This window comes from Liolophura sinensis, chromosome 4, assembly GCF_032854445.1.
Source record: "Liolophura sinensis isolate JHLJ2023 chromosome 4, CUHK_Ljap_v2, whole genome shotgun sequence".
Classification (NCBI taxonomy): Eukaryota; Metazoa; Mollusca; class Polyplacophora; order Chitonida; family Chitonidae; genus Liolophura; species Liolophura sinensis.
The window spans coordinates 9,714,493-9,858,671 of NC_088298.1; the positions used below are offsets into that span (position 1 = coordinate 9,714,493).

The 144,179-nt window shown below is 38.8% G+C and overlaps 6 protein-coding genes and 1 long non-coding RNA gene across 7 annotated transcripts; 2 read left to right on the forward strand and 5 right to left on the reverse strand.

Annotated features, from left to right (window-relative positions):
* Positions 1 to 14,193: 14,193 nt before the first annotated feature.
* Positions 14,194 to 20,041, reverse strand: LOC135464925 (uncharacterized). The gene is made up of 5 exons (XM_064742498.1): positions 19,922 to 20,041; positions 18,857 to 19,055; positions 17,484 to 17,634; positions 15,576 to 15,629; positions 14,194 to 15,035 (listed from the first exon to the last, which is right to left on the reverse strand). The coding sequence occupies exons 1-5, from the start codon at positions 20,039 to 20,041 to the stop codon at positions 14,915 to 14,917; spliced, it is 645 nt and encodes a 214-aa protein (XP_064598568.1). The 3' UTR covers positions 14,194 to 14,914.
* A 5,727-nt stretch (positions 20,042 to 25,768) lies between these two features.
* On the reverse strand, positions 25,769 to 35,975 carry LOC135464904 (prolyl 4-hydroxylase subunit alpha-3-like). The gene is made up of 11 exons (XM_064742472.1): positions 35,646 to 35,975; positions 34,729 to 34,780; positions 33,510 to 33,667; positions 32,010 to 32,174; positions 31,750 to 31,820; positions 31,014 to 31,128; positions 30,199 to 30,249; positions 29,521 to 29,601; positions 28,619 to 28,687; positions 26,948 to 27,044; positions 25,769 to 26,580 (listed from the first exon to the last, which is right to left on the reverse strand). Exons 1-11 carry the CDS (start codon positions 35,943 to 35,945, stop codon positions 26,510 to 26,512), a joined length of 1,230 nt encoding a protein of 409 aa, XP_064598542.1. The 5' UTR covers positions 35,946 to 35,975; the 3' UTR covers positions 25,769 to 26,509.
* An 8,344-nt stretch (positions 35,976 to 44,319) lies between these two features.
* On the forward strand, positions 44,320 to 58,955 carry LOC135464389 (prolyl 4-hydroxylase subunit alpha-2-like). The gene is made up of 11 exons (XM_064741816.1): positions 44,320 to 44,465; positions 49,597 to 49,763; positions 50,168 to 50,502; positions 51,806 to 51,857; positions 52,377 to 52,531; positions 53,620 to 53,784; positions 54,345 to 54,403; positions 54,568 to 54,682; positions 56,043 to 56,126; positions 57,541 to 57,609; positions 58,857 to 58,955. The coding sequence occupies exons 1-11, from the start codon at positions 44,320 to 44,322 to the stop codon at positions 58,953 to 58,955; spliced, it is 1,446 nt and encodes a 481-aa protein (XP_064597886.1).
* Positions 58,956 to 63,550: 4,595 nt separating this feature from the next.
* LOC135464390 (uncharacterized) lies at positions 63,551 to 85,642 on the reverse strand. The gene is made up of 19 exons (XM_064741818.1): positions 85,464 to 85,642; positions 84,453 to 84,521; positions 82,909 to 83,057; positions 81,660 to 81,802; positions 80,298 to 80,433; positions 79,235 to 79,303; positions 77,591 to 77,700; positions 75,393 to 75,477; positions 74,823 to 74,990; positions 74,374 to 74,460; positions 73,682 to 73,776; positions 73,404 to 73,494; positions 73,162 to 73,301; positions 72,151 to 72,211; positions 71,438 to 71,545; positions 69,889 to 69,953; positions 65,123 to 65,194; positions 64,573 to 64,742; positions 63,551 to 63,743 (listed from the first exon to the last, which is right to left on the reverse strand). The coding sequence occupies exons 2-19, from the start codon at positions 84,514 to 84,516 to the stop codon at positions 63,607 to 63,609; spliced, it is 1,950 nt and encodes a 649-aa protein (XP_064597888.1). The 5' UTR covers positions 84,517 to 84,521; positions 85,464 to 85,642; the 3' UTR covers positions 63,551 to 63,606.
* Positions 65,681 to 68,988, forward strand: LOC135464902 (uncharacterized). Its single transcript, XR_010443687.1, has 3 exons — positions 65,681 to 66,009; positions 67,700 to 67,797; positions 68,294 to 68,988. It is a non-coding gene; the product is annotated as an uncharacterized LOC135464902 (long non-coding RNA).
* Positions 85,643 to 97,701: 12,059 nt separating the features above from the next.
* On the reverse strand, positions 97,702 to 107,783 carry LOC135464391 (zinc metalloproteinase nas-13-like). The gene is made up of 12 exons (XM_064741819.1): positions 107,733 to 107,783; positions 106,150 to 106,210; positions 104,625 to 104,721; positions 103,521 to 103,627; positions 102,629 to 102,749; positions 102,390 to 102,459; positions 102,020 to 102,223; positions 100,574 to 100,700; positions 99,836 to 99,946; positions 98,893 to 99,096; positions 98,317 to 98,466; positions 97,702 to 97,832 (listed from the first exon to the last, which is right to left on the reverse strand). Exons 1-12 carry the CDS (start codon positions 107,781 to 107,783, stop codon positions 97,702 to 97,704), a joined length of 1,434 nt encoding a protein of 477 aa, XP_064597889.1.
* A 5,311-nt stretch (positions 107,784 to 113,094) lies between these two features.
* On the reverse strand, positions 113,095 to 124,435 carry LOC135464392 (zinc metalloproteinase nas-14-like). The gene is made up of 11 exons (XM_064741820.1): positions 124,367 to 124,435; positions 122,908 to 122,968; positions 122,233 to 122,335; positions 121,462 to 121,556; positions 120,332 to 120,452; positions 119,763 to 119,829; positions 117,417 to 117,620; positions 116,465 to 116,591; positions 115,190 to 115,510; positions 114,241 to 114,423; positions 113,095 to 113,219 (listed from the first exon to the last, which is right to left on the reverse strand). Exons 1-11 carry the CDS (start codon positions 124,433 to 124,435, stop codon positions 113,095 to 113,097), a joined length of 1,476 nt encoding a protein of 491 aa, XP_064597890.1.
* Positions 124,436 to 144,179: the final 19,744 nt, after the last annotated feature.

Consider the following 144,179-nt stretch of genomic DNA (forward strand, 5'->3'; position numbering starts at 1 on the left):
TGACTTTTGAAATAAAGCTAGAAATCCATCATATTGACTAAAATCAGATAAGTCTTCCCATCAGTTCAAAGAGATACGATTTTTGTGTAAAAACAGGCTTTTTGACCTACGTCGTTTTGTCATATGGGTAAACTTTCACTGCTTGTTAAACATATAAAAAAAAATGAAGAATAAAGGTAGATGACTTGGGACTGATGTTTTTCTGGTGCGGCGATTTCGGGAGGTTATTTGGTAAACTGAATCTAGCTGTGAGTTCAGTTTGATATAAGAGAGATTTTCACACTATACTTGATCGAAAACGAGGCACTCGCTGGCTCAGGTGTTTAAAACTGGCTCGATGCGACTAGCACGCAGGCCAATGACGGGCGGCATCAGTTGTTGGAATCCAGATGTCGGTGGTTCGACTTTAGGTCAGAGTGTTCGTCAGGTGCTTTGTGAAGGGCGGTGGTCCATGCGGGGGACTCCGGTTCCCATAAAGCTGATCACCGTCATACAACTATTAGAACCACTCGATGGCTGAGGCGGTTAAAACTGGCTCGCTGAGACAACCAGGCCTTTGACAGATGATGTCGCGTGTTCGAATCCAGCTTTCGCTTCTTCGACCCCAGGGTGACAAGTCAGAAAGTTTGTCAGCTGTTGACGGGTGTTGATTTTCATAAGTCCAGCTCGATTTTGTTCAACGATTTTGTAAACCCGAACGACATTATGTAAGTGAGATATTGTATTGTACAGCGTAGCTGATTAATCTCAATTAAAGAATAAATACTTGGATGAAGCAGTCAGTCAACCTACGTATATTTCCCATTTCCCCATTTCACCATTTCCAAAGCAATCCTATCATTTTCGAGTTCTGGGCGCCGGTGAAAACTTGAAAAGGCACAATCGCCTTGTGACGTGTTCAGAATGACCTCGTGCAACTAGATGGGAAATCCTCAGATCGATTGCCAATCTGCTCACAGTGACAGATCGTCTACGAAATGTCACATGGGCTACCCGGTGTGCGGTTGAAGTTGTTTGTGGCAGGTGTAGCTGATGAAATTGGCCGAGCTGAAATATTCGTTACTAACCATGAGCCTACTCTATGCTGTATGCATAGAATTATATCCTTTTCCTTACGTTGGTATTTGAAACCAAGTTTTGTATTACGAATTATACCGTGAACGTATGACAGTATAGTTAATACATATATTGCGAGGCAAAACTGATGAACATGCAGGTGCCCCCTTTCTCAGTGTAACTGTGCTATATGCTTTTATCATAGCGTTGAGGTTTCACTTATCTAACATATAGCTTGACAATATGTGAAGAAATATAAAAAATAATTTCTTGTGTGGTTCAAATTAATCCCCATCCATTGTCTGACTTTGCTAACCACTAAAAAAAAGAAGGTATACAATTACTGGAACGGAACGCGTTATCCTATTAATTACAACTGTTTTAACTGGACCAATGCGGATAGTGCGTTCCAAGCTATAAAATATTTAGGTGAATGTAGAGTTCCCCTGAACTTCCAAATTATTTTTTGTTCCATCTATGAAAACATGATTGTGTGAACCAACACGATATATCGTTATAGTTTTTTACTCCCTAACTAGACACCAAATATGTGGAAATGGTTTTGATTCACGTAATTATATTTTTATTATGAAGGGAATTCCCGCTGGAAAACGCCTAAAAATAGCAAAATCTGCTTTTATAAACGATATCATTTCAATTTTCCACACACATGTTCTTAGGTAACTGTACTTCATATTCACGTGAGTTTGTAACAGTAAAAAATTACACCTCGCTGCTTCACCGAAGTGGGACGATTTCCTCTCTAGTTACATGGAGTCTTTCCTAAATGTCATTTACTGTTGCTAAGGGTTTTATCAGGTCTGTTTTAAAATCAGCTGCTTGCATTTTTAAAACAAGGATACCATATGTTTCAGCGGCAGATTTTATTCATTTATGTACAAACGTTCGACAAAAAGATACAAAAATAGACCTTCTGATTTCGAGTTCGGGTTGTCATCCGATTTGTATTTCTTACTTTCTTCAGCGTTTGAACATGATGTAGTATTGCATAAAGGCTGTTTTCTGTCTAAACACGGATCCAGTCGTCGTTCATGTGAGCTTTTAAATATCAAATCTTGTCATCTCTACAAATCCCGTACAATCACGTCATGCATCACTACAAGATATTGTTACAAAAATAAACAACAAGGACGTGTTCCTGATTTTTTATATATATTCTATATATAGCTCTGTTTATAACAGCAGTCGTGTACTAACAGCGTTAAACCACCAAATATATTCCGCCTGAAAAAAAAAGAATATAGATGTAGGAAGACAGAAAAATATTATTTAAGACGGAGCTTTTATTCACTTAAAATCATTTGAATGTAAAACAAAACTGTTGTTCGTCTTACTTCTCCCTATGTTGTTTGTTCCGTTGTAAAAACTCAATATAAAATATTTCATGTAAAACACCGACAGCGTAGGGAGTTAAACCAGGGCAGCAACGACAATGTGATAATAGGCTAATGGTTGCGTGAAAAACACCCCCTTGTCCAGGTGGCAAGCGTACGAGCAAGGACCCAGGAGGATCTCGCCAATGTGATAGCTGCCAGTTAAAGTCCAGTTCATACTGGCTTCCTCTCCAGACGTACATGGGAAGATCTACAAACAACCTGCGGATGGCTGTGGGTTTGCCCCAGGCTCTCCGGGTTTCCTCCCACCATAATACTGGATGCTGTCGTATAAGTGAAATATTTTTCAGCACAGCGTAAAGCACCTTCAAATAAATAAATAAATACAAAGAAAGGATTTGAAATAGCCACCTCGGGCTTCCCCCGCCCCACTTTACACCCCACGATTAGCTCACCCATAAACCGAATGCATACTTATTAATGAAACAAGCTTAAAGAATAAAAAGACCCTTTGAAGTGAATATTAAGGCATAAGTCGGACAGTCGTAAATCTCCGTTTTTGTCCTTTTTGTTTCCTGTTGATTGTTCATTTACACTAAATTATAATCTGTGGGGAATTGTCATATATAGTCCACCAGTTTGTGATCAGTGTTTTGACAACAGTGTCATTGTTATTCTGTAACGAGGAAATTGTGCGAGTCTATCAGTCTATTAGGCTCTTGCCTTGTCCACATCGAATAAAACCGGGATATCTTTTCCGGGAGTAGAGTCAAAGAAGTAGCTGACATGCGCAGCGACGAATTCCTCTTTGCTGATGGTTCCGTTTCCGTCCAAGTCTATCTGACGGAAAACTTCTTCGACGAACTTCCGGTTGTTGACCTTGTACGATTGGTAGTAAGCGTCCAGCTCATCCACCGTCATGACGCCGTCACCGTCACTGTCAATGACGTCAAAACAACCAGCTGCGTAGTTGCTGATGGCCTGCCGCCAGGCGGCTCCACGTTTGCTGTACATCTCTCTGCTGGCCGTTAGGAAATCTGCCTCGGATAATTCCGCTTTGTTCCCGCCAAAAAAGTCGTAGTAGTCTTTCCACCCGGCCTCCAGTCGTTCTTTGGTTTGTCGAGCCTTTTCACCGGTCAGTCCGTTTTTCTCCACGAGTCGGGATGAAACCAGCTCAAAATCTTCCTTAGACAGAGAACGGTCCCCGGTCGTGTCTCTAAAGCGGAACACATTACGCCACTTCTTCTCTAAGTAGTCGTTGGCAGCCATTTTTGTTCTGTGGTGCATGCGGAAAGTAGAGAAATATAGACATTAATAATGTTATCTCTGTATGCAGCCCATTTTCCATTTTCCTGGGATACCTTAACTGAAGACACTTTTCTATAAAATTGTTTTTCAAACACCAACTGGGGCCTCTGTGGCTCAGTTGGTTAGCGCGCTAGCGCAGCGTAATGACCCAGGAGTCTCTCACCAATGCGGTCGCTCTGAGTTCAAGTCCAGCTCATGCTGGCTTCCTCTCCGGCCGTACGTGGGAAGGTCTGCCAGCAACCTGCGGATGGTCGTGGGTTTCCCCCGGGCTCTGCCCGGTTTCCACCCACCATAATGTTGGTCGCCGTCGTATAAGTGAAATATTCTTGAGTACAGCGTAAAACACCAATCAAATAAATAAATAAACAAATCAAACACCAACTTATGTTCTAAATCGTCTTATCCCAGATTTTTGTCCTAATGGAAATCCCTATCCGTTACGCTGAACAGTTCAGAAATTCATTCTTCCCTCGCACTGTTCGAGATTGGAATGCCCCCCCCCCCCCTCTCATATGAAACAACTCAGCTATCCAGCCCATTTTAAATCTAAGCTCATTTTATTGTTTCAGTCGACAAAACCACCTCTATGGTACTACTCAGAATCTAGATTGACAAACATTTTGATATACCGACTTCGAAATGGCTGCAGTAATCTCAATGGCGATCTATTTGACAACTTCCTTTCTGATTCTCCAAAATGTGCTTTTGGCCACAAGTATGAAAATGCTGAACATTACCTGTTAAAATGTCATCTGTATGATGCACAGATGGTAAAACTAATAGATGGTGTTACGGCCTTGGGTTATAATGGTGTTATTACGCCTGTTACGTTACTTTCTGGGGACAACACATTTCCGGCAAAATCCAATGATATAATCATGCAGCATGTGGTTTGCTTTATTCATGAGAGAGATTTAATTAAGCAGTGTGTATTTATATCATCAGTCTCAGGCTTTTCTCTAAGAGACAAAAATATCTGTAATCGTATTTGCATATTTAGCTTTATAATTTTAGGAAAATTTTCCAAAATATTGTTCTTAAATATCTGTCGAATTTCCTATTTATTCAAGCACACGGCTGCATTATATCGTCCATTTTGACCTGTTGATATGTAGCCCAATCCGCTAGTCTGATTACTTTGTATATACATAATTATACACACATACAGTTATTCATCTGTCAAATTGCTGTATTCACCAAATGGGTCACAGTATAGTTACGGCTTATTGTGGTCCCAAAGATTACAAAATAAAGACTATAAAAAAAAATAAAGTAAAATTTAAAAAAAAAATGAAGATGCACTAAGTTTTATCCAAAAGCTAAGAAATATTGAAAAATTTATTTGATTGTTGTTCCGTACTCAAGAATTATGGACTTCTACGAAAGGGACCAGCTTACAGAGTAAGTTCAGAGCAGTGGCGACAGTGCGATAGTTAGCATGAAATACGGTCTCTTTGTCAGTCTACCTTAATCTGGGTTTTATTCCCATTGGTTGTGTACATATTTCAAAAGTAGCAACGGATACATCCCATAGCACAAGTTCACAGTTATGTCACAGTGTCTGTGATCAGCATGTTACCCATGTGGAGTACTGTGAACATCTGTGACATTTTACACCCTATAACTGATTCTCTCAAGACTACGGAGGCCTATTAGAGTCACAATGAATAAACAATTCCAGAAAAAAACACTTCTTTCTTAACCCCATTTGCTCACTCTTTATAGTGGTTCATAACAACATCGAACCAAATGCAATCACAGATAATGTCACAAGAGAAGAGAAGACGTGATCGGCACAACTCCAGATAAAACTAATACTCACACAAAATAATGGAAATTTCAGGGAAAACGGACAAATTTCGTGAACATTAATAAAATAAAATTGAGTAATAAAACTGGGCAGAAAATAAAGTCAAACTTTTGAGAAACAAACTCGAAAATTCTCAATTTTTTGTCACCATGATACCAAAAAGCTACCGTATATGATAAACCTTCCCAGCTGTGTGATAACAGAATACACAAACAAACGCAAAGCTCGGCTCTATATAAATCCACTGTCAACTCGATCTGACGTCGACAGCTCAACTTGCCCTGATTAGAATGCACACCCCAGTAGCGGCAAGACTGAATGCATTGAGGGCAAGTTCTACCTACACTCTATAACCTTGTGGGATATTTCGCCAGTCCTGCATGCTCTCGTTTTTCATCCTCCAGATTTTCTCTCGTTTGCAATGCAAAGGAATGCATTTGATTGCACATATAGGCCTAAAGGTATTTTATAGGTTATTTATAGGATATTTTATATCGTGAAGTACAAATAAACATTTTGTTCAATAATATACATTTGTGTGCACATCAAAGTTAATTTTATATTTTGTTATGGTATATAGAACACTTTAGCAAAAAAAAACATGTTAAAAACATTTGGCACAATAAGGGAATGAACAACGAAGATAAAACATTTAAGGTTTGTCATGTAGCATGGAAGAATTTGCGAATGCAGCTTATACTAAGTTCTCGCAGGCACAGACGTTTGTCGCCCCTCTCTCTCCAGCCTTGATCACTGAAACATAGAGTTCGAATCGAGCTCTCGCCAATAGTTATACAGCATTACTTCAGTGATTTTGTCTTCGTTAACATGCTTATAATGTAGGTAAGATTAAATATTAAAACGCACCACTGGGGAAATGAGCATTACAACTGACCATTCTTTGTTCAAAAACTGATTATTTTTTGTTCAACAACTGACCATTTCTTTGTTCAACAACTAACAATCCTTTCTTCAACAACTGACCGTCCTTTATTTAACAGCCCGTCACACATCCATGTTTTTTATACATGGACAGAAACTCACGAAATGACGGGCATGCGAAATAAGGTGTCTATACCTGCATATACCGAGGCAGGGGAAATGCTTTTTGTACACGCCTCCGTCAAGGGGCCATTATATACACGGCCACCAACAATTGTTTCACCAGCAAATGTTCTTGCAGGAATTAAGTTGAGACACAATCAAGTATTTATTAAAATAAGAAAGAATTGCACGAAGTACCTACCTGAAATCCAGTTACCTGGCGGCGTTCCTTTGATGTGTGATTGCAAGCGACTTGCAGCTTACGTGCAGGGGTCTGATGTTAATCAGGTGTGAATTAGAATCTGTAAGAAGACTTTAGCCCAGTATAATCGACGGTAATCAGTTACGACGAGGGTTAAATAACGATGTCCTGGAGAACGTGAGCGACGTCATCACATGTCACTCATGCTGAGCCCCGCCCACAACTCTGTGTTACCCCGGATCCCGGGTCCGTGTTCGGTAATAGCGTCTTAGGGTGGCTTAAAACGCTTCCAGTTCACGTCGATATCTATTAGGAAATAATCGCTGGTAGATGACATTTGTCACACAAATGTGAATCACGTGGCCATACGGTCCTAGAGTGTATAAAATGACTAACGATTCGAGGACTTCAGCTGAACTTAGCACGTGCTCGGCAGGAAGTTACAACGACATGAAGCTGTGCTATCAATTCAGAATAGATAGAATAGAGTCATTTCTAGAAAAAAAAAGCCAGCTTTATTATTTACAAGCGATACTACTCGTGAACTTGAAAACATATCTGAAAATAGATCAATCTGCGCTATATTTAATCCATTTCTAATTGCTTATTTATTTTGTATACGAATGGCCCTGTTAAGGAACAGGAAGTTTACTCAAACTGTTAGAAAAAATTTGTCCACAGGTAAAAATAATTGCCTTTTAAGATCATATTAAGGAATATCGAGTGTACTTTAAGAGACATTTAATTTATTTATCACAAACGGGTGCACTTAGGTCATCGATTAACCATATCAGTTTTTTTGCTCAAATTTCTATACGGACAAGATGAAGAGACCGCACCCGCCACCCTCACTCTATACCTCCCGCTCAGATTCAAACCGGGGATGGGGTGCCCAGTGGGTTTTTATCTTATTACAGTAAACATCCTTGCAAAAAAAACATAGGTGACCAAGTCTAGAGCTCAGAAAATAATTTCGCTTAGACCAAAGTAACCTCTCTGTGTTACGTTCCACAAGTTGCAAAACCCCAAACAGCCAACTTTAATTATATTATCAGTTCCAAAACTGAGCTGGGGTAGTAAATTGGCTGCTTCAGCCCCTAAAATATTAAATGACGCCCCTCCGCCCCTGAGGTGTGCCCTGGTGATCATTTTAGCAGATAAATCTAAACAGGAAATGTCACTGATAGGTCGCTATCTGAAGATAGTGACGTTTAGAGGCTTCGCGGAACATTTCATGCAGGCAGGCAAGGAGGTGAAAATGTCACCTAAATTAAAAAATAAAAAAAAGTCCAACACCATGATTTGTTGATGTTCACAATGCGCATATGATGCGCAGATTTTCTGTTGTCTGGCATACTATAATATCCAGTTGTTATCGGACATGATTCTCAGAATATTTCTCCTTTACAATTTATGCCGTTCTCTTCATTTCAAAGTGGTTAAAAGTAGGATGTAAATTTCACAGAAATTCGAATGTGTGATTATGACCAATGCTTAATTTCTACAAGGTTTGAGCAAATATAAATAATTTTTAAAGCTATAATTATCAAATTCAGACAGCTGCATACTCATAGCTAGGGTTAGGATAGGCGCCTATCTTAATCCCTCCTCATATAATCCGGAATAATCGGACGCTGCGAATAGCTATCTTATTTGTATGCCCTGCTTGGTACAAAATCCTTTCGCGTAGTGCTGAGAATCCACGCCTTCATGCATGCCAAATCATCTGAAAACTTCAAGAAACTAACAATATGGGCTCTTTACTGCTGTGTTATCCCAAACGCATGCTGAGGAGTGAACAATTGCCTGGAGAAATTCGAGACTTATCATTTTGATCCATTTTCTACAACGGAAGAAAATGGCAAAGCTCTGTCAGCAGTTAAAGGTTGGTCTTGTATGACATACTGGCGGAGATTGTCGAGTATTGGCTGAAGACGTACACAAAATCAGGTTTATTAACTGCTGACATTGGGTGTCAATTTTTTAAATTTATGTTCCGTTATTAACCATTTTATTATCTCAAAGTTTTCATTTCATTTCATTGGTGTTTTACGCCGTACTCAAGAATATTTGACTCATATGACGGCGGCCAGCATTATGGTGGGTGGAAATCGGGCACAGCCCGGGGGGCGGGGGGAACCCACGACGATCCGCAGGTTGCTGACAAACCTTCCCACGTACGGCCGGAGAGGAAACCAGCATGAGCTGGTCTTGAACTCACAGCGACCGCATTGGTGAGAGACCCCTGGGTCATAACGCTGCGCTAGCGCGCTAACCAACTAAGCCACGGAGGCCCCCTATCTCAAAGTGACAATATATACAGGGTTATCTAATTATGAATAAATAACAAATCTGGACAATATGACCCTTCAACAGACAAGACGGGAACATGACATGTGTTCAGTTACAGGCCTATATTTCCGCAAATATGTCCAATTATAGGCCTATATTTCCGCAAATATGTTCAGTTATAGGCCTGCTTTTCCGCAAATATGTTCGGTTATAGGCCTATATTTCCGCAAACATGTTCGGTTATAGGCCTACATTTCCGCAAATATGTTCAGTTATAGGCCTGCTTTTCCGCAAATATGTTCGGTTATAGGCCTACATTTCTGCAAATATGTTCGGTTATAGGCCTACATTTCCACAAATATGTTCAGTTATAGGCCTACATTTCCGCACATACAACATTTCATGTATCCTCATCCCTCTTCTGTGTTATTTATAAATTTCATTAAATCAAAGGGGAGCTCTTATACAATCAAATGACGTCAGCAAAAACCTTTCAGCAAGACCATAACGTTATCTGGTACACCTCATAAGTGGTGTATGGTGTATTGTGCGGTGTAAAGTACACCTTTTCTGACATATATTTGTTGTGAACAACTCCACACTATCACCAGGATCGATTTACGTCAGACCATGGGGTCAAAGTAACAGAATCAGGAGGTCAGATATAGTTGGACGTAACGCATACCCTGTCGGCGTGAGGAATGTCACACGAACACGATGTACGAGCGGAAGCTAACGGTACCACCCACAGCTGCGGTTACCAGGCCTTTCAAATGAAGAGCATATCTAGCCTCTAGATTCTGACAGAGTTCGTACTCATGCTTATATAGAGCCATATGTGGCCGACTACCTGTTCCACACAGAAAATTTCACTGACGTTTACAATTAGAGCCTGGCCTTAAATATTTGCTATATACTGATTCCTTAAGTTGTCTGAGGAATAGACTTAATTTCATCAAAGCTAACATCGGTCAACCATCTTTAAACAGTAATCCAACCTATCAAACTTTTGAATCGAACGAGTAGAACCAACGCCCGCCATGTTTTGGATTGTAACGTGCAGGCTGTTCGAAAATTTCTTTCACCTGGACTTTTTGTTGGAAATTTTTGGGGTTTTTTTTTGTTGTTTTTTTTTTTGTTTTTTGTTTTTTTGTTTGTTTATTTGTTTGTTTTCTTTTTTATTTTTCTTGCTTTTTTCAGATATTGGGATACTCTAGTCACAACATTGAGTTTTCAACAATTTATCTTTCCTGAGGTTCGAGCATGTAACATGGCGGACGTCAGTCTGACCTCTCGATGCAAAATTTTCATTGACCGCATTATTGTTCGAAGAGGGTTTGCCGGTGCAAGTTTCTAAATCCCTGAAACTCGGGTATCTCAGAGAAGCAGTCATCAGATCTGAATAATGCTGGGAAGACAGTTGATATCCTGAGCATGACAGGCAATTCAGATTTCAAACTCGTAGGTCACCCAAACCTCCTGACGTAGACTGTACATGGCAACCGCTTATTTCCACTAAAACAATAATTAGACCATGTAATTAAAAATAACTCATCCGTTAATCGAGTAATCAGGTACAAATGAGCCACAGCATAACGATGGAAATATAAACACGTCATTACATTAACCAGCCTGTACAGTACGTGTAAACATATAATCGCTGTTTATCTTCATGCTGCGAGATATGTAGGGCAGCGATTAATTAACTAAAAATGACATCGCGGTAATTTCCACACCATCTCCCGACTGAGGACCATGCTGAGAATGTGGTGTAATTCATTGTGGTGTAGAGGAAGTAAAGAAGTAGCCAGTGGGAGGGATTGGGGTAGGGGGAAGAAGGGGGGGGCATTAGGCAATAGGAAGAGGCGTGCAAGATTAAAGCTGGGCGTATCAAAGTATGTAATCAGTTAAAATTTTTAAAAAAATGAAAACAGCCTTGCAGGACATTTCGCCTGAACTTAACAGACCTTGGCATTTCGCATTTTAACTGAAACCAAAGTGCACAAACGCAAGCTCGCAAGATGAATATTTCATTTGGTAAAAAGCTCTGCATCGTAAAATAATTTGATTCTACGTGTCGAAACAGGCATTCATATACCAACAGCCGTCTATAATGAACGTTCCGGGCGGGAAAGAAAGGCCAATTTCCAAACAACGTTCAACACAAACCGACAAAAGAACTACGAATGTAGATAGAGTGAGAAACTAGGAAGGACACCCGTAAAGAAAATCCGTGAACTGTTTTCAACGATGCCGAAAAGTTGCCAGAATTGTTCTGCAAACGGATAAATTTAATCAGAATCCAAATCGTGCTCTGTATAGTTTGTTGACAATCCAAGTGCGTTGAAGCTTTTATAAGATTTATTTATTGATTGATTGATTGATTGATTGATTGATTGATTGATTGATTGATTGATTGATTTATTTATTTATTTGATTGGTGTTTTACGTCGTACTCAAGAATATTTCATACGACGGCGGCCAGCAATACGTTGGGAGGAAACCGGACACAGCCCGGGGGTAACCCAAGACCATCCGCAGGTTTCTGGCAGACCTTTCCACGTCCAGCCGGAGAGGACACTGGACTTGAGCTACACCTGAACGCGTTGGTGGGAGGCTTTTGGGTCATCGCGCTGCGCTGTCAAGGACGCCCCCGGTTTTATAAGAACAAAGGTTTTAGCAAAGATGACAAAACATAGAGGGCTGCAAGTATCATTTCATCAATGCATTTATTGTTTGGGTTAACATGTTACACTGTCCTCTGCGATAATAATTCAATAAGTGCCGTAAAATTCGCACAATCAAAGTGGTGCATAACAGACAACGTTATACACAAGGGTCTTGAGTTAGTGAAATGCCTCTTCGGCCGTACGTGGGAAGGTCTTCCAGCAACCTGCGAATGGTAGTGGGTTTCCCCCCGTGCTCTGCCCGATTTTCTCCCACCATAATGCTGGCCGCTGTCGTATACGTGAAATACTCTTGAGCACGGGGTAAAACACCAATCAAATAAAAAAAATAATAATAGGTGAAGTGTTTGGTTCTATGTTAAAACTATTTACCACTTTTAACAGATGGGGCAATAGGGTTATTTTCTCTGCCTGTTTGTTGGTTGGTCGGACAAATTTGTGACATTCAATGATTTTATCTTTTAACCTGTGTCTTTTGCGAGGTGCAAGACAGCACAAAGCTCTAAGCAGTCGAGCGTTTGTGGGGTGTCGCACCTACATACCACCAGTTTGTGCTTGGTTTTTCTCGCCTTTCAAGACTACGTTATACTATTTCCAACACTTCCGCGCATGAAGTTACATGTTGAACACGAGACCACAGCCTGTGCGTGTGTCTTGTTCGATTTTGATTTGTGGCGAATTTAACGTCAGCAATGACGTCACTGGGATAATCACGAACAGTTAGTAACTAGTGTGCATACATTTTGTTGTGAAATATGATAGTTTCCAAGAACATAAACCATATATAAACTATGTAAGTTAGGAGGGTTAGTTTTACTAGACCTTTAAACTATGCGACAGTTGGGAGTACCTTGATAATGTCAACTGCACACATGTACAATGTTAAAGTATTGTTGCGTACATTATTTATTTATTTGATTGATGTTTAACGTCGTTCTCAAGAATATTTCATTTACACAACGTCAGCCAGCATTATGGTCGGATGAAACCGGGCTCTTGGGGAAATCCACGACCATTCCTATGTTGCTGGCAGATCTTCCCACCTACGGCTGGGGAGAAATCCAACATGGGTAGCTGTGTGTATAAATGACATTTCCATGCGTACAGACTATAGTATAACACTCATGTCGCTCAAATGGCAAGTACATGCTGGCTTCCTCTTCGGCCGTACGTGGGAAGGTTTACCAGCAACCTGCGGATGGTCGTGGGTTTCCCCCGGGCTGTGCCCGGTTTCCACCCACCATAATGCTGGCCGCCGTCGTATAAGCGAAATATTCTTGAGTACAGCGTAAAACACCAATCAAATAAATAAATAAATAAACCAATGGCAAGTACATAATTGAATATTTGTATTCGACTTCAGTGCCATAAAACATGTGAACGGCAGGAATAAAACCGCGTTTATTAAGCGCAGCGATGCAGAAACATAACGTTATACGATATAAACTGCACGCTGCGTGTACTTTACTCTTCAAATATAAGGCTCGAACACAGTAGACAATGTAAATACATCTCTTACAGCATAGCGAGAAAAAACAGAGCAGCTACGACAGTTTGATAGCTGGCAAATGGTCACACGTAACCTGTGAAATACGGTCTCTTGTCAATTTACATCAGTTAGTGTTTTATTCTAACTGTTCACGTAAATGCATAAACAGTAGCAAATTACACGCCCCATAGCAACATGGCTTAAGCAGATTTAGGTACAAATAATGTAGTGATGTAAATTGCAATTAATAAAGGCATTCAGACACATATCAGCAACGGTTTGACGGCAATTCGACAAATCCCTAAAAAAATTCCTACACTGCATAAAATCTGTATTTAATACGCTGCATTTTACGACAGACAAAAGTAGTGTAAATACTGAACACAGACAACTGTGGTAAATATAAGCACCCCCAAGCACCTCCAAGTCTACCACATCTATGTAGTAATTTTTTTTTTTTTTACAATGACTTACGGCCGAAATGCGTATACTGATATTAGCTGTAGTATCGTATGATTCTGGTGAATATCTGATTGGTGATCTTCTCGTTAACATGCAAACTCAGCACAGTGACTCAGGAAACTCTCCCCAATGTCGTGAGTTCAAATCTAGCTCATGCTGGCTTTTAAATGTTCCTCTCTAGTCGTACGTAGGAAGGTCTGACAGCAGCATGTGGATGGTCATAGGTTTCCCTTGGGCTATGTCTGTTTTTCTCCCACTGTAATTTTGGTCAACGTCGTACAAATGAAATATTCTTGAGTACCGCGTGAAACACCAATGAAATTAATAATATAAATAAATCAGTATAAAAAACAAACTCTAATTGTACACATATGATTGGCAATAGATGTCTATTCACACCTATCAGGTTCTGTCCACCTGTCACGTTTGCAAATCCTGCTACCTACTCTAAGTGTTGATTTATGTAGCTGAAAGACTTTAATTACACAAAATTTCACTCATAAAAGTGCATTTTTACAAGCAAATAGCTGTCACAAAATATTATATATGGTGCTGAAACATACAATTTCCGAGTAGAATATTATCCGAACTTCCAAGCAAACCACAAAACACCTTTCTAAACTAAACAGAACTCTCAAAATTAGGGAATGGCTGAAATTCATGGTCATTTCGGTACATACATGTATTATGCATATATCATGCACCTGTACAACGACGTGAGAATATATCCAACGATTTCATCAAATTTATCAGAAACTGACATGTTTGTACATCAACAGATCACCTGGCAACAGGGCTCTGCCCGGTTTCCTCCCACCATAATGATGGTCGATGTCATATAAATGAAACATTCTTGAATGTGGTGTAAAACATCAATCAAAATAAATAAATAAATAAACACATGGCAACAGTTCTGAGCGTAGTCAGTGTGTATCTTCACACAGGGGTATGGTGCAACACACAGGGTATGGTGCAACACACAGGGTATGGAGCAACAAACAATTATTCAACAGCAAATGTCAGCAGATCACATGACAACAGTCTTCACATCTTCACACAGGGGTATGAAGTTATCCAACGCCAAAATCTCTACTGCTACCATTACCACACAAAGAATGCTAGAGTTGTGGCAGAGATTGTTTTATTCTCTTCCTACAACAAGCAGACTGTGGCGACTTCAATGTCTTAGCATGCAGAATTTTTGCACTGTCAGGAGTCTGTTTCACTCTGTTGCATCTTGTTATGTAGATGTATGGCAATGGTCTCTGTAGGGTTTTCCTTATACGCCGGGTGACTGAGGACTTGATTGAACATTGCGATACCTTCCAGCCTGGTCAAACAGAAAACATATGCAATTCACAGTTTTGTCATGTTAAAGATAATCACATTAAAAATGTACAATTCACAACTTCCATATTGCAAAGAAGATATGTGTATGACGTCCTTATCGCTGTCTCTGTTCACAGGAAATTCATAACCTTTTTTGTGAGATGACAATTGAGATTCATACACCTTAATTCTTCAAGCGTTTTGCAATGTGTTTATTTAAGCATATGCTGAATGCAGTAGTGTGTGTAGACTGATAATATTATACTTTTTGAGAAGCCCTGAAATTGGCCAATCCAACCAATGTAGTGTTGTCTCCAAAATCAAATCAAAAATATGTATAAATTGCACTGAAAGTTGCTCTTTCATAAGCCCAAGAGTTGAGGAATTAGAGTATGTGCCTATCAGCATTTTCTGTTTTATCCTTGCATTAATTTTCATAATAATCAGCTTAGGTTTCATACATGTAACTATTATTATATGACAGTGCTGCTTAGCCTCAGGAGCTGAGGAGAAAACAGTATAGTGCTCTAAATCCACTTACGTTCTTTTCTGTCGTTTAGCTTCTTTTTCAATCCCTCTTGTTTTCACTTTGGGTCTACAATACAGGATCGTCATCATGAAATAACTGTTAAAAGCCTAACTGTCCACAATGAGATAACAGTAAAAACTTCAACACATCAACAAATACACACAGTTCTCTGCATTCACTAGTGACTTTCCCAATTTCATTGTTTGTACAGCACAGACATAATTAAGTAGTTGACCTTATTTGTGTGAACGTTGCTTTCACCATGTTCACAGCAGGCAACTTGTCTTACCATTATCCAGTGCTGTACATTATACACGTGAATGTTAGTCAGTGACTGACGTTATTTGTGTGAACGTGGCTTTCACCATGTTCACAGAAGGCAACTTGTCTTACCATTATCCAGTGCTGTACATTATACACGTGAATGTTAGTCAGTGACTGACGTTATTTGTGTGAACGTGGCTTTCACCATGTTCACAGAAGACAACTTGTCGTACCATTATCCAGTGCTGTACATCATACACGTGAATGTTAGTCAGTGACTGACGTTATTTGTGTGAACGTGGCTTTCACCATGTTCACAGAAGACAACTTGTCGTACCATTATCCAGTGCTGTACATCATACACGTGAATGTTAGTCAGTGACTGACGTTATTTGTGTGAACGTGGCTTTCACCATGTTCACAGAAGGCAACTTGTCTTACCATTATCCAGTGCTGTACATCATACACGTGAATGTTAGTCAGGGACTGACGTTATTTGTGTGAACGTGGCTTTCACCATGTTCACAGAAGACAACTTGTCTTACCATTATCCAGTGCTGTACATTATACATGTGAATGTTAGTCAGTGACTGACGTTATTTGTGTGAACGTGGCTTTCACGATGTTCACAGAAGGCAACTTGTCTTACCATTATCCAGTGCTGTACATCATACACGTGAATGTTAGTCAGTGACTGACGTTATTTGTGTGAACGTGGCTTTCACCATGTTCACAGAAGGCAACTTGTCTTACCATTATCCAGTGCTGTACATTATACACGTGAATGTTAGTCTGTGACTAACGTTATTTGTGTGAACGTGGCTTTCACCATGTTCACAGAAGGCAACTTGTCTTACCATTATCCAGTGCTGTACATTATACACGTGAATGTTAGTCTGTGACTAACGTTATTTGTGTGAAAGTGGCTTTCACCATGTTCACAGAAGGCAACTTGTCGTACCATTATCCAGTGCTGTACATTATACACGTGAATGTTAGTAAGTGACTGACGTTATTTGTGTGAACGTGGTTTTCATCATGTTCACAGAAGACAACTTGTCGCATCATTATCCAGCGCTGTACATTATACACGTGAATGTTAGTCAGGGACTGACGTTATTTGTGTGAACGTGGCTTTCACCATGTTCACAGAAGACAACTTGTCGCATCATTATCCAGCGCTGTACATTATACACATGAATGTTAGTCTTTGACTAACGTTATTTGTGTGAACGTGGCTTTCAGCATGTTCACAGAAGACAACTCGTCGTACCATTATCCAGTGCTGTACAATATACATGTGAATGTTAGTCTGTGACTGACGTTATTTGTGTGAAAGTGGCTTTCACCATGTTCACAGAAGGCAACTTGTCTTACCATTATCCAGTGCTGTACATTATACACGTGAATGTTAGTCTGTGACTTGCAAAAAGTCAGTGGTTTGTGAGTGAGATAGTTTTTAGTATTACACTAAACAAAAATAAGATAAAAGGAAATAAATAAATCCAAGATGATTTTTATTGAACAGTAATCGTGAAGAAATATGAATGTCACAACAGGACATAATAATATTGAGGAAACCCATATAAGATATTGGCAATTATTAGGTACCTGTATAAATAAAAACTCTGTCTAATACACTTTGATGCCACTTACTTGTCTTGGGGTTTTCCCGTTGATTTCTTCATTAACAGTTCTAATGTTGGAAGAGTTTCCTGTAAATCCGTTAAGTCCCCCACAACAGCAGTCTTCGACTTCCGTTTTCTTTCTTTCTTTTTCATTACTTCTGATTGTGCAGCGTTCATTTCTGGCAGGTAAAGCAGAGCGATGATATTAGCGTCAACTGTTATCTTGGCAATACTCTAAAATTTTCTTTAAACTTTGTTCATCGGGAAAACACATTTTCCCTTCTCCAGAGCATTGAAAGAGAAATTACAGTGATGCAGTTGGATCAGTTAAAGTCAAAAGTTTAGGGTTAAATTTGTTTGGATTTGAACATAAACATTAAAACAATGGTAATTTTTGCATATTACTCTAAATTTTTAAACTTCTTATTTTGTCTTGAAGTTAAATTCTAAAAAAAAAATTGGAGATTACATGGATTTGTATGTTTTCGAGAGACTTTTCTTTTATAATAAGAATAAATGTACTTCTATGTTATTTACGCAGTATTTAACGTTGTGTACAACCCTTGTTGAGAGAAACTTTAAGGATGTCAAGAAACTTTAAGGATTTTTAACTATAATTTGCCTATCAGGTGTTTAATGATGTGATTGAAGAGGAGAGATTAAGGGGAGAAAACTCTTGTAGGATAACAAAGCGTTGTCCTCTGATCTATGTTTCCATATATTATAAGGAACAATCCCAGGTAGAAATTAGTTATTCAGAAGCCAGTTTAAGAGTTACAAGTTACATGTACTTAAAATATCAAATGACAGAGATCACTCAATTACATAAAACCAGCGAAACCATTTCATCATCTCTCACTTAAAAATCACAAGTACGGAATGCCTGTAAGATTTATTTGATTGGTGTTTAACGCCGTACGCAAGCATATTCCACTTATATGAAAATAATAATGTTGGCCATCATAATGGTAGGAGAAAATCGAGCAGAACCCTGAGGAAAACCCATGACCATCTGCTGGTTGCTGGCAGACCCTGAATGCCTGTAAGAGTCTTGTAGCCTAAGCATAACGGATAACAGAGTCTTACCAGGAGATAATCCTAGGACCCGCTTTCGAGACGATACCAAAACCAAATTCTCGTAAATTTCCTCATTCATCAACCATGTCAGGTCACCTTAAAGCGCTATTTTTTTGTACATCACTTCAGAAAAATATAACAAGATATTTTACTTTTAAAGTCACAGCTTTCTACTTCCAGCAATCAACATCATGAGCCAAAATTGCCATTCACCGTTTTTACAATACTGAGAATTAAAGTAGCTATCATTACACACACGTTCATGCAGGCAAGTATAATGTAAACTTTTCACACGACAAATCAAACAAATCAAAAGCCTCATACTTTCCATCCAGAGTTGGTGTCGCACTTTTCTCTTCTCTTTCTTCTTTATCCCTAAACCTTTGAAGGACTTGCTTGTAATTGTGCTCCTGGCATCAAAGTCTGGTAAATTTTGTGTCAGCGTGGCCTTGTTGATAGTCACCCCAGAGAACGGGTTAGCTGACTCGTTAGGGGTCAAAAATGGACTCCGAGGAATGTCAGTCTGTAAAAAGGCATATGTGTACCGGACTCCAGGTAAGTCTTTTCATGTGACAAGGTTATATGGTGGTCGTTCAGGTACATTCATTTGTGTGATCATATTTATGTGATAGTTTTTGTGACAGTGTTTATGTAATGATATTTACGTGACAGTTTTTGTGACAGTGTTTATGTGATGATATTTATGCGTCAGTTTTCGTGACGGTCTTTATGTGATGATATTTATGTGACAGTTTTTGTGACAGTCTCTATGTGATGATATTTGTGACAGTTTTTGTGACAGTCTTTGTGATGATATTTATGTGAGAGTTTTTGTGACAGTCTTTATGTGATATTTATGTAACAGTTTTGTGACAGTGTTTATGTGGTGTTTGCGTGACATTGTGTGATAGTGTGACAGTGTTTGTATGATAGTGTTTTTTGTGATATTTATGTGACAGTTTTTGTGAGTGTTTATGTGATGGTATTTGTGTGACAGTGTTTGTGTGATAGTGTTTTTTTGTGATGATGTTTATGTGAAAGTGTTTGCATGATGATGTTTATGTGCTGATGTTTAATGTAATGGTGACTGTGTGATAGTGTAGACACAAAAATGTTTGTTTGCATGATGATGTTTATGTCATGGTGATGGCATGATAGTGTACACAAGAAAGTGTTTGTTTATGTGATGATGTTTATGTGATGATGTTTATGTGATGATGTTTATGTGATGGTGTTTGTGTGATGATGTTTACGTGATGGTGTTTGTGTGATGAGGCTAATGTGATCTTTCCCAGATTTTTCTTCTAGAATTTATCTGATTTTTATTGGAATGTGGGCCATGGCATTAAATCCTGGTGAGAATTTCAGATGTATCAATTTCCAGCTTACCTGCATGTTCTCAACCACATCCACTACCATGACATCTCCTTTAGTGGAATGGCCTTCTTTGGTTTTGGATTTTTTGGCCGCAGTATGAAGCTTTTGTCGCCCTCTTTTCACTTTCCCCATTACATCTAGGTTTGAATAAGGCCCTGGAAAATGTACCAAAATAGAGCAAATAATAAATCTTAATAAATCACAACGCACTCATGCGTAAGTATCAAATCTCAAATTAATATAGGCAACCAAATCTATACCTGAATGTACATAAATCTGAATAAAGTCCTAATAATTGCCCTTATCCACAAAATATTACTCATTACTCAAGAAACACTGATCATTTCTTGTAAAAAAGAAATCATTATTTCTATTCTACTATACCTACTTGTTCGTAGCAAATCAGGTTTGTTTATTCATTTTCCAGAACTTTTAAGTAGTTTTCTCATAAATTTCTCTCTGGTTTGCTGCCATGTTGTCTTGGTTATTGATTCCCACAACTTCACTGTCATCTGTGTTCATGAATTTGACTGACAAATGGGATCAACACATGTGAGAACTCCCTAAAAATGACACTGCTCAAGGTCGAGCATTGTGACAGGTCTAATTCGAAGCATGTGTCTCTGATTTTAGACCAGTTGCAGTCTATCTATATGGACTCAATGTGCTGTTTTAAAACTGTAAAATTTAAAAAAAAAATAATTATTTCTGATATTCTTCCTAACACTGAGTCCATCAATGCCTCTCAAAAAACATGGCCTGGATTTCAAGCTCCTATCTACCTTCCACTTAAAGTAATCTAACTCACATCCTCTGCTCATTATATGTAATTTTATGGTGGAATCTCTTATACTATCCTCTTAATTTACTATCCTCACCTGTGAAACTAATTAACTTGCTGCGTGGTGGTCACACTGACTGCCAGAGCTACAGCTGTAGCAAAGGCCTCGCCGTCGACAGCCACTTTGATGTGTCACATGACCTACTGATGGGTTTGAACTGAGTTTTGGTATTGAAATCCTCAAGAAAACTAATATATTTCGATTGCCATCTGCAAGGACAACTTACTTCAATCGAAAAAAGGCATAAAAAGAGCTGGCATTTTCGGTGTTGGAAAGTTTGAGTGCCGTGAACTGGAATCTCATTAAGACCAGCTCCATCAGTTGGAGTGCAGAGATGTGAGGCGATTTATTTGATAGACATTGATGGACTCAGTGTTACTATGAATGTACGAATTCTAAAACAGCACACTGTATCCATCTAGATGGACTAGACCCGTTAATGTTCAATGTTGCATGCAGTAGAAAAATCTAAAGTATAACAGAATTGATGAAAATAACCACCTGGATTGTAGAAAGCTTTCCTACAATGGCCTGGATGAATTTCATTTGATTTACTTTGATTTGGCGAATCTCGGTTTTTTAGACTGAGCCCTAGTTTTGAGTCAAATGATAAATCAACTGTAAAATAATCAAATGCGTCACGCCCGTAGACTGTCTTACAAGTTTCACATTGTTATAGTCTCAGGTAGTGCCAATGTTAGTTGTGGTTTTAAGGTTGACAGTTTTGAAAACCAGGCTGATGCGTTTGCTAGTCAATGAGCCCCTTGTCATATGTTCATTCTGAGAAGCTGTTCCTCAATGCATTGATATCACTTTAAAAGCAACATGAGATTACAGAGAGTAAAGTAATTAGCCACTGACAGCGGTTGCCAACTTCAACTTGCACTTGCAGCGTTATTTTTGTTGTTGTCAACCCTCGTCAAATTATAAATACAATAAAAATGAAAAAAAAACATGATTAGAGGTAAAATAGTAACGCAGACATATTAACGAAGTACTCAAGTTCCAATATCACGAACTACTTACCTAGACCAAAACAATGGTTGTAAGTTTAAAACAAAAATATAAACCACATGTGTGCTTTCTTGCCTGGCACACATTTGCTCGCCACTACAGCTTGTGGTGCGCGCGGCTAACAATACATTGAAGTGAAAAGCCGGAACAGGCATTTTATTCGGATGTCAATATGTCTAAAGGTTATGCTCAGAGCTAAGACTTGTTTCACGAATAAACTACTCAAAAACTCAACACAGCCTATAGATATATGAGAATAAAACAGCAAGATGATAGGCTTCCAAGCCAGACTTAAAGCCAGTGAAGACTTAATGCTTAAAGCGTGTAAAGACTTAGTACCGGTACTGTTTATTCCGAACATCTGACACCAATGACAGCATATATTTCACAATATGCATTGTCCATGGCGTAAGGTATCCGCGCTAGGTAGTGTTTATATAATGTTTGACAGTTACAACACTATATGCAGTTCAATTTTCCAGTATTTAAAAACCTAAGTTTTTAAATTTCTACATCGTTGTATTCCAACCGCAGTTTCGAACTTTCGTTCTCATCAGGGACACTGAGTGTTAGTAGTGTGAAGTCATGATTGTATACAGTATACGGTCAGTGTATACTTGAGTGATCGCTCAACAACAGGAAACCAGAAGCGGCCAGTACTGACTTGAATTTAACACTTTATGCTTAACACAATTGAGAGATCAAATAGGACAATCTTAGTACAATACAATCCAATGTCAGATAAGTCTGACAAACACGTCAAGATAAGTCTAATATATAGTTTGGTGTGTTAAATATGATTTAGGGACGATGAATCAATGCATAAATCTGATAACGGACCGGAACCATCTGAATCAGATGATTCTTCTGTCAGAAGTAGCTCCTCTTTGACACTCAGAACTATTGATGAAGGCCATTTGGAAACATTTTTAGAAAATTTAAATAACATACCTTATTCTTACATAACATCCGTTCGGAAATGTGCGTTTAAAAGTGTGTATAACGATTAAGATATAATTATAAATCCCACGACCACCCGCAGGTTAATATATAACTAAGTTTGAGTCGAACACTAATAATTTAAAATTAAAACTTCTATCCAAAACCAAATGTCAAAATATATAGTCCATCCTAATCCAGGAGACCTGAAATTTAGAGCCATTATCACCAGTCCCTCTTCACCAACATAAAGGCCTAGTCATCTTATTGACATCTTATTACGGTCTTTCCTGGAACAAATTACTAGCTTCGTTCGATTTAGATTTTTTAAATCAGCTACCTAAAAACGTAGATATTGAAACCAAGTTGGCTACATTCGAAGACCCAATTTTTCGTAATGAACATCTTTGTGAGCTTAAAACTATCTTACCTACAATATTAACAACAATAATCCATTGCCGATTGTCAGGAATATATTACAAATATTAAGTAATAGCGATTGAATGAAAGATATTATTAACAGTCAACGTGAAGCCCCTAACTTAAAGAAAATATTAACTCGGGTTCGCTTCTCTAATGTACAAGTCACTAAACGTAACAAACCTGGATGTGGAGCTTGTGTCCGTGTCGTGGATGGCCCTAGCATTAGATTTAACGCAAACTCTGTTCTTGAAGTTAAATTTTGATGTCATGTAAATCGAAATTTGTAATATACTACCTTATTTGTTCCGGTTGTGGTAAAGAATACATTGGCCAAACTACAGATCTACGATCGTGGGCAACAAATCACTAACGAAAACCTTTGTTTTCTCCCCGTTGGGCATATCAGGAAATGTGCTATTTCTCTTTCACCTCCATTTACTGTTTTCCCTTTTACAAAGTACCACATGAAAACCACATGAAAAGCTTTAATGGATATGAAAGAAATTCTGTTTATTGAAAAATACAAACCTGAGTTAAACGGAAATCACCGGGCCTAATTTATATTTAACTTATGGAGCTGTATATTAGACTTATCTTAACCTGTTCGTCAGACTTATCAACTGTCTTTGTATTGTACTGTATTGTACTAGGATTATGCTGCTTGATATCTCAATTGTGATAAGCATAAAGTGTTAAATCCTTTGACTAAATAAGTCAGTCAGTATAATCATGACTACACAGCTCACACTCGATATCCCTGATGAGAACGAACGATTTCTACAACGATGTAGAAATCTGAGAAGGTTTCCCTTTTTTCTTTCACCTCATACCACATCAGAATAATCATTTCTTTTACATATATCTACATATTTATTCACCTCTTTAAAGCCAATATTAGCCAATATTGGCCTTGAAGCCAATATAAATTATTGTTTAGATAACATCTGGCTGTTACGCGATCTTGCTGTTTTATGCTCCCGTATCTCCTTGTATACGCTATGTTGATTTAACACCTAGGCTGTGTTTTGTGACTTTGTCTCCATACCTGTATGTGTATCTGTAATGCTCACCTAAGTTTGATGGAGCGCCCCAAGCGATTCAGTGGTATCTCACCTACCTCCAGCTTAAAACATAGGGAGGTGGTAGACTATGCTATTATCAGGCTAGCCTTCGAATTGTGCTAACGTTCACCATGAAATTTAGTTCTCCCAATGAAGTGCCGAAATAATGAGTCAAACTGAACTTTTCGTTTTTATGAGTCACATTACTCGTAAGTCACATTATCGAATTGCGTGAATCTCCGTACGTGACGTGACAAACCAGACAGATGATCTGCAGATCACACTGCAGACAATGTTCGTGGGAAATACTCTCCTTTAGAGGTATTGATCAAACGTCTGAAGACTTAAGTCAAAAATTCAATCACAGCTACAATTAAAATGTTTCGCTCTCAAAAGTTTAAAATTTTTACACTGATTCTTGACTGCAAAGCAATGCTCTAGACAAAGTTTGAGTCGTTTTTTGTTCTGAGTTCTTTTTTTCAGGCACTTGAAATTTATGACATAAGCCTTCAGTTGCTTGATCAGTACGAGACCTGGAGTACAACATATTTAGTGCCAGATGCTTTATTTGAAGCCCATGATTTTGAGCCAGAAAACAAATGCGATACAATACGGAGCCGATCTTATCATACATTTTATGATAATGGACTGTTGAACAACCGGGTCCTCATGGCGAGTTGAAGGTGGTGAAAGAAGGTTTATACCTTTATTCAGACAATGATTGAATGATTGAATGATTGATGGATTTATTTATATATTTCATTGTTGTTTAAACATTTGTCTACTTATATTATGGCGCTGAAACTTATGGCTGGAAGAAATCGAAGTGCCTGACGTAAACCACCGACATTTTGGTAAGTTACTGACGAACTTCCCATGTGTGACGTAAATATGCACAGTATATTGATGGATGACGCCAACAAAAGTTATGGACTGCACAAACGGCCACACAAGTGTTGTCTATCGTTGTCAGCAATGTTCCATACAGCTGATGAATGTCCAAGTTTTGTAGGACTGTATATACAAACAGTAATCCGCAAACTGCATGTCGCAAGGTTAAATGCACAAGCAAGAAAAAGTGCGATAAAGGTTACCACTTTGTATAAAGTAAGTTTTATTCAACAAATAAGACAAAATCAGAATAATAAATTAAACAAACATGATTTTGATAATTTTTGACTCGATCAAGTAACTATAGATCAGATATCAGATATATATATATGTCACTGCCATACACTAGTATAGATACGTCCCAGTGGTCCATGCTAATACAAATATGGCATTGACAGGAATTGAATGCCACGCCTGGTAACAAGACTACTGCAGTTCAATCTCATTCCTTGTTAAGATAAACATGGCACTGACAGTCTTTCAGTGTCACGCTTGTAACGACACAAGGACAAAAACCGACGCTTGTTTCTTTTCTTAATACGGAATATCATCTTCGCTGATATATCAAAGTACTGAAATGCTTCTCAATCTTCTTTTGGGGTTTTAATCTACGGTTTTCTTGTTGCGATCAGTCCGGAAATTAAGAAGCCTGCGGTGGTGACGTCAACGAAGATAGCTGTCAAAACAACTTTGGTTCGCTAAGCTGCCCTCGCTTTCCCATTATGCTCACAGATGACGTTATTTCCGAATATTTCTGATCACTGACGGAAAATATGCATTAAACAGAGGACTTATTAAGAAGTATAAATTATTCCTCAAAAATGAAAAGAAATGTCATTTTTTGGCGCATATTTTTCTTACAATCATACTTTGCGTTTTCATGGACTTCCTTTGCATCCCATGACTAATGCTAAAGAGATGGCTTAAATCTAATTCTGTGCTATATAGCATTTTGAGGCGTGATTTCAGGCGTGGAAACCATTCATAAGTATTGACGTTTCAACAATTATTCTTTCAACCTCAGAGGATTAAAATTCTGACCACTGTAGTCTTGGCCCATCCCTCCACCTTCATCCCCCGAATGGCCGTGCAAATCTAAATATTCTCCAGACGGGCAACATCTATAACATTACCCTGCACTTGAGTTAATCATGTTATATCATTGGCAGATTCCACAAAGAGAATTTTGACATCAGTCAAAAATGAAAAACTTCACAGTGACATTCAGTGTATGATGTTCACATCAGGTTTGCCCAAACTTTACTCTCAGTCCCCAAACTTAACTGTCAGATAAAAAAAATTACTAAACCTCTGATAGACATTAGGAATTTTAAATTCAGTCATACATGGCATTTCTAAAATAGCTGCCAGGACTGTCAGGCCGCATGGTATAGATCTAACCACAATAATTCAGTTCAGTGCACAGTGTCCTATTCGCTGGGGTCTAGAGTACACCCGTACCGGAAGGCTTGACCCAGTTCCCTAAACCACTTGTTTGCAGCTGGAAAGATATAAAAATGAAAAGGAATTAATTTCTCAATGAAAAACAAACAGTGCCAAAAATATATAAAAAGTTGGAAAGTCGCAGTTCACTTCCAGTCTACTTCCTGTATCTATTGTCTATTTAGTAATCCATACAAAAAGGTAATAGTTAAACACTGTGTTTTGAGAAAGCTCTTCTAGGCCTTATATCAGCAAAATTGAAGTGCAAGATAAAGAGGAAAAAATGTGAACAACATTTAAGACGATATGTAGTAAAAGCAATCTTAAAATTGCCATCTGGTCACTGTGTCTTTTATAGAATGTTTCTGTGGGACATTAAGATAAAATATTAAATACAAGATATATTTGTTCAAAATAATTCTAACCCCATTTTGTTCCCAGTAACAATGGACATCCGGCATGCAGACTTCGGTCATCCAGAACTCCGCTTCGTTTTATATTATACCAGAAAGCAGCTGCACCCTGTCGGGAAACAATGGAGAAGAAACTAAGTTAGATAACTCCACCACAAGGGCATTTTACGCTGTAATCTAAGATGTTGAAACATTCGTATACAATGCAGCCCGCAATCATAATGGTGGTTCCGGGGCAATTACTCGTAAGACCATTTTCCAAAGCAGCGTTCAACACATAACAAAAATAGGAAATAAGGAATTAGAACCATATCATGAGAAAAGAAGCAGTCATCTGTTGATCCAACACTAATCCAACTATGCAAATGAAAAAAAATGTGTCAATGCAAACATATCCTTACGTTTCAGAGATGAAAGTCTTTAGCTCCTGCTTGGAATATTTTTTAAAAAATTGTCGTGTTTCTAGAAAACCACAAATAGCAGATGTTTGAAATTTGGCAGCAAAATTCTCGCAGCAAATATTATCTTTTTGAAAGTTTTGAAATTTGTTCTTCTAGGTCACTTAGCTTGGCGGCCATACTGGATTTAACTCAGAATCATTACACATTTTCTTCTCGAGGACTACCAGAGGAATCTTTCTCGTGATTGGTCGAATATATGACGTCATAAATAGTTTTAACAGAGCTTTGATATAACTTTAATGTATTCCGATGTATTCTGGGTCATTGATTCGGAATCTGCTTTGGCTTCCGACTGTGTTTGGAACTTTTCGAGATATGTTCAAAAAACGTATCTTAGGGTAATGATATCGCTACGTACTTTCAATCAGCTGTAAATAAAAAATTACGAATTTGTCAGATGTGTAATTTGCACGAAATTGTAGTCGAAGATACCGGTATGTACTCTCCGTATCATCTGAACCATGGTGGCCAGGATTTTTCGAAGCAGACTGTACTGTGCCCGTCTTAATATATCAGCATCGCTGTGTTGTTGAACGACTGTTATAAGCATTGTCATATCGCAAACTTCTCAGTACCGAAGATGAAGCTGAAAACGTTCTTGCAGACTTCCTGGAATCCGTAAAACTGAAGGCAGTCCCATTTTTTATTGTTACCGCATTAATGTTAACTACCCCTCTACACCGTTGAACTGTGTTCGAATGTTGATTTCTCAATAACAGCAGTTGGCGTTTGCTCGGAAAACGTATTCTCTGGGCCCTGAACAATTTCCTTTAGATAAGTACATGTTGTACAAGGATTTTGGGAAGTGTTCTAAATGCCAACACGTTCCTAAAGCAGCTTTTGACACTTGGAGACATGGACACTTTTTTGAGTTCAGAGGATTGACAAACTTTTTAAAAGTGAAACACTAACACGTATTTGGAAGCTGTTTCAACTTACAAGTGGATTAGATGTACGTTTCCCTACGCAATGGCGATTCTGGTTCAAGCTGAAATAGGCATTGTTCTCTTGCAATGCATGTCTATTATACGTAACCAATTTGCCCACAAAACGTCATCGCATGTACAGGCAGGAATGAACAAAAGGCAACAAAGCTTATGGCCGAATGGAAGCTTCCCTATAACACTACACACTAGCAGGAACTCTAGCAGGAAAAACAATGGACGTGGGAAAGCTTCCCTATAGCGTTATATACCGCGTCGTTACACACAAATACTCGTACCTTTATAGCAGGAACTCTGGCCTTTAAAGTCGGAAATACTGTTGCTCCACCGGCTTTGACATCTGTCAGCTGAAAGAAAAAGTTGGACAGAAATCAAGCAAGTTATATGTGGATCACATAATTATTCTAAACTTTTAGAGAAAGAAAGTTTTGTATGTAACCTGGCATAATGTAATAGGGCAGCGCTATTTGGTTCCAGACAGAACCTTTGCAGACTGGTTTATTAAGGATATCTTTGAATGAGTTCTGTATAGAACCCGTTGAAAGGTTGAGACCATATATATATGGTCTTTATTTATGGTCTTGAATGAACCATAAATATGTCCTTAGGAAACACTCTCATGGTTTGTGTAACAAACCAGGATTCTGTTCTCAGTTTTTATGAAATGCCCCTAAATATCTGCCAGTAAGCCAATAACAGAACATTTGCCCGGTATAGATGCCTTTACGGCGCTAAGGGCAAGAGTCGACAGTTCAAATCCTGCTTCTGTTGATTTGTCAATTCATAAGAGAAATGACAAGAACCCAGTGTTTCACTCGACGAAGTTTTGGTTTTACACAGGGTCATAGCAAAGAACCTTCCGCGCGTGCTCGTTATCCTCAGGTGTATTTTAGGCTACATATTTCCACCCGGTTTTGTAAAACCAGATGTCTGTTATCATACTTCAGTTGTGGCTTTGGTTTTACTAGCTCACTCAACCTTCGTGTTTTTCCGTAGGCTTTAACGTTTTAAAAACGTTCTATCACCATTCTGGAAAGCGCTTAATTAGCGTTAAAAGTGCTAAGAGTCTTGTAAGACTGAAGAAGAGAAATGAAAACTGTTATGAAATCCATCAAAGATATTCTCAATGATCAGAATGTTTCCTTTTCATTTATTAAGGCTATACGTTTAGCACACTTACATAAAACATCCACGTGGCGACTCGATCTCCCGAGTTTTTGAACAGTAAATTATCTTCCAGCCCCGAGTCCCGGTATAACTTCTACAAAAATGTGAACATTTTGTAAATCATACAAGTAAAGAAAGATACCCGTACAAGAGAATGTATTCGACAGAGATTTTCGTCATAAAACAGAATAAGCCACTTCAAATCAGAAGAAGAAATTCAAGAAATATATTTACAGAAGAGGCAAGATTCGATAGAATTTTTTTGTGCTTGATTAAGATTTGTAGACTGCCTTATAATATATAAGGTGACACGGCTGAAGTGATATTATAAAAAGATGACAAACGTTGTACTATACACCAAAAAAAATAATTCACTGGTTTTTAGATTTTTTTAGCATGCTTTCTTCTTGTTTGACGTACATGCACATCATAAATCTGATTTTAGATCCTTTCAAATGTGTGAATAAAAGAGGTATAAACTGAGAGGGAGCCGATAATGAACTAAGAATTCATACCGTAAAATCATGATGAGGTTCATACATGAACTAAGAATTCATACCGTAAAATCATGATGAGGTTCATACATGAACTAAGAATTCATACCGTAAAATCATGATGAGGTTCATACATGAACTAAGAATTCATACCGTAAAATCATGATGAGGTTCATACATGAACTAAGAATTCATACCGTAAAGTCATGATGAGGTTCATACATTCCTCCTAAACCGTAATTCAAAACCTGGGGGGCAAAAGGTACATTTATTGTATTATTCACAAGCCATAACTGGGTCATTTTATATTAATAGCAGCTCATTAGTGATGAACTTAGTTTAAACCTTCTTCCTATCCTTCCAGCCCAATTTAAGTCAATAATGACGTAAGTACTTTTCGTTACTTATAATTATTTGGAATAACGCAGGGTTAACGGTAAAACTGGTGAGAATTTATAGTAAAAGTGGAGAGCATTTATGGTAAAAGTGGCGAGAATGTATGGTAAAAGGGGTGAGAATTAATCCCAAAACTGGTGAGAATTAAAGCAACAAAACACACTTTGAACATCATGTCTGTTAACAATGAAATTTTTCAGAGTGCACCCATTCTATGTTAAATGTTGAAATAGGGCTTTTTGTGAACATTTAAACATTAAACTCGTAAACATCACATTTTATCTGAAAATTAAACACGAAAGTACAAAAATCGGTTTTACATCCGCAGGATTCAGCAATGCAATTACGTTCAATAGGTATCGCCACAGAATTTCAGCATTTGTTTTTCAATCATTAAAAATCTAGTTCATATATATAAGAAACTGTGCTTAGAATTATTAATGCCCTTTCCCCTGACAAATACATATTTGATGCATTTTTTCATTCTAATTGATTTTTTGTGTGATTGGTGTTTAATCCAGCATTTAAGAATTTTCTTTTTTTTAGGCACCTTCTCTGCCATAAAATGAAAAAAACAAACAAGATAAAACTTCTCCCAGCCAGATCGGCGTCTAACCTGGAAAGGCTCAGCATAGGTGTCCCAGTGTCTGACGCTGGCGTCAAGCCCCGTTATCAGCGAGATCCTCTTACCCAACTTAATGCTCATCTCGTAGTTATCAGCTAACCACGCACTGCAATTAAAGGTTCAAATTTCCATTATTGTCGACAACGAATAGTACAAAAAGCGAAAACACAAGAGTACATATGCTGCGATAATAACATGTAATACTGTTTTTAAAAAAAAAACAGCCTAACTGGATCAAATCTGCTTTGAATTTTAAACGTACGCTTGATCATCTTTCGACTTATTCTCTTCACTCATGTCTATTATCCTTTTGCATTCCAGCGTACATATATATTGTCTGTCTGATTCAAAGGATCTATACCGCAATCAATGTTTTTTTCTCTGTGTCACGATTTTAATAAAGAATCATGTTTTCACTGAAGTCGTATCTCTAGAAACAATACTGTTACTCATTCAATCTACACAGAGTCACTTTTATAAAACTCTACAGTCGTGAATATTGCATTTTATTAAACCGCTCCACTGGGTCAAAAATTACCCTTGCTATTTGAAGCTGTCACCATTTGTTCAAATCATTAAGCCATACTTCCATATATTCAGTTCACCGTGCAAGTGGCAAGCTCCCGTGATAGAATACTTGTAAACAACAAAAAAAGTTAACTACATGCATAAATACCTTAAATTTACTACTTGAGTAAATTCTGAATATTTTATTATTGATACTCACTTTTCGCTGATTCTAGCTTCTGAGTACATACTTCCTGCATTCTTGACGTCCCCCAGAATTGACCGAGACAGCTGTGGAAAAGATCAGGCCATATTCTTGTCTTTGCGTGGATCTCTTCATTATTTAAACTATATTGTTGTAAGAGTCTATCAAATGTCAAAAAATCTTAGTCGCAACACGTTATAATGGGACAATCTGGATTATTCATGGTTTCAGAAACTTTGGAACAAAACAGAGGATTCAAATATGTAGGTGTTTACCTGTTCTGTAGCTGTTTCTATCATCCAATCAATTTCGCTCTGGCTGATGACGTCATGGAACAGAACGACAGGCGGGTCGATATTTGAATATTCAACTTTGGTCCAATAGATTGGGATTGAAGTAGATTGGTAATTGCAGTATAGTTTCGCCATCTCTCTTGGGGACTGACCGGAAAACAAAAGTTACGTTCCTGTTAAAAGTAGTCTAATGGCTCACCCGCTCTCCTAGTCCTCATGATTGGCTGTAAATCTTATTTAATCTTTTGGAAAAGAATTGAAAAAATCTTAATCGCACATGTGCATATGCTGTTGTGTGTTTTACCCGTGCAGTTGTTCAAGGACTCCTCCGTGTCTTTACATAAAAGTGTAACACCAGATGTATTTCATTATCTGTGTACGTTTTTTTCACTCCTAAATATAGTCTGTTAATTTTAACAGAAAGTATTTTGTCTTCGTGATGCTAGAATGTATTCTGTCATTATAACAGATACTGTGTCATTTGTAACATATGTAACACCATGTTAGTCTAATACAGCCTTTATGTACAGTTAACAGAATATGCGTTATGATTAACAGAATAATCTGCAGCAGTAACAGAATATATACATTCCATCATTACACAGACAACAGCATCATTGTTAAATTTAATAGATTATATTTTAGAGTAGCTATGAGCGCAATCTGTATTTGTTGTTAGAGTAGCTATGGGCGCAATCTGTATCTGTTTTTAGAATAGCTATGGGCGCAATCTGTATCTGTTTATAGAGTAGCTTTAGGCACAATCTGTATCTGTTGTTAGAGTAGCTATGGGCACAATCTGTATCTGTTGTTAGAGTAGCTATGGACACAATCTGTATCTGTCGTTAGAGTACCTATGGACACAATCTGTATCTGTTTTTAGAATAGCTATGAATGCAATCTGTATCTGTTTTTAGAGTAGCTTTAGGCACAATCTGTATCTGTTGTTAGAGTAGCTATAGGCACAATCTGTATCTGTTATTAGAGTAGCTATGGGCACAATCTGTATCTGTTGTTAGAGTAGCTATGGGCACAATCTGTATCTGTTGTTAGAATAGCTATGGGCACAATCTGTATCTGTTTTTAGAGTAGCTATGGGCACAATCTGTATCTATTTTTGGAGTAACTATGGGCACCATCTGTATCTGTTTTTAGAGTAGCTACAGGCACAATCTGTATCTGTTTTTTAGAGTAGCTATGGGCACCATCTCTATCTGTTTTTAGGCTAGCTATAGGCATAATCTGTATCTGTTTTTAGAGTGGCTATGGATACAATCTGTATATTTTTACCTAGCTGGAAATAATTTCCATCTGTTATACTTATAGATAAAATATATATTTATCTTTGCATATGCATACAGCTGTTCTTAACTATAGACATTATGTAATTTTATATCAGCCCTTTCATATTGTCTGTCTATTACCTGTAGATATCGTCACCTATGACAATAAAACATAAATATTAACAGAGCCGCACCCTACCTTGATCTGCCCACGACACAGCCCCTCATATTTTTGGTAGTAAGGGAAGCTAGGGTGAGGGGGACGACGGAACACCTTCTTCCGGTCATTCTCAGACATGCGCTTTACCGAGTTCCGGTAAAACTCGAGATCTCGAATCAAACCACGGTTCTCGGTATCTGTGAGACAGAAAGATTTTAAGTTGTAATACATAAACATGTAATTTTCGTTTAGCTACATGCTCTTGTTGTTGTTGTTTTTGTTTGCTTTGTTTTTTTTGTTTAATTCATTGAAGTTTTAGCCGATTTTTTTATTGTTGTCTTCCAAAATTAACAGTGGGACGTTAATCCTGAAATCAAGAGTAGCTTCGATTGATTGACTGTTGTCATACACAAATGCTACACTTTCTTGATTTTTACGCCCAACTCAAAAATATTTCACTAAGACGATGGTGGTCAGCATTATTGTGAGGAAACCGGGCAAACCTCCCCTCGAAAAGCGAGGGTAAATATTTATCTATTAATTTAATTATGTTTTAGACCCTGCTCAAAACCGTTTTCTGGCTTCCTCTCCGGCCTTACGCGAGGAGGTCTTTCAGAAACCTGCGGATGGTCGTGGGTTTCCACCTGTTAGCCTGGTTGATAGTTTATTCCAGCCCTGACGTCGAGAACTGTGAAGGGGGACAATCATAGAGCTAACCGTTGCTCGGGTTGTGCCAATACGATTGCTCAAACAGATCCGCACAAAACATCCTTTTTTTTAAACATCGGAACCAGCCGCAATATGGCTTTTACAGCCGCACGAAAATTATGATGTGTGGCACAACATACCAAAAGAGTGTAAACCTCGCGGCCATGAATTCATCAGTAATGGACGCTACAAGATGTCAGGAGGTCAATACGACTGGAGCTGCTCATTTCCAGTGACTTAAGACATGACGTCACTAACTCTCCACAATACTCTCTTGAGGAAAGATCAGGTGGTAAGCACACGAATTAGTTATGTTATTCCTGGAGCCATTGCAGCAGAAAAGGACTCAACAGATAACAGTTTCAAATCCAACTGCCACTAGTTCGGTGGAAGTCAGGAAGTTTGTCTGGTACCAAGGTCATGGCGGTGATTTCCCAAGGGTTTTTCCGCTTTCCTTCAATTGACCACTCTTGAACACGACGTAAATGACGAAATAAAAACAACGAAATAAGTGAATGACTGTCTGTGTATTGATTAATTCACAACTTACCGTACTGTAAAGCTTCTTCTGCGACTTCTAAGGCTTTGCTCGGCATACCGTACTACAACAACACAAAGGGAAAAGCTCATAACAACATGGTTGTAAGTTCTTCACCTATCCTAAAAAGACTGCGAGATAAAGAATCGTTGTGAAGTGTCTACAAGATTTTCGATAAAGATATGAAAATTTAAGCTAAATTACACATTTTACCTTGACATGCGCATACTTTTCGTTTCATCGTAAAAATAGATTGGTTCCTATGGTAACAGTAAAGCCAATCAATGCCTGTCGATCTGTTGTATTGATCTTACAGCCAATACACGAGTCACGTACACACAAACTTAACACCTGGCGCAAGTGACCAAAAGTAAACAAGTGCGATCATTTAACGTACAATAACGATGTCCAACCAGTGTTCACCGGGTCAATAATTCTCTTCTTTCTTATATGTATATACGTTATTATCAAAAATAGATCACCATCGTCATGGATTCCGTAGGAAGCCGGAGTAGGCATATAAAAGCAATACTACCACTGATTGGCTATTTCAGTGTGAAACTTGGACTCTTGATTCATTCATGGAATACAACACAGGTAGAAGTATAGTCTTGGTTATGTTTTGATTAAGTTAAGTATTAGATTCCTGTTTATTTTCCCATGTTCTGATGAATGAGACGAGAAAAAAAGGATATGTACCTGAGGGTAACTATAGGTATAATTTGTGACAGAGAAATTGACATTTTGATGACGATAATCTTCACAATTAGGATATCATTTCTTTAGCAGGCGAACAGAGCAGCCTTTTATTCGATTAAAGTTGCGTCTGTTGGGTTCAAATTCCACTCACTTATTACAATAGACTGTACAGGATACAGTTCATTTATGGAATTAACGCAAGAAAGATGTACTTAAAATATCGGACTTACGTTAAACCAGGACGAAGCCAGTTTTTTCATTGCTCGCGCTGTCTTTGTCTTGTCGACGGTTGATTCCATTTTTAACAATGCCGCTGACTGGTTATACCACAGCACCGACTCATACATGAGGTCTCTTTCTCTTGCAGTATCTCCAATCAGGGAGAATTCGTGTGCCGTAAGTGGGACCGTCTCAGTGCCGTAAATGATTCCTTTTGCCAGAAGTTCCATGGGGAGTTTGTACGTGTTTGTCAGACGAATCAGTGCCATTGTGGCGCCAAAAAAGTCGTCTTTTCCAGGCCAAACACCCATCTGTGTCTTTAAGTCTGCCACACTTTGGTTAAATTCTTCACGAAGAGAACAAATGAATGGAAATCATCACAATATAGGATCAGCTGAGTACTTGGTAGTAACAGTGTGTTTTGGTTGACAGTTTACTGCAATGATAAATTTGTTTGAAATCAAGCGGTTTCATTAGCACCTTAACTTGGAAAGAATAAGGTACAGAACTTAATTTATTTATTTATTTATTTATTTGATTGGTGTTTTACGCCGTACTCAAGAATATTTCACTTATACGACGGCGGCCAGCATTATGGTGGGAGGAAACCGGGCAGAGCCCGGGAGAAACCCACGACCATCCGCAGGTTGCTGGCAGACCTTCCCACGTACGGCCGGAGAGGAAGCCAGCATTAGCTTGACTTGAACTCACAGCGACCGCATTGGTGAGAGACTCCTGGGTCATTACGCTGCGCTAGCGCGCTAACCGACTGAGCACACGGAGGCCCTACAATACTTAAGTATAGCGCGCTGTCACCTACGCATACAAAACGTCACATTTGGTGTCAGGCTGTTTTTTATCAGCCTGAATGTTCAGTCATTAAATAAATTTGGTGATAAAATTCACAAAAGAGTTCTTAAATTACCATGTAGACTTAAGCGTGATCCTAACTCAATCAAATCATGCAACACACATACCATTCCCTCCCTTCCCCCGCCAGGCAAACGCACAATTTGCCCTCTATGTTTGAATTCATTGATTTTCAGCAGATGACATACCTGAGTTGAATATGGCGTCTTCGCATTCCAAACACGTGAGTTTGTTGATGACGTCAGACCAGCCCTCGGCAAACCGTCGGAGTAACTTGTAAGAGTTGATGGGATTCTCTACGTATTTATCTTCGGACACTGCTACAGCATTGGCCTGTTTGGCCTCGGTCAGAAATCTGTTAGGGAAGATTGACAGATCTATTGACTGATTGGCCAATGTCATTCATTCATTCATAGATAGATCCACTCATGGATTCATTAACTCCTATAATGACCAATTAAAGAACTGATCGGTGATCTGTTGGATTAAAATGATGTGTTGAACGAGTGATAAACTGACTGATCAAATAACGCGGGGTTAATTAATAAACTGAATTGACATAATTGGTACAATACGATGATTTATTTTTTTTATTTATTTATTTGGTATTTTACGCCACTCTCAAGGATATTTCGGTTATACAATGGCGGAAGTATTATGGTGAGAGGAAACCGGATAGAGAATGGGGGAAACCCACGACTATACAGGTTGCTGTAAGACCTTCCCACCATGGACAGAAAAAGCCTGCATGAGCTGGACTTGAGCTCACAGGGACCGCACTGATAAGAGGCTCCTAGGTCATACCACCGCACAGTAATACGATGACAGGGATATTGTAAACTGAGCATATTGATTAAGTGATTGATGTTATAGTGGTGTCATAAATGATTAGCGAAAATTGTAAAGAATTCCTTCATATGACGGGGGAAAATACGTGACTAGGTAAAACTGAAGGTGTAATTCAAGGGCAGTTTCTATTAAGAAACCATCGAGAACAAATAAAAATGTTTAACATTAAAGACCAATGAATGCGGTATTTAACATATGTTGGAGAAAGAAGGGTTGGTGTCGGAATATTCTGATGCCAATTAGTACAAATTACATAATAGAATTCACAAGAATTTCGTCACTAGATGAACGTAAAGTTAAACAACACTCAAACAATATAAACCATGAAGAGCTGCCTAAATTTTAAACATTTTAATAAATTTAATTCTATTATAATTTTTATAAAATCCATAACGATAATTTTTAATTAAATAGTTTATGCATATTTGTTAACAATATGTACGATGGTTCAATCCGGCAATATCTGATGAATAAATATACTGTATATTAATAAGTAATAACTTAATCGAATAAGCCTAAATTTCGGAGGCTGCTTTATTTTTTTATCACAGAATATGCAGTGTTCCAGATTACAATTTATCAGGATAAAGGACCTAAATAGAAAAAAACCATTTGTCACATTTAATACAGGTTAGTTCACAAACACTTATACCTAGAGAATACAATCAGAACAGCGGTGAAAGTTGGCAAATGGTGACACGTAACTGGTGAAATACGGCCTCTTGTCAATTTACCTCACCTAGGGTTTTATACCATTTGTTCGTGCAGATGCTTAAATAATACACTGTGCACGCCCCTAACACCGTGGAACACATAGAATAATATGAAATAATGATTTTAATGTCCGCCCCTCTCAGTGATGAAATGTGTACTCACTCCTTCAGCTGATTCGAAGTGTCCGATTTCTCCGCACGCTGTAAGTATACTTCCAGGAAACCGATGAGCTCTTTTTCAATTTCCGGTACCTTTGTCATTTTCATCACCGAGGTGAAGACGTTCCCATAACTGATGTTCTTTGAGACAATTGCTAATATTCCAATTGCCAGGAAAAACTTGGCTAACAAGGTATTCATCTTGGGGATAAATACGGAATCAACTCCACATTCCTCGAGCGATGGAATTTATAAAGCAGAATGAGATTAATGCCTTTTCCCCGCGATTCCTTCAGTTTTACATGTAATAACGGTAACTTTTTAGCCAGTCGCGTGGCGTTCTTGTCTTAGCACAAGCCAGAAGCTCAGTGTAATGCAAAGAAGACTCACCTGATGACGTCACACAGGTAACATATGTTGCTGATAATTACACTCGTCCTACTGTGTTAGCCCCTAAGACTATTGATTACACCTGTAAATCATCGCCAGGTATTTTGTTTACAGCCCTTTAGGGCTAGCAGCGGAGACAGTGCTTAAACACCCTACCCCCTCCTACGGATCTCTCCACCCCACCCCCAATTTTCACCGCTTTACGGTTATTCTTACCGCGCCAGAATTGAGCTTACAAGATGTTACCTACACTTCTACACGTGTCTATGTTCTTTGTAGGGGCCCGTCACTCCACCAACAGGGTCAAACAACGTGTTGCATATTGCTACACTGACATCACAAGTTTATGATCCCTAAACAGTAGCAAAAAATTAACATGGACGAGTAATGAGAAATTAATGGATTAAAATAAAAATATAAAAAGTAAAACAATTATAGCGCAATTATAATCGTATTTCCCAATTTTAGTGCAACTGAAATTATATCAGAATTCCATTAGTGTCACCCTGAAGTCTTTTTTATTTGTACATATATTATTGTTATCAGAAAACTAAAACATCAGTTTTCAATGGGAATATGTAAGGAATAATATATAAATGGTAAGTTAGGACGAAGGTGTTAAAGTCTATTCTACTCCCAAAATGAGGTAACATGATAAAACGGCATATTTCATTCTGCCGTTATTTTTCACACCATCCACAGAGATCGGGAATTTTAGACCAATCACCAACAAGCTGAGTAGGTGACCTAGATATCTAAAGTTATGTATGCATGAGGTCGTGTCTTATTGTTGTTTGACTACATGCAGGAATGTGAAAGTTATGTAATAACAAAAGTGATATATATTGATGTGAAATAACACCTTTCTCACCGAAGGAAAGTCCGATATTCCATCTATATATCTATATATAAATCATACTAACAGATATAACATGTAAGCAAGTTCAAATCATTTTATAGCAGAAAAAACAGCAAGACGGTGAATTATTCAGGGAGGTAAACGTACCAGCCGGTATGTTGCGTGACACAGTCGATTTTGTATAAATGATTACCACAGATGAATTCAACCACGAAGCTGGAGCTTTCCCGCATTTCCTCGCGCTGAAAGCTCATGAACATGGCGCATTGGCGCCAGAGTTTTAACACCGAGGTACAGAAGGATATGCAACAAAGACGAATATACTGTGCTAATATTTCATCAATGTTTTGTAAATGAAAGTCTTACTTATTTAAAGGACATGTCAGCACATGGCTTAAACATATTTCAATCGAAAACCGGGTTATCAAGCTTTCTAAAACGTGTCATACTTTATTATTTTAATGAGATTTCATCGAATAACATGTCAATACTGCACAAATGGTTGATGTGAACCGAGGCAGCCATCTTGAGAATTGTATCCAATCAAACATTTTGCTGTCAGCTCACGAGGCCTAAGCTGTGACATAGCCTTTACCCAATCAAGTGACATATGATAACACAAAACTAGTGTATAAGACATCGTTTTGAGATCGGTTACAACAAATTAGTTACATATATATTTTCGTCGTTCATTTTACCGTTTAGTACTTCCTGAATAAAAAATGTCAGTCAGTAAAAAAATTCATCAGGGATGCCGAAGGTTTATGGAATGAGAAGACGGCATCTCACCGGACAACGCTTAAAATTAATTATCTCTTATGATGTAATTGTTTACTCTAAGTTTATAAAAAGTGAAGAATTTAAATCGGCTCCTTTGTCTTTCTTTCATGCAAGGGAAGATTTTTTTTGTTTTCTTTCATAAAATACAGTAAAATTATGGAATGAATGAATGAATGATTATGGCTTAACGCCACATCGGCAATATTTCAGCCATATCGTCGCGAGTAAAATTATTGAAACGTTGTGTTCAAGCCGAGCTGCTTTCTCTGACGTCCGTGATAACTAGGTGAGCACCGCTCTTGTCTAAAGCCCCGTCCAGACTATCTAACATCACTCAACTTTTGTTGACTCAACCACTCGAAGTTGAGTAGTCTGGACGGATTCTTCAACTTTGTTCAACAAGACTCAACACTATCCAACATTCTTTAATCGGAAATGTTCATGTGTATTTTTTGTCAACAAGTTGAATCAAGTTAAGCGAAAAGAGCCAATCAGCGGGCGTGTAGAAATGATGTCTTGAGGCACATGCCCTGGGCAAAATGCAGGCACGAAGTTGAAGAAACCGTCCAGACTATCTAACACGGCTAACAGTGGAAGAAATATCCTCCCAGTATGTCTAATTTCCGAGAAAACTATTAATCACTTGGACCTTCATCGCCGAAGTCAGCAAGTTTTATCTGCCATAGGCTATTGCTTTGACTATAATACGGAAATTAACTTCGAAATTAGAGAGCTAGAGTAAACGTGACGTCACCTTGCCGTCGATAATAGAGACGTCAAGACGAAGTTTAGCTAAAATTTTACTGGGATGAAAAAAAATTAAAAAATATTAAATACAGGTTTATGATACTTTGAATGGTAGTCTTTCCGTGGACATAAACATTAGTCAGGTGCTGTCTTTCACCTTATTTTCTTCTTTTCTTTTAAGTGTGATGGTCAAACATTTATCTCAATTATTTCATCTTCTTCTCCACTGAACTGCTTATCTGCATGTAACGGAGATGTAAAGAATTACAAAAATGTATTAAACAAACAAAAAAATAAAAGTAGGTAAAATGAATAAAATAAAATGACGTTTGAAAGAAAAAAAATAATTGCAACGTTTAATAAACAAAAAATGGGGGCCTCCGTTCTGTCTTTATTCTCTTATTGTATAGACTATGTCTTGCGGGAAGCTATAGAAAAACCAAAAAAGAGTACCTCAGCTACGGCTTTAAAAACACTTTATTCAGAGAATCTCAGATGTAAAATAAAGTCAATTACGGTAACACACTTTCATAAATTGACCGAGGTTGGTCATAATTTCCGGTATGACGTCACATTGTGAGCCGCAAATTTCAGAAACACTTGGCTCTTCAAAATTGCTGTAACAAACAGTTCGAAACAGCAAATGAACATACAATGAAAAAAAAAAGTTTGGGTCAAAATCTGAGTTATACAACTGAGTTAATTCAATTCGGAAAACTGAGTCATATGATCAGCTCGGCTGAGTCAGGAAACTCATATGGTTAGTCGGGAAATTATACAACTCAAATTGTTGAGTCAGTTGACCCAAACATTCTCAGTGTAGATTTCATGGAACTGCGAAAAGAAATGACTGCAGATTTAGGTTTAAAATGCTCTTTGTGATCAACAGATGATTAATAGTTTCATTTCATTGTTAGTTTTTTTCCTTTATTTAAATGTTTCATTCTTTACGCACAGCTTATGTTGCTCAGAATATGGCGTGCAATTCACACAAGGCAAAATGGCGATTAAGAACGAGAATTTCCATACCATCAGCTAGGCTATTGTTCACGTGCCGGTTATATTATTTTGAAGAACATTCACGCTGAGAAGCGGTTTATTACTTTGAATGACCTGCTTCACCAGAATGTCGTCCAGTTTCCTGGCTGATATGTCGTCTGTTTGATAGGTCCAAGTTTTTAAGATTTACCGATGTCAGGATATTTATGGAAGCCCACTGAGACGTGGAAAAAGCTAAATACCATGTACTTTGTTATTACAGACGGAAGTTGTATATCCTTTGATAGATGTGGAAACGTCTCACAGAGGACATCAGTGATGCTGATGTCCAAATTTGCATGTACTTTGTTGCAGTGCTGATACCATCTTTGGCCACTTAACAGTTGTACAGCCACTTTGTCTAACACCAAGGCGGGGCCTCCGTTGGCCAAGTTGATTAGCACGCCAATAACCCAGGGGCCAATGTGGTCGCTGTGAGTTCATGACCAGCTGGTTTCCTCTCCGACCGTACGTGTGGGAAGGCCTGTCAGTAACCTGCGAATGGTCGTGCATTTCCCCCGGGTTCTCGTCGGTTTTCTCCAACCATAATGCTGGCCGACGTCTTATAAGTGAAATATTCTTAGGTACGGCGTAAAACACCAATCAAATACATAAATAACTAAATAAATTAAAAGTGTTTCACTTTTAAATAAATGAATAGCACCAAGGAAGTACACCATTCTGATTTCCTGCCTGGTTCTACATCACTCTGCGTCAGTTAGAACCATTTGCAGAAATTTGTACAATTACTGCATATCGAAAAGTCTTTTTTCAACTGAACAGACGACCGGTAAACAAACTTCGTCTTTTATACAATTAAGGCATACAACTCAAACGAAGAAAATCCAAAGATTCAGATCAGACTTTAACGCTCCGAAGCCTTTCGACACCAGCGAAAAGAATGAATTATTCCACACACAGAGGATTATTAAACATCAAATGCCGCCGCCACTCCCCCCCCCCCCATCTCCCGCCCACCCCCAAAAGTAGACTCTGAGTCACCTGTTTTATGACTCTGTACGATAATATTTTGAGTCTGGCGGTGTAGGAACGTCAAAACTGTATTCGTGTCTGTCTGTCTGTCAATGAGACATGTGGCTTACCAGGAGAGTAAAGTGTTACGCCAGTCTTCCCCAAGCCGACGGTGCCTGTCTCAATCCTATGACTGATTTTACAGGGAGCTGAATATAGGCGACTCACTAAAAAAATAGAAAATAACAGGTGTAAATTGTATTTCCCGGTATCCAGTCTCAAAATAGCAACTTTGCCTTCACGAAAGCTACGCGTCCAGATAAATATTTTTCGAGTACAAATATATTTAGCGAATGTCATTTATGTAGAATTGATATATTTCTGAACATTCTACCTGATACCTAAAACAGTGAATAGAAGACACTGCAGCGCAGAGAGTAAAACCAGAACAGCGACGATAGTGTCATAGTTTGCAAATGGTCACACATAACCAGTGAAATACAGCCTCCTATCAGTTTATCTGAGTTAAGGTTTTAACTTTTCATGCAAATTCCACAGTAGCAGAAATTTATATACCGCTTAGCAATTGTGTGCCAAACAGGAAGAGCTTCCAGTTAACATTACATCACTAAACACTATATTGTCAAAAATGGACATTGTTTGCAAACAAGTTAGAAGTCTGTTGGGTTTATACATCTCCTGCACTACACAAGTGAGTTCGTGGCACGCCCACCTAGTGTTAGTTCCAAATGGCGAAGTTTTATGCGTAATATTAACCTATATGTTCCGCTGATATTAACAGCCACTGGTAAAAAAAAGCCATGCTTCAAAAAACACTGATGCGGTATATTTTAGAGTTAATTTGCTTCCGTTAGCAGAGTTTTTCAGCCCTCTATTTTGTGTTGACAAATAAACAAACAGGTTGTAAAGAGATTGAAACAAGAACAGCACCAGTGTGATGGATGGCATGGGCTTCTTGTTAATTTATACCTTAGTTAACGTTTCGTTCTAGCCGTTCGTATAAATGTCTAACATTAAAACCCTAAATCAGATGTGACGTTCCATCGGTATCGTTACTCTGGATTACCGGTAAAATAAGCTCTCGAGCTTTAATCCTACTAGTGTACAACATGTAATTCCTTCGTGTATAATATTTATAAAAATGTGTTGTCAGTGTCTATAAAGTTGACTTTTTTCCTTTGTATTACATTGATCAATAAACAAATCAAAAATCAAATGAGAACAAAAATCACTGTATGCGGAGTCCTGGCTGTCGTTGCTGTTATCGCCGTCACTGTGGTTGACCGGATGGATGGCAAATTAGTCATAAGCAAACCTGGACCTGCAGGAAGTGGCAGTGAATCTGTGGAGAAGAAAGAGGCGGTTAGACTGGCCAGATGTCTTACTGGTTTTGTAGGGGCGCCGCGTGCTGAGCCTCCGACTATCCCAGTCAAGTCAGTAAGTTATTTCACTGCCAGGGAAGCTGTACAAGATCATCGATCGCTGGGCAATTCAAGGTGATTTTTTAAGCGATCATACCATAGGATATCATAGGAGTCCACAGACATGTCGGAAGCTGACCAGGCTTGGAACCAAACGTAGTAACACGAGAATAGGATACCAGGGAGGTAGGCGATAACAGATGAGGTAATTTTATCCTTTGTTTCTTTTTGTTTTCCATTTCTATACATCGAATGTTAGTCCGTGGTAGTTTTATTTGAATATTACGAAAAACTCGTCCCTTTAGGCGTCAGAAAGAGGATGGATAAAACTGAGTAATTGAGCGTTTGTGAACTTCCTGAAGGAAAAGGGTTTCATTTTTGCCTCGGGAACAAGGCAAGACAGTTGAGTAAAAAATTTAAAACATTCAAAACTCCCCTGGCAGTTGTGTTTGCAATAGGCTATCTGATTATCGCTGTAACGGTGATCATAACCCATCATCTCAGAGTTGACTCTAGTATCTTTGGTGGGTTGTGCTATAGAAGGAGCTTAATTCTGTGACCAATCAGTCAACTTGGATTTCTGCGACCGAAGATATGTACTGTGAGATTTCATTGGATCACCTAGTTAAGGTAAATTTGAAGTATGTTAAACTATCTGCAGTGTTCAATTCAGTAAGGGTCCCGCTGAAGATGAGCGAGAAAGAAACGTAGGCAATAGAAAGGTGCATTATCACGATGATATAACATTGTGACGTTTTTAGTGTGCAGACCCTTCACACCTAGCCCACTAATACTTTAGGAAGCTAGGGAAGAACAAAGATTGTCAATTATAAAATCTTAGATATGACCCAACTGTGACATGAACATCTGTCTTCCGCTTTAACAGACTGAATGAATGATTATGGCTTAGCGCCACTGCAGAACTTAACAGACTGATTGACTGACTCAATTAATCATTGGTACTTAATGCCTCATTCAAGACTTATATGACGTTGGTGAGGTTTATGGGTGGAGGAAAGTGGAGTGCCTAGAGTAAGCCATCGACCTTCGCCGGATACCTGAAAAAGCTGTTAACTAAAAGCCGCACATGAAACAGCGAAAGCTGGATTCGAACATGCGACCTCAATGGACAGGTAGAGGCCGAGTAATCCTGCGTGTATGGAATGATTATATATTTTCTCTGTCGTTGGAAGGCTTGAAAAGGTGATTTAATTCGCTTGATTTTCAAGAAATCGTGAATGCGAACGCATACATACATACATACTTACATACATACATACATACATACATACATACATACATACATACATACATACATACATACATACATACATACATACATACATACATACATACATGTACATACATACTTACATACATACTTACATACACAGACACTTACATACACAGATATTTACATACATGCATACGTACATACATACATAATGCCATAATTCAGATTTAATATAGGTGTTTGGAAATAAACAAATATGCATTCAATTAAATGCCTTGTACATGAATAGCACCCTCGTTAAGAATATTACGGATAGATGATATAAATACCAATCGAGGGCCCAGTATTTATATATTTTATTGACTGGTATTTTACGCCGTACTGAAGAATATTTCCTTTATATGAAGGCAGTCAGTATTACGGTGGGGGGAAACCCACGACTGAAAAAAAAAGCCAGCGTGAGTTGGACTTGAACTCATAGCGACCGCATTGGTGAGAGGCTCCTGTGTCAAATACCACGCGCTGGCACTCTGACCACCCCTGTTACAGAGGCCACATGTGGACCGATATACCCACTGTATCATAAACAGATAGTGCTTGTCCGGACTCGTTGAACATCACTTTTCTCGAGCTGGCGATTCCTGATATCAAATCCACAGCGTGCACCATATGGTTTGTTTGTTTCATTTGACAAATGATCAAACCTAACAACTGAAATCCCGCCTCTTGTTAGTTTACATCATTTAAAGTTTTATTCTTACTGTTCGTCTAAATGCTTTAACAGTAGAAACTTACACGGTCTCTAGCCCCATGGTTTAATCACAGTTAGGTAAAAAAGATGCAGATAATGACACAGAATTAACATTAAAAGAATGCACTGCCGTGAATACCCAAGGTGCTAAGTTTATGGTTTTTCGTAGTTTATGGTTTGTCATATTCATGATTATCATTAGTATTACCGTTTTACCGCCGGCATATAAGTTAAATATTCTTGAGCACGGCGCAAAGATTTGATAAAATAAAAACATAAATATGTACTGACATAAACAAATAAATTAATAAATAAATAAATTAATTAATTCTTTACTTTCATTTCAATTCACATGGCAAGATGTAAAGAAACATTAAACTTCCTTTCAATAAAAAAAAAAACCCATTAAAGTCGCTTTTTTGTTATATAAATATAGTGATAAATACTGGTTATTTAATAAAACTGGGGAATACACCTGTCGAAACAGTTCCCCATTCCACCACCACAAACCCGCAAACTGCTCTCACCCTCCCCGCCCCTCACCTCCTCACCTATCACACGTCCGATCTGGCACGAGTTCAGTAATACCAGATGTGACCAAGCAGGGTGTTACCCCCACACTAAGAACCGTTTGGGGGTATCACAATATGTATGTGTGACGTACATGTATTGATGGAAACAAAACATATTACACAATTTGTCCACATTACGTTTCCTCACAATTAAAGCTCGGCTACATCCGAATATTCTTTACGGAACCCCGAAACTCTAAAAACAAAAGGTAGCGGTAGACAAAATGGTTTCAAACCTGTACATTTTCACCTTATTTACATACATACTTTATTACTTTACTATTAATCCATTTTGCATAAAAATGGCTGAGGAATGTAGATATATTTGAGACCAGCTAACATAAAACGACCCACAGTTTAGTGGAAAACTGTTTATAAATGACACTGCAAGCGATGTTACCGCAAACTTATAAAAGACAAGATAATTACTTGTAGTTATAAACATTTTTCTATTAATAATATTGAGATTCAGCAGACTCACAAACCTATTTAATTCAAAACCCTTTAATGGGCGACCAGAAATCCTCTTAGGCGGACATTTAAAGAAAAGAAAGGTGCAATTTATGATCCAAACCTTCAACAGCATCAGTGCCATTTTATGATCAATACAGAATAAAATGGTTGCCAGTAATCTGCCTGCCGTCTACATTGGTTAGTTGTTTCTCTGTCCGACAGCGGTTTTCAGTATGTCTATATAATTAAAGACTTACAGCACAAGGAATAAAACCAGGGCAGCGACGGCAATGTTATAGCTGGCAAAGGGTCACACATAAGCGGTGAAATACGGCCTCTGGTCAATTTACCTCAGTCAGGGTTTTATTCTGACTGTTCATGTAAATGCATAAATAGTAAGCACTTACACGCCTCCTAGTACCATGGCTTAAGCAGAACTAAGTTAAAATAATGCAATGATGTTAGTTGCAATTTATTCGTCACTTATGAGTCAAGAATTACTTACATACGCTGTGTTGTCTGTCACATTTAACATACAATATCATTAAAAAATACAAAGGCCCAGTCCACCAGCAGAATCCTTGTGTATGCAGGAATATAAGTGAAGACTTACAGAACTAGGTAAAAAAGGTGCAGTGATTTTAATTGCAATATATTAGACTTCCCTGTCTAGAATTACTCAAACGATGTGTTGTCTATCACATTTAACACACAATCAGATTTAAAATACAATGACATTAAAACAATGCCTCGGGGATGCTTAGTCCACCAGTATATCCTTCATACATGTCTCTCCATAAGATTTTTTTTACTTTTATCTCCGCGTGGCCATTTTGGGGTCCGTCGTTGTCATACAATGGATTAGGCCTAGTAAACCAATTTTACACCCATGAGTTGCGTTTGGTAGAATGTATATCACTCAGCGAACGTTATGGTGCCACGATTGACCTTTCTGTTGTAACATTACGTAAACTCCGCTCGACCCCACCTTGCTCCTCCAATGTCACAGCTGCTATACCGAAGACTTCCATGCAATGCGCATACTCTTCACCTTACATAAACGCTGCAGGGGGTCCGTACTTGGGCGAAATATGCCTGAAAATATCAAATTCAGAACAAACTAGTCTATTAGTTACGTTTAATGAAGTTCTAGGTCTGTACATTACAGTACGGATTTTTAAAAACCGGAATACGTAAAACGCGGGGTTATTGGCTGTACAATGACGCGTAATGTGAACGTTTCTCTGCTCGTGTGTGTACTTGGGTTAATTTTTGTTTTGCCTCAAAGTCACTCGCAGTCCTTTACATCGATTGTCAAATTAAAGGAGTTACCGGCTTTAGAAAAAGAATTAATTACCGCTCTTCGGATTTATCTTGGACTAACAAAGCAGGAAACATTCTCATCGCGTAGCCATATAGAAAAGTAAGTTAGATTTTTTTTTTTCAGTAATTTCAATATAGAACGATTTTTTTGTCAAGATTTATGTGATTTCTGTCGTTTTTTATTTATTGTTTCTTTCTTATGTTATATTGCAAACGATAAACATTTTGCTCCTTGTGCGAATATGGGGATTGCTTGAAAGGCAGCATCCATGACCGAGGTGGTTAGCAAGCCAGCGCGGAGCAATGACCTAGGAGCCTGTCCCCAGAGTCCCCAGTGTGAGTTCAAGTCTAGCTCTTGCTGGCTTCCTCTCCGTTGACCCGTATCAGTATAATAGCTCGGGCGGGGCGGTTTACTTGCCTTCGGTAAGCCGTCACAGTGACGCAGCACTAGATAAAATAGCGGTGGAAATTCGTCCTGCAACAAGAAGGCATATTATATGCACTCTAAGGATTCCCTCGCACCATAATGCTGGCTGCCGTCGTATAACACCAATGAAATAAATAAATTGTTTTTAAAAGTTTCATAAAATTGCTGTATTACAATCAGAGGAGGTAATTCGATCACTTTCTAGACTTGACTGATGGTAGCTCCTTTGAAGTCCCACTTTTAAGTTATTTTGTTTTATTAATTGTGGTATCCAGCTGTTATTTCAGTTTTACAACGAACATCAGGGGTGTGCCTGTCACTGACCATGACAAAGCTCGGAAGAACACGTTTTATCTAAATCAACATGTTTTATTGCTTTAAAGATTCTTCAAAACTGCCCTGGAAAGTCAGAAAACTGCAGAACGTGACGAGACTTTCCTCGAGAAACCAACCAATGCCTTTCTATACATCCGAAGGTTAACTGAAGGATGGAGTCACGTGACCGACGCCATTTGTGGGAACCAAGATGAACATGATGTCGAGGCAAAAGGTTTGTTAGACACGCAGTATGCCTCGAGGGGAGAGAACTGCAGATATTGTCTGAAGTGCATGTTCTAGATCGCCGTGAGAGGGAGGGGGATTTTTTGCTGATTGCTGTTTTGGAAGTTCCTTTTTTAAGGTTACTTATATGGATTGTGTCTAAATGGTCTGTATTAATTTTGACTAGATATCTGCCGTCAACCTTTAGTCTTTATGTGTTGGAAAGCAAATCCATTTCTTTTGGACAGAAGTGAGAAGGATCGTATAAAAGGATTGATTTAAGAAAAATGAAACGATTTCACAGTATAAATTCCACAGAAAATTTCTACAAAAAAACCATTCAATTAGAATGAATCAATGTAAATGCCGATAAATCAACCATTCACCGAATCAATCCATTCCCTTTTTGTGCAGTATTTTGTTTAACCTTCACCTCTGTGGTTGGGCGAAGCAGCATATGGCCTTCTGCTTATGACCTCCAAGGTGCAGCTCAAGCAATCATCCGACTGGTGGAATTCTACAAGCTTGATTTTGAAGGCCTTGCAAATGGGACAATGCACACAGTCCAGGTGGCGCCACTGGCCATCAGTGATTTCGTGTACATCGCCGAGGCCGCTCTTGACGATGACCAGGATTACTTAGCCTTGGTTTGGATATCCAACATCTTGAGGCTTCTGAAGAAAATGTCGCCTGAAGATCAAGATACGAAGATGCGGCTACAGCGGAAGTTAGCAGCTTTATATTACAAGGTAATTCGAATATTCGTTTAAAGTGACGCACAAACGATTCTGACTGATTGTTGTCTGACTAAGTGTTGTCCATGCTACGCCAAGCATAAATTGAAGGTATGGCGGATTTATTCAAACGTGGCCAAGGCTGCAGGGTTTAACCCAGGAAACATAATCTCCACGACCTTTAAACTGATCACACGATTTCTTTTAGACTGCATGATGCTCTGATTCATAACTGCGTCTAAGTTCGTGCAGAATGGAACAAGGTGATGTATATGTGAATCTTATGTAATTAAATCGTCCCGTTAGACATATAACACCTGGAATAAAATGGCTACTGAGGAACATATTGTTGATCACTCATCACTTACACGCTGTAAAATTGTACACAGTTTGGACACTGGTTAAGTAAATCTACATGCATGGCAAAGTTCGGTATATGAATCTTCACGCTGGACGCTGACCAAATTTACGCACTTAGAATATTTCTTGCGCTTTTCCCTCCTCAATGAGATTGTTGACTGCTTCTCTTACAAGACGTTTACTTTATATACCTTTTTTGATCTTTGATGTTTTTAATGTTCTTTTGGAAATTAGCCTTACGATTGTTAACATGGCACATACGTTACAGCTGACCATTTTGTCAAAGTGGCAGACAAAACTAGACAAAGTAGGCTACTTATGTTTTAGATAATAAAGAATGATCTGACGGATTTATATTGAGACACCACAAGTGAATACATGTAAATGACATTTGGTTTAGAGCCGGTTGCCATTTTAGGTGGTGTATTCTAGGCCTCAAAACAGCCATGTGACAATCAAATTAGATGTTCTCACCAGAGAGTGATATAGATTTAATAAAATAAACCGGTCAACACCTCAAGCGGGGCTAAACATGACCTTAATCTTTGGAACAATGTTTAACCGAAACCACAAAAGAGCTAAGAAAGTCAATAAAGTAAGGAAAAGCCGTTAACACTCCGTGTTGTTATCTCAGCTCCCATTTAGAACGAATATCTTGTCTGATAAGAACCACTGGTCTGTTAATATCCAGTCATAAGCAGTAAATATATTTCCGCCAAAATATTGTATTACAAGATATAATACATCGACTTGATTAAACCTCGTCAGTTGGACTATCATTTGTGGTTTAGTGTCGAGTGGGTGCTTTCTACTCCCGACTGGATGTTAGTGAGTGTAATATCTTTATGGCTGTTGTAGAGTTTGGTACATAATGAACATTATCGTAAAATTTGCACGTGCAGAAATTAAAACAGAGGTGTCATAGTGCTTGATAATAGTTTCTTCGTGTATTTTTCAGCACAAGTCGTTTTCCATGGCAGCAAGTATCATTGGGGATGCACTTAAAGAGAGTATGTAGTGTTTTTCCTCTGATCTGGCCATATACACACAAGCTGACTTGTAATCATAGTATAAGTAAGGCAGTACACATGTAACACTATTTTGAGGAGGTTTTAGCGCCTAGTATGACTTAGTGTAAATTCATGATCATATTTATCCGCTTAATCACTTTCCAACTATATTTAAAAGGAATATAAGGTATATATTTATTAATAAATAGGGGGACACCGTGGCCGAGGGGCTTCCCAAGTCCAGCTCATGCAGGCTTCATCTCCGGCTGTACATGGAAAGGTCTTGCAGAAAACCTGCGGATGGTCGTGGGTTTCCCCCGCTCTGCCCGGTTTCCTCCCACCATAATGCTGACCGCCGTCGTATAAGCACGACATAAACACCAATCAAATGAATAAATAAATTAATGAATAAACTATTCAAATTCACGACATGTGAGAGAGAGAAAAGTAAACGAATTTGAACAAACACCAATTCTTAACCATGTTAACATGTACATAAGTACACGGTTTTGTTTTCAGATCCAAACCACGAGGGTGCGAGACGAGACCTGCAGATGTTCAAAGCGAGGCTGAATTCTGGAGACGAACTTGGAGAAATTCCTCGATCACACTTCTTAGAACAACTCGTTGAAGATATGGCAACGTTCAGAAACCTTTGCCGAGGGAATGTGAAGGTGTGTGCATCCCTCCGTACACTTTAGCGGTAGAGAAAGGTTCGAGTCAAGTCTGAGAGAAATGGGTCACGGCCTTTGGACTCAAAATAGCCACTTATCCTGGCATATATTATTTTTTTATTTATTTATTTATTTATTTATTTGGTTGCTGTTTTATGCCGTACTCAAGAATATCTCATTTATATGACGGTGGCAGGTGAGAGAAAACCGCGGAGAGCCTAGAGGACAATCCGCAGGTTGTTTGCATATCTTTCCACTAACGGCCAAAATCCTGGCATATACGTGTTTGCCTTGACCAAGATATACCAAGTCAGTAATGCCATGGCCATGGTTGCAATCCGAGAGTAAAACGAGCCGACATGGAAATGAACCTGATTCAAAGAGATGCCACGGAGTCCTGAAATAATGTAAGAATGTAGTGTAACAATCCCCAAGAAAAAGCAAACAACTTACACATGTAATTGCACAGCAATTGAATAAGCGCTATTTAAATACACTAAACAGAGATCTCCAGAATGCCAACTGTCTTGATATCATTTAACTGAACACGCAGTTTCCTAATGTTCAATTTTCTGTGTGTTTTTTCTGTGTTTGGAAAGTCGTGTCAAACGTTTTTAAGTGGTGCTGCACATCATCGATAGAGAAACTCTTGTATTGTGTAACTATTGGCATGCAACTGACGGACTCGAAGCTTAGATTCATTTCACATCTGTTTTGTCTTTCCTGGACACGAAGTTTAGATTCGCATCACATCTGTTTTATCATCCTTAGATTTGAAGATTAGATTTACATCACGTCTGTTTTATCATCCCTAGACTTGAAGCTTAGATTCATTTCACATCTGTTTTGTCTTTCCTGGACACGAAACTTAGATTCGCATCACATCTGTTTTGTCATCCCTAGATCTGAAGCTTAGATTCACTTCACATCTGTTTTATATCATCCCTAGACCTGAGGCTTAGATTCACTCCACCTCTGTTTTATGATCCCTAGATTTGAATCCTTACATTCACGTCACATCTGTTTTGTCTTTCCTGGACATGAACCTTGGATCCACTTCACACCTGTTTTGTCTTTTCTGTCGTTAGTCTCCCCTAGCGGCCTCCAGATTACACTGCGAATACCGACAGACGAGAATACCTCTGATTCCCTCCAAAGTCGAATACATGAACCTCGTGCCACCCGTGATTCTTATCCACGAAATAGCCACGGAAATGGACATAGAGCACATGAAAAACTTGGCAAAGTTCAAGGTAGGAATTATTACTTATACTGAATTCTGAATGAATTCTAACAGAAGTTAAGAGTCATACGTAGGATTAAGAAATATTATATCACATCGGAAGTTTAAAACCGTATAACTGAAGTAAACAGACAAGAGGCCGCATTTCACCGGATACGTGTGACCATTTCCCAATTACCACACTGTCTTCTCTACTTTGGTTTACTCTACGCTGTAAGTGTATTGTATTAACATGTAGGTACTGCACTCTCAATACTTTTATTGGCAGTATGTGTTTAGTTGGCCTAGTTCAGGAATTTATTATAACGTATTCGTGTACTAAAATTTTTAAAAAACGTATTTTTAGTAAACACTACCAGTCTGAAATAAGCTTATGACAGTTAAAGCCGCTGGTAACACTGAATTTTTTAACTCAGGTTATCTAGCGTGGCATGTATAATTTATCACACTGTCATCCAAGTTTGGGTTTAATCTCTGTACTGTATTTCTTGGTTATATTATGCTCACTTCATGCTGTTTGCACTAAAAACTATGTTTCCCAATTCCATCTGTTTTTTCTCTTTCTGACAGTTACATCAATCTGTTATTGGAGAAAGTATGGTGACGTCTCCACTGAGGATTAGTCAAACGTGAGTCGCTAAGTCGTACCTTGCCTTGGGGTTGATATTCCAGTGGGAAGCCATAAGGTGTAAACAGTGTGTATATTTATACTAAAGTGTAACTAATGTAGAGAACTATACCTAACTATGAAATCAGTTCTCAATAATGATTTGTTAGTTTCCTTTATGGACAGGGCGTGGCTGGGAGAATGGAATGATGCCTTATTGCGCATGTCTCGGAAGGTGGAGTTACACACAGGGCTCAGCGCCCTTTATACGGAAGACAATTCCCATGCTGAGCCTTGGCAGGTTGGTTTTGATTTATTTACTTTTAATTTATTTACTAGTGCTTTACGCCGCACTCAAGAATATTTTACTTATGTGAAGGTGGCCAGCATTTTGGTGGGAGGAAATTGGACAGAGCCCGGTGAAAGTCACGATCATCTGGTTGGTTTTGAACACAGTAGCTTGTATCAGTTTTCACATCCATGTTATCTTGACTGTGATTCAGTTTTGATTTCAATATGGTTCAGACATCATTTTCGATCCATACTCCTCACAGCGCATGCGCCGCTCTCTATGCTCGCTCTACATCACCGCCAAGCTATAAAACTTTGACCGTTGTCGCTGTACCACACATGTGGCGTTGTTTAAGCGGACACTCGCCATTAATCTCGGACCTCTAATTACCACTTATTAATAAATTTACTTGTTTTTCATTCTGACCGAGAACCCAGTTTTGAAGTTACATAATATTTCCGTACAAAATTATCAGCAGTGCAGTAGTGAAAGCGAGTGCAGAGAGCTTAATGCGTCAATAGTGCTGTCAAGTCAGTTCATACCTAACGTGCCAAAGGTCGGTCTTTACCCCGTGGCTTCCGCGCTCATAAAACTGACACCCGTCGTATAAGTGAAAAAAAAGGGATAAAACGTATCGGAGGGACAACAAGACCCCAGTTTATTGCTTGCAATGAAAACGCACAATCCCCACAAAATCTGACCTACATGAATTTCTCCATGTCCTCTCCGCAGGTTGTGAACTACGGCCTGGGTGGGTTATATATACCCCACAGCGATTCTGTGGTAAGTAATAAACTGCTCCCCCCCCCCCACACACACACACACCAAAACGATGGACATGTGAGTGCATTTTTTTTTAATTCGTGGTTGAAGCAGTTCGTTGAAAAATAAAACTCATCCAATGCGTTTGTGTCGAGAAAATGGTAACATGAAACCCAAAGTGTGTACATACCATTTTGTGTGAATATATACCGTCCATGAATTGGCATATTCATTCCAAGAGTTGAAAAAAAGTTCAGAGGCTTGGTCCCTTTAGGTTGTTTCCTTGTGCATGTTTATTAAATGTGACAAAACCGTATTTTGAGAAGTTCTAGACCGGTGACATCCAATAAATTGCTGCATAAACATGACTGCATTTTTGTACAATTCTGGTTCAGCTAAGGTGCTACTCTTTATGCATTTACATGAACAGTTAGAATATAATCCTGAATGAAGTGAATTGACAAGTGGCCGTATTTCACCGCTAACGTGTGACCATTTGCCAACTATCACCCTGTGGTTTCACTCTCCATACTGTAACCCTTGGTAATGGGTAAAGAAAATTTATGTATCAGTCAGTCAATTACCCAATCTATGTATCACCTTTCAGAAGGAAATACGCGATTTGGGTGGTGAGTCGGTGTTTACAGCTGTGGCTAACTCTGGTGACAGGGTAGCCACATTTCTGCTTTACGTGAGTAATGAAATACCATTGGCCTTGATTGCAATCACCACGTAGGATATATGAACAGTTACAATCAGAGCGCAACTGAGATACATTTTTTGATCGTCGACAACTTACATACTAGCATGGTACACGGTTTGAATACATATTTCACGATAGGGAAGATTCCACTATAGTCTATGCCTTTTATCTAGTCGAGCATATTCAGCTGTCTGTAAAATCAGTCATATTCTCTTTCAAAATTGCCTTTAGTCAGTGACATGTAACAACTGAAACTCTACTCACTGACATGTCGAACGTCCGTATTATCACAAAGAAAATGCAATTAGAACTTTTTTCGAATTCACAATGCTTAACTCCATAAGCTTAGTTTCGACACCAAGAGCTTATTGCCCAGGGAGACGTCATAATTATTAGTAATTTATTTAACTACGACTGCAAAAACAAGCAGTCATAAGAAACTCCACACAGAAACATAGCCTACACTTCTGTCTCTGCGAATAGACTACATGGCTTTAATTTCCTAACATCCATCTGTAATCCCATATCGTCGTGAGATCATATACTACACGAGATAAAATAAAATTCAGCGTATAAGACTATATTACAATAAAACGTGTAGACAATTTCAAATACTAGTATGACAGAGTCCGTTACAGGGTTTACAATCAAGTTAATAGCAGTTTAGGGAACTGGTGTCACCTTCCGTCAAAACACTTTGAACTTCGCCTAATATGCAGCATGCCAGTGACTTTTTTAATAATTATGACGTCACCCGAGCCAATGGGTTAATGCTATCGAAATCGAGCTTATGGGCTGTTAACATTATGAATTAGAGGTATTCTAACCTCGTTTTCCTTGCAACAATACAGAATTCCAACATATCCATGTGTAGATCTTGTGTTGTTACGTGCAATTTTGGTAGAGAGTATGGCTGATTTTACAGAGATCCGAATATCGGCGACTCTCTAAAAGAAACAGAATACAGAACTGCGTCTTTCATTAAAAACTGTCGACCGCTCCTTTTATTTTATTTATTTATTTATTTGATTGGTGTTTTACGCCGTACTCAAGAATATTTCACTTATACGACGGCGGCCAGCATTGTGGTGGGAGAAAACCGGACAAAGCCCGGGGGAAACCCACAACCATCCGCAGGTTGTTGGCAAACCATCTCACGTACGGTCGGAGAGGAAGCCAGCACGATCTGGATTTGAACTCACAGCGACCTCATTGGTGGGAGGCTTCTGGATCATTACACTGTGCTAGCGCGCTAACCAACTGAGCCACCGAGCCCCCTCCCCCTCTCCTTTCTGCATGATTCCGTACTAATTTCGAACTTTATATACTTTCTTAGTTCTGTGGTGGTTTGTTGTTAACATCGTGTCCAAGTTCATACAACCCATGTGATTTCTGTTCCCAGTTAAACGACGTGACGTTAGGGGGAGCCACTGTGTTCCCTAAGCTGAAAACGAGGATACCTGTTGTCAAGGTAACATCATTATTTTCTCTACACGTTTTATTTTACCGGTGGCAAACTAAAGATCAGATTTCATCATTAGGAGAAAAAATTAAATGACCACTTGCAAGGTTTTACACCGACTCCGATTCTGGCCATGCCATTCTCTTGCGTTTTCTATCATCATTTCTAAAAAGTGTTTCTCTTTGTACAAATCCGTCCTAAATGTGTACTTTGTACACTTTCTTAGTTAGTTGGTGGTTTGTGTACAACATTGTTTTGGAAATATATCGCTATATTTCGCTTCGTGGTAAATGAGGTTGTAATTTAGAATCTGCTTCTCGTAGTTCCGGCTTTTTCATGTAAGGAAGTTTTGTCAGATAACTCGATAATGGGGGTGCTGTCCGTTTCAGGGGTCCGCCGCATTGTGGTATAATTTACACAGGAACGGAGATCCGGACAGTAGACATTTACATGCCGGATGTCCCGTTTTAATCGGATCAAAATGGGGTAAGGACATTTACAGCATTTAGCACAATATGTAATAATCACCTGCTACAAATCATAAACATTCAAATCCAATAATAAAACATCCAAATAATATTTTATGTATTAATTAATTTATTTATTTATCCTACTGGATTGTGTTATATTTAGAATATATTAAGACGACGCCTGCAACGATGGTAAAGTTTATCGGTGGAAAAACCGGCAAACGTTTACGTGATGTGGAACGAGTTGTTTCAGCCTTTTGGCAAGGAAATTGGGCACCGGTCAAATTAGTACTTAGTTTGTCTATTTTTCTAGCGATTTAGCTTTAAAAATGAGCGGGGGGGGGGGGGGGGTATTAGTTAGTCTTACTTATTATCCATACCCGTATTTATCAAGTAACTTACGACTTAAGGCATAAACTTCACATCTGTAGGTCATTAAAAAGCAATCTTAGAACATCAAAGAACTCAAAAAGTATTCAGTACATTGTTCCGCAGTAATGAATCTATAGAAACAGTAGTAAAGCATTTTATTTGTAGCTGTTTGAATTATTTACCTAAGTCTTAATCTATGCATGGAAATAAGACGTTTGATAAATATGGGACATGAATACGTGTGACCATTTGCCAACTATCACACTACTCTCTATGCTGTACGCCAATCAACATACCAACCTACATTCAGACAGGTACATCGGCTTTACAGTCAAGTACATGTATGAATGGACGTAAACCCGAATCAGTAATACAAATACACAAGTCATACTATGACCCTGTTTTTTGTTACAGTTGCAAATAAATGGATGCGTGAAATCGGACAAACATTTCGAAGGCCTTGCGCTACTAACAAGAACATTTGACCGAGTATCCCAGTTAAGGAAGTGGTGAATTGCGAGAGAGCAAAATCATTGCGGTTGAGCCTGAAGACGTGTCGGTTTGTGTTGTTTTACAGTGAGTGTTCCTACTGAGAAGTTATGAGCACATAGACCACGGATACAGAGACCTGTAGGATTTAATAACAAGCAGACAGGAAATCCTGAACTTACTCTATGCATGTAATATTCTCAGCGAAGACAAATAAAAATAATGGCATTCTGAAAATATATTATTATCCGCTACAGGGTGGCCGATATGGTAGGTACGCCATCACAGTGCAATGAACTGGGAGCCTTTCACAATGCGGTCGCCGTGTGTTCAAGTCCAGCTCATGCCGGCTTCCTCTCCGACCGTACGTAGGAAGGTCAGTGGATGAGCGTGGGTTTCCTCCGGTGTGGTTTCCTCCCATCATAATGTTGCATAGCCGCCGTCGTATAAGTGAAATATTCTACAGGATGGCGTAAAACAGCAATCAAATAAATAAATATTATCTGCTACATTTTCCTCATACTTATTAATTTATAAACACATGTCCAAATTAATCTGTTGCATGCCAACTGAAGTCTGTTTTCTTCGTCTTGAGAGTCAGGGTGGTTCTCGTATATGTAACACAGTGCTTTAAAGTATACTTTTGTCGTATAGAACGTCAGTTTTTCTTGGTTAATCTCTGGTAAAGTATAGCGGTACCATCTGTGTACAGTCCGCATGCTTGTTTCCTCGATTGATGATGTTGAATGGAAGATGTATGCAGATTGTGTTTCGTTTCGCGATATGTTTAAAGTGAACTTAAAGTCAGCCACTACAGCTGAATTAATTAATAAAGTAGTATTCCAGAAATGTTTTAAAAATATTTTTAAAAATTCTACACCTCTTAGCAACAAAATAAATAGCAAATTATATTCAATACCTGGCCACTCATTTGGTGACGCCATTTTACAATGGTATAGCTGTCTAGAGTAACGCCACAAAACCTAGGAGCTCTCCCATACGGTCGGTATTAAACAATGTGTCAGTGAGAAAATACGAAAAGAAACGCCTGATACCCAACCAAAGAGTATTAGTTCTGTGCCGATGTTTCTTTTAGCCCAGTGCTCAAGCTGGCCGATCTTCGTGGGCACTATCCTCGTGTTTCAGCGGTCCTGCTCGTCCTCGTCTTCGACCTGCATGGGTGTAAGCTTTAGGCCTAGCTGGCTGTATCGACATCAGGGAATTTACCGAACATAAATCTCTTTCATGTCGATTTCGGGAAGATATTTTCGTAATAAATCTGTCTTTCGTAAGGAAAAATAATGCAACGCCACAATATTTTTCATCAAGCAATGACTCTCCCCGTGCCAGTTTTTTGCCAGCTCACCCTGACAAGTTACTGCAGTATTCTGCCCAACATGGGTCACATTGTGACACGGGCAGCCGTTATCAGTTTCCTGCTTATGAATGTGCATTTCACAATACATCAACTTAACACTTAGACTACCCGTAAAATCCAGTTGTGCATCGATATCTGTCTATCCACTATACGGAACCACGCTGACAAAAGAGAGCTATAGTCTATTTCTTTTTCGCCACGATATGGCTGAAATATTGCCGATGTGGCGTTAAACCATAATCATTCATTCTATTTCTTTTAGAGAGTCGTCTACATTCAGTTGTCTGTAAAATCAGTCATACCCACTACCGACATTGCCTTTAGTCACTGACACGTAACACCATACGATCTGCGCATCAATATGTTGAACGTCCATATCATTGCAAGGAAAATAAAGTTACAACGTTTTTTCTAATTCATAATGTCAAAGTCCATAAGCTCGTTTTCGATGGAAAGAACGCATTACCTTCGATGACGTCATAATCATTCAAAAAACCAGTGGCATGCTGGTTACTGGGCGGAGTTTAATATGTTTTGACGGAGGTCGACACCAGTTACCTGAACTGCTATCGGTTTTACTGTATATCTTGTTTCTAACACTGTCATATTTGAAATTGTAAATACGTTTAGTATAACCTTAATAAGTGAATTTTATTTTATCTCTTGCAGTATATGATCTCATGGCAATATCATTTTAAAGTTGGATTTTAGGAAATTTTGTTTTAAATCACAATGTAGTCTATTCGCTTAGAGTGGAGTGTAGGCTGTGTTAGTGCGTGCAGTTTGTTCTAGCCACACCATGGTGCACCTTTTGTAATTTGTAAAACAAATTACTCTCCACGCCCATTCCTCAGCATGCCTCTGTCTTTTAAAATAATTATGACGTCACCCGAGGCAATGAGTTCTTGACGTGGAGTTTATGCAGTTCAACGTTATAAATTAGAAAGATTTGTTCTAATTTGATTTTCTTGCAAGAATATGGTCTTCCAACATATCCATGTCTAGAGCTTGTGTTGTTACATGTCACTGACTAAAGGCAATTTTGGTAGCGAGAATGACTGATTTTACAAAGAGCTGAATATAGGTGACTCTCTAAAGGAAATCGACTATAAAAGGCTTTTTGGCGTGACAGTCAATTATCACGTGACGCTTTCGGCTCTGGTCATTGGCCAAGTTCATGGCTACTCGATCCGTCAGTGCCATATCCCCAACGCTGAACTTAATCATCTCGGCTTTCAAAACTTTATAGGATTCTTTACATATTTTTGTGATAACCTGTTCTATATCCCTTTTTCTATGTATATATAGTGGCAGACTTGTTTACCTTAAGACAAGCAGTGTTCGTTTGTAACCTTTGTAACCGCTGTATGTAGAAAACGTGTAATAACTGTATGTAGAAAACGTGTAATAACTGTATGTAGAAAACGTGTGATAACACGCCAGCGATGATGTCAAATAAATCATATATAGAGTTGACTGTGTAGAATCTTTGCCGACATGGGCAAACTCTACACAGTCAACCAGGATATGTTTGATGCCATATTCAGCATCACATGCTCCCATCTAAGATGAAATTGTGTGTTAGACGAGAATGCAGTACTTCGTCTCTAAGAGACATTCGACGAGTATAGGAACTGTAGCCAATGAATGGAATGCACTGTATATAGAAAACACGTAACAACTGTATGTAGGAAAGGTAGAAACGTATGTAGAAACGTGTGATAACTGTATGTAGAAAACATGTAATAACTGCATGTAAGAAAGGTGTAATAACTGTATGTAGAAAAGGTGTAATAACTATGTAGAAAAGGTGTAATAACTGTATGTAAAAACATGTAACAACTATATGTAGAAAACATGTAACACCTGTATGTAGAAAAGGTGTAATCACTGTATGCAGAAAACGTGTAATAAATGATGAAAGAAAAACATCATCCTACATATGTAACCTGTAAATGGAAGACGTAGTTTTCTGGTCCAGTGCTTAATATAAATACTTTCGCCATCATGAGTTCATGAGCCATCATGTTAATGCTCATTATTTACTGATTTGATTGATACTCAAGAATATTTCACGTCTACGTCGGCAGCCAGAATTATGGTGGGAGGAAATCGGCACAACCCGGGGAAACCCATGACCATCAGCAGGTTGTTGACAGATCTTCCCATCTTTCCCATGAACTGGACCTGAGTTAACGTTAAATGTTTTCCTAAAATTTATTTAACACGTAGCGTAATATCGGATGGGCATAAAAAAATGGGCTGCATTGCTCTGTTATACTTTGTTCAAACCTTTTCAAACTTTAGACATTTAAATGGCATGATTTTGTTGATATACTGACCAATTTTCAAGGTCATAACTTGAGTAGTCTGTACAAAGGTTAAAATGAAAACATAGCCTCATAAACGCACGTTCCGGCGACCCACATTGCATCACCTGCCAGGTGTCATGAGTAGAGCGCACGCTGCACCTGGGTGACACGCATCAAGGACTGCTGGAAAAAATTACTCTTAAGGAGATTCGGGACTCAATCAGTTCATGGAAAAAACGTTTACACGCCGTTTACCGAGAAGATGGAGGACCAGTTGATCACCTTTTCACGTGAAACAAGGTAGAACATCATTTTGAAATGTCCTGAACATGCGTTTTTTTGATTTTGGTCCCAATGAACAGAAATCTTAAAGGATGAAAATTGAAATTTGGTCTGTATACTTAGGACATATGGCTTTTAAGTGTGTTAATTTTAGAAGCTGACGTAAGAGGGTCTCGGAGATACTATCAACAAAACAATTTTCCTTAGCTTGACATGGTACAATAATAACATATTGTCGCCTCTGTATAGGTGAGAAGTCCACCGTAGTTTGGCGTAGCACAAAAACAACATCGCTAATTTCGATGAAATGGTCATTGCGATCACTATAGTTTATCTGCACAGTGTAATTACAAGAATCCCTTGCTGGTTCATTCTTCAAAGGCGTGACTTTAGCTGATGATGGCCATCCATTTATTAATGTTAGCACTAGTTTGGCTCCGTTTTTATGCAAGAAATTTGTCAAGAACCACCGTGAAGGTAGACGGTTTCCACCGAGCCCTGTGCGATTTAACTTTTCGTGCATATAAACCCATTACGACAAAGTAAATAATGTTTTTTGACAAAAGAAAAAACACCATTTTTCTGTAAGTGAGAAGAAAATACAAACCAGCGACTTACTCAAAACACAACAATTTAATGCTGTTCCCCTCAGCAATAGACCTACTCAACATTGTGTTTAAGTCAGATTTCACTGGCCGTTGTCTCAACCAACCGGATTTGGTATAACAGAAGCCACTTTCCTTCTCACCCAATCGTTGACAACCTTTTCCAGCACTCTGATTGGTAGAGCTCCAGCATTGAGAATGGTGCTGTGAAAATCTCTGACATCAAAGTGAAATCCTGGTGAACAGAAATCAGAGGGCGCTTAAATGTGAACTACTAAGATTTTCGATCTGAAATTAAAAGTGACTTAAGAGTAAACCTATGTATTGTTGTATATTGTAGTGTTTTGAGACATATTTTTCTTCTAATTGGTGTACATAAATGCAATTTGTAACCTATGTTTGGATAGAAATAAATGGCACAAATTTGGACTACATAAAATTGGCTGAAAGCGACGTGGCATGAGTTTTTGAACGTCGTGGCGTGAAAGTTCATTAATCCGAACGTCAACAACTAAAAAAAAAACAGTTACAAATTTCAACACTGACATATGTCAGTGTTCCCCAAAAAGCCTATTACTGGCTTCAGGAAATTTCTGACAAATACTGAATCGTATTTTTGTAGTCAGTAAAAACCAATATATGATTCAGTGTTTCGAGATTTATTAAAACCGAGTCATGTATCGCCTTGTGTCATTAGAGTTGTTATAGTCCTCCACTTTGCGAAGTATCAGTCGAATTGGAAATAAAGAGGAATGTTGTACATTTGTAGGGTTGTCTTTCTGAAGTAACATATTGTGTTTAATGTCAAATTAGCCAATCAGTTTACCAGTTCACATGAAACACCGTCATTGAGGTAAACTACCACGTGTTCTCACAAGATGACCGCTACGGCAGTGTCATAGTTTTCTTGTTTATTTCACTTGACATTATATCCATTTTCCTGTAGGGAAAAGGGTCATTTGCCTGAAATTTTCTTACAAAATTCTTTCAACCATATAATGTCAGAAACAATGTGGAAAAATAAAACTATAATTCCTCCTTTTGGCTATGTAGACTAGTCTTACCCAGTTTTTTTCTCGCCGTTTCTCGCAGCTCTCGGAGTTTCAGTTCGCCAATCTTGTATGCGCATGCCTGTCCAGGCCACGTGATGTAGCGGTCAATCTCAATCTCTACCTCATAACGAGGTGAAGACGTGTATTTCAACATGTAGTTGATGGCTTGGTCACGTGTCCAGCTAATCCAATAAGATAAGAGATTTCAAAAGATATTAATCTAGTTTTCTAGTTTTTTAAATAAATATTTGAGAATAAGAAATATTGATCCATTTTATAGCTTTTCTAAAAGTAGTACTGACGACGCCAGAAATGGTTCACTCCAAAGCGATTTCACAAAACAGTTTCTCGAACTTTGATTCTTTACTGCAGAACAATGTACCAACCACAATTAGAGTAATTTCCTGTTCTGACTTTGGCATTTTAAGCACTTTTCATTTATGGTCTGTCCTAAGTTGCTTGATAATTACGAGCCCTGTTCAGCAATTTCCAGGTACATACTCTGCAGGTACATGGCCGCTACTTTCCCAAAACATGGTAGGAAGCTTAAACTCAAACTCACCCTTTTGCGTGCATACCCGTATCGACCACCAGGCGAACTGCCCGGAGCATTTCCTCTGAGTAGCGACCTAGTCTGTACAAATATAGCAAGTAAATGTCAGCAGGAACAACAACAACAGACGCCAGGGGGACAGCGATTACGGCTTCCAGCAACTAAGGCAAATTTATTGAGTACCATAAAGAGAGTGGAACACTTTATCTGTATACAATAGTTCCTGTGTTAACCAAGAAGTCATTTAACAATTTTGATATTGGGACCTGTTGTCGCAGACGAGACCGTCTCCATAGTTTAGCAGGGATTTAACTTTCAGTCTGCCACCGAAAAAAATCGACACAGCATTTTTAACATCAAAATTTAGTTTTGCCTATTGATTTACGTACTAAAACATTAAACAGTAAATACGTTTTAGTTCTGGTTATCGTGCCATAGCGGTATGCCATAGTGACACGCCCAACTTATTTCTCCATCTCCAGCCGTCGCTCCCTCCACTTTTGCGCACGCGCATTGCTTACACTAGAGCTTAAGCGTTTATGTGGACACAGACCCCCATTACAACTTCCGTTTTTCAGTAGGGACGATTGTAGTTCTGTGTATTTTAGGGTGTAAAGTCTTTTTTTGCTGTCAGCCTGCCGTTTTAGGTGTACAGGTGCATGCTTGGTATCAAAATGATGGAAATTGTCTAAGCTTTGGGCAGGTATGAGTTTTAATGGTGAAAGTTTGAAATTCTGGGCGAGAGGACACAAGGAGACAGGTGGTGATGAGGCTGCGAGTGACGTCCCCTTGGCGTTGCTAGGCACCCCTCCCAGCTGCCGGCATGGAAAGGTCCAGATTTTGACGGTCAACCTATGTCAAGATTTTTACAGCTTCTTTCTCACATGCTGGGCCAGGTATGCACCAAAGCTTATTGGCCTCGGAATGTTTGGGACTGAGCTACAGCGCTAAACGTTAACATTGTCGCTTATGGAAAACTAATGGGGGTCTGTGGCCTGATCTGTCCACTTGTGCCAAAACATGTAATATGTCACTGTGTGCTCAGATTTCGCAGCAGCCTGATAATATTTGGTGGGTACATCTGCGATGTGGTTTGCATTGACATGGAACTTGATTGAGCAGTTTTAAAGCTTTTTAATTCTATATTTTCCCCACATATCCATTTTGTCTAAAAATCGGCTAAAACGCTCTGTGGTCAAGGGTAGTACGGGAGTATAAACAGACTGGAACAAACACAGACAACGTTTCATTGTTCCTGGTTTTTAAAATGTCTCTTTTGGGGCTGACATTTGATAAATAATGCAAAATTTGAGTGCTGCGAGTGAAATTGGAGTATGTGGCTGATAGATAGGGTGGTGTGATTAAGGATGGTCAATAAGGCCTTGCATCACATATAAGGGCCCAGCCTCACACAGGTGGATAAAAACACATCAGCAGATTAATTTACTTGGCTAGAGTAGTAGAGAGGGCCAGTGTGCATTTAATTTACAAACCAAGTCAGGTTCCTCCCATGTGTGCCACCACACACTGGGTAAATGTGCTTCAAATCATCCTGCAGGTCACAAAACATTAAAAACAGGCATCTCTGCTGCAACATTGTCTGCTGTTTTGGGCATAGACTTGAAGTGGACAAGGTAAATTTTCCTCTTTAAACTTAAAAATAAACCACTGTAGGCATGTAGTTTTCATTGCATGTGTATATTCATTCCTCTGACAAGTTACATGTGCACTCACACAGCATGTGTGGCGTTGGAACAAAAATGATCAATTTCAAGTTTCTAGCATACATGTAAGTGTGATCTGTTGGAATATTGCCCTTGTGAAAATGAGTCTCTGCCCCACCAGGTGTCTGTTTCTCCACCAGAACATAGTACGCTGTTCCTGCGACATCTCAAGGAGTTTTTGTTTTAGTATCTGGCCCAGTGTGGCATCCACCTCCCTGGGCAACTGGGATTTTTTTATCTTTCCAATATCCTCACACACAAGTTAGAAAATAGACAGCTACATATGGCTTTCACATCCTAGTTTAATACCTATTGAGCTTTCGTCTTGGTTTCCCTCTTTAGATCTTGTCTCCCAAACATGGCGTCAGTGAACTTTGCCTGGTTTATGCATATATTGAACTGGGATCTACCTAGGTGAGTGGGGTCTGTTAGCCGTTCAGCTTCCTCAAAGGCCTGACCAATCGGATGCAGTCTTCCACTCCCCTGGCCGAACTAGAATCCCTGTCATTGGTCCGGTACTACACCATGACACATACCCCTCCAGCTCCCCCCCCCCCCCAACCGGGGAAACGTCACAGGTTTCTCATATATGTACGGATAGTTTGAATGTCCATTCCTCATGCCCACCCAGGAACACCCAGTGTGGAACCTGATTACGGATGTAATTTCTCACTGATTATTTGAGGATTTCTGTGTTGTTACAGGTTAAAAAGTATAGCTTTTCCCCTCTTCTTGGGTCCCTTCAACACGTCTTGGGAGGGTTGCCTTGCTGACTGTCTGAATGACCAATGTGCATGTAATGTGTGGCTTTATTTTTGTAAGTGGCAAATTCATATTTCTCCCCTCTACTTATCTCTTGTAGATGCCAGTGTCACACTTTGGTGTTTGTTATGTGGAAAGTACTAATTTAGTCTGAGGCAACAACACAGGTGGTGGGATTCTTTTGCACTGTGAGTTGAGGTAAGCCAGCCAACCAATGGCAGCCATGGGGGAGACGGGAAAGGGGGGTAGTGGGGGGGGGGGTTAGTGGGTGATCTTTTAAAGGGTTTTATCATGTGAATCACTTTGTAAAAGGGATACTAGTCTTTTCTTTAGCCCTATCCATGGAAACTGTGCCTATGAGCATTTCTATATCAATTTGGATGCATATGTTTACTTTGATGGTGATCAAAATGTAGTTTTCTGGAATTTTGAAACTCCCCTTTGCTACCCACCTGTATCACTTTAAGTCAAATTTTGCACAAAGTTGCTAAAAGGTATGTCCTATATTTTGTAAGTGAATTGTCAGATAAATTACCTGTCTTTTGATATATATTTTGACACTTTTGGCTTTTAAGTATTTTCTTAACACTGCTGTAAACAAGAAAATCTACTTGAAAATCCATAATTTTCTAAATGCTTGTCAATGGAAAATGTAAAATACTTTGTCATTGGAATTTTTTCATTTTTCTTGCAGATATACATACCAGCTTTCCAAAACATCTGACCTGGTTGAGATATTTTGAACGGTATGTGCACTACAGAGCTTTGAACTTCGTGCTTGAGGACGGACAAACAGACACATTTCCAAGATAGGGGTACCCCAAGTTAAATCCCTCCTACTCAAAAGTTTTTGCATGTATCAAGCTGTAACTTTATGTGTGAGGTTTAGAGGTAGTAAGCATTATGTGGTGCAAAAATTATTGATTTTGAAAAAAGTTGGCTGGTGTGATAGGACACAGACCCCCATTACAACTTCCGTTTTTCAGTAGGGACGATTGTAGTTCTGTGTATTTTAGGGTGTAAAGTCTTTTTTTGCTGTCAGCCTGCCGTTTTAGGTGTACAGGTGCATGCTTGGTATCAAAATGATGGAAATTGTCTAAGCTTTGGGCAGGTATGAGTTTTAATGGTGAAAGTTTGAAATTCTGGGCGAGAGGACACAAGGAGACAGGTGGTGATGAGGCTGCGAGTGACGTCCCCTTGGCGTTGCTAGGCACCCCTCCCAGCTGCCGGCATGGAAAGGTCCAGATTTTGACGGTCAACCTATGTCAAGATTTTTACAGCTTCTTTCTCACATGCTGGGCCAGGTATGCACCAAAGCTTATTGGCCTCGGAATGTTTGGGACTGAGCTACAGCGCTAAACGTTAACATTGTCGCTTATGGAAAACTAATGGGGGTCTGTGGCCATGTAGGCAGGGCATTCGTGGTGCGCATGGTAGTTAGGTGAATTGGGACTTCGACTCCGTATATAAGGTCACAATGCGCCAAACTTGAATTTGACAGGTCAACCGTTTCTGTGCATACTAAAAAAGGAATCTTACAGCCAGCATGTCTTGGTCAGCTTACTTTCTGAAAACACCCATACCTAAGAAGCGGCATCCGTTTAAATAAGTAAAGAATGCAATTAAACATAGATTATAGATTTGCGTTTGAATTTATTCTTCGGGTCGAGCAAGCGATACAAAATCTTGCACGAAATACTCGCTCCTGCGTAGTTGATAAATGACATATTTGTCCATTTGTATCTCTTTCAAGATACACAGCTGATCCGGACTGTTTAACTAAATAACTCTGCAGAACTGTTGTCCGGTCTAAGTCTGTTTCATTTAATTGTTTTCGTTGCTGGAACCAAATGCTGGTTTCAAAAGTGTGTTGAAGCCGCGTTCATCCGGTCGCATCACCGACAGAATAGCTACCAGATGGCGAAGTTAAAGATAACATGGAGAGCTAAATGAAAATGAGCATCAGTAATCGATATTCTGAGAATGTGATAATCACCGGAAATTATGCTTTATACATGCAGAAGAGTATACTTAAATTGTGAACATCAACGAAGCGTAGTTCGAACGTGTTCTGTGCTGATTTATTTAGACAATACTTTCACTGCCGTGTCTGTCCGATTGAAGCCTGTGGGCGCGAGCTAAGCTTGTAGACGCGAGTAAAACAGCAAGTGCCCCGATGATACTGTATTGAGCCGAAATGGCAGCATAGCTGTTCAGAATGATTGAGGCAGAAATCAGCAGGATAAGAAGTGACACTCAAATACTTCTGCTGGGCGCAACAAAACTCACAGTTCATAGTCGTCTTCATAAACACCAAGCTCTTCGCCAAGGAATTCAGCGTACAAACCCCAGCCCTGTAAAATATAAACACATGGCTGACCAGTTCAATGAATCAGTTCGTAAGACACTGTGACTTTTCGAGAATACTCCAGTGTTGTCGGCCTTGAGCTAACGCCTTTCATTTTTGAGTTTTAAATCCTGATATTATCGTGGTTTTAAACTACATCCTGAATTCAACCAAAGAAGACATCATTGCATGAACAAATGTCAGTGCGTTATGGCTGAAATATTGGCAATGTGGATTTGATGAAGAGTAAATGTAAATATTATGTCAACAGAAAAGTCCTTCTGTCATTTTTTAAAGATTAATTCAAAATGAATTAAAAGCATATAAAATGATTGAATTACACGGTGGTATGTTACGAGCATAAATTCCCGTATGAACCTAAGTGTTTCAAAATAGCTTTTCCAAGTTGCATGCAATCACAACATTACACAGTCCTTAAAATAGCAATTTTAGAACCCACACTTGCTAAAAAGTGTGACTGCATTTAATCTCATATACAGGAGTTCATGGTCCCAAAAATTAATGCATCGAATCAAGCATTAGCATATTAGCCGGCAACCAAAATGAACGCTCCAAATCAATAATCAATACCCAAAACGACGTTTCGCACAAACCACCATGCGTACAAAAGTACCTGATTAGGATGGAGTCATGCAAAAAACAAATGGTCAACAGTTTTCAGTGACGTTGGAAAGCCGCACGGTATGTTCTAAGCGACGCCAAGGGAGTTAGTACGCCAGCATGGTGCAATGACGCAAGGACCTCTTACCATTTCGGTCGCTGTGAGTTCAATTCCAGCTCATGCTGGCTTCCTCTCAAACTGTGCGTGGGAAGGTTTTCAAGCCTTCGGAGAATCGTGGGTTTCTCCCGACGCTGCCCTGTTTCCTCCCGCAAATGCTGGCCATGATCGTATAAGTGAAATATTCTAGAGCACGGCGTAAAACACGAATCAAATAAACAGATAAATGTTCTAAGCGAAAGCGTAAAATCAGTATTCAAACTGTCTACAATGCTGCTCTGTAATTAGTCAATAATAATAATAATAAAATAAACAGCGTAGATTCTAATATCTTTAAATGCACACAACTCACTTAAAAAAACAAATGTAACTGGAGCTATGATGCAGGGCGGATGAGGATTGCAGCGCGAATGAAGGTTGAAGATATCACCGGTGTTGCCTTCGCGGTGCTACAAAACATACCTTAATATTTATGAGTTACATTAAATGAGACGATTGTTATTTAAATACAGACGGTGTAGTTATCTCATCTCTTTTAAACATTTACGTACCACTTAACTGCAGTTTATCTCACCTCAATGTAAGCCGTGTAAAACGGAAAGTGAAAAGGAACACGGTAGTAATACACGTCTTCCAAGGCGCTTCGGTATGAAGGCAGAGTGGACATGAAAGCGTAGATTTGCTAGAAGAAATCAGTGGAGAAAAATGTTAATATCTATCGGATAGATAGCACCTTGAAGGCTTTCTCTCACCTCTGTGTACGCCGTATAGAATGGGAAGTGAAAAGGGACGCGGTAATAGTAATCCGTGTCCATGGTGCGTCGGTAGAGAGGTAAGGCTGATTCCAGGGAGTAGATTTGCTGGAAGGGAGGAGTTGAGGCAGACATATTACAAAGGTTCCTAGGCTGTATAAATATAACATTTGTGCGTAAGTGTAAGTTGTATACGGGGCGGTCTGCCACTAGCCTGGGGATGGTCGTGGATTTTTTCCCAGTGTCGGCCGGGTTTCTTCCCACCATGACGCTGGTCGACCTCGTGTAAGAGTAAAGCATCGATCAAAGAAATAAATATCCAGGAAAATATGGATAAAATACATGTGGTAATGATTATTGAAGCAATTAACATCAATCCACATTTGTGTGGGAGACAAAACATGTGCCTCAAGGAATAATGAAAAGTTCGTGAGCAGTGTGTTCACTCTACATAGAACGGAGTTTCTTATGCAGCAAACTGCCTAAAACATCCTTTTAAAATGTGCCACCGGACAGCAGGTAGATTTGACTTATACTTTAAGTGATGTAAGATACAGGTGGTCTATTGTCTTGGCGGAACAACACATTGCGAACTATGGATACTAATCCCAGGTTGATTGCAACGGATCTTTAAACTGTAAAGAAGTTTTCCACAAATCCGAAATGATCAGAACTTAAACTTTATGGAGGAAGCTGAAGTTCATAACACATACCTGTAAATGATGACCGGGTACAGTTTCGTGGAGGCTGAGGGCTGCCATGCCGAAGAAATTACTGTGATGGTCAAATAAAGAAAAACAACTCTTAAGTCCATGTTGTATTGTTTCTGGATTGGTTGGTTTTTTTACGAGAACTCATGGATTACATTATGCAGCTGCAGATACTAAAGGATTGTCAGAAAGTCTTCCTGATAGCACTTTTGAATAACCTGGTGCATAAACTGATTGGTAAAATGGATTGAAGATTGTATAGTTGCGCAGTACAGTCCGATTGAAACCGTCTTAACCAGACAGGCTGGTGGAAACAAAACCCGGACTTAATGTCATCCGCCCATCCAGGTGGATGTGTATTCGAACTCAATGATTAAAAATGTTAGATGTCAGGAGTAAAGGAGTCCAGATGGCTTGATCAGACAAATGCCATCACGAGCATAACCATACACAAAAACTGACATATTACACACAGTACAAATAAATATTGATTCATTCGTAACGTTTTAGACATTTTTTCACTGACGTAAAGCATCTAAGCGGAAGGGCCAGGGTTTGAACACGAGACCTTTTTCATTAAGGCAGTATTCTAGGAGATCGATATTGAGCTCCACCCTACACTACCTCTTGAGACGCATATCCCAACAATAATCCCACACGTACACAATACTACAAAAAAGACACATTCAGTCTTGCTAAATGCCAGCAGCATGGAGAGAAAACCTTGAGCAGCGACGACAGTGTGATAGCCGGCAAATGGTCACACGCAACCAGCAAAACACGGCGTCTTTTCAGTTTACCTCAGCTAGGATTTTACTCCAACTGTTCATGTAAATTCCTAAAGACTAGCAAATTCCTCGAGGGCCATGGCTTAAGCAGATTTAGGTAAAAATATTTTGAAAAATGCAATGACGTTAATTAAAATTTATTAGACGTTGCCTGATCTAGAATTACCCAAATTGGTGTGTTGTCATCAAATATGGAACAATATCAGTGACATGTTTCAATACTCACACTGTCTCTGGGTGTTGAAGGTTGACCTGAAATACACCGGGTCTTTTCCCGTCCGCGGATCCGGCGAAATAAACACCCCCTGGGCCATCGTACTGCATAGGCATTACTCTGTGAGGGTAGAAGGCGTGGTGATTGGTTCGCTGATTGATTGATTGATTGATTGGTTGGTTGGTTGATTGATTGATTGATTGATTGATTGATTGATTGATTGATTGATTGATTGATTGATTGATTCGGATTACCTGGCTGGTAGATTGACGAGTGCTTGACGACTTCATTGATTGATTGATTGATTTACTTGTAACACTGCCAAGGTTATGCCTGGAAAACTGTCTAGAAATGGGACAATGAAAAGTATGTCCATGTCATACTGAGCGGAATCTCAAATGGAAAACCTTATTAGACAGCATAAATAGGTCTCTATGAATTCCATTAGAACGTTTCATGTTTGTTAGCTGCCCATTTTCGGGTTTTAAGTTCGTTAGCACCGAAAATTACACCCAACAAGATATCAACTTACTTGACAGGCAGGTTTGGTATGTCTTTGAAGAGCTGTGTCAACTTGGGTGTGATTCTGTTGAAGACAATGTTATTAAACCTCGCGAGAATCTCCTCCTACAAAAACGAGAACGGAGATGTGTACTTTGCATATTTAGTACAGGAATAAACCTCACTGTTATTTAGTGAAGTGAAGTTTCTGACTTATAATGAGTAATTATTTATTGATTTTAATTAAACTTTGTTCAACAGAAGACTCTCACAAAATCACAGGTCTTTCTGCAGATCTATTAGTGGCGACAAGTCAGTATAGGTGAAGGGGGGAGGAGGACTTCAGCATTTACATGAAAAGTTAGAATAAAACCCTAACTGAGGTGCACTGACAAGAAGATTTCATCTGGTACGTGTGACCATTTGTCAGTCATCACACAACTCTCAAGACTGTAAGTCTTGTATTAATATTTCTGCATTCAAAGTGTGATGATAGCCTGTACCTGCTTCTCTGGTCTTTACCCTGACTGATGTAAATTGACAAGAGGCCGTATTTCACCGCTTACATGTGACCATTTGCCAGCTATCAAACTGTCGTAGCTGCTCTGTTTTTACTACGTATGTTGTACGTCTTTAATTACAACAAAGGAATTCACTGTATCCTCTGACCTCACTGTTCTGGTCTTACTCTCTGTCCTGTACGTCTGTATATAGTTCTGTTACCTTTGACGAAGTGTGGAATTGAGGGTCAGCCTTCAGCTGGTCAAACTTCTCCTTAATGCTCCCGGTGAAATTTTGTTTGTTGAAAATCTGGAAAATAACAGTACATGGGATTCAACATAACGATATTATGAGTAATTCGCGATGATAAATGATGGATTATCCCTTTGGGCAATAAATGAATGTTGTTAAACTGGGACACAAATGAGTGTCATTTGGAACACTAAATGTTGTTTTCATACATAATTCACGTAATGCATTATAAGCGCTCGTCTAAGGCATTCATGACTCGATCTAAAAACTTGTACATTGCATTTAAAAAATCGTCATTAATATCAGATGGTATTCTTGTCTACGAAATACAGTTAAGTCAACAAAAGAGGGTTATCCAAATTCATTAACACGTGACTTCCACCATGCGTACATAGAATTCTGTAGACATATTAACACACCTTGCGCATGAGCGCTGCTATACGTGCCACTTCCTTCAAACCCTTTTGGTGAACCTCATCGGGTGTCATGTGGACAGACAGGTGCCATGTGAGCGCTGCTTGGTAAAACGCTGCGCCATTGGTGAAGGATGAGACGCCGTATCCGGGCCTAGTGTGAAGAACGTACTCCTAAATAAATACAATAACAGCATTTGAGACAACCTTCAAAAACAACTGAAGCGCCATCAACGCGTGGGTGCTACCAGAAATAGTTGATAGTGTCGTTTTATTTTCTGTTAAAAGAGCAATCAGCAACCGACTGCACTAAAGCTTCTGATTGAATCTAGACGTCAAAACATTCATATACCCATCGCCAAGAATAACTGAAGTATGAGGCCCTCGTTGAAAACAATGCTGTGGTAAATAATTAAGAGTTTTTTACCCTTCAGAATCCTACTTTCAAAAGCAAGGCCCTATGTGACAGTTTTGTTTAACTCCCTCTCACAAACTACAAGAATAGAGCCAAAAATTAATGTACAATTATCCAAACAGCTGGGATGATCACACTTAACTGCCTGCTCACAAACTCACATCCACAATGAAATCCTTGAGTCTCTGATAAGCTGGAATGATGCTGTTCAAAACCGTGTTTCTGGCCTCGGAAATCAACGTGTTCCTAAAAAGAGACAGGTGGATCATTAATATATCACGAGTATCAAGGTAAGTTTTTCCATTATAAACTGCATGCTAAAATTCACACTACAGCTTATAGAATACATGATCTAACAATGCTGCTATACACTAGCAGATAAAGCCTGTAAATAAAAAGAAACAAAGAAAAACACAGATGGAGTTTGATATGTACAAAGTGTTTCTTCCGACCTTTTTGACCTTTGGCATGCTTGAGAAACGTAGTGTACTGCATATTCTTCTAGCGTGACAAGAACAAGCTGATGCAAAACCAACTTGTGAATATCTACGTAAGGATATTTCCACATACCATAGAGTTGTAGTAACAACGCTGCTTAATTTAATCCGAGTTCTTAGCCATTGGAAAAGCCAAAATCGCTCATACAGCCCTTGTATTGTGACCGTTCTGTGCCACAAAGCAGCTACTGTTGCGGATTTATATTTAAATCCCCCAGGTGTTCAACCCGCATGCCTCAACACTCTGAAGGCACCAACTCTGTACCATCATTTAACCTAAATATATCGTTTGGAAATATCACCCAATGAACTGACGACATCCAAATTTGAATATTACGTTTGCTGGTTTACCGTAGATGCCTAACATTTTTGGTGTGAACATACAGGCCATGGAAGGAGTGGCGCAGTGATACATAAGCAGCACTGTCATGAAACGCCGCTATGAATTTTAGTCAGTAAGGTTTTATGGCATTTTTTAAATAGTTTAAAAGTAAAAATGTCGAACACAATTTCACTTGAAAAGGCCTCAACCTAGCATAGAATAGGTTGTTTAATTGTTACTGCGTATTTTATATCTGCGGATGATTTTGGTAACATTTGCTGTAATATAAATATCACGACTCTTTCTTGACCTTCCAAAGCCGGTTGTCGTCATACGACTGGAAAAATTGTTAAAGTGCACATATAGTCTGCCACTACATATTCATAGAAAAAGGGATATGGGACACAGTCATCACAGAAAAATACGTAAAAAATTGTATAAAGTATGAAGTTCAGCACTGGGGATATTACACTGGCGGACAATTCACTGCAAGTTGTGGAAGCCCTGATGAACTTGGCCAATCACTAGCATTGAAAGTGTCACGTGATAATTGGCTGTCACGCCAAAAAACCTATTAGCTCTCGATTGTCAGTCTGGTTTGTTATAGTGGACAGACAGATATCGATACAATAAATTGGATTTTTCGGTTGCATTAAGTGTTAAACTGACATTTTGGGTCACACATTTATGAGGGGAGAAATGAGAAAAGCTGCCCGTGTCATAATGCGTACATATTGGGCAAGAGACTGTAGTAACTTGTCAGGGCGAGCTGGCCAGAGACCGCCTCGGGAGAGTTGTTGCTTGAAAAAAAAATATACTATTGCATTATTTTTCTTCAGCAAAGTCAGATTTATTACGACAATATCTTCCCAAAATCGGCATGAAAGAGTTTTATAAATCAGAAGGACCTGCGGTGTTGGTAACTTCCCTGAGGTCGGTACCGCTAAAACACGACGATTGTGCCCCTGAAGATCGCTATGACTGAGTGCCAAACTAAAAGAAACATCGGCCCTTTGAAAAAAACAACAGAACTGAACTCTTTGCTTGGGTATCAGGCGTTTCTGTTTGTATTTTCTCATTGTCACATTGTTTAAAGGTACGGGATGGCTTTGTGAAAGTCTCTCTAGATAGCTACAACATGGCCAAATGGCGACACCAAACGAGTGGCTAGATACTGAAGATCATTTGCTGTTTATTTCGTTGATAAGAGGTGTACATTTTTTTGATAATATTTTTAGAACATCTCTGGAATACTAATTTTAGGAGTTACTTCAGATTTAATGGTTGACTTTATGTTCACTTTATGTACGACGTTAAACCCTAAGCACTCACTGACTCCAAAGCCAGAAACAAAAAGCCAGTAGAACTACCCAAGTGAATTACCAAAAAAGTATACATCTAGACTAATACAAGTCACATAACAAGTCATTAGTGACATACCGTAACCAACTGAAGTATACACACAATTTAAGGGCACAAATGAATACATTTTCAACCATTGCGAGTACGACTGGCTTTAAATCTTAAAGCAGGAACTTACTTGTCCGTGTCCGACAGTGACGAGTTATCGACTCGTTCTTTATAGAGAGTAAACCACTCTCCCTGAAGACCTGCCGATATGATCTTGTCTATCTGACCAATGACCAATCCCTGGGGGTAGAAAACAGAGCGTAAATGTGGAAACTTGTGTTAATATACATGTATGTAAATGTATATATGCTTGGGTTTTACGTTTGCACTCAAAATGTTTCAGTTATATCACGACGAAAACGTCAATCGATGTGTGTTCATACATATTGTCTTCTTGTGGCAGAGCGAGTCCATGTCGCTATGTCCCTACCAACAACGGAGTGTCGTGCCGAATACACCAGATAAGGCATCCAACCCAGCCAGGGCGAGTCCATGTCACTATGCCCCTGCCAACAACGGAGTATCGTGCCGAATACACCAGACAAGACATCCAACCCAGCCAGATTATTCTGACGTCAGGCCAACCAGTCCGGTTTCCTTGCTCTAACCTCTCAGTGCTGACCGCCAAGCGAGGCAGCAACAAGTACTATTACCAGTATTTGATATGACCGAGATGGGTTTTACCACTAGATTTTCGAACCTTTCCAGGGTAATGTGAACAGCCAACCCATTTCGTGGTACGTTGGACAATACTACGGTGGTCTTTTATCTCTGTCTAAGGTAATTTATTTTTCTGATCGTTCTTAGGAACATATTTGTGACTAATATGCCGACTGGAACGCGTTCTTGTTTATCGGTGTAGCACATCCCCAGTCAGCATGAACCCGTTAATAAATCGCTTAGAAAAGCAGCACCGTTCAAATATATCATTCCAGTCTCACCCAATTTTGCGGAAAACCGGTATCACATGTGTAATAACTCTAAGCATTCATACGTTTTTATGATAACAACAGACATACACAGAGGAAGAAAAAAATCTGTGGTAGTGATTAGGGCATTATGGGGGATGTATTCGTATTCTAGTCAAAAGGTATGACCGTGCATTAAAATCGACGCATCCTATAGAAAAAGCCCAATAGTTCATACGTAAGGGCCAACCATACTTAAATAATTGATTATAATAAGCATTTCTATTTTGGGAATGCTTCAATATATATTAATTATCCGACAATGAAGTAACTATCTCGAGACAATTAAAAACACTAGATCCAGTGAAACTCGAACCTAGGCATCTACCGCTCTCCCAACTGGACTATCAAGCCAGATGGGAACGGCTCGTTTACTACACAAATTTTCAAAACCACGTCAAACCTTACTTCTATAAGGTGTAAGTTTTGAAGTTAAGCCAAGTCAGATTTTCGAAAGTAACTGCCATCATAATTAGCGAAAACATCAACAAATATATTGAATATATATATATTCCAACACTGAAAATTACTCTCCCCAGTCAGTTTCTGTGCGTTCCTATTTACTGAAAATATGTATTTAGATACGTTAAACCTACACTCCTGACATAATAAAATGCTGAAATATCGAGTCAAAATGAACCTTTCGTTTTTCGGAGTTACGCTACTTGTGTATTACGTGAAACTTATCAGTGGATCTACTGGGTTTATATTTTGTTTCTAGATATTTCGGCGTCAAAGTATCATGGATGAAGTGGCTTCTGAGAATGCACTATTGTTCAGATGGTCAAACCAGACCACTCACTCACCATAGACACATTGTGGTTGGTAAACTGTCGAGATATGGCCCCTCTCATTAGCGTTATCATATCGTCTATCTGAAATCAAAAGCAAAAAAAAGCCAACAAAAGCCAGGGAGATTGATACTCCTGTCAAATAGGTGTGCGGTAATGAAAAGAAACGTCTGGGTATACTCTGGAAAATATTGATGAAACCTCGATGTCATCGGAAATCAGATATGATTGCATGTATTTCTTTCCTCGGAATAGTGGCGCGGGGACAGTTATTCTCTTCCGCAGTCACACGAGACAAATGATTGTTCTCCAGCATTGCCGATGGTGTTTTCCGGCTGACAGATTGGAACCTGTAGTCTTATTTCTGACGTATGTATCTACAAAACTCTAACGATACTACGCTGTCTTTTTCCATACAACACGGAAAGAAGAAAAGGTTACAAATTTAGGCGTCGAATCATATATAAAATGAGATTTTCTTCTTTAATGACCAAATCAGTTCTTTTTTATTTGTCTTTTCTTCACTAGGCTACCTCACCAAAGTGGTTCCCAGTTCCACTTTCCGCCGTTAGTACAGAGATTTCTAAAGCCCAGTGAAAATGAAGCGATTACAATCTGGGAGTTTCGAGTTCGAACTCTTCTATCACTAAAGGCATCGCTAAGGTCTACTGTATCATGGGACCTGTCAAAAGCGTTTGGCAACTACTCATGTTACTATAACATGAGCGTCTGAAAAAGTTTCCCAAAAAGTAATGTAGATTAAAACAAACGATGAAGAAAATCGAGGAGCTGAACGTTCGTGCACTGGAGAAGTTTCTGAAGGAAAGAGGTGTCACTTGTGCCTGTGGAACACGATGAGACAAGTGATCGGTGATTTAATGCCTACAGAAGCCTAACATTTTTCACAAGTCAGATAATAGAGGAGGACTGTTTTTATCTTCAACGACAAAAGAGTTCGAGGGCCGTGGGTTTCCGCCGGGCTCTGCCCGGTTTCCTCCCGCCACAATGCCTGCCGTCATGGTATAAATGAAATATTCATGGGTACTGTGTGAAACATCAATCAAATAAATAAATTTACCTGGTCAGAGAGACCCTTCATCCGGGAGAGAAAGTCGATGAAATCTTGTCTTGTGTCAAAAGGACAAATATCAAACCGGTATCCAACATTCAGCTGGGGACCTTCGAGGAAACTCACGGGATTTCCTACAGAATATCTGAAGCACAAAAACAGAGAAAATCCTTGTTTATTTGGATTGCCTTGTACACTTTACAAACGAACATTTTCGCATATATATCGTCGTTTGGATTTATCGGCGGAAACAATTAGGCCGTGGTGGTTCTGTTGAATTGAGAAGAAGGGCGGGAGAGATGGGTAATGATGTAATGATGGGAGAGGGGGAGATGGCTCTCGGCAACCACACGTCGCCTAAAGATTTTTTAACGTAAAATTTACAGCAGTTGAACATGAACAAGCCACATTGATAGCGGCCTTATGTGCAGTGATCAACACCTCAAGAAGCGGAATTTGGTCAGCTAAAAAGTCAAAAAATTAATCTGTTGATTTCAATAGAAAGTCTGTTGTCTGAGTGAGGCTAGGATGTATTCTGTTATTATAACATAATATTCTGTCATATTCTGACACCATACCCTGTCAGTGTAATAAAATAATAAAAATAATCAATTAATAGAATGTGTGTGTTCTATTCAACAGAACAATCTGCTGCAATAGCAGAATACATTATAGCATCACTCAGGCAACAGATTTTCTGTTAAATCTAACAGATTAACTTTTTCAGTGTGTAATTGCCAGAATTAACATGAACGCCATTCCAAATATCACTAACGGCTAAAATTGTTGATCATACTCATGTGCTTTACAACATAGATTGATTCCGGGAGAAACTCCGATCAAACTTGTGGCGTACAGCGCACTACTCGGGCCGCGAACATCTTTGGATGTTAAGTCATGAGCTCAAAGGCATGCCCCGGGATTATAATGCCGTCTCACGCTTAACATGAACTGTCCTAACTTGAGATCTTTTTTCTATATTTACTCAATTAAAAATTCCAATGGCTAGTCATGTTATGTTAGCACATAAAACTGGCATGTAGATATGAAAAAATATGTTCTATGTTTACAAGGCAGTTTTAGATTCAGGGACTGTTTCGCAAAAACCATTTTGAGCTTAAGTCCAAAATTTTAATCCTCTTTATAAAACTAATAATAGCAAAATATAAACAAAATTTTACTGAAATTGTAAAGGGTTTAATGTGGATTAACATTTTAGGCCAAGTCCAAAATCGCTTTGTGAAATGGACCCTACAAGTTGCTTCGCTTGGATTTCAATTTGCCTTACCCAGCCCTACTTCTACACCCTTCAAAACGGGGTACAGGGATAAAAAAAAAGTAACGAAATGATTATCATAACCATACACTTACAGATGCCAGTCATATCCATCCACGTAGGTCTGTAACATGTCAGTCAGGATAAGGTAGTTAATAGAGTCGTCATAAGACATGGCGGAAAATGATGGTCGAGTCTTCACTTCGGTCAACCTCCGTAACAGTCCCACTATGTAGTCCTGTAATAAACATTGCTCCACTGTATTGGCCGACTCAAAATCAACCTACCTAAGGATAAGGAAGAACTAGTTTCTCTTTCTGATTTCTTTCTCGTGTGTCATGTGCGACAAGAAGGAAGCCACAAAACACATTTTTTGATGGAATATAAGTGCTTCTAAAGCTAATCAATCTCCATATGGCGGATGTATTCTTCTACAGCTGTTTAACAGCAGAATTCTCTTTTGAGATTACATATCAGTTCCTTTATTCGTAATCGTCCCATTTATCTATAAGGCATATTTGAAAATATATGTGCTTATGTCTTGTGCAGATAAATAAAACATAAAAATTAGGATTACCAGCAGAGCGCGCAGCTGGAAAGCTATAACACATTATATAGTCCGTAATGAGTAGTTTGGTTTGAGATTGTGCAATTTATTTTCCACTCTTAGAAAATTTTTGGACTTCTCATCTTTATTTGAGGAATTTGTCAGCCTTCACACATTGTGTAAAGCGTGTCGTTCCCATTAGTAATGCTGTAAGGCTTTAGCATTATCTCATTACGTAACGAGCACAGGTTTACAGAATTAGTGCCAATAGCAAAGCTTAGATATGAATGAAGGGGATTTTTATCTATTTGTTATGTTTTCTGAAGTAAGTAACAGTTATAAGATGTCACATTATGACAGAGTATAATCTTCGAGGGGCAAATCATTGAGAAAGTTGTAATCTGTAGTGATCACGTGACATGTTATGAGAGTTTATATCACTTAACATGAACTGTTTACAACACTATAATATTTCATACTTCGGATTACTCTTCTGTTGAAGATATTCACACATTTTACAGTACAACAGAAATATTTTCTTCGACTTTATCCAGACTTTGTTACATCTGTTCTTTCACAATCAATATTTAGAAGCTATAAATATATTCTAAAAATTGGGCTATTAAGCACATTAAACATCTTTTTTGATGAATATATGTTTCGGGATTCGCAATATGCATGTGCGTTTCGGAGCTCTCGGCACACATTACGAAAGCATTTGATGTAGTGCGCGATAGAATGGTTGCGTGGTTCATAAAACTTAGTCCCTTTATGATTGTTTTCCCTAATCACTTTACCTTGTTGGCTGTGTATATGGTCATGTTGTAATGGTCCAGCTGGTCGTTGTACAGATTGACACCGGCGAATGTGGCGAATTCTGGCGCCTGTCTCATCCGCCATGCCCAGAATTCATTCTGAACCGTGCGCACTTCCGCTGCGACGTCGTCTGAAACAGGAATACTAGTTTTCTGATAATACTAGATAACATTTGTTTTTCTCTTTCTTGCATTTGTTTTTTGAGTGAATAATGATTGTTTCTTGCATGAGCATATTAAACATAACAGGGTTTTTAGAGTGTTCTATAATGAGACAGTATATTTCAATTTTCTTGTATTATATTACAGATCGAACTCTATTATTTGTTTTGGGGGTATTAAAGTATACATTTTTCATGGGAAAATTGATAAATGTCTTGTTTTAAGTGGCTTGATCATAGTCAAGCAAAGCTGACTATATATGTTGTCTTGCATTATCCTGCCGTCAAAATAAGATGAAGTCAAGCAGCAAAACTGTTAAAGTACATGGAAGCAGTGGGAAATAAGGTAGCTGTGTTTGTTTTGGTTTTTATTGGGTTTGCTCCACACATAAATCCTATCCCCACCATCTATATGTAAGTGATAAATCCCTGGATGCGGATTACTAGATTTTTTTATCTATATCGCGGCTGACAGACTGCAGACTAACCGTAGTCTGCCAGAAACTTACGAATTGTTCTGAGATTCCTCCTACCATATAATGATGTTCGCTGTCGTATAAGTGAAATATTCTGGAGTACGGCGTAAACACACCAGTCCAATAAATAAATAAATCAGGATATGGCCAGCAGACAAACAATTCAATATGATTTTGTAAATATGACTAAACTGTAAAAAAAATCCCGTTACCCATTTGAACGAAAATGTTCCTGTTATATTACAAATTTAATATTAAAGTGTATATTACCTCAGGGTATCTTTTTAATAGCTTTAGCCGTAGAGTTTCGGCTGAATAAAGGCCACTACTCCCCTCCCCCCCACCCCGACCTCCACCACACTTAGTCCCCGCACCAGGACACCTGGTGTTTGAGAGCTTCTCTTCTGATTATTATTGATTTCGAACATCCTACTTTGGTTTATGGGCAGTGTACTAAGTTGAAACATAACGTATTCTTAATAGACCCCACCCATGACATTGTCTATTTATTCAGAGTATTATTTCTGTAAATATTTCCTCAAATTTGAGTTGATTTTTAATGAGTTGAATTAAATAATAATGAACTAAGGATTTCCTTTTAATCTTCAGGTACTCTAAAAAATTCAGTTAAATTTAACACAAAGCCTGTTGTCTGTGTGAAGCTGGACTTTATTCTTTGATTGCAGCATATTATTCTGTTATATATACATGTCTCACATCTATTCTGTTAACTCAACATAATTGTACTAGATTATCAGGATATTATGTTAAAACATTTTTTTCAGTGTAAAAGTCGTGTATTTGCATATGGACAACAATTTTGTATATACTGACGTATGGGTAGAAGATAAGGCTAAACGACCCCGTTTATATCTTCATGGCTCCTTACCTTCAAGACTATGCAATGGCACGGTGGACACGAGCAGCAGGCTAAGGCAGATAAGCAGATACATTCTTTCTGTAAAACATAAAAACAATATCTGAAGAAAAAAACTTATTGTAAATCTTTGCGACTTCGATGCTCATGCCAAGTTTTCTGAATAACCACACATACTCTATAGACACACGTCGTTATTTTAGTTGAAATAATAGCTGAAATGTTTTTTTGCCATCAGAGTACAGAATCATAAAAATCACCGGTAGGCTTAACAGACTTTCAACATCACATTGTCCGGATTCCACTCCATTCAGCAGACTATTTAACGAAGAGACTAAACAAGTATTTGACAACATAGTTTTGTTGTTGTTTGCTGAACTCAATACAAGATTACCTGTTTCGCTTCAAGATATGATGTAAATGAGCACTATGCTTGTTTAAAAAAAGAGACCGTCCTGCCAGCCTGTAAATTATGTACTTGACTGCCTGTCACTGTATTATGAAGGTCAATGCCTTCACAAGAAACCGCATTTCTTGTTTGTTCCATAAATACATTATCTTTGCACTAGACGGCCTTAGTCTACTAAGAAGCGAGAAGAATGTCATATGTTATATTTGCATGATAAGATAGCTTATCTGCATGAACTTTGGGATCAATTCCTCGTTCATAAGACAGAAGGATAACCTTTTCATTTCAATATAATCTGAACCGTCACAAAAGTTACCATCAAACTGATGGGTTATTCACATGAATGGATCATGGGGCTTGTCATGTTGAGTGAAGGCAAGCGATTTCCAATATGCTTCATGTACGGCCACCTGAATGCTCACGGACAGTTAAACCAGAGCAACGACGACAGTGTGATAGTTGGTCACACGTAACCGGTTAAATCCGGCCTCTTGTCAGTTTACCTCAGTCAGAGCTTCATTCTAACTGTTCATGTAAACCCTTTCCTAAGATGACACTACGAACGACACTTCTACATTGTGGTTTACAATCTAGGCGTCAAAACATTCACATACCAGCTGTCAACCAAAGTGGTCGTTCCAGGTCAATAATCACAAGGCAACTCCCAAACGATGTTTAACACAAACTACCAAATATATGCGTGGAAGTAGAGATTCGTGGACTAGCCGTCAACGAGGGTGAAAGTTCCGGATCAATTATCGCACGACCAATTCCCAAAATATGTTTCACCACAAACTTCCTAAAGGAACAAAGAAAGCATATAAACTATGAAAATGATGTAGATTCATGTAAAAAGAAGCAGTGAACAGTTTTTAATGATGTTTCAAAGACGCCAATAAATAAAATTAATGTCCAAATTGTGTATCATGCTAGCTATAAGTTGTCGATAATCAAAATCTATATCTGGGTTGCGCTTTGATGGCAACTGTTCATATATCCAACGCGGCGATCTAATCCAACAGTTCGAATTAGATATGGTGTAATTATATCATTAAAGGCTTACAGCACAAAGAGTAAAACCAAAGTAGCGACGACAAGTGGACACGCGTAACCGGTGAAATACGGTCGCCTGTCAATTTACTTTACTGCTCATTTAAATGCTTAGACATTAGTAAATTACACGCTGCATAGCACCATAGCAAACTTGGGTAAAAAAAACCAGCAGTGATGTTAAGTGCAATTCATTAGACGTTAATGGTTTAGAATTACTCCAAATACTGTGTGCTCCTCACATTTGACATAACAACTTAATTTGCAGTAGAGGATCGCTTCGGTGGCCTAATGGTTAGATCGTCCGCCTCGAAGCCGGGATCAAACCCGGATTGGGTCATACCAAAGACTTTAAAATTGGTACTTGTTGCTGCCTAGCTTGGCGCTCAGCATTGAGATGCTAGAGCAACGAAACAAGACTGAGTTGGCCCGGTGTCAGTATAATGTGACTAGGTGTGTACCATGCCTGGTGTCTTGGGCATGATACTTCAGTGGCGGCAGCACTTTGGCAGCATAGATTCGCTCTGCTACAAGAAGACACAGTGTATGCACATGTACCTCGTCGTCATATGACAGAAACTGTACGCCGTAAAACCCCAAGCACACATACATATAGTCAGCAAAATTATAAACGCACGAAGCGATTTTATATTGTTTTCTCCTAATATTAAATAACGTGTTAACTCAAAAATTACGGTAAGTAGATTATTCATTATCAGTTGTGGTTTCAATTTCCACCAGATTTTCACATTTTAGAGCAATAATGCCGGGGCTATGGCAACGTGAAACCAGAGTGTTTTCGGTAATTACAGCTCACAGCCATGTCATTACCCACCACGCTGTTTTCACTCTGCCATAGCTCTTGGACTATTGCCCTAAAATGTGAAAATTTGGTGAAAATTGAAACCACAATTTATTTATTTATTTTATTTATTTGATTGGTGTTTTACGCCGTACTCAAGAATATTTCACTTATACGACGGCGGCCAGCATTATGGTGGGAGGAAACAGGGCAGAGCCCGGGGGAGACCCACGACCATCCGCAGGTTGCTGCCAGACCTTCCCACGTACGGCCGGAGAGGAAGCCAGCATGAGCTGGACTTGAACTCACAGCGACCGCATTAATGAGAGACTTCTGGGTCATTGCGCTGCGCTAGCGCGCTAACCGACTGAGCCACGGAGGCCCCTAAAACAACAATTGGTAATGAAGACTTACCCTAATTGTTGAGTTAATACACTATTTAATACTAAGAGGAAACAATATAAAATTACGTCATAGGTTTATATTTTTGTTGAGTACATATATTTCGCAGTTAGAGTACTCACGATGGACACGAGGAACAGTCTAAGGCAGGTAAATGGACACATAGTTTTCAGTAGTACTCAGAGTGTCCGTCAATATAAAACCTGATTCTCCCTTCATGCTCCAATGAAAACCGTTCTACCTCGGTTCTTCTCGACCATAATGATCTGTACTGAGACCGTCCAGCCTGTTGAACGGAAAACACTGAAGCAGTTGAACGTCAATTTGACACTGAAACATGACGTCAAAAGTCTTGATAAAGAGTAAGAGTTTGTAACGGGGCGGAAGAGTAACGCTGCTACCCACGAAGGTAAAAAATTGTTCCCTGTATATTGCTTTATTGATTTGCTTGGTGTTTTACGCCACACTCAAGAATATTTCACTTATACGGCGGCGGTCAGCATATTGGTGAGAGGAAACCGGGGAGAGCCCGAAGGAAACCCATGACCATTGTGTTCCCTGTATAAATAAAAAATACAGATGTACCGACAAAGAAGACTGTGATCTGTTTATTTATCTGATTGGTGTTTTACGCCGTTCGCAAGGATGTTTCATTTATGCGACTGCGTTGAGCATTGTGATGAGAGGAAACCTGAGAGAACCCGGGGGTGAGGCCCACAACAAACCACTCGTTGCTGGAAGAACTTTCCACGTACGACTCGAGCCAACATAACCACCGGACCGGTGAGAGGCTCCAATAATGTCATATTTAACATGCATATAAACGGAGACAAAGAAACCAGTCATTACAGTAAACAGTTCAACCAAAAGTTTAATATCCTTTTATGGGGGTTATACACAGATTTCAGCCCTTCGGTGTTACTTTTAACACGTGAGCATACAGCTTTTTAATTTTGGATAAGTCTATGGTATTGACTCCCCATAAAAAAAGATTGCTCACTTTTTACCGAAATATGTATTTAACAAGTCCACACGGGCATGTTTAATCTTGCCAGCTTCCCTTGTGGGAGGTGGGAAGCAATAATGGTTTAAATTCATCGACTGAATTTTGTAAGGGATACAGCAAACTTTTTGGAGTTTTTCTTTCGCCATATATCCACTGATGTCAAATGTTTTGTATTGCTCTTTCTTTTGTTTGGTGAATCAATCAGAGTAGTAATTTAGAGCCCCCTAACAAGTCAAGTCATATGATATGCAAATGATTATGTAACTCATTTAGAAAAAAAAACAGAATACGACTTTAGCAGGCGAGTTATACAGGCGAGTACAAAATTCGCATGTTGTGCAGGCGAATACCGAACAACTGGCAAGCTATACAGACGAATACACAACAATTACCAAGTTATACGGACGAATACAAAACAATTACCAAGTTATACGGACGAATACACAACAATTACAAATACACATAAATTACTAAGTTACACAGACGAATACAAAACAATTACCAAGTTATACAGACGAATACCGAGCAATTGACAAGTTATACAGACGAATACACAACAATTACCAACTTATACAGACGAATGTACAACAATTACCAAGTTATACAGACGAATACACAAAATTACCAAGTTATACGGACGAATACAAAACAATTACAAAGTTATACAAATGCACATAAATTACAAAGTTACACAGACGAATTCAAAACAATTACCATGTTATACAAATACACATAAATAACTAAGTTACACAGACAAATACAAAACAATTATAAAGTTATACAAATACACATAAATTACTAAGTTACACAGACGAATACACAACAATTACCAAGTTATACAGAACACTAAACACAATTACCAAGTTATACAGACGAACACACAACAATCTCAGTAAGTTAACAAATCTGACCCGCCTGGTGTTAGTTTGAAATGATATCCTGGAAAAGTATCAAAATTGTTATATTTTGCTAACCATATATTTTGGCTTTGGGTTTTTTTTCTTTTTGCTTTTCTGTTATCATTATATAAATAGAAAATTAAGCAGGTAACAAGTCAAAGAGAAGCAGGTGTCAGTTTTCAGTGTTGCAGGGTGATGAAATCGTTGTGCAAACGCCATAACCAGGAATATTTCGCTTAAACGATGGCGGCCAGTGTTATTACTGGCTGAAACCAGAGTGCTCGGCGAAAACCACCAACATTTGGCGAGTTGCTGACAAGCACCTTGTTGTCAAAGAATGTTAGGTTGGGTAAAAGGCCACACGATAGACGGCTTCTTGTCACCAAATCCCCACATCCAGTCAAAACTACAAAATCATTATGACAAGCCGGGTTTGAACCGCACCTTGTGTGTGCCCTACGATTGAAAAACATTCGCTATAACTAATAGACTGTAACCTGCTAGCCTAGTTAGGTTGTCAAATGAAGAAGATGACAGCTCTGTATGTACGCGTATACGGGTCGGTATAACAAATGTCAACTATAGCAGCTGTTACAACATAGGCCATCAAATCAATCTTCATATACATACAGTATGTCACAGTATCTACACCATCTCAATGTTGAGTACAATCTATAAAGTCGCTGAAATTTGTTTAGATAATTGTATAAACTGTCATTTCATATCTCCGGTCGTTTGTGGGAAGGTCTTACAGTAACCTGCGGATGGTCGTGGTTTCCACGTGCCCGGTTTCCCCCATCATAATGCTGGCTGCCGTCCTTTAAGTTAAATATTCTCCAGCACGGTGTAAAGCACAACTCAAACAAATAAATATCATTCCATAATAAATAATATCGATAGATTCTGAGACACCAACGGAAAAGAAGTAAAACAAACCTGTTCTTTGTCTTTCAGCCTATTAGCCGCTTCTCTCATACGAATTAGAAAAACCCTGGTCACCGCTGTTGTAATTGCAAACCGGCTGAAAGTACGTCCTGCTTTGCGTACTTAGGTTCGGAGGAAAGTCACAGAGGGAATTGCTGATCGGGATGTCTACCTGCTGTAGTCCGTTTTGCTCTCTTGTCCGACTGGTTCAGTGATACAAGAGATCGACGCTCTAACGACCTGTATCCCGAACTGGCAGCCAGAGTGTTCTATAACTCACACTGGGAGTGGTGTGCTCGAGGCGCTTGTTATTGCAAGTTGACTGTATATACGACATGGTGACAACAGCAACGGCGTGTAGCCAGACAGAGCGGAGAATTCACCAGCTGTGTTAAATTGCCCGCGATAATCGTCCTCGGAATTAAATATGGAATTGTCCTAGTTGTGTAATTACCGTTGTGCCGCTGGCCCAGCGAGGGTATTTGAACACGGGTAAATGTCATGGCCTGTCGACGGGGAAAAGTATAGCATTGATAAGTCGGCAATAATCTAACAATAATTTGATAAAGTCGCATCGTACAATCGATACAATGGTGCCTAATGGACCTCCCCCTAGATTCATGTATAACTTGAAAATATCTCAACAGGTGGAAAATCTATTTTATTAGAAGTAGCTTAGCCTACATTTATGCTGGGAATATTTTATTTATGTATTTGATTGGTGTTTTACGCCGTAGTCAAGAATATTTCACTTACACGGCTGAGGCCAGCGTTATGGTGGGAGGAAACCGGGCAGAGCCCGGGGGAAACCCACGACCATCCAAAGGTTTATGCTGGGAATAGTAAATGAACTTTATTTTCCAAGGTCGCAATTTATTCAGACCCAGACCCAACACCTCGTGTTCTCTTTCCCGTAGATCAATGGCCCATTTACTGTTGTAATCGTACGGTAATGCGAACCTCTCTTCCGCAGCTATGAAACTCATTTACTCGGTCAATTGAGTTAACTCGTTGTAACCTCATTATTCCCCACTGCAGAGGCTGCTAGGCCGCACAGCGCGTAAGAGCTTCCCTGTGGAGAACTCAGCCAATCCATAAAATACATCATCGGATTCTGTAACCCGGATGCTGGAGATCATGTGGTCGCCATAGCACGGGCTACAATAAAATGGTCACCACATGTTGAAGTATAGAGAAGAAGGCATATGATTGCCACTTCATCGGCATCAATTACGCCATGCATGTACCATAAAACATCACGTAAGCTCTGCGGAAAAGCCCAGACTTTGTGGAAAGCTGAAAATTATACTGATAGAGTTCTATCTATTGAGCCCCGAGTTTTATTTTTTTACCTAAACTGGTCTTTTGGCAGTTTACTTTCGGTATTGTTTCACCGTCGGACGGCCTGATGTGGGACTTAGGTACCTGACTTACTATATATGGCGGGTTTCTCCCCATCATATTTCTAGCCATTGTCGTCAAGTATTCTTGAAGGTGGAGTAAAATACCAATCAAATAAATGAAGAAATAAACTTATAGGCTGCCCAGAATGGTGGCTTAAGCAGGCTGGTAAAAAACGCAGTGATGTTAAATGCGTTTTTCTAAGACGTCATAGGTCTAGAATTATTTAAAACCCTGTGTTATGACATTTAATAAACGTGTGAAATCAACATAAAAGGACAAAGCCTCGGGAAGGCTAAGTTCACAAGCCGAACAACCAGCAAAGCAGACGCAAAGAACTCTAACCAAGGCAATCAGTTACGACAATTTTTGTTCAGGAATATTTACAGATATCAAAAAGAATTTACCTGAGCATGTTTACGAATTCTTGGGGGGAAAGAAACAGGATTAATTTTCAGGGTAATATTCTCTGAAATACGTCCATTACCGCAGAGGACCGTTGAAGAGTTTTATCATCATGAGAACAAATAAGCACAAATGGCAATAAAAGCTCTCTGCCTTTATCTGTTGTATTGCAGACGAATAATTTAACTAGACACTGCACAAGTATCCGTTTCGTTGACACCTATGCCAATTCTGTTATGTTTTTTTCTGTGACTTGTCTGTCTGCATGTTTGTGAGCTACTTTATGTGAAAAGATTGTACGGATTGCGATGAAATCTTATACACAGGTTGGCCTTGGGTTGAGGACGAATTTGTGTGCAGGACACCAAGCTCAACTCCTTACCAGTTCACAACAAACAATTTTGGTAATAATTCTCATGGTTTCTTCTCTTGACACTGAAATCTTTTTATGGCTGGTCTCGGTATACATTTTCATCGGGATGCAGATCTGACGTCATTGAAATCGCACATCCTAAGGGATGTTTTACAAATATATGACGGCGTGCCTTTATTTATGCACTTCATTTTCCTTTAACAACATACTCGAAAAAAGGTTTCACTTGTGCGATTCTGTGGGTCGAAACAGCCGTCAACCAACGAGGACGTTCCGGCTCAGTAATCGGAAGGCCAATTCCCAAAAACGGCGTATAACATAAACTACCAAAATAACCGAGAAAGTATATAAAGTACGAAAATAGGATGGAATCATACAAAGAGAAGAAGTCAACAGTTTCCAACGATGTAGGAAAGAAGCAAGCTACATTTAATTTAATTTAATTTAATTCTTTATTTATTTAACGAGGATTTCTCACAGCCTAATGGCTACTACGAAGATCTCCTCAAAGCAACAATTAACAACATAATAACTAACGAAGTACATACATATAAATATGCAAATACATATTACAGATAACGGAATATAAGTTGAAATAAATTAATTATTATTTACAATGTTAACATCGTTATTACCATTACCATGGTTACATTTATTTATTTATTTATTTATTTGATTGGTATTTTACGCCGTAATCAAGAATATTTCACTTATACGACGGCGGCCAGCATTATGGTCGGAGGAAACCGGGCAAAGCCCGTGGGAAACACACGACCATCCGCAGGCTGCTGGAAGACCTTCCCACTTACGACCGGAGAGGAATCCAGCATGAACCATGGTCATCAAACCTTTCTGTATCATTGATGAATTTATGCACATATTGAAAAACAAGTTTATTATCTTCGTAATTTAGAGCCAAACAAAAGTATATTACATATATATCGTGACCATTGTAGAATAAAAACAGAATAATTTACACCTGGTGAAATAATTTGTGTGAGAGTATATAGCATGTGGTTCCTATGGGTGGCAAATTGAGAGTAAATAAAAAAATAATGAAAGGTATCTTCACATGTATCATTACAGTAATGGCAAGTAGTATCTTCGATAATATTATACTTAAAAAGGTCTGCCCGAAGAGCACTGAGTCCCATTCTCATTCTGCAGTGCTGGACAGATGAAAAGTTGCTAAAGTCATTATATAACGATATTAAATCACTAGACGCAGTAATAATTGATGGAGATAGAAATTTTCGAAGTTCTTTAATTGAAGAATGGCGAATATGTTTAGGTAAATTATTCCAGTCCTTAGTTGTTTTCGGGAAGAAGGAAGATTTATATATACTGAGGCAGCATCTAAATATACGTAAATTTTCATTATACCTTAAGTTATATGCATTATACTCTGTTGATCGTCTTGATAATAGGGACTGTAGGTAAGGCGGGAAAAGTCCATTTACAATTATAAAAAATAGCAGAATCCTATGCTGTCTACGCCGAACATATAGTGGCGTCCAACTGAGTTCACTCAGCAGAGCTTTATCCGATGTACGACGCATTCCACTCGTACAAACTAAAGCCGCGAGCCGTTGAACATTTTCCAGTTTTTGGGAAAGCGCAATACTACAGTTATCATATAATATGTCGCCATACTCTATTGTAGATCTAATGAGGCTATTGTATAAAGTTATTAAACACTTCCTTGTTAATATCCTCTTCACTCTATTTATAATACCTAATTTCTTATTACATTTATTTACCAGTGATCTTATGTGTTCGTCCCATTTACCATCGTGCTGTAGAATGATACCAAGGTGTTTATGGTACTGAACGCTCTTCACTTCAATACCATCTAAATACAGTTTTGGGTACATCGGGTTCATTTTTAAGGAAACAAGTAAGTATACAATTTTCTGTGCATTGAATGTTATCAACCACTGTTTGGCCCATTGTGACAAGCGACCTAGATCTCGATTTATTTTATTTTCAGATGTAATAAACTCAGTCATGTCTTCGGACAAAGATGTATCATCAGCAAAAATACTGATATTACATTCAATGTTCGCATTTATGTCATTTACAAAAATCAGGAAAAGGGGCCTCCGTGGCTCAGTCGGTTAAAGCGCTAGCGCAGCGTAATGACCCAGGAGTCTCTCACCAATGCGGTCGCTGTGAGTTCAAGTCCAGCTCATGCTGGCTTCCTCTCTGGCCGTACGTGAGAAGGTCTGTCAGCAACCTGCGGATGGTCGTGGGTTTCCCGCGGGCTGTGCCCGGTTTCCACCCACCATAATGCTGGCCGCCGTCGTATAAGTGAAATATTCTTGAGTACGGCGTAAAACACCAATCAAAAAAAAAAAAAAAAAAAAAAAACAAAAATCAGGAAAAGAAGCGGTCCTAGAATGGAGCCTTGTGGAACTCCACTTTGAATAGAATATATATCTGAATCTACTCCGTTTAAACAAACTTTAATTTTTCTATCAGATAAATAATTCTTAATCCATGTCAGTAATGAGTCCCCAACACCAAACTGGCTCAATTTAAACAAAAGACCCTCATGCCAGACTTTATCAAAAGCCTTGCTTACATCTAGGAAACCTAAACACGTATCATTACCGTTATCCAGACTTCTGTATACATCGTGTACAATTTTAGTTAACTGACATATTGTCGAGTCGCCATGTTTAAATCCAGAATTATTCGATATTAGAAGGTTATGGTTAATACAATATTCATACAAGTGCTTATATACTACTTTTTCTAGGACTTCAGAGAGAGAGGGCTGTAGAGAAACTGGTCTGTAACTTGACATATCATGTCTGTCTCCCTTTTTAAAGACAGGGCATACTCTAGATATTTTCCAATCTGATGGAAAGACTGAAGTGAGAAATTAAATAGCTTAGTGAGGTAAGGTGCTATATTTTCCTCTGCATTTTTTAGCATGAAATTACTAATTCCATCAGCACCAGAAGTTTTCCTAATATTTAGTTTGGACAGAAAATCCGCTACTTCCCTTTCACTTGTTTGTAACCGTTAAGGCGTGCAGCAGTATAATAGGTGAATGGAGGTAAAACTGGTATTACTGACGGAAGAGTTGAATGGCTTGCAAAAAATCTAACGAACTCATTAGCTTTCCCAGTACCACTTGATACATTTTTATCGTTAACGATTAAAGAAGGAAGAGGTGGTTTCCTTTTTGAACCCAGCAGAGATTTCATTATAGACCAGTAAGACTTGGCATCTAAATTGGGATTAGAAAGTTTCCCCCTTAGTTTTTCACCATATCTTAATATCGCTTTTCTCTTACTGGTATTAGCTTCAAGCCTAGATATATAAAATCGAAATCTGTCTTCCTCTGACTTAGTCCTCTTAAATTCTTTAAAACATCTATTTCTTATTCGTAATTTATAACGAACATCATTTGTCATCCATGGTTTATCTCTTGGTCGTATTGTTACTTGCTTATTTGTTTTTGCTTCCGCACAAGAAGATAAAAAAAAAAGATTGTTGTAAACATACAGTTTATCATCCATATCATCGAATATGTCACACACGGCTTCCCAGGGAGTGGTAGAGATAACTCACTGAAGCTGTATTAAGTCAGCACATTTAAAATCCCATGTGTGTCTTTTATATGCTCTTGGTTTATCATTTACCAGAATATTTAAGGTACAATATACAGAACAATGGTCAAGGTTGACCATTGGCGAAGCTACTCCATATTCAGTCACATAACCGATACTATCTGTTATGATTAAATCTAAAATATATGAAGTTCCATTGCTATATCTTGTGGGCTCATTAATTAACCAAAATAAATTTTTACTTGTAATAATATTAAACAACTTCATTTTTTGTTCACTCATTTGGACCAATCAACACGCCTGTCATTAAAATCACCCATAATTATCAAGGCGTCTGGGTTTTCTGTCGGAGCTGAATTGAGGCTATTGTCTAAGTTAACTAGAAACTCATCCTGTGTTTGTGAAGACTGGTTCGGGGGACGATAGCCAACCGAACACAGTATATATTTATTAGATTGTTTGACTGAAATCCATTCAATTGGATTGGCTATTCTAGGCGGTTGCCGTCAGATTAATGGGTAGAGGAAACCGGAGAGCCCGGAGTAAACCACCGACCTTTGACAAGTTACTAACATACTATTTTACTATCGATCTATTATACATAAGCACTATTTAGCTGGCCGCCGTCGTATAAGTGAAATATTATTGAGTACAGCTTGAACGTCAATTAACGGCTACACCAGCTTGAAACTACGCAAAAGGCCACACGTTCGTTATCAATCGCTTATTGTCACCAAATGTCACAAACAGTGAAAGTGAGAGAATATAAACATTCTCCAAGTCGGAACTGTAACTCCCACATCGTGTGTACTAGCGAATGAAATGTATGACGGCAAGTGGAGTTTACTGCCACAAAATGAGCAACATAATATGTGCGACGAAACAGCCATTCGTATACCAGTCGTCAACCAAAATGAGACGATCCATGTCAATAATGGCAAGGCCAATCCATCTAAGCATGATAGCCATCACTCTAAGAAGAACTAAACTTATAACAATTTTTGATTGTGTAATATAAAAAATTTTATTTTATTAAAAACAACAAGTCGTGGAGATGCTTCCACACTGTCATTTATATCCAGTAATACTTATTATTAATAGATGATATAGATGAGAATTCATGTTCTCCTGAGGTTTATTTACAACACCAGTGTACATATCAAACCTATACACATCCTCAAAGGCTAAAACTTTTTTCTCACATCAATTACCCATCTTAAAAATAAACATTGTCAAATACCCGTGCATAGAGGAAATCTCCGCTTGTTGCTAACCAATACAAATCTGTGTACTCTCTTGTTCACGTTGTCGTGTCTAATGCATTTATACTTATAAAATGTCCACACGTCTTTGCGATCCAGTTCGTTTTCTAAAACGTGGAATAATTTATCTCATTTCGTTGGTAAGTTTAAAAATGAACTGGACGTTTGAACAAAAGTATAAATATGACCATTAACTCCCCTTACAAACACTTGCCTTGTATTTTGGGCCCCTCGTTTTTGGCGGTAAATGAGATCCGAAATAACATGAGATCCGAAACACGATACATGGGTTGCACAGACAAACTTCTGCCATATTACAATAATCCTTTCCAGAACTTCTGAAGTAAACTTCGATTTGGTTTTCCATAGTATACAGTATCTCTCAAGACATAAAGTCTGACACGTGTACAACAAGTTCCCAGTAATGGAAGGTAACATGTCCTCTATAGACCAAGAACACCTGCAGCAGATTATTCTGTTAAACATAACACACATATTCTATTACTTGAACGTAAAGATACCATCAGACTAACCGGATATTGTATTGACTAGGACAGAGTATTATGTTATAATAAGAAAAATCAGTCAGAAAACAGACTTTCTGTTAAAATTAACAGATTGGATTTATCTTAATGTAGTGTCTTGAAACCAGAGTCTATCAGTCCTCTTTATACAAGCTAAGCTACGGCGTCAGCGTTGGAAAGGCTTTGGGAACGACCATCTGTCAGGTGACCGGATCTGACATCATTACTTGCCTGTGTTGCAGCTGTTGCACGACTTCCGGCAGTATTGAAGCATGTAGTTCGGGTTTTTCGAGCATTCTCCAGTTTGACTCCAGTAAGCACAATTTGCGTTAGAATCTGTACAGCTCCCTGAACCTGTGGTAATGTAGAAAAGCGTTGACAAATGGTAATCATGCCCTAATTATGCCACAAATTAAACGTAAAAGGACACTGTACACGTTGTTTCTATTTAGATTACATGTACATCAAGTGATATCATTGCGAAAATATTGCAGCGTGCTACGATTATTTTGGGGTTGAGAAAGAGTCTGCGTGAATGTTGCCGAAAAATTTAACTATACATCCGGCAAGGAAAATGTCTTACAAAGTTTTCTACATGAAAGAAACATTCACTTAGATGAAAAAAGAAGTGAATGATCAATCGTCACCGCAATACCCCAATTTTTGGTACTTCTCAGGTGTAAAGCGTTTTCTGTTAAAACGCCAAATATGATCACACATCATCAAATATGATTAAATGTGCGTCACAATTTATATTTTATACTTAATTTTATATTAATGTAAATTCACAGATCTCGCGAATCAGCTGTTAAACAACGACAACAGCAGGTCAACGCACCACTTCTGCCAGCCGCAGCAGCCGAGGAAGAGGTACATAAGTTACAGGAGCGTCGACAGGTCTGTCTCATGTAGGATCTGTAATAGCCGTAGTTGCAGAAACCCGACCTGGCCCAGTAGGAGCAAGTTGTGCGGGCATCGGTACAGCGCTCTGTGACAACAACAACGGGAAAATCTTGGACATGAATTGTTTTCCTTGATGTGATCAGCCGATGGATGAACGAAATTATCCAAGATAGTAATATTTAATAAATAGCTTGGTTTTTACTTCTTAATACGGAATACGTGATGTGGTTTAACATTGGACACAGTGGAAAACATTTTTAACGTTCTCGGGGCGTAAAACTGGACTTAAACTACAGGTTTACCAAGGTCCCAGAGTTCAGGCCAGAAGACGCCTGCTGCTTTCTACTTTTTAAGCAATTACATGAACAGTTAGAATAAAACCCTGAGGTAAACTGACAAGAGACCGTATTTCACGGTCACGTGCCTCCATTTGCCAGCGATCACACTGTCGTCGCTGCCCTGATTTTATTCTCTATGATGTACGTCTTTAATTACCTTAACAGTCCCTTACCGGTAATAACACTGCCTCCTCCACACGTGTTACAAGACTTCTTACAGTAGAGCTTCATGTATGCGGGGTTCTTGGTACACTCGCCCTGAGATGCCCAGCTGGCACAGTGGGTGTTGGCATCTATACAGTTCCCTGTGGGTCGCCTGGTGGTGGGACGTGTCGTGGGGCGTGTCGTGGGGCGAGGGGTGACGACGGGCTTACGGGCTGAAAGTTAACAAGATACACACGCACTTTGTACTAAAATGTGATGAATACGGTGGACCACCTCCGCAACTGACAGCAGTATTTCTTCCTCTGTATTCGATGAACTTCCTGTCTATGTTAACCTCGAACATGGTCTGCTCGGTGTTTGATTTCCGGATATTTGTAGCCAGTTATTAACACTACCCATAACTGAAGCATTGTATTGTTGTCTGTTTTGGGTTAATAATCACATCATCTTAAGGTTACATTATTACATCAACCAACCATAACAGAAGCAAAGAACAGCTACATATATATACACAAGCTCAAACGTAAACATGTCTCAGCATTTTGTTGAAAGGACCACAGAATGACCCAGGGTCTGCAGTGTTTAATTATACAGCTAAAACAAATTACTTATATTCCTGTCGATGATCCTATTTTTCGACTATAAATTTAAATCATAGAGGAATGCAGTTAGATTTGTGGTAATAATCGTCACACCACACCAATACACCGCGCATGCGTTTTGTGGTCTGACTGAGATGGATCTCGAAATTTTTGCTTATCAGTTTCCAAACATTTGACAGCTAAAACTTTGAATTATATAGCTCCCTATATCAGATATTTTGGTACTATTGATAGACTGTTTGCCCAATAATGATATTAAATATAAATATGTGCTTCTTTATTTAAAATATCCAAAACAAATAGTATTACTTTGTTTTAATTTAGATTTCGTGGCTTTTATTAAGCTTACTTGTCACTACACTTCCTCCGTCACAGTCCTGCACCGGATTTCCGGGACACCAGCATCGACAGTCCTTACCCACAAATCCCTCCCCCGGACAAGACTTCTGGGGACAGTTCTCTGTGTAAACATTGAAAGGTAAAATTGGTTTTAAGGAAAGTCATTACAAGACTGCACCCAATGTTTTACTTGAATATAGTTAAGATCAGGAGAAAAGCAGTCAGAAGAAGGGGACATTGTAAGCAATGACTTTCGGCTCTGACTTGTGCCATTCTATAATGTCAAGTAATTGTACACTCCGTTATGATTTAGGTGGCGGATTATTTAAACCCACGTTTCCTTGCCTTGCTTTTAGTGGACCAAAACTATTCTTTTACGGCGGGATACATTTACTACAGACTCGACCACTTATGTAATTCTAGCTAGTTAACATGTTATCTGTAGATGTTTCGCCAAAAGAATGAAATTGGAGGAGATAATGTCAACACGATTGTCTTGTTTTTCGTTGGGTTTTTTGTTTCTTTTTTAAGTAAAGCCATCGTATCAATATCATGAGGAATTGTAACGTTGTAGAATTTGTGTACCGGCAACAAAACTCCTATCCAAACCTTTGAAAGACTCCACCCATTTGTATAAACTAGGTTTAAGGATGCTAACATATAAACAAAAAAACAGGTGACAGTTCACTGCAAAACTAACTTAACAAATTCACCACCGTTAGAATATAAAAACACGTCACTTCCGCACCTGCGCAGTTGTAGATTATGCTCGCCAGTTTAATATCCCGGAAACTGAGTCCTTGGCGGTTCCCGATGACGTTCTGGTAGCGGGGATCCTTAGTAATAATTGTTCTCCGACCGTTCGTAGAGAAAGCCTGAAGTTTGAAATAGGCAGTGATATTGTTCAAAATAAAAGACTAAACAGCATGAATTTTGCATCTTCGTGCCGTTGAACCATAGTGCATTAGTCTGTGAATGAGTTTATTTGATTGGTGTTTACGCTGTACCGAAGAATATTTCATTTATACGACGGCGGCCAGCTGTAAGTTGGGAGGAAACCGGGCAGAGTCTGCATGTCTACACAAATGACGTCGCATAATTTGAAAATATCATCAATGGTTTTCGTAACTTATTTAGCTTAAGACATGGTGCTAGCAGGGGCGTATATTTTGCTGCTTTGTTAAACATGTACATGAACAGTTAATAAACCCTGAGTTAAATAGACAAGTGCCCCGATTTCTCATGTAACACGTGTGACCATTTGCAAACAACCACACTGTCGGCACTGCATTGCTTTTTACCTTTGTGCTGTTTGCCCTTTTCTTATTATACTCTTGTAGGATTATGAGACAAAATTGAACATGGGTAAAATCAAAGCAGCGAGGACAGTGTGATTACACGTAATCGATGAAATTCGCCCACATATCAGTTTGCCTCAGTGAGGGTTTTTCTCATAACTACTCATGTGAATTGATAAACGGTAGTAACTTATACGTTCGCTAGCACCATTCTTAAGCAGAATTAGTGACGTTAATTGACGAAAATTTACACGTCACTTGTCGAGAATACTCTGTTGTCAAGGTTAAGGTTATATCGTCTTACAGTCTTGTAAACTCCGTTTCTTTATGGGAGTCTTACACCACAGATTATACTCGATAATACTGTGTAACAGAAAGGCAGGGATGAGGGTTCTGCTAATGGACTAAGTATCCCCGAGCCCTGGTTCTTTTGCATTATTTCAATGTTACTGTATGCTAAATGTCATGACAACACGGCATTGTAAGTATTCCAAGACCAATGACGTCTGATAAATTGCAGTTAACATCACTACACCTTTTTTTTTTTATCTAATTCGACTTAAGCCATGGCGATAAGGGGCATATAATTTGCTACTATTTAAGCATTTGCATGAACAGTTAGAATAAAGGCCGTATTTCACCAGTTAAATGTGACCTCATGCGAGATATCATACTGCCTTCTATGATTTACTTCTTTTATTACATCATGTCATAAGGCCTGTAAAGTGACGAAGCGGCGCCAGATTTTACAGTTGTGACCTGGGAATTTTGACACACGTTGATCATTTGGATTTGGAAAACTTAAGTTAACCTTGCACAACCAACATTTACAGGAGATCAACTGTCTGTTTCCCTATGCTTCCAGAAAACCATAATGGAATTTCATATGTTCATACCGTGCCACCATAGTGCATTATACTCTTGTAGTCATAGGGGACTGAGTACGTGTTGATAACGCCGGTGGAGTACTTCTGGAAGTTGAAGAGCACACTGGACGGAATGTTCTGACGTACGATCGTGACGTAATTGTCCCTGTCAGGACGAGTCTGCTCGTGATGGAAGCCGAGCGCGTGACCCACTTCGTGAATGACAACGCCTTTCTGAAAAGTGACGCCACAAGAAAATTAAAGTCTGCAGTTATATTCAGGATGGAGCTTTGATAATAAATTGCACGATAGTGTTTGAAAAAGTGTACAGATTTAAGGATAAATTAAAACATGTGTGCATATTCCACACAAACTATGACAATTAGGCAAGACAACTCACGTGACGGCAACCGTATCCAAGGGTTACGGGCTGTGATCCACGCCCCAACATACCGACGAAAGAGGAACATCTGGAAGAGACAAATAAATCTGTTAAAGTAATATTCACAAAAAAATTCATATACATTATGGCAAATAAATTTTCTGTGTCACGTTAATTTCACTGGTGCTTTACAAGTAAAAACGTAGACTCATTGGCTGAAGCAGTCTGAAAGTCATAAGTCATAAAATATAACTTACCCTCCGCCATTCTGGAATGTTATTCTGTTACTGTCACTCCGCTGAGCCGGCCTGAACTTGACACACGTGTACCTCATCCAATCCCCAAGGGCTGACTGAATTACCTGGCGTTCCCGCTGATCTGAAATGTGACAATGTATCTTGGTGAAATACTGTCCATTGTTCGTGTTATTCCTTTTACAACTACACTTTTCACGCCAACACTTTTGTGTATGCCTTGTTTCATACATGTGTGCTTTTGTATACCTTGTTTCATACTAGTGTGTTTCATTCCAATTTTTTGTGTATGCTTTGTTTCATACCAATGTCTTTGTGTATGCCAATGTCTTTGTGTATGCCTTGTTCCACACCAATGTCTTTGTGTAAGTCTTGTTTTACACCAATGTCTTTGTGTATGCCTTGTTTCATACCAGTGTTTTTGTGTATACCTTGTTTCACACCAATGTCTTTGTGTATGTCTTGTTTCACACCGGTGTCTTTGTGCATGCCTTGTTTCATACTAATGCCTTTGTGTATACCTTGTTTCACACCAATTTCTTTGTGTATGCCTTGTTTGTTCACACCGGTGTCTTTGTGTATGCTTTGTTTCATGCCAATGTGTTTGTGTATGCTTTGTTTCATGGCAATGTCTTTGTGTATGCCAATGTCTTTGTGTATGTCTTGTTCCACACCAATGTCTTTGTGTAAGTCTTGTTTCATACCAATGTCATTGTGTATGCCTTGTTTCAAGACGTTAATATGCCTTCCTACTATCGTTCTCATTCACGAATAATACGTGAAGGCAGAACTATACCTAAAGAATAACATGTACTTAAAGAATAACGCGGCACTCAGTTTGCGATTCAGGTACGAACAGCGTTCTGTTTCGTTTCAGTGCTGAGGTATGACTTACTGAACTGATGATTGATAGTGTAGGGGACAGTTTTCCTTGTCCACCTGTAGTTCAAAGGCCTGACAGCTTTCCTCTTGGTCCTGATATCTTCTATATTCGTCTCGTTCCTGTGAAGAAAACAGCACTGTTGTTTTAAAACAGCTTTATATACGTCTGGTTTACGAATGTTCTATAGAATTGTGTCAATATTATTGTGTGTTAAATGAGATGACAACACAACATTTTTCATTATTTCTAAACCAGTGAGGCCTAATAAATTATAATTAACATTTTAACGAATTCTGATAATAAAACAGTTAGAATAAATGCCTTAGTGCGCCTGTTATGTGTGACCATTTGTCAGCTATCAGACTGACGCCGCTGCTTTGGTTTACCTAGATGTGCTGCACGCCTTCTATTGTATTGTGTCATATTGTTGGTCTTGAATTAAACTGAAAAACCTGCCGTTAGCCTTATGATGTTAAGTCTTGAAATTCAGAAAACATGACACTGACTGAGGCCAAAAGGGTTAAATGACCAGTCTCTGCAAAGAATACAAACTGAAGCTTGATCACCTTAAAGTGGTATAACGAAGTTGGTTCCATTTAAATTTAAAGTAGAATAAAGTACGTCAGACTTTACGGATCACATCAAAGCGATTTCACTTCACTGCCTTCGTAAAAATTTCCCGTAACAGTCTACGAACATTTCAAAGTTATTAATTACCTTTCATTTGAGGCACGCAGTTTGACCTGTACGCGTTAAGTTAGATTGGGAAACCTTTTACTCGAAGTTTTTGTGATTTTAGTCTTTAAATTCAGAAAACACGAGATTTACAGAGAAAGAATAGAATGACTGAAGACATATGCAACGAATGGAAAACTGAGAGGTTTCATGACGGAACGGAGTTATATATGGAGGAAATCGGAATACCAAATGATTTATTATGATATAGGTTTCAAACCAACTGGGTAGCTATGCTACTTTCAATGTTACAATCAGAGCCAGACTTGTCCTTTGTCTTTAGTTCTGTTATGTAGTTAAAATATTACCGTGTTTTATGATAATGACAATACCGTGATGGAAATATCCATCCTCATTTCTATCAGTATGATTGTCCCTTACAATTCCTGGATTTCCCTCCACTGGTCGGCTGTAAACAGCATGTCCAACTCCACTTTGACGGTTCCCACATCATCCTGGATAAATGCGAATGCTTCAGCTGCGGAAAAGAAAAAACAACATATATTCTAATATGATAATTTCTAGTTTAACGCCGAGTCTCTATGAAGAACATGTATTTTAAAGAAATACATAATCTATAATATATGGACACAAACGACGAAACATATCGAATGGGGCGTGCAAATTAACATACAAAGGAATTCTGAGTTTATTATTAAGGCCTGTCAACAACCTGCGGATGATCGTGGGCTTCACCCGGGCCCTGCTCGGTTTCCTTCCATTATAATGCTGGCCGCCGTCGTATAAGTGAAGTAAGGGGCCTCCGTGGCTCAGTTGGTTAGCGCGCTAGCGCAGCGTAATGACCCAGGAGTCTGTCACCAATGCGGTCGCTGTGAGTTCAAGTCTAGCTCATGCTGGCTTCCTCTCCGGCCGTAAGGGGGAAGGTCTTCCAGCAACCTACGGATGGTCGTGAGTTTCCCCCGGGCTGTGCCCGGTTTTCACCCACCATAATGCTGGCCGCCGTCGTATAAGTGAAATATTCGTGAGTAGGGCGTAAAACACCAATCAGATAAATAAATGTAAGTGAAATATTCTTGAATACGGCGATCACCAATCAAATAAATAAATAAATGTATCTACACGTTTTGTACCATGAGAAAACTGTTGAGAATCACTGACTTATTAAAACAGTAACAGCAATGATGCCACCACAAGTGGTAACGGTATAGTAGCAGAAATGAAACTAATGCGAAGTGATGTAGTAGCAAGAGCACCGGTTATACCAACTAAAACCGTGTCAGCTAATACAAGGGAGGTAATCTGTAATGACATATAGCATGGCTGTGACACGTTAATATTTCACAAACAATGAACTAAGTGGCCGCCTTATAGTTTAACTTGAACTGCGTATGTTGGTTTATAACTGGAAAAGGTGATCATAGGTTAAGCTTAGTGTTTGCTCACACTTCAGGTTTAATGTCTTGAATACGTGTATTAAGTAACGTCCCGTAATACACGATAGGTGTAATAACACACATGTGGTGATAAGCGGCCACTCAGCTTCCGATGACACTAATGACGGTATATACGATGGAGTGTTCTTATCTACAAGTTACGCTTGCTGTTGGCCAAGATACTGTTCCATGACAGGACCATTTTCTTTTAAGTTTTCTGTTAAGTTATGCAGCTGTAAACACACGGCAACACACTTGATCAATCAAAAGCAACCGGAATTGCAAACTTCCATACCATCAGAGTACAGATAATGGAGATTTTATGTTACATACATATATTTCTCCTCATTTTAATTTTTTGCATAAAACATCAGATTTTGAGTGAAACTCTACACTTTACATAATACGCCAGACTTTGTAAAACCTTTATTTTTCACGGATTGGACTCAGGTGATTTGGCACGGAAATTCCCCACGTGTGAAGGCATATGTTTGTAATTATAAGACACTTACGACTTGTGGCAGCTTCTGAGATGAGCTGGTCAATGGATGCAGACTGGACGAGGCCTAGGGTCTGAAAAGTAACAAAGACCAATTACAGTCTGATAACACATTCACTTACGTCTGGGCAGGAGGCTGGATAAATATCACGAGCTTTGATATCAGTATCGCACAGATATATGACTTCTTCCAATGTGATTTAGAAGCTGAGTTAAATAATATAACAAATATATATATATGAATCACAACACCTATTTGTTCAGTGAGCTCATTTCATAATCCCTATACATTTTATTATGTTGTACCGATATATACCCTTAAACTAAAAGTCGGATAATACACTTTACTTTTCATATCATCAGAGTACTATATTGATAAATAGAATGTATAGTAAAAGAAATAGAGTACAGTGTAATTTTACTTGGCATATACATTCGAGCGAAAAAAACAGCGTTTTGCAAACAGAGCCCCCTTGATTTGTTTATTTGAAGAATGTTACCGATTTGGCGTGGTAATATTACATACGTATGACTGGGATATTAAGTTACGTGTACTTTGCTAACATTTATGCGCTTATAAAAGCAGGCAGAATAAAATCTTGACTGGGAGAAATAGACAGGAGGCTGTATTTCACCGGTTATGTGCGACAATTTGTCAGCTATCACGCTGTCGTTGCTGCGCTGGTTTTACTCTTTATGCTGTTCGTCTTTAATTATATTACGTCATTCTGGTGTTTTCAAACAACTAAAGTCTCTTCAGATAATAATCTCTTATTAAGAATTTTGAGGACACCAATATAATGCGTTTCTAATACATTATTATTAACGCCAGTGCACATTTGTTTTACTTATTGATTGCGTAGCTACTATTTAAATCATTTGCACGAATTGTTAGAAAAGTTAAGTTGACATGAGGCCGAATTTCACCGGCTACGCGTGATCACTTGTCAACTGTTGCAGTGCAGTTGTCGCTCTGGTTTTACTCTCTATGTTATTATCGTTCATACCTACTTCGATAAAAAAACATTCGATAAATTCCTTCCACCATGAACATGAAAAGTTAGGACAATCCCCAAAAGTAATTATTTCACCGGCTACGTGTGGCCATCTGCAAATTTCCAAGCCGTCCTTGTTGATCTGGTTTAACTCGCTATACTGTATTCTTTTATATTTTGTAATATGAGTGGATATTGTAGAGGGGACTATGATAGTTCCAATTGTTTAAATCAAACACTTCAACGTTACCATTCTTGGATGTGTGACCAAGAAACGTAGCAACGGAATTTGCCTGTGTGAGGGAACCATAACAAAGCAACTGAGTCAGCATTGGACAACCTGGTACACGGATAAACATTTTAATACAGAATTTAAGGAATCTGAGTGTCAAGTTCGACTTTCGAGCACAATACGTTAATCATAAAGGAACGCTTCAAGAAGACTCTCATAATCACAAGACCCGGCCATCTCCAAAACAGCTTAAAACACCAGATTCCAAAGGGATATATTGAAGTGTTAACATGAAAGAGAGAAACAGACAACAGCTCTCAGTGGTGCATGAAATACAGTCGATATTCTTCAAAAAAAAAAACAACTTACCAACAAAACAGCCAACAGCACGGCAGGGATACAACTATTAACGGTCTCCATCATAGAAATTGCTTTATGATGAAAGCAAGTGTATCGTCTTTGTCAATGTGACGATGATGGCTCAAGAACCGCACTTTTATAGTTTCGCAGACAGTAACCCTCATCACCCATTTGTGTTAATTACCCATGTCATAGCGTCATTCTGACTAGACGGATGTTTAAAGTATGCTATTAGCCTGTTATGGTATAATCTACCGTGTATGTGTCTAAATTGACCATGGTCATGAAGGGGGTCATTTGATGTTGTGATAAAGATCCTATTGTCCGAGTATTACTATACCCACATCATTTTATCTGGTGTAAACTCACAAATCCGCATATCACAGTCCATGTTAATCGCCCCCATTGTAAATCAAGTGCCAGCGGCTGCTCGGCATCTTCGGGACATTTCCGTCTATTTCCGGAAGAACAGGGCCACTCGGCTAAACTTTAATGTCATCGGTGTGAAATTTCTACTGTCGTGATATCAATAAGCCGCGGCGGCCATGATGTCATTCTTTTTCACTTTAAAACTATGTACACCCGTCGTTTAATAACCGCAAAATATAAAACAAAATATTGCTGTTTAACATGTGGTTATTCATCAAATGTTCATCTAGTATTTTAAGAAAAGATCTCAGAAAAGAGCCAGCTAACCAGCTAGTTTACATTGTGTAAACTATTTTCATAAATATGAAGGTGCTCTAGTTATGATGTCGTTCTGATAACGCTGCTGAGTCAAACAAGTACTAACATATATATCTTACGCTGTTACTTGTCTCTCTGATAAGTGGTAAGAAAATCATACTTCAAAAACATTTTCGGCAAAGAAAAAGATAACAGCAAATCCAATCGATTTTTGACTGTTAATGTTTTAGAGCAGTCTAAATAATTACCTTTCACAAAAAATCGGCCTAATATGTGAACGTGCTACCAATCCAAATGGGCAGAAAATTTTCTCAAATTTATAAAGGGTATATAACTTTTTCACATTTTTCCATACTATGTATATAGCAATGTTAGGAGTCTACTATTTTTTGGTAAATACAGAAAATTTAACTGAAGGAGAAAATATGTTATTTGGACAAAAAAAATCTCCGATGTAGTGTCTTAAATAAACACAAGAGTCAAACACTAGTTTTATTTAACAAGATTTGTGTGAATGTTAAGACACTTCATATTTTTAGACTGTATTTTGTTTATCTCTTATTGCATATCATGTCCATATGAAGCCTTGTTCATTTGCATTACATGCGGATGGGAATATAATGCGAATAGAACTGGGGTTTCGCAGCACACGATTATATGACGAACAAGGGATGATGTTGCTGGCAGACCTTCCTCCTTACAGCCGAAGAGGAAGCCAGTATGAGATGGACTTGAACTCACAGCGACCGCATTGGTGACAGACTCCTGGGTCATTACGCTGCGCTAGCGCACCAACCAACTGAGCCACGGAGGCCTCTTATTTAACTTATACGACAGCGGCCAGCATTATAATGGGTGGAAACAGGGCAGAGCCCGGGGGAAACCCACGACCATCCGCAGGTTGCTTGGAGACCTTCCCACTTACGGCCGGAAAGGAAGCCAGCATGAGCTGGACTTGAACTCACAGCGACCGCATTGGTGACAGACTCCTGGGTCATTACTCTGCGCTAGCGCGCTAACCAACTGAGCCACGGAGGCTCCTCGAGATAGCACAGGAAGCAATCATCAGGTGTATATTGGAGACAGGTTTGTTTGCTAATTTACGGTAACATAAGAGAAGCAAATTCACTTTAGTCTGAATTAAGAGCTGTTAAATGTTGAGTCATATTTGAGGGGAATTCGGGATTTATTTCCGAGCGGCTTCCGTAAGTTCACACGACCGCCCAGGTCATAATCCAAGCCACCTCTGACAAATAGCCTATATATGCATCCGTAGTGTTCGTCTCTACTTCCCACCGGTTAGTTTAATGAGTAATACAACATCCGCTGCAAAACAGAGTCCGTTGTATCTGACGATTTCCATAAAGTTTAAACACTGCAAATGACTGACAAAATTCCTTCCGAAGGATAAACGGATGAAAATATAAATATGATCTTGTAATTCTCCATGTAAAACTTTAGTTCCCAACCACAAATCTTCATATAAATACAGATGATGAGGAGTTCAAATATTACACCATGAATGTAATAACTAGCATTCATATAAAACACCTACGGCACAAAATCACAACCAGAGCAGCGACAACAGTGTAACAATTGTCAAATCGTCACACAAAACCGCTGAAATAAGGCCGTCATTTATCGCAGTTAAGGTTTTATTTTAAGTGCTCAGGTAAGTGCTTAAATTAGACCGCATAATTTTGTATAACTTTTCTTTCAGTGCAGCTTTTAGCGCCCGGTTAAGCGGAATTAGATACAATTATGAAGCAGACACCCAGAGATTCCGGGCACTCTATCCATGTTTATCTTCCGCAGAATTATACTAATCATAAAACTTAAGAAACATAGAGTGCAGGTGTTTGATGGAGTAACCTTGACACACCAGCTTTTTGCAATGACAGCTGATGACGTTGATTGTAATCGTCACATAACACACGGGATCTAACAAATGTGTAAGGTGCGATATGTACCAGCAGATAACTCGATCAGATACGAAACAACACAAAACGCAAACTTTATCTGTACCCCATTATTATGAAGCCATTGTGTCAAGTTTCGATTTAGTGCAAAGTTTCAGTTGAGTATGATGAACCGTTTTACCAAAGTTCGGAACATGTTTCGTGAAGGACGGGGTAACGACCTATAATGCTCCGCCAGTTACCAGTATGGTTTTATAAGCTGATTTTAGAGACATGCACACTACAATAATCTTAATATCTAACATGTTTGCTGCACTGAGACACTCGTATAACTTTTCCCCCTGTTTAAACAAAGCGGTTTAAAGCTCTCACTGTTCTCTATTGTAGAACGTCACAGGATTATAGTTATATATACATATGTGCTCATAAAACAGTTAAGTATGACACTAACACTGCAGCGTTACGACACAGTTAATAATGTGTTTTACACTGCTGTTTTCTTTGTGGAGACCGCCCTTTTCCCATAATCCTATTAGAGTGTCCACTCGATTAAATGTTACGCAAGACCCTTTTCACAAATTCGTGCTGAATATACACAGTGACAATTGTAATTGATTATTGAGGCTTATTATAAGGGTATTCATCATTATGTAAATCGGACGACAGCAGTGTTCCCATGCGGCATCATGGCTAAACGTCGCTAATGTCATAACAGTTCTATAAACACCGTACTTATTCCTGTCTAATTAGGATTCATGGTTTAATAGATATCGGCTCTTTTAAGTGAACGTGTAATGGCAATGCCTACGTAATGACGCGGTATAAATTAAGTCATAATGGTGGCTGACAGATGTTAATCTACCATCCGTGTTCTCCGCATTCCATCAATTTGGCATTGGTTTGGTGATGAATAGATTATGATAGCATAGCTTATTACCCATCGTTGGTAGGCACATCTCTTCCCACACAGCTATATAGTGGGCGGGAAAGATAGTGCGACTGTTGTTACAATATATTCTTCCCCTTTTTCCAACTATCAAACAGTCGCCCATACTCTAATTTTACTGACCATTCATCCTATAGTCGTCTATATCACAAAGGGCCGAGCAAACCCGGGTCGGGTCATACCAAAGACTTTAAACATGGCATTTGATGCTGTTTCGCTCGTCACTGGAAGCCTACGCACAATAAAGCCCGTATGAGTTGCACTGAGAGGTTAGAGCAAGGAAACAGGACAGGTTGGCACGGTGTATGTAATATAATGTGACTTGGTGAAGTTTTGTATCTGGTGTCTTCGGCATGACACTTTAGTAGTGGGAGCACTTTGGCGGCATGGACTTGTCCTATCACAAGAAGGCACAGTATATATACATACACCGATATCGACTGAAAAATTGTTGATTATGGCGTGAAATCCGCGTCGTCCTGTAATGTGCTCTTTCTGAGAATGGCTAGAAATTTAACGTATTTAACCAACTAATCACATTTATCTGTCTCTTCTATTGTGATTGATTTATTTATTTATTTGATTGGTGTTTTACGCCGTACTGAAAAATATTTCACTTATACGACGGCGGCCAGTATTATGGTGGAGGGAAACCGGGCGGGGCGCGGGGAAAAACAACGACCATTCGCAGGTTACTGGCAGACCTTCGAACTTACGGCCGGGGAGGAAGCCAGCGTGAACTGGACTTGAACTCGCAGCGACCGCATTGGTGAGAGGCTCCTGGGTCATCTTTTTTATAAAAGCTCCGATATAAGCCTATATTTGGACTGTAAATTGTCCACGATGTGATGAAAACAGAAACGCTAATGCCGGAACCCAAATGAGGTGACGCCTACCAAAGCGATAAACAGTGATATGTTTCATGGCAGTATTTCACAACTGTGAAAGTTTGTTTTTACTTGCAAAAATGTGTTTATCCTGGTTTGTTTCATCGACGAAAATGGCCACCGTTGTATGAGTGAAATATTGTTAATAATAAATCAATCAATCAATCGATCGCCTGATCCTCAATCGTCTTTATAAGAGAATGGCAACCTACATATTTGGTGTTTTACAATCAGTATATAGTCCATATATTACTCACACAATGCCACGATCTGCCCACCATAATGTTGGCTGCCGTCGTATACGTAAAATATTCTCGAGTATGGCGTAAAACATTAATTAATTAAATAAATAAATGTTGACATCGAGGCAAGGGTCACTCGCCGCCACTAGGCAGACACAAGTCTACTTTGGACTTGTTGCGAATTAATACTATGACTAAATACCGCGAAATGAACATGATAATATCTTGATATTACGCAGAATATATATATATATATATATATATATATATATATATATATATATATATATATATATATATATATATATATATATATATATATATATATATATATATATATATATATATATATATATATATTCTTGAGTATGGCGTAAAACACCAATTAAATCAATTTACTGTTCTTTCAGCTGGGTGTACAAATTAACCATTCATTTAGGTGTTTACAGAGGTGAATGCAGGTGAGCGTAGTAAACTCTTAATAGAGATGGGTTCCACTCCGTGTAATGAAAGTAAACATGTTTGACTTTTAAAAATTCAAAATGGTAAAATTTATTTAAAATATATTATATATCGACACCCGATGCCAATCCTAGCCCCGAGGGACAAGTGCTGGTATTGAGCGCGCCTATAGTCGTTATTTTTCATAATAGCAGGAACCACCGGGATGTATACGTTCTTATACAGCCTTTAACAAAACCCGCACGACTTCTTGCAACTGCGTCCCATGTACACCCTGCTCCGTGTACAGTAGCCAGTCTGGGCCCACTTCGGACATCGACTCAGCTGGTCCAGGCAGTTCTCCTTCTCGGACTCTGGTAAATGAAGGAATATAATAAAAAGGAAAATAATAAAAAGGAAAATAATAAAAAGGAATATCTAGTAAATTCCACGACATGGTTTTTGGTAACAAAGCGACAAAAGTAACAAATATGTTCTGTTAAAAATCAAACCTCACAATTAATCATAATTTGACAGAGGATTAGAGAGCATCCCAGTCGAAAAATAATGTTATCTAAGTTTTTAATCTATTGTTTCACTAAAAACAAAGAACTTTGGAACATATGAACCGCCTTCATGAATCATATTTATAGTCACAAATCCTATGGCGTCTTTTTTTTCACTAATTTGTTCAGCTTTGAGTCGATTTATTTCAAGCGTTATGCAACGCAAAATGTCAGTTGTTATATACCGACAAAAACGGCGTCTGGCATCATTTGAACCTTTACAGTAATAGTCAAAATGGTTTATAATAAAGTGTCGTCTGCATTTATTTCTGTACAGAAACTGTAAACAAAAAAAAGACTAGTGAAGTCTAGCGAGCACAAATAAATGTGCCCAACAGTTCTTTATTCATTTGATTGATGTATTAAGCCAGCTTCAAGAATATTTCACAGCGATGTTGAGAGGTTTGTGAATCACTGCATTGCACTAGCACGCTAACAACTAACTCGGCGACGGAGGTACACTGGACAAGGCATTCTTATGGATATACAACTTCCTAACACGACGTTTCGATGTAGTTACTAACATAATTTAGCTGAAAACGATGTTCGTAACTACATCGAAACGTTGTGTTGATAAACCAAGAAGTTGTATATCCGTAAGAATGCCTTGTTCAGTGTACTTCCGCCCCAACTTCTAAATGTCACTCAAACAAGTTATTCGCCCACGGAGGTCTCATACAGCAACTGTTTGTTTATTTATTTTATCAGAGGCTGTGACTTCAATAATTTCACCCGTTACGCGTTCCCATTTGCCAATTACAACACTGTCGACGATGCTCTGGTATTACTCCTTATGCTCTTTCTCTATTACATAATCTTATAATCTTACCAGTTTTGTACTGCTTGATCATAGACCGTAGGTTGTTCTCACTGGGTGTGGTAGTCTTTGTGTCCACGCAGGTCTGGCAGGACTTGGGACAGTTGTTCTGCAGATATGTTCTGTAAAGTCCGTTAGAACAGTAACCGCGAGACTTCCAGAAGCGACAGTTTTGGTTTAAGTCTTCACACACCTCTGGCAGGAAATAATATAGAGAAAATTTAGTGCTGTTTCTTCTATCAAAAATAAACACAGACATACATAGTTCTACGGGCTCAAATGTGTGCGTGTGCGTGTGTCTGTATGTCCGTATCTATGTATGTATGCATACATGCGTGTATGTATGTACGTATGTAAGTATGTATATATGTGTGGGTCGGTCAGGTTGAGTCCATGACGCCACTGAAATATTATGCAGAAGACACCAGACATGACACCCAACACACCCACATTATACTGCCAACCAGTCATGTTTCCTTGCTCTAACCTGTCTGTGTGCTTTATTTCAGTTTGAATGTTGCCATCACATCGAAAACCATTCACTGATTTCTAATTCTAATATGTTCTCGCTACAAAAAATAATCATTCATTTCTTGCTCTAACCTGTCAGTGCTTTTGACTCGAGCAGGATGTATTGTGAGCATTAGTGTGAACATACTTCAAAGCTTAAGGAAACACAGTTTCACCTCAATGATAAGGAAAAACGTAACTGCCAGCTAACTGTTTTGGGAGACGCCATCTTTATGTCAAATGTAACTCACCGACCAGATAAAGAAATAAACACTTTCAGGCATATGCGACCTTCTCGGGTGACCTATGAAGGCGCAAGTGTTGTGATTAAGACATACAGCAACTTTATCGATCAGGTGCGGCGAGATCAACGCTTTAGGCAAATGAGTCAGTGGGAGACCCCCCCCCCCCCCTCACCTCCCCCCTTCCGGTCGAACAATTAAGTTCTTACCATCCACAGCATTATCCTCACAGTAATCGCACGACTTCTTGCAGTAATATCCCATAAATCCCTTGTTTCGGCTACATTCCCCGCGGAACTTCCAGTATGAACAGCGGGGGTTCCGGTCTGTACAGGGCAAGACAGGACGTGATGTAGTGACACGTAGTGTTGTTTTCGTTTTCTTTGTACTCGTCGGCTTGGTTGTTGTTGTTGTCTTGGTGTCGGGATTCTCATCACCGGAGCAGATTTGGACCGGATTTCCTGGGCAGTAACAGCGACAGTCCTGCCCGAGGAACCCAACACCCGGGCAAGTTTTCTTCGGACAGCGCTCTGATGACATAAAGTAGAAGAGATGGGTAGATAGTACTGGGGGAATTTGGTAAAACCTGTTATACACTGAATGTGTATAACCACTACCAAGACTTCCAGTGCTGTGCAGGATCGTCTTCGCCGTATTCAAGAATGTTTCACTTCTACGACGGCGGCCACCATTATAGTGGAAGGAAACCGGGCTGAACCTGAGGGAATCTTACGACCATCTCTAGGTTGATCCGTAGGCCGCTGACAGCCGGAGAGACAGCCAGCATGAGCTGGACTTTAACATCAAGAGTCTTGATGCAACCATCTAAAACACGGACCTAACACTGATAACACAATCCTAAGCAAATATACAGCGAAAAACATGAGCAAAGTCAAAAAAATACTTTTCAATCTGAGAAAAGCAACATTAAAAAACACCTCCAGTGATTGGTTGGTTCATCGACAAACACTGGCTGCCCTGACGTAAGAAAACTGAGTGGGACTTGTTTGGTGTCCTATTTAAAAGTGTAATATTCTTCAGTACGAGGTAAAACACCAATCAAATAAATAAATATTTAAATAAATTATATATATATATATATATATTATATATATATATATATATATATATATATATATATAGAAACAAAGAACCAAACTAATAAATAAATGAATGACAAGCTTAGCTCCTCTGATATGCAGCTGTCTGTATTAGTAAAAACATGAGGTGGAGAACTGTTGCAAACTTTACCTACACCATATAACATATGAGGTGGAGAACTGTTGCAAACTTTACCTACGCAATATAAAAGACTACAGTTTAAAGATTATCGCCAGAGCAGCGACAACAGTGCTCTAATTGTCAAATGGACACGTTGAAATACGCCATCTTGTCAATTAACCTCACTTTAATAGGGTCTGAAGTTAGCTGCAATATATAGACGTCACTCGTCTAGGATAACCCAGAGCTCAGTTCTTGTTTACCTGCGCAGTCATACATAATATTAGCCAGTTTGACATCCCGGAAGCTGAGCTGTTTTGCATGTCCCATGACGTGCTGATAACGCTGATCTTTGGCGATGATGGTAGGTAAGCCATTCACGGAAAAAGCCTGGAATAACTTCAGTGTGTTAGTACACCAAGTTCTTATATATTATAGATTAATACAAACAGTGACATATTCAGACGACTAGCTACACAAATCAACCTACGGTGTATGGTTACTTGGTTGAGAGCTTGACCGATATTCCCTGTGAATTCTAAACTTTTCATTTGTTGATTGCCCCTACTGATTAATGTCTGCTTCAATGGGAGACTCAAGGACTTCATATGCGTTTTATGAACGCACGTACTCTGATAAAAACTGTGCAAAATTAAGGACAGAATAAATGACTTCAAAGTCTTGATACAAGCAGGAAGGAGTTTTACGAGTTCCCCATTTATTGGTATCTGTTGTCTTAACATTGTAACGCACATGTTCACTAAGGTAGATGGGAAAATTCATCACAGAACGCAATGTGAACGGGTAAATAACGCATAAAAGGATAAACAAATGCAATTAATGCAACCGTACATGGGATATAATATTAGATTTGAGCTCGAAATTCTTAGCATTACATGGCTTCGCGACAGTAAAAAATATCTATTTATATAAATGTTATAATTTTCCAGCGCTATTCAAATGGAGAAAAGACAAAGACTCCTATTCATTCAAAATCACAAGTAGGTTTTCCACGGGCTCTGCCCAGCCCCCCCCCCCCCCCCCCCCCCCGCCCTCTCTTTCCCCACAAATAATCTGTCGTAGAAGGGAAATGTTCAATAATCTTCAGTACGGCGTAAAACACCAACCAAAGAAATAAACAGAAGCAGATATGTATATATATATATATATATATATTTCAACAAACAAAAATAACGACATACTGCGTACGGTTACCTTTTCACTGTAATGCATGATACTCTCGTAGTCATACGGTACGTCATAGTTGTCGACCGTTCTGAGCGGGTACCTGTTGAAGTTGTAGAGAAGATTTGACGGAATGTTCTGCTCCTGAATAGTGACGTAAGCGTCACGATCTGGTCGCGTTTGCTCGTGCTGGAACCCCACCGCGTGACCAAGCTCGTGAACGACGACTTGTTCCTGGAGGAGAGGGGACCAAAAAGGTTACATATATAATGACAGAATGGAGAGCATCGACGACAGTGTGATGTCGAATGATCCCATGTAAATGGTGAAATACCGCCTATTGTCAACTTACCCCAGTTAGGCTTGTATGGTACTCATGTAAAAGTTTACATAGTAGCAATCTGTGCGAAAAACGACTTCAGCAGAATTGGGAAAAACATGAAGGCCGTGATGTTCGTTGCAATTTATTAGAATCTAGAATTAATCAAAATGCACTGTTTTTTTTTTTGTCACGTTTAGTGAACAATAACATTAAAACAATAACAGACAAATCAATGAAAAGAAAAAAAAAACACCTGTAACTAAAATACATGCGCGTCATCTGCACATTCCAAATATGATTTCATGATTTTTTTCCAGTGAACAAAATGCAGACAAAACCCACTGTGGCTAGATTTGAACAGGTGGTCACAGTGACGACACAGATGATTAGTATGGCATGATTGGTCCAAAAAGACCACCATAGAGTCTTTATTTGCACTGTATTCACTGTGAGAAAATGTGAAAGGAAATCATAAAAGCCATTTCCGGAAATGGTCTAATAGATGACCCATACTTGCATTAAAGGTGGTAATTCTCCAGTTAACTGCCATTAACTATATACTTATATCAACGTCTTGCTACTTAGGTACTAACTTATCAGGAGTACGAACCCTTTAACATCATGACAGCCCATATATACTACATGCGCTACATGATCAAGTTAAGCGTGATCCAGTACCGAATTTTGGGGTCGCATGTGCTTCGTTTTCATAATTGATCAAATGTACACTGGGAAACTATTTTGAACCAGCTGGAGGTAAACCGCATCGAGGACAGGGTGATCGCAGTTAAGGCCACACCAATTTAACTTGTTGCTTTATGGGAAGAATAAAAGAGGGTTTCAGGTCGTACTTAACAATTTTTAAGTTATATGACGACGAGGGGTCATTAGGTATCTGTACATATATTGTGTCTTCTTGGGGCAGGGCAGGTCCATGCCGCCGAAGTGCTAACGCCACTGAAGTTTCATGCCAAAGACACCAGACATGACACCTCACCAAGTCACATTATACAGACACCTGGCCAACCAGTCCTGTTTCCATGTAATCTCTCAATACTGAGCGCCAAGAATGAATGATTACGGTTTAACGTCACATTGCTAAGCGCCAAGAAGTAATATTTTTAACGCCTTTGTTATGACACCACCCGAACTGGGTCTCCGGTCTGCGGACTTCGAGGCGAACGGCCTAACCGTTAGGCCACCGAAGCGGTTTACGGCTAGAATAAATTTTTCGACGGAGGGTATAAAATAAAATCTTGAAAATCATCTAATTTGTGGAATATGTGGACTATCCGGAAAGTTGTAGACATATTTAAAAACACAACAACAACAAAATAAAGAAATAAATAAAATAAAAATTATGCAGATCGGACTAAATAAAACGGTGGATTTTCAGTTCTATTTTCATCCTAGGTTTAGAATTTTTGACGTAGGCTCGTTCGTGAAACACAAAATAAAATTGGTGTCGCCTAACTATCAATACGACACGAAGCATTATTCTGTCCTCTGATAAATCGTCATGATGCTCCGCCCCGATAGCACAGTTGGTAGAGCGGCCGCTTCGGGAGCAGTAGATCCAGGATCATCCCTGGGTCGAGTCACACCTATGACCTTGGCGGTCAGCATGAATTGGATAGTGCAATTGGTTGACCCGTATCAGTATAATTCTCGGGCGGGGAGGCTTACTTGCCTTCGGAGAGCCGTCTCAGTGAAGCAGCACTAGATAAAAGAGCGGTGGAAATCCATCCTGCAACAAGGAGGCACATTAAATGCGCTCCAAGGATTCCTTCGTCGTCATATGACTGAAAAAATGTTAAGTACGACATTAAATCCAAAGCACTCACTAACTCACTCGTCATAATGAAGTCTGTGTCAAATTGATCTTTTATATTAAGATGACCGCTTTCACTAACAGACACTGTACAGTGTGTGTAAAGTACACAGGAATGGACAAATGGGATGGGGGCTCGCGACTTTGTCCAAACGATACTTCTCCATGAGCTGCTCGATGAACGACTTCGGCAAACTGTTGTAAGGGAGATAACTGCACTTACCAGGCGACATCCACGACCAAGCATCACTGGCTGCGTTCCGCCGATCATGCCGACGTAAGAGGAACAGCTGGTAAAGTTAAGAAATTCCAACATCATACAGAAATGAAACTAATGAAACAAAATTTAATATATCGTAATTGTAAATAAAATTTAAAGAATAAAAATAATTTGATTGGTGTTTTACCCTGTGGTCAAGAATATTTCACTTACACCACGGCACATCGCATTATAGTGAGAGGACAGCAGAGATGCCTAGGGAATGAAAATAAATCCTAGTAACCTACTGACTGTTGCACACTCTGTGATTGATTCGTTGTATGCTACATGACCCTCTTTAGTGCACAAGATTTACTTAATGAACATTAAAAGGTTTAATTCGGAGCTACCTTTTTTCAAAGTTAAAATCACTAATATTACGGATGACTGAAAAATAAGACTATAAAATTCTATTTACCACACGCCCATTCATCGTCAATAACTATTATTAAATGCAAGGCTAAGGTATATAAAAGAACTTAAAATAAATTCTGGTCACGGGCCGGGTTATTAGAGAAATGGAAATGTCCTACCCGCCGCCATTTTGAATCCTAATCTTGTTGCGATCAGAGGCTGTGGCGGGCAGGAACCTCACACATGTGTGTTTCTCCCACACGTTAAAAGCTGACTGGATGACAGTACGATCGTAACGACCTGTACAAAAAAGGAAAAAACAAAAAAAAAATACCCCGATGTACAGAAGATCTCTGTAAGTCAGTTGCTGTATTGATATCGGAAGTCTTCTAACTGAATTTCTGTCCGCCGTCGCATAAGTGACATATCATTAAGTACGGTGTAAAACACGGATCAAATAAATTTAAACTGAATTAAAATACTGGACACGTATTTTATTCAAGAGTACTTTATATTTATATAACAGCGGCCAGTGTTACGAGTCGATGCAGCCGATCTCTGCCAGACAGACTTCCTGACCTAAAGCTGCAGTCGAAGCAGCGAGACCTGGATTCGAACTTGCAACCTCAGTGGTCACAGGACTGATCATAGATGTAAGTCAGTTATTTGCCAAAGGATGGTAGTTTCCTCTAGACATCCCGTTCAACTTAACCCAACTGAAATGTTCTTTAGCACGATGTCCATCTTAAACCAGTCGATCAATCCATCCTGCAAGTAGATGTATGCATGTCAAATTTCCTAAATGTCTGTGAATCATGGATGAAAAAAATGACATACATTCTACCTGCCTTTGGTAATGTCTAGCACGTACAACCTACAAATATAGTCTTTTCATGTACGATAGCTGTGAGAAAATGCTTCCGAATCGCAAATTCGACATTGACTGGCCTCATTGGTCTTTCAAATGTATAACCTGCAAACAAAACTGTTTAATGCTTGAACTGTCAGTAGTTGCCTTCAAATTGTGGTTTAAGTCAATATGTAATGCATTGCTATTCCCCTTTTGTGGGAAAGTTTGTCAAGAACATGCTAATAGTCGGTGGTTTATACCGGGTAATTTACTTTCCTCCACTCATAAAACTGTCCACGATCGTATAGCTAAAGAGTTCCTCTGTATGGAACTTGACAACGATAAAATAAATAAATAAATAGTGTGTGGGAAATTGACTACTCTCTGTAAGAATTGATGTTTTACATTACTTTTAGATACAGTAAGATTAAACGGCTGACCGTACACTAAATAACTTACTAAAGACTCCATTTTGGAACTCATACGGTATAACCTTGTTCGTCCATCTGTAACGAGAGCTTCTAATCGCCTTCCTCTTATGTCGAGTAAAGCCTCTGGGATAAATTAAACAGAATAAATTTTCTTGTCAGAAAAGGTAATCATATAGAAAAATATGATATTTTGATGAAAGCATTTAATGTTGAAGACGGTGTTGCGGAAATTTGTTGGACAAAATCTATATTCGCTAATCAACTAAACACACAAGTCATCTCCAAGATTTATAACAAACAAAAACCGTCTCATTGATCAGGTCAGCTTATTGGTTGTACCTAAAAAACCGGCCACCCTCGACCAGTAGGGACTGAGACCGTGTAAAGGTTTGCGAGGTGTACTGGTCTTTATTTCAGTCACCTCATTTGGGGTTTTATTCTAACTGTTCAGGTAAATGCTTAGATATTAGTAATGTAAGGGCCTCTAGCACGACGGCTTCAGTAGCGGGTAAAAGGGTCAGATTAAAACAAATGCAGTTATATTAATTGAATTTCATTAGACGTCAGTAGTATAAAATTACTGAAAATGCTGTGTTTCATCAGATGTAATGAATGTTTACATGAAAACCTTGCTAAGGAACAAGCCCCAATTAGCAGAATCCTATTTTATGGAGGCATAAAATACAGAAGACTATAACGTGGGGAGCAAAAGGAGAGCAGCTAAGACATTATGATAGTTTGTAAATGGTCTTCAGTTCGCAAAAAAAAAGAAAACAAGGTTAAACAGATATGTACTTACGCCTGGTACAGGAGAACGTCTTGCCATTGTTGACGGGTCAGCATAATGTCTAGTTCGACCCGAACGTCTCCGGACTGGCCGTACAGCAAACCAAACTGATCAGCTGGTAAACAGAAACCATGATCGATTAAAGTTACAATCACTAGAAAATTAGCAAAATGGGACAAATAACAATTTAGAGAGAAAATCTGTGATTCTGTTAGGAGCTTCACAATTGTTGAGCGACAGTAATGAAAACACAAATATCAGATTCATGAATTTCAGTTTTGTACACGAAAAGATTACAATATGTGTGTTAGAGTGAGTGAGTGCTTGGGGTTTAACGTCGTACTGTGTGTTAGATGTATTTGGTAATACTTACATGCAAAGTCTAGCCATTTCAAAACAGAAACAAACAGAACTTGGTACATGGCGAGATTGGCTTAACAGGCAGGAAATAAAGACTGTACGATAAAGGAAAATTTTTCTAAGAATATTGAATATTGTAGACTTTTAATTATTTCAGACATCGCCGTTTTCATACAAAGGGAGACAACTCTTTCCTTCATTGTGTACTGTTAAACAAGATTATGGCCGAGCAGAGAGCACAGACTATGGTTTGGTTGCATTCAAATGTGACATTGCTTATTTTCCCTATATCTGTTTATGCTTTCATGAAACCACAAGAAAACTTACAGCTCTGGGCAGCATTTGCAATCATTTCATCTATGGATGCGGGAGAAGTCAGTTTCATTAGCTGAGAAAAAAAAAATTAAGTTGTGAATTTCATTGTAACCTGTAAAGAGACCATACCGAAGATTTTTGGCAAAAAGCTATATTTGCTACTCAAACATTTTTTCACCTTTTTTACAATGTGGCTTATTTATTTGATTTTTGTTTTTCACGTCGTACTCAAGAATATTTCACTTATACGACGGCGGCCCGCATGACAAAAGTAGATTACTGCCTTTCTAAAAAATATTAATCGCTGGCCTGTACTAGTTATAGTGTTACAAGTAATAAGTTGGAAAAATTATAACACGACACGTTTTATACACGTTAAGAATTTTGTCACCGGTTTTAAACGGTAACAAGTGCACACACTGGGCTGATATTTCGTGAAAGACAATTTTTGAGCTACTCTAAATAACAAAACAATTCGACTGCATTTGCGCTGATCGATATTTTTGCCATTTATAATCCCCGTTATAGTATCTTTAACATTACACAGGACACTACCACTTGCCAAAGAGTCGTTTTGCACCAAAAATGTTAGGTGATGTTTTATCTATTTCGTTATTCGTTATTACACTTTCTCTCATGTCGGAAACATATTTTATACCAAATTGTGAGATGCAATTCGCGGCAAATAATAAATCTGAAAAAAAAAAACAGCTTAAAAAATATATTTGATCAAAACCGGCGAATCTTTCAATAGGGTTGTTTCTCGTTAATATGTAACTTTTGCTCACACAGCATGAAATGAAAAAGTTAGGAAAATGGTCTCTAAAATATTTTTATTTTTTTCCCCACTGAATTAAAGGCAGCAAATTGTAATTGTAATTGTTCCAATTGTAAAGTAAGGTTTATGAACCATGTACTGACAGTAATAATGTACTTTGATTATCACATTACTAGAGCATTAATTATACGTGCGCCTAATAAAAGCTATTATAACGTTAACAACTTTGTTTAGAGTGGAAATACTGTGACGTCAGAGTACCCAAACACCAGCTAAATGACTCATATTATTCTCCAGGAAATTCAAATACCTACGTGCATTAAACTCGTTAAAAAGGTAAACAAACACCATAACTGAAAGCGTTTTAGGCAAAGCCTTTACTTGCATGTCTATCTAATGGGCTTTACTTCACTTTTAACTTTCTATCCTTTGAAGGCATCCTTGTACTGATCGACTGCTTATTGAACCCATCAGACATGAATCCCGCTTGCTCAAATCCTCTCTATATGGGATGATCTGACAACAACCTTCGGATGGCTATGGGTTTCCCCTGGGCTCTGTCAGGTTTCCTTCCACGATAATGTTGGCCGCCGTCGCGTAAGTGAAATATTCATGAGTACGGCTTAAAGCTCAATCAAATAAATAACTAAATCTCGAAGAAATGAATTTACAGGCATTCAAGTTCTAACTCACCTGAAACAGCAGAGAAAGCCATAAGATTGTTAACCTGATGCTGCTCGGTAAAAATGTGAACAGATCCATTCTGTAAGAAGGCCACAAGCTCACACCGAGAATGCAGTCAGCTATACTGGCAGACAGGCGCTATGCTAAGTAATTTTCTTAGGTACCTCATAGTTAAAATTAACCAGTAAGACCTAGCGCTGCTTTACAACTTTGCGCGGTAGATTAAGGTCATAATAGATTCAGTATTCTGCTAAGACCACATTCAATAGTTCTAATTTCAACACGGTCGTTTTCTAGGGAGTAGAAGAAATCAGCCGACTTCTTAAAGTCTTCCGCATACAGAAATAACCCCAGTGTCCGGCCTGTTTTAAGTACGAAAAGTTTGAGAACATTCCTCTCATGCATTTAGTGGGAAAAAAATAGATACAGGAAAAAGCGTTTGCGTTGTCGCGGTAAAGCCTGCTTTGATATGTATGAAGTCTATGTAAATAGGTAACTTCGTCGTACCATTGGGCAGAAAAACCATTGAGTCATCCTATGAAAAGTTACTACACTTGTGAACATTTATCAACGCTAAGTAATGGTGCTAAGAAAGTGAAGAATGTCTCAAAGACATGCTAACCGGAACTTTCACGGAGCATACAACCTTAGGTCTTTAACTTTATGATTTACAAGGGGCCTCCGTGACTCAGTTGGTTAGCGCGCTAGCGCAGCGTAATGACTCAGGCGCCTCTCACAAATGCGGTCGCTGTGAGTTCAAGTCCATCTCACGCTGGCTTCCTCTCCGGCCGTACGTGGGAAGGTCTTCCAGCTCTGCCCGGTTTCCACCCACCATAATGCTGGCCGCCGTAGTTTAAGTGAAATATTCTTGAGTACAGCGTAAAACACCAATCAAATAAATAAATAAATTTATGATTTACAAATATTTGTTACTGGATGAAACTATTATATTGTTGTATGTATATATACAACTTACTCTCCATAGTAAGTACTGTAGTATTATATATATATATATATATATAAATATATATATATATATATATATATATATATATATATATATATATATATATATATATATATATATATATACAACTTACTCTCCATAGTAAGTACTGTAGTATTATATATATATATATATATATATAATACTACAGTACTTACTATGGAGAGTAAGTTGTAACAGTCTGATACAGTTGGTAAATGGACACACGTACCCGGCGAAACACGGTCTCTTGTCACTTACCACAGTTAGGGTGTAATTCTAACGGTTTGTCTAAATGCTTAAAGAGTACCTGCAGCAAATAATAGCAACATGGACTGTCCTTAGCATCAAGACTTAACCACATTTCGGTGGGAAAATATATAGTGATGTTAATTGTAAGTCAGTCACTTAAAATGTTGTGTTGTCAAGTCTTATCGGACATAGAACCAAGGCGTCACTCTCAAGGCAAGCGATCGGAGCATAGCCAATAAATAAGCTGACTCGAATTCAACTTTCGCAGAATCCGAGGCCGCCTTAAATCAAAAGTTTAATTTACGCATAACCCGTTATTTATTTATTTCTAATAACATGTCAGAGATATTTGTAAAATGTTTATCTACCAACTGCTTCTCCAAAAAAAATGACCAGCTTCTCTAAAAAACACACCCAATAATTGAATTAATGAATGAGTATGGCTTAACGCCACATCAGCAATATTTCAGCCATATCGTGGCGAGGAAAAGCGAAAACACGATACGGTTAAGGTTTTCGATATGATGGTGTGAACATCAAAAGTGAAACAAAAAGTACGGACAAATTTAAATTCAGATAAAAGAAAAATAAGAGTTAAAACTCGAAAATCAGCATATTTTAAAAATAGTTTATCTAGAAATCTATATGTATATAACTGTTTATCTATAAATATTTACGACAATTAAAATTTATATTTTACGATGTAGGCCAATGGACTTCAAATAATTTATGACAACATCGCCAGCGATGCTGTCAAATAAATCATATATAGACTTGAGTGTGCACCCAATATTTGAACAAAGACGATTAGCTAAAAATACAAACGTCTGAATTTCATCCACAAATTTCGGTCATGAGCACATTCTGATTCCCTGATGTTAAACACGTTTCCACTCATTCACATCACAATGACCCTGTGGCTCTGAATACGGCGAACATTTCATCCCGTCGCACGTAAGTGTCACTACATTAGATTGGATAGTCAGGTCACGTGTACTCTAAGTGAAGTCCAAAGTTTCGCGAGCAATTGCAAGATTTAGCACAAATAGTAACTGCATTTACGGATTGACTGGAGACTGACACCAATTCTGTAGCTGTATTTGTTAAGAAAAGGTATTTTTACATCAAGAAAAAAATCACCGGCAGGTGGTTGACGACTGCTGGTTCAGGTCTGGTAGTAGTGCGTGTGTATGTGATTATTTATTTGACTGGTATTTTCACTCCGTACTGAAGAATTTTATTTATTTTAATGGTGCTTTACGGCGTACTCAAAAATATTTATTGTATTATTGTGGGAAGAAAATGGGCAAAGCGCGGGGAAAACCCACGACCATCCGCAGGTTGCTGCCAGATCTTCACAGAAGGGGGAAGCCAGCATAAGCTGGGGAAGAAGGGACGGGGCATGGAAAGTGGACAACACTAATTATTTACAACTTCTATCAATTTGTCAAAAATTACACAATAATATACTCGCATCTCGTAACTACTCCGTCGTAATGGTGACTCATAGGCATTTGTCTGGGTAACTATGGAGGGCATTTACATGGTTATCAGCTTTATTTCGGTCAATGACCATTACACCGGTGACTTCTAATAAATTGCTTCTAACTTTATTGCCTTTTGTTTTCCGAAACAGACGCGAACACATTATTTCTTTCATTCGCTTAATTCGGATATTTGCGCGTATTTTTAATGCTGCGAGACAAATAGCAGTATCGTTCAGTATTGAGTTATACACTGTAAAAACTGTATGTAAAAGTACAGTACAAACTGATGTTAAATATACTGTGCATTCCAGTGTTAGTCATTTTGCATCCCTGTTTGGTGCGATAATACATTAGTGCGATACATGGTTCGGTGGTATAAATCTATAAATTGCCATCGATTTACAAATATTTGTGTTTTCACAATGCATTTTGCTGAAAGACTTCACACCATGTTTCACTGTAAATAGGAAACATAATTTTTCACGTTCATTTCATGCAATCGTGCCTCTGTGTTTGCATTATATACTGATGCCTTACAGTTCTTAATGAAGTTTCTAAATTCTTGTACTATTTATAAAATTTTAACACCTTGCAGCCTACTTTGTGAAGCAAGCCAATTCAGTTTAACCGAACTCTAAGGCCAAACCGGTAGCGTAAGTGTTTATCTCAAATCTGAAAATCTAAACTAACAGAAAGGTTTTGGAACACTTTAGTTTTGAGACAGCTTGGTAGGTTTAGACCGAGCCGTAGAACTGAACAGAATAAGAACCAAAGACCTAACTCTAAGGCTGCAGCCGATCAGAAGTTGAAAAAAGTGCGACTCTGATGCAGCGCTGTGGGTGTATCTGGCCTACTACTGACTGCATAGTACCCTCCCTCTGCCGCGAGATGTCTCTAAGTTTTGGCAGCAATTATCTCCCCTACTTGAGCAGTGATGGATGGCTTCGATTAAGACGCGCCGCTCTTACGAGAATATTGGAACACGCGGTCGCTCGGAGCATGCGCAGTTGAGACCAAAAAATCGCGGAAAGCTGAGAAGTGGAAACAAGCGCCAAACAAACGGTAAGTCATCTATTTGCTGCCAGTGTAGACTTGAGTTGTGAGGAGCCCAAAAGCCTACATGTGGTTTTTACGATTGACCTACGTTTCAGTGTCAATTGTGTCAGTTACAATTTAGGTCTGTTGGGAGGGGGGGAGGCATTGCAACAGAGTGCATTCCAATACACCCAATGTGAGATTTCCTGATGGTGGAAGAAATTATCGTTCGGCTCACGAACAGTACACAGACAACACGTCTGTCGTAACCACCAGGCTGAACGACAGTCGGCTCGGGAACGGCAAACCGGCCACTGTGATCAGCACATAGAACTCAGATGTACCTTCGGGTAGGTTTGTGAGAACGTGCATATCGATAGTGTAAAATCCCTGGTATGCCATTTAAAATATCACATTCGACAGGGCGATTTGATGCAGTGCCCATTTTTCTACTGTTCAAGAAACTTTAACTTTGGAAACTTTTCGCACAACGCGAAATCATGGGATCAAATCAGATCTGGAGCTGTTGTCATGTTATCACAGTATCAAGTATATTTCTTAATATCCTTATTAATATTTGGCTGAGGAGATTTTCTAGTAATTTAACAGATGTATTGTAGAACAGTGAGTGAGTGAGTGCTTGGGGGTTTACGTACTTAACAATTTTTCAGTGATATGACGACGTAGGAATTCGAAGAGTGCATGTAATATGCCTCCTTGTTGCAGGACGGATTTCCACCGCTTTTTTTATCTAGTGCTGCTTCACTGAGACGCCTTACCCAAGCCAAATAAACGGCCCCGCCCGAGCCATTATACTGATACGGATCAATCAGTCGTTGCACTATCCTCACAATGCTGAACTATATTTCTGTGCGCATATCCATGGTTTACTCTGTTGCCTCCTTGTTGCAGGGCGGATTTCCACCGCTTTTTTATCTAGTGCTGCTTCACTCTGTTGTGACAACCTGTAATGACAAGTACTAATATAAAAGTCATACAGCACTTTCACTTTATCTTCATTTCTGCATAATTTTCTTTGAAAAGTTCAGTTGTCACAGATTGTTTAAAGAAAGTTTGACTCTATATGTACTCATTTGCCAAATAAATAACATTCTGTTGTACTATATCATGTTTTTTCGTTCTGTCGTGAAACTTTCTAGTGATATTTGTGGGAACCTTGATCATGTTGTCACCCCTGTCCACTGAAGTGGAAAGTTTAAATTTGATTGTCTTGAGGCCTGTATCCGACTTACAATGCATGATCGGGGCCTCCGTGGCTCCGTCGGTTAGCGCGCTAGCGCAGCGTAATGACCCAGGAGCCTCTCACCAATGCGGTCGCTGTGAGTTCAAGTCCAGCTCATGCTGGCTTCCTCTCCGGCTGTAAGTGGGAAGGTCTGTCAGCAACCTGCGGATGGCCGTGGGTTTCCCCCGGGCTCAGCCCGGTTTCCACCCACCATAATGCTGGCCGCCGTCTTATAAGTGAAATATTCTTGAGTACGGCGTAAAACACCAATCAAATAAATAAATAAATATAACGCAAGGTCAGGGAATGGCTGCTAGTTTATTAAAGTACCTGGCTTACCTCCGGACTCTCCAGTTTCCTCCCACAAATACTAGCATCTGTTTTTATCTTCGTACAGCATGAACACCGATCAGACATTCTAGTAGTATGGGAGACATTCCCGGTGAAGTTGCGAGTATTGTTTGTAAATGTACAAATTGCCATGCCGTTAATCTGTGTAATCTATCTAGAGATCTACAATTCAAAGTTAAACTGGAACAAGTTAAAAGTTAAATGTTTTGAAGTGTCAGGTTTAGTTACAAGTTCATGACTCAGAATTTTTAAAATTTGAAATTAGAAAAATGAATGACATAACACCAAATATAACACTAAATGCGTTTCAATTTTATAATTATTGTTTTTTTTCCCCTAATTCTGGCGCTAGGAGGCTAGTGATTTGCTACTTTTTAAGCATATACACGAACAGAATAAAACCCTAACTGAAGAAAATTAATAAGATACCATATGTTAACCGTTAATTGTGACCATTTGCCAACTATCACACTGTCGCCAATGCTCTGGTTTTACTCGGTATCCTGTTGTCTTTGTTTACTAAGCATAACATAAGGCATCACACGGTTCGATATAGACCAAATGACAAATCACCCAAGATAGTATAGATTGTCACCAAGCATCGTGTGTGGGAATATTCGTAGTAGTCACATGATCTGATTACTGATCAATGATAGTTTCGTAGTTGTGTTTTATGAGACCAGTATACAAGCTGTTATAGAAGTACCCTAAACTTTTAATTTTTGTTGTTCATTTGTATTTAATTCAGTGAGCGTGAGCGTGAGACTGATTGATTGTTAAGTCAACGTTAGAATGCGAAGGTATGTCGGCAGTGTGCGGTGCTCGTTGTAGTGCACCATCTGTACTGTCACCACAAGGTCACGTTGACTGAACGAAATTGCATTTCTGTGTTTGTCTCATCCAAAAGTAAATTTTAATTCATATGTAGATCATGTCATAAGTAGTCAGAGTGAAGATCTGCGTAGGTAAAATCATACAAGTAACTGTAATTGTACGGTTATGTTGATAAGAATGATAGCCGACCGCTCCACTGTAAAACGAGTCCAGTACGTAGAGTGCACGTTCAAGGGCAGATAACTTTTGTTTACACTGTCGTCTGTATACTATGCATGTATTGCACCGTTTCAATGTTAGTACTCGTTGAATGGTTAATTATTTCTTTTGTATAAGAATTAACACCAAAACACAAAATAACAGAAATCCAGTTCATGTTTTATTAATTACTTGTATTGTAATGAATTCAGTGAAATCGGTAATCTGTAAGCAAATAAGTAAGGCTCCCAAGAAACCAAGCCAGAATTGTCTGTCAGTGTAGAAGTACAGTTCACCCACAGGTTGAGAGCTGTAAGCCTACATGATGTAATAAAGCTTCAGAACCGTATCAGCCATGGTTGCCGTCCTTTCCTCAATCTACCCACGCTCTTACACGTGCAGACAATATCCATCGAGTAGATCAGTCATGTTACTTAATATCTGTATTAGCCACTCGACATAATATACATTGTAAGTAAAACATCGTCTTCGACTAAACTATTGTCAAACACGGTGCGGATTTCAACATCATCACATGCCAACACAACGTATAGATTATCAACAATCGCTGTGCTACAGCGGATTATCGCCAAACATCGCTGTTTGTCACTAAATATAGATAATAGTGCTGCAGCAGACTGTCACAGAAGTATCGTGCATGTCTCAATTAAATCAGAGTTACACGTTTGCAACTAACTTTGTTGGTGACAGATGGAGTTGAACACAGATCTCGTGATGCAAAATCCAGCATTCTACAACCATCAACCAGTTTTTGGCAATATATACAAAAGAAAACCAAACTTCATGTCAAAGCTCCCTTTCGCGAATGTAAAACTCTTATCTGATGAAGTACCTGGAACGGACGAGAGTATTTATAGGATGGCAGCATGGCTATGTAGTCAGAAATTAAAGGATACATGCCACATGCCTGCTTGCAGAAAGAAGCCTTAGCCTAAGGGAAATGTCATCGTTCTTTTAGTGAACGGCTAAGGTAACCATCTACTTTTATGAATCTACATTAAAACAAGATTAACTAATGGGAGGTCTTTCCGCCTTTATAAACCAGAAAAATGAGGGCTTTATTCTTTATACGGATATACTGAAAAGAGATATGCGAAGACTTTTTAAGGATATAGCGTCGAAATTAGACACACATGTGATGGGGAGCACGCTCTCTGTTACCTCCATGGTAACGTGTGGCCGGTTAAAGAACATCTAACAAAGCGCCTGAGAGTACTCTTATCCGAAGCGCAATTGCTGGTCACACTAAGACACATCGCTTAAGGTCTTCACGGCATATCGGAATCCATAACAATGTGTGGAGACGACACTGTGTGTGCCACTCTGCCTGCGATAAATTTTCCAGGGATTGACTCTCAGTGAAGAACCCCTTAAGATTTTCATAAATTGCTTTTCCCAGGGCGCTAGATGACATGATTACAATACAGGAACCACTCCGTGACGAGGTGAACGGTGTGCCGGAAAGGCTTCCTCTCCTTAAATGTTGAAGAATGAATGAATGAATGATTATGCTTTAACGCCACATCGGCAATATTTCAGCCATATCGTGGCGAGAGCAAGATGAAAACACGAGGCGATTGAGGTTTCCGATATGGTGGTAAGAGCATCAAAAATGAAACAAATATTTGGACATGTTTAAAACAGATTAGAATAACCAAAACAGTTAAAACTGGAAAACCCTCATTTTAAAAATAATATATCAAGAAATGTATATATAACTTTATCGATAAATATTTATATCTTATGATAAAGGCCAATGGCCTTCAAATAACTGATGACAACATCGCCAGCGATGTTGTCAAATAAATCATATATAGAGTTGACTGTGTAGAATCTCTGACGAACTTGGGCAAAGTCCCGATGTCAACCAAGATATGTTTGATGCCATATTGGGCATCGCATCCAACACACTCGGGAGGACTGCTCCCATCTAGTATGAAATTGTGCGTTAGGCGACACCTTGTTAAGACTACTTGGTCTCTACGAGACTTTTCGCATAGCATGAAGTTTATTATGGACCTGCAAGTTCCATTCACCCTGCCAAAGGCAACGAATATATTTAAGAATATTGGACCTCATGTCAGTATAAGGGGTTTTTATCGTTGATATGGGTTTATTTATGGCAGCTTTCGCCTCCCTGTCTGCGACTGTGTTTCCATGGATACCAATATGACTTGGTATCCAGCAGAATATGTCTTTACCTTTTCTAATTAGTTTCCTATGTATAACTAAAATTTGCAGGATCAAGGGATTTTTAAATTTGTTATTCTGTATTGCCAATAGGCAAGAGAACGAGTCAGTGCATATCATTGCCCTCTGGGCATGCCCAGAAGAAACATATGATAGGAGTATAGCTCTGGCCTCGGCAGAGAATTTTGAAGAAGAGGGTGGAAGACGAAAGGAAGACACTCGCTGCTCCATGACAGCCGCAGCCGCAACCCTGTCCCCATCCTTCGACCCGTCAGTGTATATAAATTTATAATCCATATAATTAGCTTTAATTTCAGCTAAACCTTGCTGAATTATAAGAGGAGTTATATTCGATTTATTATATTTACGTAGATCAAATATTAGTTTAGGTTGTGGAAGAAGCCATGGAGGAGACTCCGGAAAAGACACAGGAGCTATGTCCTCCAGCTTGATGTTAGCTTCCACAATATGGTCCTATATACGAAGACCGAACGAAGGGATCGTGTTAGGATATTTATTATATTTGTCTACATATAATGGATTGAAAACACAGTCGTAGGCAGGGTTTGTTGGATGTCCTTTAAGCTTTGTAGCATATTGAAGGCTAAGTTTTATACGTGGGTTATAGAAAGAAGGCTCATTTGCCTCCACGTATAAACTGTCTACTGGTGAGGTTCTAAAAGCACCAAGGCTGAGCCTCAAACATTGGTGATGAACAGGATCCAACATTTTAATATACGACTTCCTAGCGGAATAAATGTTGAAGATGTCTGTCACTCAAATTTAAGGTTAGTTTAAGAATGCCTGGAGGACCATTTAACTAATGTGTTTTTAACCCAGGTTATCAAGAATGAAAGCAATAATATCATTATTAAGTCTAAAAAAGATAACAAAAGAAGGAAAAAATAAACTGGGTCATAAAATTACTGTATGTCCCAGGTTTAAGTGAAAAACTAAGGCCTATATTGCCGAAGAAAGACTTTCAGGTAGTTTCCGTTATACGGAAAACATTGCATAATATTTTAACAAATGTCAAAGATATTGAACCTCACAAAAATATAGAAAACATCATCTACAACACAGTCCGTAAGTGTGGAGGCGGATGCATTGAAGAGACTGGTAGGCCTCTTTGTCACAAAATGAGGGAAAATAAGAAAGCTGTTCAGACAGTTGAAGTTATTAAATTTGCATCAGCTGAACATAGCTGGAGATGTATCAAAGTATCATCTACGGAGCCACATTAGAAAAAAAAAACGAAAAATTATGGAGGTGTTTTTAGTTTTGTTATAAATACAACCCTTTACTCAACACACACTAGCATTCATATCAACAATATCTGGGATAAGTTTATTCCAAAAACGTAACTTCATTTCAGCCGTATTTCTTTACCGTAATAATTTTACATTTGCCCACTGAGATTAGTTAGTAATAGTTATGGCATGATCACATGATTACTACAGAGGGGCGAATAAAAATAGCTAAATAGGGGGCAGGAAACCAGCCACCATTTCGTGGGTGCTCCACATTCCCTCGCCAAAAAAACGAGAAAAGGTGAGTAATGTACAGTTTGTCAATAAATTAAAAAGTTGTATGGGATGCGTTTTCAACAAGTTTTGATAAATCTCTGTCTAAACATTAAAATTACACGTGGTTTTAATTATTTTTGAAGTGATTGGATATCATTACTCGGTTGCCAGGCTTCACCTTTCTTCACCTTTCTTCACCTTTGTTCACATGGTTGTATCACTTCATTTGGTTCATTTGATGTTTTACCTTCGCATTTCAGTTTTAACTATAACATCCTCTCCTGTTCACCTTACAGGGCGACTTTAGAGATTTTTGAGAAGTTTGAATTTCTTGTAAGTAATGTTGATACCAGAGGTATCATTTTAAGGGCTCTGTGTGCTTCTCAAAGTGCATTTTTACATAACAAACTTTAGAAGAAATACATGTGCAATGCCACTAAGGACATTTTGTATTGCACAAATGACTTATGTTTTACATTTATAGCAAACTTCAGTGCTTTTCTTTTTCCTGATTAAACAAACGACAACACATTAACACTCTTGAAATTAAGGACCTGCATATGCATATGTACATGAATTTGTTTTTTTTTTTTTTTTTTTTTGATTGTTGTTTTACGCCGTACTCAAGAATATTTCACTTATACGACGGCGGCCAGCATTATGGTGGGTGGAAACCGGGCAGAGCCCGGGGGAAACCCACGACCATCCGCAGGTAGCTGGCACACCTTCATGAATTTGTAAGACCAGAAGTGTCCCACATACATCGGTACATTGTAAGATACAATACTTTTGTAGGGTTACCCCAAACATCTAACTTTACGATACATACGTACACTGTACATTTGTACTGTGTTCTTGTATGCATGGGCCTTCAGTCTGCTTCCCTGACAACATTGTTGGAATTGGAAACTGTCCCAGTGGAAGCCTGTAGATGGTGGTAGTATTTTCATGGGTATAGTTCTCTAGATCAGCCAGTATCCTGGCAACAGTAGTCAGAGAGAGGCCCATGGCATCTACCATTGTTAGTGTCAGATTTTAATTCTACAGATGATGTCTAATCTGCTACACAGCTGTGTCGTTCGTTAGAGTTTAATCTTTATGAACGACATTTTCAATCAAGGCGCATATGGTTTTATGATTGGGGAGATTTTTTCGGTGCTGTATATAACTTCAGGGTATCTGGAATTCATTTCCAAGTGGTGTTTTTTAGTGGTTGTGACTTATTTCTAACAGAGTAAGTACATAATGTATAATGATGTATATTGCCCTAGTTCTTCCAATTTTTAAGACAGATATAAGTCGTCCTGAAAGCAATGAATTACATTTCTCTGTTTTTTGTTTTAGTAAAGCTATGAATATGCTGGCCATTAGATGTACTAACCATGTGAAAAAAATATTCCTGCTACAATTACAAGTGCATTGGTTAAAAAGAGCAGGCTAGGTGTCCCAAATATTAGAAGAATTGTCATGATCTGACATTGGGGCAGGATATGTGTACAGTGTAACTGTGGTATAAGATGAGTCAACAAACATGTACCTTGAAATTGGATGTTGTGTGATGCAAATCTTGTCCCTCGAATACCTGTGTCTTTTACAGGCGAGCATTTTGAAAGCCTTTGCTACCGAATCTAAGTTCATACTGCCCCGCTGAAACCTGTGTCCAATCTCTGCAAATGCCCCATGAAGGAAAACTTGGCATGATGGTCAACACTGGTTATTTGGAGGAACAACACTTAGAATATGATGCGATATACTGAAGGGAATCATTTCTTCCCTTGTATATGAAATTATTTATTTATTTATTTGATTGGTGTTTTGCGCCGTACTCAAGAATATTTCATTCATACGACAGCGGCCAGCATTTATGGTGGGAGGAAACCTGGCAGAACCCGGGGGAAACCCACGACCATCTGTAGGTTTGTGCCAGACCTTCCCACGCACGGTCGGAGAGGAAGCCAGCATGGGCTGGACTTGAATTCACAGCGACCCTGCATATGAAATACCCCCTTTAGTTAATTAATCCAACTGATTACATGGGAAACACACTTGATATTACCTTACATATAAAATGCCCCACTAAATAAAGCTTAGTCGTTCCCAAATATAATGTTTGGAAGTCACGTTTAGCAAAGCATGTAACACGCCCCAGTGAATCATTTCCATATAAAATGCGCCACTTAATTGAAGTCCTCAGTAAGCATTCTGATTATTTTAAGAAACACAAGTGCTTTATGTTCCAAATAAAATGCTCTGCTAAGTCTTTTCCTCGTATCTGCATGAAATGCCTCGTTAAATATAAAATGCTCCAGTAAATCATTTCCTTCCTTCCTTATAAAATGCCACCTTACATGTACACGGCAAGTTAAATATCCACACTGATTGATTTGAAAGCATGAAAGCTTTACCTTCCAAACAAAATATTTTCATCTCCCGAGTAAATCTTTTTTCATCTATTTCATATAACATGTCCAAACCCAGCAGCCAAATTCTTCATTTATTTATTTGAATGCCCTCGTCCATATAAAATGCCCCATTAAATCACTGCCCTTTTCATACAAAATACCCCATTAAGTCAATGCCCGCTTCCATATAAGGATATTTTTGGAAGGTATTTCAGTCAAACTCTTAACCAATTGTGTGAGCTTACATTTGTGATGATGTAATTTTTATATGCTTTTGTTTTTCAATACTTCACAGGGGTATGATGTTTAATTTGAAATATTAGTTTCACTTGTACTTATCATAAAGCATTTCTCATTTAATTTCCATAGGTTATACCTGAGGGAAAAGGAGAACTTGTGGTTACTCGACGTTTACATCAGGGTTCACGCTACAAGCCAGAGGATTTCCTCTATGCGAGTATTGTTACAGATTTGTAGCAAAGGACTCTTTGTGGGAACATGTACAGACATGTTTGCTTAAGCCCGACCATGAGCCAGTAGAAGCAAACTATATCAGAAATGCCATAATTATGCCGGTACCGTTTATTGACAACAAATTATGAAGATTCCACTGTCATTGACATCATTAAGCAAATGAAAGAAACTTCCCAAAACCCTAGAATAAAACAAGTATGTCTAGAAAATGAGCTCATTAAAGAGTTTGGATTGTGCCTGGTGGTCAAATTAGGACTGGAAGACGAACAAAGACATCCAGACAAGACAAATATACGAACAAAGATAAGGACAGTAGGAAGATTGTTGATGCAGGTAACAGATGGGTCAAAGGCCAATAATTCGTTCAGCGAATTCATACCTGGAAGCAATTTTAAGACTGTGCTGAAGGCAGTGAAGAAACTTGCTGTTGGCAACGACAAATTTTGCCTTGACACACGGACATTACCTGAAGCAACTTTCCTTTCTCAAGAGAAGTCTTGCAATCCGTAAATCAGACAAAGATATGAATCAAGAGGCAACAGATTTCCTGGAACTCTTTTAGGCACATTGGAATTCCAAAGTTTCTTGTGTAGCACTTAGGAAAAAAACGCCCCGTTGTATAAACAAAAAGGCATGCACACCTACAAAACGGAATCTGGTGACTCGTAGGAATTACCTAAACAAGAACATTTTAGACAAAATGAAGTGGACAGATATTACATGGCAAGCTTGGACATGCTTGGCTCAAGAAATCCTTGTCAGAATAGTGCTCTTCAGCAAGAGAAGAATATCTGAAATAGAGGAGCTGAAAGTGTTATACTTCTGAACTTCATGAGTGCAGTCGAAAGGCCCTGTCCAAAAGTTATGTTTAAGGGAATCGTTCTTTTGTCTTTTGTTGGGTTATTTAGTATCATGAAAAAGCAGACGTGAACGTCATCAGAGGTAGTTCACGTTGATTTTTGCTCAACTAAATACATTTCTTGTCAGATCATTGTATATTTCTTTATATATTCATATATGTATGTTCATTTCAAAACGGTAAATCAATCAGTAATACAACTGCTCTACCCCAAGGCCCTCAAAACAATGTAAGTCAATTCTACAAACTTACATGCAAGATGCTAATAATACACAGGAGAATTTAAGAGGTGAAAACACCTCAGGCACAGTGGCCTAGTAGGAATTAGCAGCAAAATAACCCTGGATCGTCATGCTGCCTTCCTCTCTGGTCATATGTGGGAAGGACTATGCCCAGTTTCCTCCTACCATAAAGCTGGCCATTGTTTTATCCATTAAATATTCTTGAGTACAGTGTAAAGAACCGATCAAATAAATGAATAGTTAGAGCCATTATGGCTGCCAAAAGTAGGTCATGCAACTCCTCTATAGGTGTAGTCTCTTCAGCACTAACATGTCTGTGGATCGGTATGAGATTATGCACTTACACAGTTTCTAGTATCAGCACAGGGCCTAATTGTTTTTTGAGTTTTGGCGTTTTTTCCCCATAAACCAATTAAAACACGTAAGACAGACGTGAACATCAGAGATAGTTCACCTTAACAAGTGAAGCTATGTTAGTGAAGCTTCTTCGACCTCTGTGGAAGACTTACATGTCAGTATAAAAGTCTCTCAAGAACTTGTCCTGATTCATGCCTAAGAATCTCGCAAGGTATCGATGTTACACATTTACATGTACCATGTCACATAGTTTGACAGATATATACATTGATGATGTTTGGAGACTAGAGTCTGTTGCAACCAGATCAAGAGTTCATTCAATGCCTGTGGATTCCCTTGTGATCTTGTTGGATATAGACCTCCTGCAAATAGGGTTATTTCCCCATGGTCTGGCCCTGCTTCCAAATGACCATGACTAACTGAAGTTGGTAATTTTTCCCAATTTTGGTTCTGTTTCCCAATTTTAGAAATGTGTTTTGAGTAAGTGAGTGAGTGCTTCGGGTTTAACGTCGTACCTAACAATTTGTTTTGAGTTTTTTTTCAAATGTTGTTTGATATCCTACTGGAAAATTGTAAGTTTCAGCATTTCATGATATTGATTTGCCTCCTTGTGCACCTTTTTGGTCAAAATGTTTGGTCATATAGGGTACATGTACATGTATTTCTGCTTTCAGGGACTAATCGTGGTTACAGGTTTCATATTATCTTGTTATCTGTTAGTGAGATCGGATAGCACTTTCAGTCAGGCAACTTCAAAATGCAACCTATAGCGTTTGATGTTAGCTGTAACTCTGGAATGGGAAGACAATAACATACACGCAGTGCCCAAGCTGCATTTGAATGCCCCGTGGAAGCGGTAATATCATATAAACAAACACTACCTTCATGTTGATTTCATAATACTCTATTTTGCTGACAGGAAAAGAGCTTGTATAGTCAAACTGTGATTAATAAGATTGCAACTATTATCCGGAGCGTATGAAGGTAATCAAGTTACATGTAGGTTAAATTTAACACAATATAAATCATCTATTAACCAGTCGGGGGCCTCCGTGGCTCAGTTGGTTAGGGCGCTAGCGCAGCGTTATGACCCAGAAGCCTCTCACTAATGTGATCAATGTGAGCTCATGCTGGCTTCCTCTCTGGGCGTACGTGGGAAGGTCTGGCAGCAACCTGAGGATGATCGTGGGTTTCCCCGGGCTTATATCGATTTTCCTTCCACCATAATTCAAATAAACCAACAAATAAATTAACCAGTCACAGAAAGGTGAAATACTCTCTTTTCACAAAACATCACTACACTCTCACTTCACAGAAAGCTTTTCAATGAATAACGTCTAATATTGCAGTTTATACTGATGCCGCTGAATCTAAACGTCGAATCAAGACATTCGTACACCAGCCGTCAATCAAAATGGGCGTTCAGGTAAGTAATATCAAGGCCAGTTCTCTGAATGACGTTTAACAACAACCACTAATTATAATAAAACACAGAATGGTCTAGAAATACTCAAAATGCTGTGTTGTCATCATATTTAACATACAATCACATTAAAACAATTCAAATACACCAGACCTTGGGAATGCTCCAGTATGGGGTGGCTGAAGAGGTACAGAATTTATTTTCTATAGGCATGATTTGTAGCATGACTTGATCACATCTTTGATTTAATATTCGCTTATCAAAGTTCTCATTTGTCACCATTTCATATGGGAAACAGAAAGATACAACTGCACGATAGACTACTTTATCAGTACGACCGTTCGCAAATGTGAACGAAAAATATACTGAGTTGGCGACTTCAACAGTTGGAGAGATCCAATTCTGACTTACACGCCTTCTGTATTTGTCCGCATAACTACTATACGGTGCTTTACAAGGCAGTCCGCGTTCTCGCGTCTAACCGTCTCTGTACTTTGCCTTTACATCGGGGTGGTTTCCAACAGGCCTAATTTACATGGTATTTTCTACTGTTATAGGTAAGTGAAGCACTCCTATATTCACCTGGTATCTCAGTTCAAATGAGCACCACACGGGTCTAGAATATTTTGTATAAAAACATTTATTGGCCGCTCCGAGTCAATAATAGCCAGAGCAGTTTGAAAAACAACGTTAAACAAAAACCACTAAAGAATTAACGAAGTATAAATTAAAGCAGGTTTATGCAAGAAGTAGTCAACGGTTTCAATGGTGATGGCGAAACCCACACCTATCCGCCGGTTTCTGGAAGCCCTTCCCATGTGATGATGGGGAAAGACATCAGTAAGGCTTCTGAGTAACGCGTCATCCACGGAAGGAGAGACGTGAGGCAGCTCAAATCAGTCATTACCCATCGGCCTTCTTGATAGGCCATCAAAATCATACTGATATCGGGAGTCTCAGTGTCTGGAGCCACAAAGACGGCCGTGTTCTCTGCCAACAGTTGCTCCGTACCGGACGTCAATTCCAGCGTACAGGAAAAGGCCGACTCCAACATCGGTAAATTTTCTTGGACGTTAGTGATGGCGTTGCTCCGCTGCTTGTCGAGAGAGCTGTGGTTACCACAGTTGTGATATTAGACTCTTCTACAAGAACCTGGTAGTAATAATTCTTGCAGACAAATGGTACTACGATACTGTGTCTTGCACAAGAAGAATTCTTTCAGAAAAAATGGCATATAGCACTGACGGATTCCCTGCAATGACCTGGGCTAACTTAGGACCAGAATGAAAATGTTAAACCCAATTTAAACGGTTGATGAGTTGGTGATAGAAATCAAGGAGTTCAGAGTCACTTTAATAAAGCGTATGTTCAAGAACTATATATACAACTTTTAAACAATCCCGCATATAATTCAGCGTGTACGAACTGAAGTGAATTGAAGAGGCCACATTTCACCGATTACGTGTGACCATTTGCCAACTATCACATCGTCTTCGCTCTAATTTTTTCCTATGCTCTTAATTATATCTTTCCAAGCGTACGTATGTGCACATGAAGTACTTATAATGCTTGTTGTTGTTGAAGATAGTCGTTTGTTAAAAATTCTTTTTGAATAATTAATTGTAATGAATTTTTTCTTACTACCATCACGTGCCGAGTTCATATAAGCCACGTTATTCGAAAATGCAGGTTCCTACAAGGTGAATTAGGTTTTTATCAAATTGAAAATGTTTTCATCAAATTGAAACTGTTTTCGTCAAATTTCTGGTATACATGGTAACAGTTTGTAATTTTAGAGTTTCACACATAAAAGTAGTTAAATCCTATTACACTGCGGGTATCAAAATATACACTTATGTCACAGCCTATGCACTATCGCTAGCATGGCATTTGAATACTAATTTCACTCATTCGCGTTGAACATACCTCGAGCCATTGCGACATCAATGAAAACCTTTGACTGCTCCTCATTGCAAGATTTATTATATATTATTTATTTGTTTGGAGAGACCACTCATTGCAAGATGTCGCCCTGATCTGGTACTTTATATGTTTTTTTTTAGTTCTTTGATGACTTGTGTTAAAAGTCGTTTTGGGAGTTGGCCTTGCTAATATTGCCCTGGAACATCCATGTTGTCGGCCGGTACATGAATGTCTGTTCGACGCGTTGACTCACAAAAGCTATCAATCCAAATATTTCTTTGTATTCCCTAATACGTCATTTCATAACACGACGCCACCTAACACGCACACAAGCAGTGGAGTAGAAAACAGGGGTATTCGTTCAGATTGTAGAATGTACATCTCCATCACCGCCTTGCCTATTTAGCTTACTAGCGTACTGACACTGATTAAAGAGTTGTGGGCGAGACTTCCACGCCAGCCACGGAAACCGTGAGGTTTGCGGTTGTGCTGGTCCTGGCGAGGGTATCAGTCTTTACGTAGCATCTCTAACCAAACCTACCACGAGACCTACAGAGCTTTTTTACTTTGGGACGAAGGTACAACGCTCCTTTCCGGGTGGGTTGGGCAATTCAAGGGTTGTTTATAATATTATCACCGCCATGTATCTTTGTAATTTTTACGTTTGTTTTCTCATTCGTAGTACTATTTATACTGCCACTAAGTATCTAATATGTACTCCTGGTTATACGAGTAACCTCCAAACCAAGAGTCAACACATTTAATTTACTTTCCTTCTGTAGCAGCATGCCGACTTAATCTCTCCTCAACTCTACCGCATCACAATTTACTATTATGACTAAAATTTTTCAAACCGAATCTGTCAACTACTGGTTTTATCCGCTGCGTAAGTAAATGCGTTGATTAATAAAAATAAATTAACATAATAGCTTAGTCGATAGAATGAATGAATGAATGATTATGGCTTAACGCCACATCGGCAATATTTCAGCCATATCGTGGCGAGAACAAGGCGAAAACGCGAGACGGTTAAGGTTTTCGACATGATAATATGAACATCAAAAGTAAAACAAAAAGTACAGACATGTTTAAAATCGTATAAAAGAAAAATAAAAGTTAAAACTCGAAAACCAGGGTTATAGTACATGTATAAATATATATGTATATAACTGTTTATCTATAGATATATATATGACAATTAAAATTTATATTTTATGATATAGGCCTTTGCCTCCCTGTCCACGACTGTGTTTCCATGGAATGAATGAATGAATGATTATGGCTTTACGCCACATCGGCAATATTTCAGCCATATCGTGGCGAGAACATGTTTAAAACCAGGAATCAGTATATGGTTTTCAAGACTGAAGTATGAACATACAAAACAAATGAAAAATGACAGACATGTTTAAAACTAGGTAAAACAATCAAAGCTCTTTAAAAACTTGAAAACCACAAAGCTTTTGAAATTTTAATTTGTATATATGAACTAGAAATATCTATGTGAAATAAAAATGAAATTATATCTTATGATATAATCCAATATGTTTTAAGTAATTAATGACAGTATCGCCAGCGACACTGTCAAATAAATCAAATATAGAGCTGACTGTGTAGAATCTTTGCCTAATATGAGCAAAGTCCACACAGTCAAGGAGAATATGTTTGATGCCGTACTGGGCATTACAACCAACACACTCAGGAGCACTGCTCCCATCTAGGATAAAATTGTGTGTTAGACGAGAATGCCCAATACGGCACCTTGTTAGAACTACTTGGTCCCTACGAGACCTATTAAGAATATAAGAATTATTGCCAATGACAGGATGAATAGCATGCAATTTGTTGTGGATCTGCAAATCCCATTCACCCTGCCAAAGGCGACGAATATATTTAAGAATATCAGATCTAAAATCAGTGTAACAAATTTCATCTTCGATATGGGTTTATTAAGGGCAGCTTTCGCCTCCCTGTCCACGACTGTGTTTCCATGGATACCAATGTGACTTGGTATCCAACA

What these genes read in the sequence shown, in the direction of transcription:
- LOC135464925 (XM_064742498.1), bottom strand. Translation starts at nt 20,041, where the DNA reads ATGGGGAAAGTGAAAAGAGGGCGACAAAAGCTTCATACTGCGGCCAAA. An exon ending in ATGTGGTTGAGAACATGCAG is followed by an intron (nt 19,056 to 19,921) that starts GTAAGCTGGAAA and finishes GCCTTTTTACAG; the next exon opens with ACTGACATTCCTCGGAGTCC. An exon ending in ACACCAACTCTGGATGGAAA is followed by an intron (nt 17,635 to 18,856) that starts GTATGAGGCTTT and finishes TTTACCTGCCAG; the next exon opens with AAATGAACGCTGCACAATCA.
- LOC135464904 (XM_064742472.1), bottom strand. Translation starts at nt 35,945, where the DNA reads ATGGGTGTTTGGCCTGGAAAAGACGACTTTTTTGGCGCCACAATGGCA. An exon ending in TGGCTTCGTCCTGGTTTAAC is followed by an intron (nt 34,781 to 35,645) that starts GTAAGTCCGATA and finishes GTGTTGTTGTAG; the next exon opens with TACGGTATGCCGAGCAAAGC. An exon ending in GTTACTGGGAACAAAATGGG is followed by an intron (nt 26,581 to 26,947) that starts GTTAGAATTATT and finishes ATATCTTTCCAG; the next exon opens with CTGCAAACAAGTGGTTTAGG.
- LOC135464389 (XM_064741816.1), top strand. Translation starts at nt 44,320, where the DNA reads ATGGATGGCAAATTAGTCATAAGCAAACCTGGACCTGCAGGAAGTGGC. An exon ending in AAAACTTGGCAAAGTTCAAG is followed by an intron (nt 53,785 to 54,344) that starts GTAGGAATTATT and finishes TCTTTCTGACAG; the next exon opens with TTACATCAATCTGTTATTGG. An exon ending in CCACTGAGGATTAGTCAAAC is followed by an intron (nt 54,404 to 54,567) that starts GTGAGTCGCTAA and finishes CTTTATGGACAG; the next exon opens with GGCGTGGCTGGGAGAATGGA.
- LOC135464390 (XM_064741818.1), bottom strand. Translation starts at nt 84,516, where the DNA reads ATGTATCTGCTTATCTGCCTTAGCCTGCTGCTCGTGTCCACCGTGCCA. An exon ending in TGAAGGGTCTCTCTGACCAG is followed by an intron (nt 79,304 to 80,297) that starts GTAAATTTATTT and finishes TTTTGATTTCAG; the next exon opens with ATAGACGATATGATAACGCT. An exon ending in TATGAAGACGACTATGAACT is followed by an intron (nt 65,195 to 69,888) that starts GTGAGTTTTGTT and finishes ATATTTGTACAG; the next exon opens with ACTAGGTCGCTACTCAGAGG.
- LOC135464391 (XM_064741819.1), bottom strand. Translation starts at nt 107,783, where the DNA reads ATGGAGACCGTTAATAGTTGTATCCCTGCCGTGCTGTTGGCTGTTTTG. An exon ending in CTCAGAAGCTGCCACAAGTC is followed by an intron (nt 104,722 to 106,149) that starts GTAAGTGTCTTA and finishes TCTTTTCCGCAG; the next exon opens with CTGAAGCATTCGCATTTATC. An exon ending in CATAATCTACAACTGCGCAG is followed by an intron (nt 99,947 to 100,573) that starts GTGCGGAAGTGA and finishes ATGTTTACACAG; the next exon opens with AGAACTGTCCCCAGAAGTCT.
- LOC135464392 (XM_064741820.1), bottom strand. Translation starts at nt 124,435, where the DNA reads ATGGATCTGTTCACATTTTTACCGAGCAGCATCAGGTTAACAATCTTA. An exon ending in AGGATTCAAAATGGCGGCGG is followed by an intron (nt 119,830 to 120,331) that starts GTAGGACATTTC and finishes TAACTTTACCAG; the next exon opens with CTGTTCCTCTTACGTCGGCA. An exon ending in TGAGGATAATGCTGTGGATG is followed by an intron (nt 114,424 to 115,189) that starts GTAAGAACTTAA and finishes ATTTCCTGCCAG; the next exon opens with AGGTGTGTGAAGACTTAAAC.